A 144,179-nucleotide genomic window follows, 5' to 3' on the forward strand; every position below is an offset into this window, starting at 1 on the left:
GGGTGCACACCCGTGTTCAACGCGTTGCACACGGGTATCACACGCGTGGCGGACGGGCTCTACACGAGTGACCAACGGGGTGCACACGGTTTGCGTAACGCGTTGCCCATGCGTGTAAGGTACGGCAAGGGTTTCAATGTGAAAGCCGACATGAACTGCCGCAGCAAAGATGTGGTATATGTTATGACATGTTCGGGATGCGGCGAAAACTACATCGGTGAAACCGGCCTGGAATTAAAAGATAGAGTCACTGTACACAAACAGCAGATAAGAAACCCTGATGTTCGATGCTTAGGTGTCAGCAAACACATTGATGATTGCAGAAACGGGAAATTTACTATTTTTCCGTTTTATAAATTTGTGTACAAGTAACAAGCAGCTGAGACTGGAAAAAGGACAAATGTTTATCCAATTGATGAAACCCAAATTGAACTCTAGAGTGTTATTAGATTTGTCATTTCAATCGTAAATGTTGCACTGTTACTTTACAAATACTGTATATTTAATTCAAATGTCACCCTACATTTGTAAAATTACTTGTTGTCGTCGCTGGAGTGTGTAAATACATTATGACGTCACAGTTGTAATTTATGACGTCATTGTCAGTTGCACTGAAGAGCTGTCATGAGGCAGCGAAAGCACTATGTCTGAAACTGATATAAAGAATATGATGGACTAACGTGGACTTTATTATTTTATTACATATTACATGTACACCGAGTGAACATTTACCTAATTCTTGTATATATATATATATATATATTCTTGTGGTTTAAATCATTTTCATAACCGAAATACTGACATCTAATATTACGAGTAAAAAAATATCAGTAACATTTCAATATGTCTAGAATTAATTTTGTGTTCCAAAGAGCATCTATTTAAACATCTTCATTTTCCCCTGTTTCCCCTTTTCCAATACGTACAACTCAACATTGGGTGACTCAGAAACACTGCATCTTGGACATACAGAACAATTATATAACAATACATGGCAATAATCTCTCTTCTCCAACATATACAAAGAAAAACAATTTAGTACGTAAACATCATTTTTACAAAGTTGTTTTGCTGTGTATATCTCATCAATACAAAGCATTTACAAGCGTGTATAGCTGGACTTTTTGTACAGTGAAGAAACGAGCATCAGCTGCAAGGTGATGATGAAAAGACATGCAACAAAGTAAAAAGTAAACGAGATATAAGATAAGTACATATCTACATACCTGTCCATACAGCCTTAAATCCCTTCATGACAGTCCAACTATCCGTAGTAAACACAACACGGTAGTAGACGGCTGACTGGACAGTGTAGCCCCCTCTATTTCCACTTAGATGGACAAGGAGGTTGTTGGAGGCGTCATACACCTGCAGTTTATAAATGAAGGGGTGAGTCCCATTTTGCCGACACCCCAATATGCCATACTTACATTACATATGACTGACTGATTTTAACTTCAATGTTTTAAAAACTAAGATTGAGTTCCAGTGACAATTGACACTCGAAACTGAACACCTATATATTTAATGTAGTTTAGCTAACTAAACAGAGCATATCCGATTGTAATACATAGGTGATAACTCGATTGTTTATGTCGTCAGCTGGCTATCTGTCAAGATGTCAATGAAGCGGTTCTCTAACCATATGGATGAAGCAATACTCGAAAAAACGGGCGAAAATTATTCCAGTAAAGGTGGAAAAAAGCGCACAATGCATCTTCCAAATTCTACGTGACAATCTCAAGCAAACGGGACAGAACAAAATATTTGAGGACTCTGGTACTTTGCATTTAGCTCAAGTTCTTGGTATCTTTTAAATGGACCTCCGTGTGGTGTGCTTAACACCACTATCAACACACGAGCTGTGAAATCGACAAGGTCACTGACCACTACTGGTACAATTATACTTCCATGCTCTATTCCTTCTTGGTTCTGATTGACTTATAGAAACAGCGCACGCTATCTTGTATACGTCTTAACAAAATAACAACTATACATACCTTGACAACATCGTATCCTGACTGCGTAATGAACTCTTCAAACACGAGCGTGATCAATGTTTCTCCGGAGTCAATGATGTAGGTACAGAACAGGTTATAGTTGTAATTGCCAGGATAGTTAGGTGAGGAGATAGAGCCAGACGAGCCAGTGTAGCGCCCTCCACATCCTGAAGTAGATACAATAAGACTTGTGTGTATGGTTTTGTTTGTTTCTTGTTTAACGCGGCACTAAGCAATATTCCAGCTATATGTCGGCGGTCTGTTAATAAACGAGTCTGAACCAGACAATCCAGTGATTAATATCATGAACATCAACCAAGTCAGCGAGCCTGACCACCTGATCCCGTTAGTCGCCTTTTACGACAAGCATAGTCACCTTTTACGGCAAGCATGGGTTGCTGAAGACCTATTCTTCCCCGGAATCTTCACGGTTCTCTTGTGTGTATGTCTTGTTAGCAAAGTATTGCCTTAGGTCAAGAAATTACAGAAATCCAAGAAACTGAAATCCAAGAAAATGACAGTTGTTTGTGAATAAGGGAAAGGTTAAAAAGTTAATCCAAAAGGTAACAACATCACTTTAAAATGTGGAAAGATATCTTTCTCTGCTAATCAATGCATAACTAAAGTTTAAGCTTAATGTAAATGTTGAAAGGTAATGTAACTTTTGCTGAAAGGATTTGTCCTTATATCACCAAAGAAAAAAAGTTTACTGATACTATCTCCTCTGTAACTAAAGTAAACATATACTGTAAACAGGGAATTTCTTGCGACCGTTTTATTATTGCGAGTTTTTCGAACGAGACTCAATCGCAAAAATTAAAAACGCAAAAATAAGTATAAATAATACATACATATTTTATTCATTGCAACACGTCATCAAATGTTGAAATCATCAACCAGAACCACAAGTTACTCAGTAAGTTAAGACAGACAGACAGAATTTTATTCAGTAAAGAAGGCCACATAACCCATAGTTACAATATATTTTGGATGCGCTCTATTAGCAAATAAACCTCAATATAAATATAGAAACAGTTAGCATACTGACAGTGGTGGGATTATATAAAATGTTATGTAAATCTGACAAACTAAGATTTTCCAGACGCTTCATGTTAGTTGTTTTCTTTTCTTAGTACAGTGAACCCTGAAACATTTCAAATAGTGATAACTATAAAAATACTAGACATCCCCTCTGATACTAAAAATGATATATAGAAATCTGGAGAAATAATATAAAATCTCACTTTGATCTGATGTACACAACATATTTATAGTAACAAATGATTTATTCTTTTTTCTCAACTCCTATAGAAAAACTTTACGGCTATCTTCATACCTAGGACATTGAAATATAATATGATTTTCATTCTCAAGAACATTACAAAAAAAAACAAATTGCTTCTTTATCCTCTTTAACACATTTACCTTTTCTAACATTCTGGATTCCAAATGAATTAAAACCACTTCTGAATTTTAACAACGCTCTTCTAAATTTAGTTACATTTATACAAACCACATATTTTTCACATTCTAACAAAGATTTAAATGAGGAATAAAAAACAAGCACTTTCTTTTGTTCCACATCTGAATGCCAATCCTGTGTTGCACAATCCAACACTCTTTGCTTAAATATGTTTAGAAATAACTGCTCATCTCCCCCAAAAAAGTATGTCTGTCATATCTAAAATCTGTCAATTTACTCGACGGAAATTAAACAACAATTTATCAGTTACTTCACCAATTAAGGAACTCTGAACAGTCAATAAGATGTATGTTGTTAGCAGTGACCAGGAATAACCTTTTGCAATAATTACACAGTTATAAAAATGGAAGAACAGGTGACCTATGGCACTAGGTGTAGTTTCGCAGAGTTGCATCCCTTAGTGCAAGGATCTGCTTATTTCGATTCAATATGAACCTCGATAAGCACCATACTGGTATTTGTGATGTTAAACAAAGTAACAAAGGTACCGTTTATGACCTGGTTAACTTTTGACACTAAATGCTGATTCTGATTCTAAATTGTTGCACACTTACGCCAAATCACATCTGGATATAACCAGGGAATTTAATATCAGCATTACAGCTTAGTTTCTAGAATGCCTAGTAATGTACCTCTCAAAATTTGTGAAGGTACAGTAAACTACGGTTAAAACGAACACGCTTATAACGAACTGACGGATATAACGAACTTACTTTTTTGTCCCGACTATTTGCTGTAGTTATGCTGTATATATGCATATAACGAACCACGGCTACAACGAACACAAATTAGTGGTCCCTTCGAGTTCGTTATAACCGTAGTTTACTGTAGATACTACTACAATCTACTAACGAGAGGGAATTGTATGTAACACACTGGGTTGACATCACCATAACGGAAACATTTACGTTTTCATTTCCTAAATTGAAATTCAGGTTTCTTTAATTTAAATAGTCATCATAAAAATCAATTATACAGGTTCCTAAATCATCTTCACCACCAAATATGTACAAAATATAAGAAAAACATTGAAAATGGTCACTGAGACCTTGAAAATATATATCAATAATATATTGATAGTGTGGTCTGTAGACTAAATGAGGTCCAGGTCGCCACTTTAATTCTTGGACCTTTTTAAAACATTTGAATACAAGAGTGCTTTGAGAGCACAACATCCCCCGCATGAATTTTTAAAACGAGTTTATATTTTCTTTGTATTTTATGAAATAACAACAGTAGATGGCACTGCATTTGAAACAAATTGTGCAGAACATTTTGTTGGGAGTAATCCAGTCTGAATGCCATAAGGATGTAGCTCACCCACAAAAGCCTTAGACAAGTAAACTAACTATATTTAGATATTGTGACATTTTCACAAGAGAGACTAAATGGCATTGTTTTATAATGGTTGTTACCTGAGACAAAGTTGTACCTATATCAGTTGACAAAAATGAGGATCATAAACCAGGGTAGTAACTCTGTTAAAATATATCAAATTTATAACGATTGCGATATATGTATCAATAACACATGTTCTGTGTAGAGCGGCATGTGTTTTTCAGGACATTCCCTGAAACACGTAGGAGTTTACATCACAAAAACAGTACCCTCTCTCACAGTTGTGCAAATTGAGCTTCATAAAACCAAGGGCAGTAACTGTCTCAACATGAAAACAAATGAAACGTGACTGTGATATGGATATATTAACCATGTGCACATTTTAACTGTAGGAGGAGTTGATTTCACAAGCTTAGTACCCTCTCTCACAATTAGGCAAATGAAGCTCCGTAAAACAGGGGCAGTAAGTCTGTCACAAATTGTCGAAATGAAACCGGACTGCAATATGCGTATCATCAACATGTCGACATCTTGTGTGTAGAGTGTCAGGGATATACACTAAAAGCTGGAGGAGGAGTTGTTTTCACAAGCTTAGTACCTCTCTCACAATTAAGCAAATGAAGCTCCGTTAAACAGGGGCAGTAACTCTGTCAAAATTTGTCGAAATGAAACGGGGCTGTGATATGCGTATCATCAACATGTCGACATCTTGTGTGTAGAGTTTCAGGGATATTCTCTGGAAACCGTAGGAGGAGGTTATTTCACAAGCTTAGTACCCTCTGTGGGACGGACAGACGGACGGACAGACAGACAGACGGACTGCGCCACGACATAATGCCCCTTCGGCCATTCTGGCCCGGCGGGGGATAAAAATCCATGCAGTGCATTGACTCAACTGCTAAAATGTTTCTTTGAGACATGTGTCCTAAACAGAAACGGACATTTCAGATGAGTGTTGAAACATTTATTGCAATTGTAAAAACATGAATAACGGATGTCTTAAAATGTAATAACCTGTAACAGCATTGACGGACATCAGAATAAGAACAACTTCTGGTATACCAAATGATGTAGTCCTGATGAGGTTTAGATTTTCTACCACCATTAACAAATTTAAAAGATTAAATGTTTTGAATAATTTTTATAACATACTTTGAGCAATAGTCAAAACATTACTTTGCAGGTTGTGTAAAGTTGGATGTGTCCTGCCTTGGCCCATCCATTTGGCAAAACATCTTTGTTCAATCAGCCGTGAAGGCAGCCACCCATTTACATATATGTTTTTAGAACAAAGTAAAACCGTGAGCAATGTCAAAAGCATAGCGTCAACCAATTAATCCATGAGTGGGTCACTTATTGTGATCTTCTGACACCGGCAGCAGTGACAAAAATACGGACATAGAAATGTTTTGCTATATGTTCTGAATGAAAACAACATGTTACTGAAGGAAATATTACTTAACAAAAAGGAAAGTATTTTGATGTCCATACATTTTGTCAGATACACTTCCAAAACCTTACACACATTGTAGGCATGGACTCAGTGACAAAGTATATATTTTGCTTGACCTTTAAATCGTCACGTGCCATGGAGCCTTTTTCTACCTTATTTCTAAAGATCAAAAGAGTTTAACGTAGCCAGCCATGGACTATTTAGACCAATGAAATTTATGCCCAGTTAAAACTTAGCATGGAGCAGATTCCAGAAAATTAACAGACTTACGTGAAATTTTGTGGCTTATAATTTAAAAAATGTTTAAGCATTCTGTTTGTTTCTTGATACCTTAAGTTAGTACAAAAGAATTCCTTCGTCTGTTGAATACTAGTAGACCCATGAAGATTCCGGGGTAGAATAGGTCTTTAGCAACCAATACTTGCCGTAAAACTATGCTTGTTGTAAAAGGCGACTAACGGGATCGGGTGGTCAGGCTCGCTGACTTGGTTGATAGATGTCATCGATCCCAGTTGCGTGGATCGATGCGCATGATGTCAATCACTAGATTGTCTGGTCCAGACTCCTTTTTTTTACAGACCAACGTCATATAGCTGGAATATTGCTGAGGGCGGCGTTAAACAAAAAAAAAAAAAACAAGAATACTAGTATATTTTCAGATTGTAGACAATTACTTAATGTACCTGGAATAACACACTATTCTTTTATGTGAGTGGTGTAGAGGAGAGAGTAAGTGTTTAATTATTGTCACCGTTACTTATTTGTGGATACGGGGCCATCTTGCATTGCTTTGGAACCTTTTATGAAGGAGATGGGGTAACTTGCCAAAAAAGGTGGATTCCACAGGTCCATACACCTTCTTGACCAACTTGACTGATCCATGGAAAATATTTCAGATATTTTGAGAATTCATCGGTGAACTACTGATGGTCGTTGACAATTTGAATCCAGTGATTATGCTGTGAAATAACAGCTACTAAAATATTGGAACCTATTGGGAGATAATAAAGTGACAGGTTGATCTTATTAACATTTTAAACATCATTACACCTTAACTATATTGTCAAACTATCAAAGGTATTTGCTTTGGCAAATTCGGCATACAGAAAAGAGCGAATTGGATGGTAGTGACACATTTGGGGTCATCAGCTTCAGATGACATGTGTCACTGCTCTTGCTATTAACAATTTCTTGGATTCAGATTCGTTTTGTTTTAGGCTAAGATGATAAAGGTTTTATTATTTTGACATGTATCCCTTTTGGTGTAATCATGAATTGTGAAAATATGAACATGTGTGTTAGTGCTCATATGCCGACTGTCACTTGTACATAGCATGTGTTTTTTCAGGCCCTGTGACAATCAACATGAATATGTTCATTGCTCACAACATTTGTACAATCACACAATTCATTTCAGGGATAGCCATACTTAATGCCAAATAGACAATAATAATAGTTCTGAGTTTGTTTTTTTAGGTAGCAAATATTTGACTATTTCCTTTTTGCTGAACTTTTCCAACACATGGTCTACATGGTCTACTCCTAGATGCTCTCTAGCTGCTACCAGGACACTGGAAGCAGGATCCACTAAACATCCTCAGCCTATTGACAACATATCCTCGATGTAAGGGACCATACCGGACAGGGTAGACCACCAGTTAGTTAATGATTTGCAACAAAAACCTGATTAGACCAATTCATCTCCAAAACCGGTTTCAACCTGACTTGAAGATAGCTCGGACATTTCCATAGCCTTCGCTCTTGGTCCAGTGTTGAAGTAATTTATTACAGCATGTCAGTTTTAAGTGGGAGGGGGCGGTGGGGTAGCTCGCTGGCGTTCGCTGGTCACGCTGAAGACCTGGGTTCGATTCCCCACATGGGTAAAATATTTGAAGCCCATTGCTGGTGTCCCCCGACGTGATATTGCTGGTATATTGCTAAAAACAGCGTAAAACCATACTCACTTGCCCACTCACTAGATGTGGGAGGAAAGCTCGAAAGGATGTAGCTCTTAGATGTTTATCAAATAGATAAAACAAAACACCAGAATCGCCATGATGCTGACAAACTAAGAAACACAATCACCTCCATCTTCCCGAGGAAAGTGCCACCAGCGGCGATTACAAGTTATGTCCCTTCTGTCTCCATCCTAATGACAATGAGATTCTACCTCATATGACTTGCACTTGCTTAAACAAATTGTCGGTGCAAAGTCAAGACGATCTGATAGATGATCATATTGTTGTAATAGGCGACAAAATAGGGTTGCATAGTCAGACTAAATGACGGGGGTACTGTATATCACCGTACCCGGACAAAATGAGATGTTGCTTCAGGTATATCGATAATCTGATATCGTTCAATATAAATCAAACAGCCAATTCCCTTCTACTGATTTACCAACCTGAACAATAATAAAGGAGACCAGTGAGACCGCCTCATCTGTTTCAGATTTACATCAATGCATGAAGATTCAGAGTAAGAAAACACACTCCACAAGACTGTATGACAACAGGGATGACTTTTACTTTCCATTCATGTCGAGCAATATTCCAGCAGCTCTGGTGTTTACATTTCGCAACTTTTGAGATACAATCAAGCATGCTTTTTCTACCAAGATTTTAAAGAGCATCATACGACTCTAGCTCAGAATGTGTTTCATCAAGTTTACCACAATATTCGAGGCCTCAGTCAAGCTTATAAAAAGCTTTATGGTAGACATGTGGAAGGACATTTCCAAATTTGACGTATCAGTGACAAAAACGATGTCCGATGCAATTCCCAATTTTGACTTGTACCATATGTTCCCATTTTTTTCAGGTGAACAGTTAACTTGCCACTGGTGCCACTGGTGGGGCAGGATACGACCACCTTTTCGCGAACATCTGTACAATCGACTCTCCTTTATGCAGAGATTTCTATTAGATATGGAAAGGGATTTGTCACTTTATAATTATCATAATATCAACAAATTCCATTTCCTTGCCCAAATTTCTGATCGATTAGCATGTTTCAAAAGAAACCGTGTCACATAAACAAGAATAGATACATCTGATCAAAAGCTATATCCAACCCAATTGCATTCAGAGATCGATATCATATAGTATATACACAAAGAAATATGATATGAGTGAGTTTGTATTTCAGTCATAGTATTTGGTGAAGCCAATGAAATTAGGTGTGATGCTGACAAACTGGGATTCGAACCCACAATCACAGGTTTCTCGCACAGCGAATTTCATCACCTTAGATGACAGGCACATTGAATTTTATTTTGCAATAGTCTACAATGAAGATTTTCTGCAGAGTTTCCACCAGCCTAATAGTTACAGTGGTCGTCCACAAGGAATATGTCACTAGTCCTTTCTGAATTCTTCTAGTCTCATAACAAGGGACTTGTGTTGTTAATTTTGAACCCTGCAACATGATCCTGATGTTATCATAACACTATATATCATAATTCTGTAGTTCGAGTTGGGCTATTGGACTTGCACTTACAGGAGCTGGCTCAGTGAGAGATTCCTTTAATGAAAAAAAACAAAATATATGTTCCATTTTCAGGCCCTCCTGTCTATTGGAATAAAAAGTGTTGAATGAGTCTTAAATGAAGGCATACTGGTAGCATAGCTTCCGTTTTGGAACCGAATGCATTCGTTAGTGGGAAAACTTGTTCCAATGCAGTGGAATAAGTTTGGCTGTATCCGTCAAAAGCTGATATAAGTTAATTGACCACGCCTTTCTGGAAAAACAGCATGCGAGAAATGGCGGTGATAAACAAATAAGCGACAAGCGAAGTTCTTTTGGTTTTGTCTGACTCGAAGTCTTGACAAAAAAAACATAAAGTCTATGGTATTGAGCAACTAGAATTCATATGCATCATAATTTGTTGTCTAAATTGGGATGCGTGATTTCTGGTATCAGTTATCACAAATAAACGGGCAGTAGTTAAAAGTATGGTCCCCAAACACACTGAAGATGTCTGACATCTCGCCCAATCGCCCATCTAATCCCAGCAATCTTGGTAACTGAGTGGTAGCCAAAACACGCACATCAGGATCTGGTAATGATATATGATATATGTTTAAAATAAAGATAAGATTAAGGCCTTATATAATAGTAATGTACAGCTTTGTCAGATGTAAAGCATAGCAGGATTTAGTAATATAAACAGTTAGGCTGTTTTTCGGTATGATGGGCCTGCTAAATCAAGGAAAACTGAAACCTAGCTTCAACATTCATATATTTTGATGTTAACATGTTTTATAACGCTTGTACAAGAAACATATTCTCCAGCAAAAGTAATTAATCATTAAGAAACCGGACAGACACTTCTGGCGTTCAATCCGTAATCTGTAGTTTGTTCAAAGGAACAGGACGTCGATCTTTCTGAAGCATTGTTTTCACACAACAGCCTATAATCGCTAAGCTTACTCAGCTCAACTCGCATTATTTAAAAATAATTCTGCGAGAGAAGATTTAGCTCTTAGAAGATTTTGCGAGAGTAGGGTTCTTTCCCGGGAATACCTCTGCCTTCAAACGACCGAAGCATTTATTTTGTAATCTAGGCTTACATACATTTACACACACGCACGCACACACATAACTTACATACATACATGCAGCCATACGTACCATGCATACACACAGCTATGTAATTATACGTACATACTGAATAGGAAGCGTGTTTTGTCTAATCACTGACCCATCAAGAGTGTCACTCGGCATGTATCAAATTTTTATAACCGATGAGATTGTGATAACTGTCACACCTGACTTATTTGTTCAACTCATGAACATCTTAACTTTTTCAGAGATTTCGCCGTCACGCGGTCATCGTTGTTAGTTACAGGATGTAACGTGCCGGATACTTTATCTGACCACTCATTACTTACCTGGAACGTGACCGTACCTACCTCTGTGTCTGCAGATGTACACGTATGCTTCGCGCAGCAGCAAACTCCGTCCATGTCTCACAAACGATACGACGCTGGTAAGATAACCAACTCGTTTTTATCCCAAGACGATATCATTGGTAAAGTAACAGCCGTTGTTCATAAAATTGAGAGAGATTTGACTGTTTCAAATAACGTTGACGCTGCGTATGACGAGTTTGTTAGTTTTATGCATGAGTTAGATAGTTTGTGTTTAACACGACAGTCAGTAAGGAGAAACCCGAATGCTAAATCTACATACAAAACATACTTGTGTGATGAGCTTCAGAAGAAAAGGCACTATCTGTGCACGACAGAGCGTATTTGGCTGCGGGATCAGTCCACGGTTAACGGTAGGAAACTAAAAGAGATTTACGTGATGAAACGGAAATTCTTTGATAGGCTTTTGAGAAAATTTAAACGCATCTACCAACTTCGTGAACGGCAGCAGCTGCTCGATAGATTTAAAGGCGAGGGTTCTCGATCATTTTGGAAGGCTATAGGTAAGATAGGCATTAGTAACGATAGGCATTCCAGCGTCCCCTGGGAGTGTTAAAAGAAGACAAGTTGTGTGTACAGACAAAAATGTTGTTCTTGACAAATGGCAACCCGATTACAGTTCTCTTTTTGTAGAGGAGGACTTGCCACAATTTGACCAGGCCCACTTTGAAAATGTCATCGACGATGTAAACAACCGTTACGCGAGAGACAATCCTGTGTATGACACTACTGACCTAGATTCACCGATAACACGTCAAGAGATTGAAGCAAGTGGCAAGTCGATCGGTACCGACTCAATACCCGCTGAATCTCTTAAGAATAAAAACTGTATGGACATTCTTTTAAAATTGATTTCTTATTGTTTTAATAACAACGTTTGTCCAACTACTTGGCGATCAAGCGTTATAAATCCGATTAAGAAACCAAATATGGATCACCGTGACCCACTTGGATATAGGGGAATCTCATTGCTATCTGTACCGTGTAAGATATACGCAGATATTCTGAACTGTCGACTTAGTCATTGGTGAGACGAAAGTGTGTATTAGCTGATGAGCAAAACGGTTTTCGTACAAAACGCCGAACTCAGGAGCACATATTTAGTCTTTACTCGATAATCAATAACAGGAAGCTTTCCAAACAATCGACGTATGTGTGTTTCATTGACATGAAAAAGGCATTTGGCAAAGTCAATCGGGGCTGTCTCTGGTATAAACTTATATAACTGTGGATCCAGGGAAAGTTCGTTGAGGCAGTCCAGGCAATGTATGATGGGACTTGGTCACATGTTCGTATCAATGGCTACCTAACGGACCCATTTCCTGTTTCGGCTGGCATGAGACAGGGCTGTGGTTTATCACCGACACTTTTTTCCGTTTATATCAATGACTTTGCGAGCGAAATCAATAGTCTAAATGCAGGTATTATATTGATGGGCAGATGTTGAGTTTGCTCCTCTATGCGGACGACATTGCACATATTGCCCCTGATACTAACGCCCTATAACGTATGTTAGCCTGTGTGACAAACTGGTGCTCAAGGTGGCGACTACTCGTTAATACGAAAATAACTAAAATTGTCCATTACCGTCCAGTATCAGTCTTTGGATCAGATTTCGCCTTCGCCATTAATGGTTACGTTATGGACTATTGTAATACTTACAAGTATCATGGGATATGGCTGCATTAAAATCTCGATCTTAACTTCACAGCGAGAGAAATAGCCAAGTCTGCCAAGTCTGCTAATAGAGCGCACAGTATTTTAGTCTGCAAATTTTACTCCGCTGATGGAATGGCATAGACGTTTTTAACACCCTTTACAACAACTTAGTTCAACCAATCCTCACTTACGGTGAAGCAATATGGGGAAGTAGTGAGTTTTCTTGTGTTAATGCAGTGCAAGAAAGAGTTTGTCGTTTCTTTCTCGCCGTTGGTGGGAAAACGCCAAATCCAGCCGTCCGGGGTGAAATGGGTTTGACTTCACCATCCACCAAACATAAAATCGAAACTGTAAGGTTTTGCTGTAAGCTTCAATCTATAAGTGACAACAGATTAGTTTCCGCCATTCGCAGATGGTCACGTAACTTCCGCAAATCTTTAAGTAACAGAATTATCGGTATGCTCACAGGATTTCATTTTCATTTTACCGATGTAAATAATATTAGTGATTTTGAATTTTTGTGTGTAAAAGATTGGCTCATTGCCTTAGATCATCGTGACTGGTTAGCTGGATTGTGGGACGATAGAAATAACATAAACGGCAACAAACTGAGGACATACCGCCTATTCAAACACATACTCAGCGCGGAAACATACATTACTAAAGTTTTGAATAGATCAAAGTGTTCTGTCTTAAGTAAATTACGATGTGGAAACTTAACTTTAGAAGTAGAGACCTGATGGTACTCGAGTCCCGTTATGCCCCTTGCGAACCGTATTTGCAAATTATGTAACAATCGTGCAGTCCAGGATGAGGTTCACTTTGTCACAGATTGACCCTTCCACTCGGATTTGCCGCATAATCATTTTAACAAAATATATACAACTGACCCCACGTTTCCGGGAAAATCTTCATTACAAAAGGTTATCCACCTGCTGAATTATGAATATAACATCACATCCCTAGCTGCCATGGTGTCGAAAATGTTTGACCGACGAAGGTCAACACTTGCTTATATATAATTATGTACATTACTAACTTATTTATTAACAATTTCAAACCCTTTCAGCATACATGATAGATAATTGTCATTATTACCTTTATATATTTTAAACCAATATCAAAAAAAAAATTAACATACATTTATTGAATTGTAGTGTCTCATAGGCCAAATCTGGCAAGACACATTTATATGTGTGTGACACTTTAATAAAATATCTTCTTCTTCTTCTTCTTCTTATTTGTCTGAGTGACACGTCTGAAAACGAAGTATACCCAGATCGTCTGATTTCCTAAACCAATTCATACCCAAATTGTCTAGTTACTGGTCAGCCCAGATTGCCTAATCTGTGTGATCACTAGTCCAAGCACTCTCCCGGAGTAGGCCAACGTTGAGCAACGGGAAAGTCAAAGATGATTAAGCCTAAAACCAACACTGCTTTTAAGTGGGAATATTAGTGTTGTATAGCTTACACATGAGTAAAGAATCTTAAACCACTGAGATAAAGAGATCAGTAAATTTTGCCTTTCTCAAATGAAGAGAAGGATATACACAGATATAAAAGGAAAATGTCTTGCCTGTTGTCCATAATCAAAATGTCAAATGTTCTAGTGGCAGTTTCCTTTCTACCTCATCCTCGGGGAGGCAGATATGCTCATCATCATGGAGGTTACAAGTTTAGAGTGAACAGAAAGAAAAATGATGCAGTCTACTGGATGTGTACTGAGGCTACTTGCAAGGGAAACATTATGACTGTTGTGGACAGACTAGTAAAGATCGGCCCAGACCACAATCACCAATCAGCTCCTTATCTCGATCATGTTGATGCCTTTAGAAGTAAGCTTTTTGATCGTGCCAGAACTGAGACTACGCCTATCCTACGTATTTATGCTGATGAACTGGTCAAACTCAGACGACACACTGATGAAGTTCCTGGGGAATATCTCTGCCATTTTCCTACTTCTGACAGCATGAGGTCACCTATGTACAGAGAAAGACAGAAGAACATACCCAGACTTCCAAAAACCAGAACAAGAAGGCTGAACAAGAACTGACGCAGGAGAACAGTTTCTGATTGCTGACCAAAGAGAACAGTCTGTGACTGAGGTGAAGTTGGCACAACAAAATGGACATCAGCGTGAGCAAAGAAGGAAAAGAAAGTACATCGCCATTAACCGACGGTGAAGAAGGGCTAAAGACAATCGTGGACTATGTTGACCTGGTTGCTCACAATCTTGGTGAATTGAACTAACTGGTGTGCATCTGGAAATCACATTAATAAATCGGGGACACTGAGGGACACATAGTTGTTGATAGAAGCTACTTGTTATAATATGTTGTTGATTAAAATATGCATGATTATCTCTGGCTGTCTTGTCATCCCTTCATTCAGTTTAGTGGACTATTCCAACTACCCACACTACCAAATTATAAAACTCATCTAGGCATGGCATACCCACATCACCAACTTGTATTTTGTACAGTTTCTTCTGTGGGAGAATGTTTTGAGGCCCAAATCAGCAATCAGTCCCCAAAGGTATTAGTGGGAGGCAAGTATGTAGGCAAACTATGGTGAGAAAGTAATAAAAGATGACATACAGATGATTGTTCAAAGGGAGGTGGGTGGGTAAACAAATAATTCATGCGTAGGAACTTTCAATAGGGCGAATAAAAGACGTGCTTCCCGAAATGCATTGTTAGTCAATTACCCGAAGCACTGTGGTTATTATGTTCGATAGATTAATTGTTAGTTGATAAAGCATAATGTTAATTATTTCCTACGACATATATATATATATATATACAGTATATACTACTGTTACACAGATGCACAATATATATAGAATAGGCCATATTAATTGCCGTGCTGGACACGTGTAATGAATATATACACAGAGTGGAGACCTGTGTAAACGCTAAGAAGAAAACTAGCATGGTACACGGAAGTCGTTGTGGATTGAAGAGTTACGGATGTTAAGAACGGAGATAGCCTATACGAGCCGGTCAGCGATGTCGTTATTACATAAACTCGTAATAAAATTACGTACATTTGATATCAATAATTCATTTATGGATACCAGAGAATGAATTTATATCACAAATTTGATTTGATTTTATCATGAAATGTTTATTAATATAGCATATCGGTTTTCAGATATCAAAAACTGAATTTATCATTAAAAAATGTACTGTATGATCTAAAAAATCGAATGTCGTATTGTATCTCTAGCCTTCGTCTCAGTAAACTTTATGCCCATTTTTTAAAGATTCGTGAAGATAGGTACCGTATCGTAACATTTACATATACAGTCATATTCAGATGATCTCTGTACATATAAGTAAGGGCAAGCTTCTTCCCTTTGTTTAATCAGTTTTCCTCCTGGCTATGAATGTTGAACACAGGCTTTAGGGTTACATATGTATCTTGTTATCATTATATTTTAATGCGATTTGAATATTATTATTTACTATCCTACTTACTTCATGTCTTAAATGAGACTTTATGTTTTAATGAGACATGTCACCACAAATTACAATTATTGCTTGTAAGCTAAACACAATTGACAAATACTCCTAAAGATATGACAAGTAAACCATTACTGTACGTTGAAAGAGTTTATATTGTAAATGCCAAAATGATGCATCTAGGATCACGAAGAAGATATTTTGACAGCAGCACTGGGAATTTATTTAACAAGCCCGTAAAAAAGCAATGTTTACCTCTCCTGGCGGCCATTATGCAAAGGTCATCTTACACACAACCCCGCACTCACGTCTACAGGTCTCTCTTCCTGTGGTACAGTAATTAGTAGAACCCTCTCCACAAAGTGTATCCTACATTATATAACCTACACTCACTACTTAAATGCTGCCCTTTCCCAGCGTCACGGCTATGGAGCTGAGACAAAGAGACCCAACCATCATAAAGTAATTAGGGTCCAATAAAACAATGCTCCGCCAAACCTCATAAACATGATCACTGAAAGTCTTATCACCTTGTTACCACCTCCAAGTTCAGCTTAACATGGGTCCTTCTTTGGTCAAATGTTTGTTCCCCCTGTAATGAATGTGTCACGCGTTGCTCACGAGTGACGAACGGGGTGCACACCCGTGTTCAATGCGTTGCACAAGGGGATCACACGGGTGGCGTACAGGTTCCACGCGAGTGACCAACGGGGTGCACACGGGGTGCGTAACGCGTTGCCAATGCCAAGGGGAATGAACTTCTAGGCAGCAGTGTAAGTAAACACGCTCTCCTCATTCTGATCCATTGACTGCTTCATCATTCTCTTTCTAGGAGCTAATAGGCTAGTGTAACTGTGATGCGTGGGCGGATGGGCGGGCACAGATCGTGTGAGATAGAATAAGTATTATAAATATACAACTTATCGAAAAATTTACAACTTATCCTAGCTCGCTCTTTGCATTTATCCCAGGGTTCGACGGTGGGTCACAGATTACCCAAGTCTGTATTCGTTTGTACCTGTAAATGTACACGAGGAAGCTGGTGCTGACATGCTTCAACCCTGGGACTGTCACACATCCACGTCTGGAGAATTACTCATGTTTTCTATGGCTGAATCACTGCTATAGATGGAACTTGAAAACCCCTTTACGCTACTAGGAAACACCGATACGTCTTCGGGTGTAACATATGCTTGTATATTTTCGCATAGTACATTGTACTGTGACGACCACATGGTTTTGAATAAGGCAAGCTTTTCGACCACGACTTTTACCAAATTCAGAAGGGGTCTCCAGTCAAATAGTTCTACAAAAAAACTTGTCCGTACCCAGGCATTATTTCTTTGGCATCCCATTTTACGCTTTGTGGAAGTCATCGATTCTACTGCAGGGTTGAATTATACATATAGATGAGGAAACGATCGACAATATCCATAAGAGGATATTCAAAGTATTACTGCTTCGTATGCTCAAGGCAGCGGCGGGCTGATAATAGAAATGGGACACGGTGAAAACGGTCGCCTGTAGCACAACAGATGGATCATTTCAGGGTTAAAGCAGTTTCTTTAATAATTATAAAGCACTTATATTTGCTGGTCCTTCAAATCATTTACCGGGGACATGGCAGAGACTGTGAGACCTCAACGTTTGTGTTCAATCTAATAACTATTTACTTGTGTTATGAACCTATATGTTTCCATAAACGTGCAAATAAATCCTCGCCTCGTCATCTGCTACCCCAAGAGAATTTTATATTAAATGCGATAATAAAGAGTATTCACACAGGGCTATTGTACCTTTCCCTCATATTATCCACTAAACATACATACACTTGGAAGGGTGATATATTTATAAAATCCTTTCCATTTTGAACGAGGAAAACAAAGATTAAATCTATGACTATTGTCATAATAGTAATTTGTTACATCATACCTGATTTTGGTGTAAAATACTTTTGGCAATACGAAATCTGCTATTGAAACTTCGTACAATGACGGACCGGCCCCATGGTCTAGTGGAAAGAGTGTCTGCCAGGATACCCGTATTTGTGAATGTCTCCCACATCAGACAACAGCTATTATACTGTCTAAAATACTGTTATTCCCACTTTCCAGTTTTGTATTCTGATTAACCAAACACATTGTTTGGTATGTGTATTCTGTGTGCAATTCCTTTTTTGACTTGCACCCTATCTTCCCATGTTTTTCAGGTGAACAATTGACCTTTCTTTTCATTTGTTTGTGATGGGTGCCATATGTTTATGATATGATCGGCATCGTACAGTGGACAATGCTATAAGCTGATATTACTAATGGCCATGGACATGATTTGATCACTTTTAGTAACACACACTCATGTGTAACTCACCACTCATGTTGTACCACAGAAAAAAAAACATTTATTCTAATAAATTACCGATATTGCACATTACCTTGTAACCTATTCTCTGGTACATCAAATATAACATAAATACTGATATAGATTATGCTTCATAAATGAAACACCCCTTTCTAATTGTCGTAACCATATAACCTATATGCGTAAAGCTCTCTCTATGACATCTTGAGTTGTTCTTACCTTTTTCATTTTGAAATTAAAACAGTTCACAACTTCAGATTAGGTTATGGAACATAATAAAACGAATATTTATTACGCTGATGGCAGAGTTCACAACCAACACCAATTACATCATACCATATTTAATGTATTTTATGCCTTAGTGTATAGTATGTTAGATAAACTAAAATTATTGAAATGCTGTCACTTCAGGTACCACACCATGTGACAATACTGTGTCTGCATACCTAGAAAAGTACCTTTCTTTGTAAGGAATCGTATTGGTGGCCACGCATATTCCTCAAATTGGGTTCCACTTTTTACCTTCACTTTGTTTTTTTTCTTTGTGGAGACTTTAGCGCATGGGTGACCAATAGTAACAACTCGTCTGAACCGGGTCAACTCGAGGACAGAAGAATAAATGTTTATTGAGAAGGACCAAGGTATTTTAAGGAACTGACCGCTTCAATGTTCTTGTCGGTGCAAGTGCATCTCCAAAACTGTGGGCAAATTGACCTGTTTCTAAAAAAGATAATTAGTCTTACCTAAATGTTATTTTCATGTCCCTCGTTACACTTGTGAAATCTCTGAAGAAAGTCTATGTTTTTCGTTTTGGGGTTCAAAATAAAGTAATACAAAGTTTCATTACGTTTGAAATATCCATGACATAACCAACATTCAATCCCCGTTAATGTCCCAGTGAAGCAAATAGATCGGGGTAGTTGTGAAGTCACTGTAGATACTTTTTAATGTTGTTTTGTGAGTATTTCAGCAATATCAAAAATAAATAAATCAAAATTGAGATAATCACCTAAAAGTGATTTTTAAAAACATTTTCTGGCACAGGTCGTGAATGTATGCGATAGAGACTAATACTCACGGAATAATAATATTCCACAACATGCAGCTGGGTTTCAGTAAGTTCAGGCCATAGTGTTTATTTGTACAATGATTGCACAACTATTAAATTCATCTCTTTGAGGAACATTCTAGCAAATGGAAAACAAATGTCACATAATGAACATATTTTCTTGTCAACGTTTTTTAAGAGCTAAGAGATATTGCATTTGACCGGTGTCCTACTTTTCGGAAACATGCAGTGTGTACGGGCAGTGGTAATACCATCAGTAACATGACAGTCTAGTGTTGGCAATGTTTGGGTGAAGAATGCAAAATATTAAATTCAATGATCACACAGACATGCACTGGCAACATTCAAATATGAAACGCCTTTACCTGTAGACACTTGCATTTATGACAATACACGTTTACATCTCTAACTGAAACAATAAACATGTGCTTCTGAGTTATATGTGATGGTAAATTCCATATTTTACATCACTGCCTTTTCATGCAATTAATAGAAATATGTTCTAATGAGATTTTATGTTTTTTCTTCATCACAAATAGAGGTTTGATGTTCAAAACTTAAAATTAGTAGACCAGTTATGAAGAACAGGTGATGTATATCCTTCCAATCCAGAAGAATGTTTGTTTTGTGTACAGATGCAGCCAGGTACTTGTACAAAGAACAAACAATGACGTTTTTATTAAAGCATAAAACGTCAAAGCCAGGGAATATAACAAGTCTCGATTCTCCAACGAAACATATTTCATTGAGCGCAAAATGCAACATAGTGGTGAAAATAATATGAGTGGAACACGGAAAATGAGTGAAGACACCAAGTGTTCGCGGAAAGGGTAAGCATACCCTACCCTACCGGTAGCACGCACCACTCACACAACTTGCATAAAAATGTATGTGTGTGTTGCCTGACGCCGCACATCCGTACTAATGCCACCCGGCGGCGACATGTAAACAAATCAGACAATCAAGTGATGGACAAATTGAAGAAAGAAACATATGACTGGTGCCTAGCTTGTGTTGTAAGTTTGATTATTGCGTTAGACAAGTATCTCTGATCATATTAGTATTTTTAATCATCATTGCATAGTGTCCTTTGCTAGGTATCAACCAAGGAAATTGTCTTAATTGATAACAACTAGTCAGATAACAGTTTGAGTGAGTCAGTCAGTGTATTTAAGGCTGCCTTTATCAATATTCAAGCAATCTTGAGGTGGGGAAACCAGAAAATGGGCTTCATACATTGTACCCACGTGGGGAATTCAACCCGGTTTTTGGCGTGGCGATTGATCGCTTTAACCAAAAGGGTATTGCCCTGACACCGATTTGAAAACTAAACAAGGGCAACACACAAAAGAATACAACCAACATAAACCTGCAGTGCACACTATATATATAATCATGTTTTCAGGGAAAACTGTTTGAGGGAATGTGATTGAAAGAACGTATCAGTTTATGGATTCCAAATACATATCATCACATTCTAACAAATAGCATTGTACAATCAGTTGAATCATATACTTACGTATGACATGAAGCACCTGTCCACAGTCAGACATCTGATCCCCTCTAGATCCTGGTGAACCCCTGTAACATCTGTAGACACCATGGTCAGAATTCCACACAACATCATACAGCAGGAAACTGAACACACCAGATCCTGACGAATCAATGTTCCCAGTAAACTCTGCTCTTGTCCTGTACGTGCTAGTGATGTCCACCTTGTTGTAGTTGGTCACATAGAACAGAGTAATGTCTGATGAATAACGTCTCACTGTAAACTCTCTGACAGCAGGCTGGGGTAGTCTCCAGGACAAGGTTGCATTACTTCCTTGACGGGCATATACCACTGCAGCAGCTGAAACACAACACACCGTCTGTACTGTTGGAAAGTGGTTAATCAACCAACTGACCATCAAAATTAATCGGTTCGTCTCAATTTGCTGTTTTTCAATGTAACTTTCAGTGATACCAGATCAAAACTATAGAAAACAAAAACCCAAATACTTACTTCAGCCCAATATTTTAAACATAGACACTTTCTCACAAACAAGTTGTTTTGTTTGATGATGTCAAATTGCATTCGATTTCTTGGTCGTTTTGGACCTTATATCAATCTTAGATTATTTCATCTCATCAGAACATCCTAGTCATCTGAGTGTGCACACAACATGTTTTCGGTAGAATAATACCAAATATTTTCAAATAGTTAAAATTAATAGTTATTTTATTATGTAATAACTGGAGATGAATTATGTTCATGCTTATTTCTATATATTCACGTTATTTTCTAAACACATCTTATCCTGTTCAGTTTCTTGTTTCTTTCTGTGACCATATCTATCTTCCCGTGAATGTTTAGAATGGACCTCGACTTTTAACTCCTCTCTTTTCTCAGAAATCCCAAAGCGTCCTTGCGTTAAATTAGGCAGATTATGGGGCCATTGAAGCTTAACTGATTTTCATTCCCCATTAGAGAAGAACAACGGGACAGGCAATATTTCTTATGATCATGTGAAAGTGGATTTCTTATGATCATATGAAAGTGGAGAGAGATAAATGTGCAAAATGTATTGACATTACACAATGTCATAGAGTGAGTGAGTTAAAGCTTTACGTCACATCGGCAATATTTCAGCCATATCGTGACGAGAACATTTATAATACGGACATTAAAATATAAAACCTGTCATCGACGGACAGTAAAACAACTAGCATATCACAGTTTATAAGTAAAACTAGTATACAACAATCAAATGAATAACCTATTATTCAACAATAATTTAAAAAACGGGCTAGAGATCGCCAGCAACCAAAGTTAGGCCACCTTACTGGGGCCCGTGGGGACTTACAATACTTCTGCTACCTGCACGGCTCCCCAGCAGGGTTTACACCATCCCTTCAGCTGCTGGCGATGGTATGCAATTAAGCCATAATTAAAACAAAACAAATATACTACGTTTAAAAACAGTGGTATGAATAAACGTACTTTCAGGATGTGGTCTTACATATCCTCTCAGGGGGAAAATAATTTTACACTACTTCAACCCCCTTTGAGGATACAGTCATTAACCATCTAAGTTACTCATTAAAGACTACCAATATTATAAAAATCAACTATCTACACAATCAAAATTTATCAATAAGTTCTATTTCTTTTAAAAATCTAACAATTAAATGACAACTGATACTATTAAAAAGATCCTTAAGAGATGATGATTTGAAATATTTATCCCTTGTGATGGCAAAATCAATACAGTCAAGCAGGACATGCTTGGCCGTGATTATCCCATCACAAGGAATACAAAATGGAGAATCCTCACCTTTCAGTATCTGTTCATGTGTATATCTGCAATGGCCAATACGACATCGTCGCATTATGACCTCTTCAAATCTGGACTGACAACCCAAGTAGGTGTAACCGAAGGTTGGCTTAATTTGATGTAATTTATTGATACCAACTTGGGTGTCCCACTTCTTTTGCATTAGATCTCTGATGTACGATCTAATCAAGGGTTTAATATCACTGTAGGGGATAAGAAGTGGTGTCACAGATTTGTTGAGTGCTGCTTTTGCAGCAGCAGCAGCAGACATTGTGTTACCAACGATTCCAACATGGCTGGGTAACAAACAGAAAGCGATGTCATATTGGCCAGTAGCTAGATCATTATATAATTCGACAATTTCGAGTAGAAGTGGATGTGTACTGGACATATTGTGAATAGCCTGAAGACTCGAAAGAGAGTCTGAAAATCTTATGAACTGCTTATGCTTAGATTGATTTTGAATGTATTTAAGAACCGTTAAGATGGCGTGTGATTCTGCCGTGAAAATGGAACTGTCATGTGGCAACCTGAACGATATTGTTCTGGATACAATGATAGTAGCGCTAGCAACTGTGTCACCATCATTAATAAGAATAAGAGAAGATTTCTTTTGGTAGAGGTCCCCATATAGGGGGTGAAAAACGCAATCATATGCAGGGTTTGACTGATTTGAAGATAATTTGGTTATATACTGTGAGGATAATTTTAGACGTCTGAGTTTTAGTGATGGTTCATCAGCCTCTACATATAAACTGTTAATGGGAGAAGTTCTGAAGGATCCAAGGCAGAGCCGTAGTTCTTGGAGGAGGGTCTTCTGGTCACCTCCCCACTTTGAATTGGAAACGACTTTTAACAAATCGAGTGCCTTCAGGCATATTGCTGTAAGGTATTTGATATGGGGTTTAAATGTCAAATGGCTATCGAAAATAAGTCCCAGGAATTTCGCTTCCTTTACAATTTTGATGTGTGCACTCCATGTACAGTACAGGGCCTTGATGTGGTTTATATTTGCGACAAAAAAAGTATACAATTTGTCTTGGCCATTTTCCAGTGACCATCTTTGAATTTTATTTAGACATAACTGCAATTGTCTTTCAATTGAATGCATATTTTTACCACTACAAGATATGTTAAAATCATCCACGAAAAGCGACCCATCTATGGAATCATTTAAGACCTTAGACAGGCTATTTATCTTAATACTAAATAGTGTAACAGACAAGATACTGCCTTGTGGGACACCCTGATCCTGATTATAATGATCAGACAGGGTTGAGCCCATGCAGACTTGCAATTCTCTGTCAGTTAAAAATTTGGGTATAAAGAGAGGCAAAGGGCCTCTCAATCCAAAATCGTGTAAGTCCTTTAAAATATCATGTTTCGAGATCGAAAAATATAGACACTGCATGTTGTTTGTTTAATATGGCATTTTTAACGTACTAAATGATCAATTGTACTTCTATTTTTACGGAAACCACATTGAATATTTGTAATTAGGTTATTGGTTTCTAAGTACCAAACAAGTTGATTATTGATCATGCGGTTTTGCAAACGCAGCTGGTCAATGAAATTGGACGATAATTTGAAGGATCAGTATGATCACGTCCTGGCTCAGATACTGGAACACTTATAGCATCTCGACATGAGGATGGAAATTCACCTGATGTCCTGATTTCATCAAAAATTAGTAGAAGGTTTTCTAAACATGAGTCTGGTAAATGTTTCAGGAGTTGATAATGTATATTATCAGCTCCTGTAGCAGTATCGTGTGATTGTCCAAGAGCAGTATGAAGCTCATGGATTGAAAATATTTCGTTATGATCTTCCCCATTATCTGATTTGAAATTTAATGATTTTCGTTTCTTGCAGTTTTTTTGTATTTTGGGAATTTAGGTTTATAGTTAGAGGAAGAAGAATGTTTTGCTTATGTGTCACCAAGTTTATTTGCAATTTCCGATTTATCAGTCAATAGTTCGTCTCCATTTTTAAGGTGATGTATGCTAGATTTAGAACATTTACCTTTAATTTTCTGGATCATGTTCCATACCTTAGACATGGGCGTATGAGAATTCATCTTGGAAACATAATTTTGCCAAGATTAAATGGCATAGAAGAAAGATAATGGTATACTGTTGGTTGACTAAATACACTTGGTTGTTTTCATTGAGATCAGAAATGTGACATGTATCATACTATCAAGGTGTTTGGGTCTTATTTACTTCTTATATCAAGGATTCCAAGGTTCGGGATCAAACGACTTTCAACGGGATTCACACATGAGACTGAAACTAGTTCCAATTTAGAGACATACAAAACAAATGAAAAACAATGCTTAACTGAAGAACTAGAGTAAAAACGAATGGACGTAGAACATCAAAGGATATTCAAAGCATGAACAGATCAAACAAATTATGACGAAAGAAAGGCATTAGAGCAAAGTAATACTTGTACTGAAATCAGGACAACCGCCATTTTCAAAAAGCTTATCGTTTGCTTGTAAACATGCAGTGTTTTCTATCAATACGTTAAGAAGTAAACATATCATAAATGTCTAAGTAGAAACAAATAATTTAGGTAATTAAACTTCAAATATCAGGTGCCAAGGGATCTCTACTAGTCATGAATTTTGCATAGTTGCCATGTGTCCATATAATCCAACCTTTTGGGTTCAATTATAAACGACAAAATAGTTACAACTTTAGAGACTAGCAGAGGCATGGAAGCACCTTAGTCGTATCCTTGATCCTTGTTGTGACAGACACCACGTGATAACTTACATCCAGTGACAAGGGGGAACCATCTAAATGTGGTAAATTGCATGGTTTATTACACTTTTATTTCACTCCCTTATAAAATATATGCAGATATATTAAATACTCGACTGTCTTGTTTGTTGGAGATAAATACTATCTTAGCTGATGAATAAAATGGTTTCCGTAAAGATATTGTACGGATCATCTTTATGTTTTATCTACTTTAATTAAAAATAGAATAGCTTAAAAACAATCGACTTTTGTTGGTTTTGTTTTAAAAAAGGGTGTTTAGTACCGTTACAAGAGATTATTTGAGGTTCAAGCTGCGTAAAGTGGGTGTAAAAGGTTAAATACTGGACGCCATGCAATCTCTTTATCGTGGTGTAAATTGTTTTGGCAAATTAAATGGATATTTCATGATATGGATGAATGTATTTATAATTTCAATTGTGGTATTCAAATAGATGATTTAATGTTATCTGTGTTGTTGTATGCTGCTGATGTCACGCTCATTGCTCCAGAAAAAGCGTCTCTACTATCTATGCTAAATGCCTCAAATGATTGGTGCAAAAGTTGGCATTTAACTGTAAATAGCAGCAAGATAAATATTGTAAACTTTCAATGTTCTTCTGTAACACGACCAGAGTTAAATTCAATTGTGGTCTCATTACAGAATGATGAACGTTATAGACATATTGGCTAATGGTTCAATTACTTCTTAGATATAGGAAAGACTGTTAGGAAACACCATAAATCTACTAGTCGCGCCTTATCACTGCTATTTAAGAAGTTTGATGTGGCAGGAGGTATGTCTAACCATGCATGTGTTAAGTTCTATAAGTTCTCTGGTTGAACCAGTCATGTTTTATGGATCATCAATGTGGAGTATAAACAAATGTATGTAAGTTAATATCACAAACAGAGCATGTCGTATATTTCCCGGGTGTACATAAAACCACTTTCAATCTTGATGTTAATGGTGATATTGGGCTTGCTTCACTTATTCATAAAGTACACACTAATGTTTTTAGACTTTTTATTAAGTTTGAACGACAGCCATGAGACAGAATTTGCTCTAAGGTTATTTATTGGTCTAAACATAACTGTAAATATTGGGCCAGGAGAGTAGACAAAAAAGCAGTCAGCTGCAATTTAAAAATATTTCATATTCAACATTTGCAAAATACAATAAAAATAGTTTTTATCAAACAACGCTTTCATGACGTTAATAACTGAAATAAATGATTTATGGGATTATCGCAGAAATGTAAATGGCAACAAATAAAGAACACTTAGATAATTTAAACCTATCTCTTAATGTCGTTGAACCTCATGTATTGAATATAAATTTAAGAGACCAGCACTGAGTTTTAGGAATGTTTAGATGTTGTTCCCTGCCTCTTGCCTACCAGCAGATAGGATTTGTACACATTGTTTTAACTCTTTTAGCATTTGCTCTGTTGAAGATAGACGCACTTTTTAATTGGTGGTCTTTTGTATTCTGATTTGAAAGAAGAATTATTCTTAAAGCAACTATTAGTATTCCACATTTTTAAAATCTTAACGAAAATGATCAGTTAATTAATTAATTGAAAAATATTTGTATTCAAGCATTTGTATCAAGAATTCTTCTAAATATGTATAAGCGAAAGCTTCTTTTATGTAACCACCTCTTTTTATATCTGTATTCTAATTTAGAACCTTTATTTATTTAATTTCATATATTTTAAATATGAATTGTGATTCAAATGTATATACTTAAATCTTATGGCACTCATGGAGTGCAGCCTCCACGTGGTGAGTGCTGGGCAGCGCTATTTGCTCTTACCCCGTGTGGACCCGGGATGGAATGTGTCCTCATCATCCCTTTGCTTGTCATATGAGGCGACACAATTGGGCAACCGATTTGCCGTGGGTTGAGCCCCTGTGTCGGTCGATGACGGGATTCTGGTGTCAAGAACAGGTGTTCCTTTGCCCAACACACCTTTGACCATCACTTCACCTGGACGGGTGGTAGGATGGGCCCGATCCTATCAATAGGCTGGTCATGCCAAGCTGTGCATGGTCAACTTTTATTTTAAATATATCTGTCCTCCTGTTCCACACAGATACTATGGAAACCTTCCAATTTTGTATAAATTAAAAACCTGCCTAGAGTCCGGTGCCAGAAGACGGTTGCTCATTTCCCAATCTGGCGATACTGACCTCCGGGTTCTAACTGTCTTCAGATAATTGCCAAGAGTTGAAGGGCGGAACCAGCCTAACTTTAATTCTGTTTGACACCCGTGCTACCCACACAGCTACCCGTGTCTGTATTGCTCGAGTAAAGCATGCCTGTAGCCCTGGTGTTTTGTTTACCAATGAATGCAAACAAGCAAGAAAGCGTAGGAAGAAAGCGGAAAAATATTTCCGTAAACATCCTACAGTACATAACTTGAATAATGTTAAAATTACTAGTACCAAGTCACGGCGTGCTTATAAACATAATAAGCGTCAATCGTGGAGGAATTGTGTCTCCAAAATTAATTCACGCACACTAATGTCCAAGGTGTGAAACATGGTTAAAAAAATAAAAAGGTAACGGTTCCAAATCGTCTGTACGCCATCTTAAAGACGGTGACAAACAAAAAATTGATAAATCTGCCATTGTAAATAAACTTGGTGAAACTCTTGCCTAAAATTCTTCATCATCAAAGTATGTTCCCTAGTTTCAGAGATATCAGAAACAACAGGAAAAGAAAACAGTTAAAAAAATTTGGAATAATGGTGAAGATTACATTGAAGTATTATCATTGCATGAGCTACATACCGCTCTTGAGCAAGCTCATGATATTGCTGCAGGGGATAATAATATTAATTATCAGTTACTCAAGCATTTGCCTGAATCATGTCTTGAGACGCTTTTAGAAATATTTCACCAAACATGGACATCAGGGAATTTTCCTCTTTCATGGCATACTGCCATTGTAGTCCCCATACCAAAACCTGGAAGGGATCATGCAGATCCCTCAAATTACCACCCTATATCATTAACCAGTTATGTTTGCAAAACCATGGAACGAATAGTAAATAATAGATTAGTATGGTATTTGGAAACCAACAATCTTGTTACTAATATTCAATGTGGTTTCCGGAAAAATAGAAGTACTATTGATCATTTAGTACGATTAGAATGCTTTGTTAAAAATGCTATTGTAGATAAACAACACATAGTGTCAATTGTCTTTGATCTTGAGAAAGCATAGGATACTGCCTGGAACATTGGCATTTTAAAGGATATACACGAATTGGGTTTGAGCGGTAGTTTACCTAATTTTATACCACCATTTTTAACACACAGACAATTTCAAGTCCGACTGGGTTCCATCCTGTGTGACTGTTATAATCAGGATCAGGTTATCCCTCAAGGCAGTATTTTGTCAATCACCTTGTTTAGTATTTATATAAATAGTCTGTCCAAGATTGTAAGTGATTCAGGGGATGGATCACTTTTCGTGGATGATTTTGATATTTTGGTAAAAATATGCATACAATAGAGAGGCAGTTACAAATCTGTCTCAACTTACAAAAACTAGATACTATCCATCACCAAGGCCTGAGGCTTTACCTTGGAGCCTTTCACACTTATCCTATTCAAAATATGTCTGTTTAAGCAGATGAGCCTTCTCTTAAACAACGCCGTCTGAAATTATCTTAACAATAAATTCACTAAATCACTAAAATCACTAAATTATATTCTAATCAGTCAAATCCAGCTTTCAATTGCGTTTTTAATCCTCTTTACGAAGATATTTACAATAAGAAAACATCTCTTGTTCCACCACATGGAATAAAAATAAATCTGTCGTTTCTTCTGCTAGGATTTACTTTCAGGATATAGCTCCAATACAACTGTTTTCATCGCCTCCTTGACAAATGGTAAGGCCAAATGTAGATCTCACTTTAACTAGACTTAAGAAATTGGATACAAATCCACAAATTTATAAACACGAATACAATCAATTACGAAACACTTATGACACTTATAAATCTATATTTACTGATGGATCTAAGGATGATGGCGCAGTTGCTAGTGCCATTGTCACTGGATCCAGAACAATATCATCACGACTACCAGATAATAGTTCAATATTCACAGCAGAAGCAAACGCAAATTTAACAGCACCAAACTATTTTAAGAAACAATCCAAACATAAACTATTCCTTATTTTTTCAGATTCACTTTCGTGCCTTCAGGCTATTACGAATATGTTCTGTAAACATCCATTTTAAATTAAAATTCTTGAGTTATTTAATGATCTTGCTACTGGCCAATATGACATCGCCTTTTGTTGGTTACCCTGCCATGCTGATATCATTGGTAACACAATGGAAGATGCTGCTGCAAAAGCAGCACTCAAGAAATCTGTGACACCGCTTCTGATCCCATACACTGACCATAAACCCGTGATCAGATCTTACATTCGTGATCTAATGCAAAAGAAGTGGGACATCCAAGTAGGTATAAATAAGTTACATGAAATTAAACCAATTATCGGATATACCTTCTTGTGCTGTCAGTCAAGTCATTATGCGACGATTGGCCACAGCAGATATACCCATGAATATCTATTGAAAGGTGAGGATCCTCCGTTTTGCATCCCTTGTGATAAAAGAATCCCGGTCAAGCATGTTCTGCTTAACTGTATTGATTTTTCCATCACAAGGGATAAATATTGTTGTGTAAAAACAGTCAAGGACCTTTTTAGTTATGTAAATTCTCATTTAATATTGTGTTTTTTAAAGAAAATAGAAATAATTCATAAATTTTGATGTACATAATGTGTTTTTTTATGTATTGGTAATGCTAATTTGTAACTTAGATTGTCAGTGGCTGTACCCTTGAGGGAGGGTGAAGTAGAGTAAAATTATTGTCCCCTAAGAGGGTATGTAAGTTCCATATCATTCCAGTATTTTTATGCATGCCGGGCTTTTAAATGTAGTATTTCATCACTTTAATCTTAGGCTTGACTAGTACACTGTCGCCAGTGACTGAAGGGATGATATAAACTAAATCCTGCCTGGGTCCATGCAGGAAGCAAAGGCATTGTAAGTCCCCATGGTCCCTAGTATAGTGATTTCCCTTTAGTTACTGCCCCGTGAAGATCTGGGGTAGAATAGATTTTCAGCAAACTTGCAGTTAAAGGCGACTCTGCTTGTCGTAAGAGGTGACTAACGGGATCGGGTAGTCAGGATCACTGACTTTGTTGAAGCATGTCATTGATCCTAATTGTGTGGATCGATGCTCATGATATTAATCATTGGATTGTCTGTTCAAGACTCGATTATTTACAGATCGCCGTCATATAGCTGGAATATTGCTGAGTGCGGCGTAAATCAAACAACCAACCAACCCTTAAGTTACTGACGATCTCCAGCCCATTTTTATATTGTGTTGTTCATTCTTTCTGCTTTTAAAATGTTCCTCAACCAGTTTTAGATCTACTCTGTGATATTCTAGTTATTGTACTGTTTTCGATGACAGGTTTTTATAAAGTCTACATATGTGTGTTATTAATGTAGAACTTCTTCTCACGATATGGCTGAAATATTGCCGATGTGACGTTAAATATTAACTCACTCACTCACTTAAATAACATAGCCTTGTAAAAATATATACAATGCTTTTACCATGTCTCATCAGCCTTAAAGCTGATTGTTATGTTTATTTCACTGGTATTGATTTGTATTTTATACCCTTTTCAACACTATCAACATTTACTAAATTACCATTTGTACACTGTACTTTCCTTCATATGAGTGGGATTAAGGATTGAACTATACTCCTCTTTCTTTCAACAACGGAATTGCTGCAAAGGCCATTTTTATCAGAAATTAACTTCATTATAACCTGTGAATAAAGGAAGTGTAAAACATGCTTTTTTTCAATTGCGTTAATTGTTCACTTTTCGGTAGTTTCATTTATTTTGTTGGGAGACTGTTCTTTGTTTAAAATATTCGCCAATCTGTGCATAAAATGATATAGCATAGACCGCACTTTCTTCATTCCTCGTTCTCGGCAAGGTTGTTGATCAGTTGACTGATAACATTCACAGGCTCAAGCATGATGAACAGCTACCTTTACCATCTATGAAACCGAAGTTACATAGGACGCGCGGAGCTTATAAAAATTGGTTTGTCGCCAGAATCAGACACATCATCCCTCCTTTACAACCATCCTATGAAGGAGTTGCGCTGAAAAAACCCATGACTATGGAAGAGAAACAGTGTATGACCCAGACAGACTCTTATGTCCAATCAGAGATCTCAAGTTCCATCATTTGGCTATAGACCCATATAGACGCCATCGGAGGTGACTTTTCCTATCCTGTAAGACTCAAACAAGAATATCACCAAGGCTACTTTAGCACGATAGATGAAAGCACAAAGTTGCACAAAGTTATACACAGGCTCAGAATTCCACTCTACGTTTCGGATCCTGCTCAGCTCACGACATCTGAGCCACAGCCACGCTTCATGGACATCAGTCTCAGTAAAACAAGTAGTTTCTCGCTGTCAGTGGGCCTCACAAACACCCCACCAGCTTTTACTTACGTGACGTGCAACCGAACTCAGAGGACATATATTGCCTTGGTCCAGTGATCATGGCACAAACTATCATCCGCCAATAATTTCACCCGTTCTATCGGAAGGGGGGAGGGGGAGGGGAAGGAGGGGGGTAGGATCCGACACCAGCAGTATCAGAGGGTAAGTACACTCTTGATTATTTTGCTTATTGGTTGTAGGATGGATTTGAAGCAACTTAAATGTCAACTATCACCTTTTACCGGAAATGGCATCATTACCGGAAGTGATAGGGCACCCGAAAGTGATTTCGTCTGCACCGGAAATAGCCGGACAAAGTCCTTCTAACCAGGAAATGACATATTTTGGGTAGACCTAGAGAGACGTCATTACCAAATGGGGAAATGACATACCGGAAGTGACGTCATAACCGGAAAAGACGTAATCGCCGATAATAAAAGTCACTAATCCAGGTTTCTTATGATCAAGATCAGCAAATATAACAGTCAGTCTAAATATATTTGACTGAATCTTGACACAGTTTTCTGATTTTCAAGTCCTCAAGGGGAATTTCAGATGAAATTATCTCAAGTTGCATTAGAATCAGTACATAATGGTTTGCAGAAGAGGATAGCTGTCAATTACACAGGGAGTTACTAGAGGCAGATCCCACCGGGGTCCCTCTGGTATATTCTGGCAGATATGTATATAGGTAGAAGTTTCATAAGAATTATCGAACAATAGTTTATAATTGTTAATAATTCTAAGAATACTACCTCTATTACATACGAATTACTCCCTCACATCACCCCAATTCATCTACCTCTAGTAGTAGATGATGGAAAAAAGTGATGTTGCCGCAATTGTGACGTCATGGCTTATGTAGTTACGAGACTAATTGGCAACGTATTGTGTGATTGATAGTAAAGAGGACGTCTGTTGAAAATCTTAAATCTTTATCTGTCTGATTGAAGCCAAAATACAGGAATTATGTGATAGCAGACAAATACAACTCTAGACTAAATGAATTTTTGAAAAGTGTATAATGGAACATTTTAGAACTATTTGCTAAAGACCAATGCCAGCCCTGTTCGTAAGCAAATTTTACATTCGGAAAAAAATGATTGGGGGCAAATAACATATTGGTTCTCCCATATATATCCAAATCCAAGGCTGCATAAAAGAGTTTTGACTTTTGTAGCCCAATTAGTTTTACCATGTGTGGCTAGCTGAAATAACATATCATAACTTTTCTTAGGATATCGTGAATTTGGTAGGGACATAAGTTTACACCAATATTTTATACAGCGTTTATACGCAGAAATAAACAGTAGGTAAGCATCTATATCTTATGCGGCCTGACACGGGTAACCTTAAACTGCAGTAGATCTTTAACATGCTCTCTTTTTTTGCCTATGACCAAATGTACATAGATGAGCTTCACCAAAGTTTAGGAACTCGGACCAGGAAAGAAGTGGAATTATTCTGTTCATTCTGTCTGGTACCTCCTTTTAGAACATGCTTATGTAAGACTGGGCTGGTCATTATGAAATGTGAAGAAATGTATAACCCTGCTTTATGAGAACAAGTTACCTCGAATAACATAACTAATTTATTCTTGAAAAAATCTTCATTTCCTGACAGCCAGCGAGGAGAGCACTTTGTATTTACATGGCACCAGGTAATCCTATCCACGTATTTATGGGAGATTAATAGAGGATTTACGTAAATAGTAAAATAGGTCTTTGCTGGGTTTGCTTGGGTTTCCGGTACCTTCATTCCCCTATTATTTATCCCATTTTGTATTCATAGACCATTGCACAAATGTGTAAGTGCTTCATTGGTTTAACAAGTTAATAACTAGGGGGGCGGTCGGGGAGCCTAGTGGTTAAAGCGTTTCGCTCGTCACGCCAAAATCCCAGGTTCGATTCCTGACAAGGGTACAATTTCTGGTGTCCCCCGCCATGATATTGCTGGAATATTGTTAAAAGCAGCGTAAAACCATGCTAATTCACTAAGAACTACGATAACAACTGTCAAAACAATGTTGCCTTTAATAAATGGAGATATATGTGATCATAGTAACAGTAAATCAAAACAATTTGGGTTGTTAGTACCTTAATTCCCTCGTTGTGTGTCCCTGTTTGTCTTGCTATAACATGCCACTAATGAGCGCTTTATTGATCTAGTGGTTAGGATAACAATTCTTTATCATGTAATTTGTGGATTTCTCGGCAGGATAAAGCCAAAGGATAAAAAGGATATTCGTTTGGGTCATATGCGGATATAGATGCAAATATCAAAGGTCAAGTTGGGACTCATTTCACTGTTTATAAAGAAACATGGCGTCGCCCTTGTCATTCGGCGATCGAGTCACAATTAACCGACGGGAATCCAAAGACACATAACTGTATATAACTGTGAAGTTACTGCGTCATTTTACAAGTTTAGGCAACTTTGGAGATATAAATTGCGAAACAATATTGCCAGGGCAATAACTAAGCAGGATCACTTTCCATATCTTGGCTTGGGACCTTTTCCACAAATTATAACAGCTGGATTTGGCCAAAATATGTTCAATCTCGGAGAAATACGGCAATGGGATTTTGATTAATATATATCTCACATAACTTTTGTTCATGGCATGGAAAAACTTGATGTGTAAAAAGGAATTAGACGCTTTTCCACAGGACATACAATTACTGATTTTACCATGTAAACTTGAAAAGATAAATAATGGGATAGTGTATCTTAATTGGACAGGACACGCATCTATTTGGCCTCATTTTTACGTAATCAAAGATCCAAAAGTATATTTCAAAACAAACAAAAATATTTTCAATTCTTGACATGTATTTGTTCGATGTTGTCTGATTATTTCTATTCATCTCGACTCAGAGTTATACAATAAAAGATCCAAAGAAAGCTGCTTTGGTATAGAATTATCAGGTTCGACCAACGGGAAACATGGCATGGTTTATATTTTTCGTACTTTTTACAATACAATTCCTCGAGAAATAAAGAAAACCCTTTAATATCATGTTATCACAATATTTCTAAAAGGGTGATCCGATTTATGAAATAATATAAAACGAGAGGAATAAATCGTAAATCATTTGTGACTAACGTGCCCTTGGCGAATCACCATTCTGTCTGTCAAACGACATAAAAAACATTCCAAGACCAAGACAATTCTTCTAAAAATGTGTGCATATATATTTAACAAAAAATGTTATCCATTTTGTTGAAGTAATATATTCAGTTTTAGTTTAAAAATAAAATAAAATGGCTATTCACTAACCTGTTCATATGAAATTACAATATTGTCTTTTGCATACCAAATAAAGACGTATATGTTGCATTTACATTTACATTTCATCTTCAAAGGAAAGAAATATCATATACGACACATTAAATTTGTCAATTTCTTATGTAAACAATATTCAAACTTCATTGATAACTATCCATAATGAAATTAATTGTGTGAAAAAATATGTAAAAGATACGCGAAATCTACATCACAATTGAACACTGATTGTCATTCACCGACCTTCACCTCAAATAATATACCAAATATGTACAACAATGTCGACGTATGACATCACTACCATTCACCGACTTTTACAACAAGGCATGTTCACGGACATAAGTACGGGGGATTTTACAAGGTTTTTCAATGATTCAGGGATACGAAATATATGAATCTGACATGTAAGTAATCAGAAAAAATTCTGTGTCCTGTTATTTGTTTTGAATTTTGTCATTGTAACCAAGAGAAATAGTCCGAAATTCGAATAAATCCCGTTGTCGTTGTGCGTGATTTTGCGCCAGGAACGACAGAAACTTTGACACATTCTGTTGAATTTACCAAATCTTTGCAATGTATCTAATTTTAATTCCCTTATTCTGGCAACGATTCCCTTCCTACGCTGAATGTTTGTAAACTTTCTGCATAGCTACGCAAACAATCCGCTGAGCAACTGCAGAGTGTCTGCGAAACTGATTGGACCCTTACATGTAAATCTGATATGGTGTCTGTTTTTTCAATGACCTGTGAAGATCCCGGGTAGAAGAGGTCTTCGGCAACCCATGCTGGCTGTAAAAAGCGACTATCATTGTCGTAAGAGGCGACTAACAGGATCGGGTAATCAGGCTCGCAGACTTGGTTGATGCATGTCATCGTATCACAATTGAGTGGATTGATGCTCATGATGTCAATCACTGCATTGTCTTGTCCAGACACGATTATTTACAGACCGCCGTCATATAGCTGGAATATTGTTGAGGGTGGCTTTACACAACAAACCAAACCAAAACAAAAAGTGTTTTTCACTATTCATTTTCAGCATTCGAAGCCTCAGTAAAGCATTCAAAAAGTTTCATGATAGACATGTGGAGAACATTTCCAAATTTGACGTATCAATGACAAAAATGATGTCAGATGCAATTCCCTATCTTGACTTGTAGCATATGTTCCCATGTTTCTTTAGGTGAACAATTTACTTGCCGGTGGGGCAGGATACGCTCACCTTTTCGTGACTACCTGGTGTCATTAGTATTTGATAGTGATTCATAAACACATGCTCATGATATAGTCGGAATCGAACAATCGACTCCGCTTTATGCAGAGTTTTCTATTGGATATCGAAAGGGATTTGTCACTTTATATACACTTTATATATATCTAGGGCCAACATTTGATTCAAACTTCAGCTTAGAAAACCATTAACACCTAAACCAGTTTCATTCTAAAAGGCTTGTAAGTAAATACGAATGTCATGATTAATTTGTTTGAATCATAGCGTTTATTTTTCTCCCAAACTTACTTCTGCTAGTCCTGTATCTCTTACATATGAAATGATAAATAAGGCAATTCAAATGAGCCAGGTAAATCGGCCGTGACTGTGAATCTTCGTAGACCTATTTCAAGAGCTATTCAACTTAAATAATGAAGGTGTGTGGGGGGAGCAGTCGTCTAAGGTGCCGCGATTCGCTGTGCAGAGTTGCGTCCCTTGGGCACGCCAGAAATCTATGATTGTGGGTTCGAATCCCGGTTCTCCCCGATTATGTTTCTAGGTTTGTCAGCACCATACCCCTGCTCGTGAGGTTCCACCGAAGTGGTAAACGTCTGAGACCTGCATCACTTCGGGCTTTCCTCCCACATTAAGCTGACACGCCGTGATATAACTGGAATACTGTTAAAAGCGGCGTTAAACACAACTCACTCACTAACTCACTCAGTAAATATGGAATGTTTACTGCTGGCTCTTCCTGTACTCGGTAATGCCAGATAATGACTAGATAAGACATGCGAGCTATGCCAGAGTTGCATGTACGATGGTAATATGTATCAGCTGCTCCTGCTACGTGTATGTTGTTATACTGTGGTGTCAGCCTTTCTAGGTATCAAATTTGCGTGGGACAGGGATTTTAGATTAGGTTAGACAGGATTCTGGATTAGACAGAAATTCGATTCTAACAAAGAGCTATATGCCTTTGTATTTCGCTTCAAATGTCGGTTCCAGATAGTAGATGTGATGTGTGTACATGCACTGGTGAGTTAAAATTTAGTACTAATGCAACGTTAAATTTAAACTCACAATGTTAGGGCAATCCATTTCACTATTCCTTTTCTTTGTACGATATCACCATTTCCCATGATTTGTGATGTATTGCCATATTTCACAATGGTTAGGAATTGCAATGGCCTAGTCCCAATCACAGCCCTTTTTCTTTTTGCACATCAACAGCTATCCAAGTGAAAGCAGAATTTCGTCAGTACTACAAGTTATTTTCTTAGCATTGAATGTGCAATGTTATACCTAGCCATAAAAATCCAGTATATGTCTTTGCGAAATTAAGCTGTAGTTTTTTCACTGACACATGCACGATTCTTTGGATACAAGATCATAGCAAGTAATGATTCAGATATATCTTTGAACTATCTTGTAAAGGAAACTAGATATCAACCAATCAGACTTCACAGAAATAATTGTCAATAAAAGCAACAAAGCCTTTTCCAAATTTACCAAAATAATCCCTGCAAAAAGCAGTGTCTATTATTGAATTTTGACCATATCCTGAACATAGGGATGATACCAGGTGTTTGCGATAAAGTGAGACCACCGGTGGCACATGTCACAACTTACATGCAATGTATGCAAGTCAAATGTTCACCTGAAAAAAAATGGAACATATGGAACAAGTCAAAGTAGTGAACTGTATGTGTAAACACTAATGAATGTAATTTTAAATGAAAATGATAAACAACAGGATTAACTTGTATAATTCAGAACGGATTTGTTGATATGCTATTCAGGAAAAAGTGTTTTCATAGAACAGGTGAGCATGTTCGGGTTGTGGGTTGGGGATGGGAGGTTGTGGGGTTGTTATCAAAGTCATCAACTCTATTCAATCAGAATAACTATTGTAGTTATCACACAAGTGTTACCATTGTCAATAATTCACAGAATACCTCTGTCAATGCCATAAACCCTGAATTTCTGCAGTCATTGCATAATAAAATCTTTACATTTTCAACACACGTTCTCTTCAGCTATCTAATGCACGCATCTCCCTTCAACTTTTTATCATAAGAATTATAAACTGTTGCTAAACTGATGAAGCACTCATTAGTGTCATGTTATAGCAACACACAAGTGAGTGTAAAGGATAATGGAACTAAGGCAACTGGACCCTTATTAGAAATAATTATTATGATAAAACGTATTCCTATTTATATAAGGCAACAGTTGTTTGGCAGTTGTTTTCTTAGTTATCAACTTACTATACCAATGAAGTTCTCACACATTAATGTTGTTATTAGAGTAGAGGCCAACCCTTATAAAGAGGCTTATTTAAGGAGTAACCCCTCCCCACAGTAGAACAAAGCACAATCACATTTTTCTTCACAGGATGTCATTTATGCATAAGAAAACGATGGTTGTGGTGATTTCTTTTGGTGGCAGACATGTTTTTGGTGGTAAAATACATATTTTGAGTGTCAAATTAAGTAAATCAAATAAATGACACATGGTATAAGTGACTTTCTATTATGGAGAATCATGTTTGTAATAACAAATATAATCATAATAGTGCACTCCTTGGGTATTGAGAGAAATAGTGTATTCATTAATATTCATATTATGAGGTTTAGATACCTTTTAGTAGTCTTTGAATGGCATTAAGAAGTGGTAAACATAAAGAAGAGAATTTATGGATGTCAACATCTTTATAATGAGGATCATTTCGGAGTATATATACTTACTCCTTCATTAGGTGAAATATTGTTATGAAGCAGAGAACATATTTGTGTACCTGTAAGAACAACACAAGTAATAAGATGACAAAGGTGACAGTAGGACTTTATCACTGATTGGAAATAGGCTATGGACAATGGGGAAACTGGATACAGGGGGGTAATTACTGATAATTAATAGCAATAGAAATGGTAATGAACAGATTAAAGCCAGCTGGATAATTAGCAATAAATAAAAGCAATAAGTCCTAGGCACTGAATAGATAGGTTCGCTCGTCACGGTTCATGGCTGACTGTGTCTCCTGATGTAGTTTCTTCTTGTAGTTTTCTTTGTCGCCAGTTGTTGGTAGACAGGACTTTGGTTGCTTGCAACAGGATGTTATGATCTTGCTTCTTGATGTGTTCAGAAATAGCGGATTTCTGGTCTTGTCTGTTGACAGAGGTCTTATGTTCTTTTTGATTCTGGTGTTGAGGGATCTGAGGGTTTCTCAAATACATTGTATTGGTGGCCACAGTTGCAGGGGATCTGGTATATGCATCCTCTGGTGTTGGGACTCGGAGACCGTTAACTGTTCCATTTGTCCATTGCTAATCAGAGCCAATTAACTGTTGGCTTCCCTTGTGACGTTTCCACCTTTGTTATCTTATTACTTTATTGCTCTATGAGTAAGCAAATACTCTGAAACGTTGAGATCCTCATATAAAAAAAGTTGACATTCATAAATTCTCTCTGAACACAACAGATGATACATAATGAGCGTATGAAGCTACAGGCAATTATGAACTTCCTTAAAGCATTTTGAAGGGGTTTCTTAGTGCCCTGTTAATACAAAGTGTCCTCCTCAATGGCTGTAAGAATGTTTCTTATTCAAGAAAAAATCACAACGGCCACAGAAACACACCAAGACATTTCATGTCACCACTTTCTACAAGGCAGTGTGTTTTCGTAGCTTTCCGCAATGGGAGCAATGCCAAATATACATTTGTCTGAGAGGTACACAAGGTACGTCATCTAGACTACCAGTTGTCGGACTTCTATTTCGTGTGGAAGCCTCGGTGGTTGAGTGGGTTAGATTGCTAATTATGTGCTAGCGATTAGGTGCCTCACTCTGAGTGTGTGGGTTTAAATCCCGACTCAACACAAAATGTACTGACATTTGCTACTTTACTAAGAAAGGGCAATCCTAAATATCATTTGTTATAGAATCAAAGAGAATTGAGAAAGCAGGGTCACATATGTCCTCACACTTCAGCAGTCCGGGTTGAAATGAGAATGTACCAAAAAGAGTCACCAGATAAGTATTCAACTTTTTCTGTAGCTTGATTCCATAAACTCATCTCTTGGTCATAGACAAAAAAAGCGAACATGCTGAAGATGCAACGTCAGGTTACCAATGTCAGGTTGCATGAGCTGCAGACGTTTTGGAAGAACACAATGTACACAACCATGACCACGACAAACAAATATTAAATGCACGATATCATGGAAAGGATTAAAAGGAAGAACAAAGTAAACAAAATATCAGAGAAGTACACATCTACATACCTGTCCACACAGCCTTAAATCCCTTCCTGACAGACCAATTCCAACGACTTGTAGTAAACACAACCCGGTAGTAGACAGCTGACTGGACAATGTAGCCCCGTCGGTCTCCACTAAGAAGGACAAGGAGGTTGTTGGAGGCGTCATAAACCTGCAGTTTACAAAAGGTGGATTGAGTCCTATTTTTGACTACATTCCAATTTGTCTGAAAACTAACTGTTGGCTAATTCGGATTGAAAAACACTCCCAACAGATTCTTACATGTGTAGATACCATAGTGATCAAAGTAAAAATAATATATGGCTAAAATATTAACATATTATGATTTTAGCAATACATACTAAAACCTATAATTATTGGGAACATGTCAATTACTCTACATTCAGTAACAGTTATTGTTCAATGTACCAAAACATTGAACACACTCATAATGATTAAAGGAAAAATACAAAGTTTACCAAACCACAAAGTTCCAGGCAACACATCTTGAAAAATGTTTACATAAGCAATGGGCGACCTTTTCCAATTTATGGTCCCTTCACTAAACCCGACACTGCATTGACCCAGCCCGTCCAACCTTAAGCTGACAGCACATATCGCATTTAGCATACTTGTAAGGGATATGTTTTTCTGTAACACTTATAGATGACTAACCAGTGCAGCCTTCACCTTTATTGGTAACGTTCATTTCGCAGTATACTCTTTCGCCCCTAAACAATGCTAATCAGTTGTCATATCCTGAAATATGTTCTGTGCTCCCGTGATACTTCACGGATAACCAGGTTTGCTTACGCAGAACAGTAAACTATTCTAGGTCGTTTTGTCCTTAAATGTCACACGCTTTTAAACATGATACATAGTTTAACTGTGTATGTGACCATGGTTACGTCGTATTATCGCTGATAAGGATACATGCATGCATTCAGTGCAGTGGTAACAGGCGGTGGTACGCAAACTTTGAAGCTCTTACATGTATGCTCTATGTAAAGTCGGTCAGATAATTGTGAATTGTGACAGCAACACAAGTATTTAGTAGGAATATAACTGAGGAATTGAGAAAATAATGCTCAAAAAATTGTGAATTCACAGGTACTAACAAATTATGTCATAAACAAATATCCAAAATAACAGAGATGGAAATAACTGAAATCATGTTTCTATTTGAATATTGTCCGGTCGATCGGTCGCTGTTTGTTGCCATAATGCTATTTCTAATGTGTAATCATAAGCCCTTCAAATTTCTGCCTATTTTCTGTCTGTAAAAGTATTTTCTGAAAGAATCATTGACCTGATATCTTAATTGCACGCTTCGTTCCATATTGGTTCTTATTGCTTTTCAAATAACATACATGTTTACATACCTTGACAACATCATACTCATCCTTCGTAATGAAATCTTCAAACACGAGAGTGACCAATGTCTCTCCTGCATCAATGATGTAGGTACAGTACAGGTTGTTCCCGTAATTGCCAGGATAGTTTGGTGAGGTGAAAGAACCAGAGGAGCCTGTGTAGCGCTCACCGCATCCTGAAGTAGAAACAATAAGGCTTGTCTGTATGTGGTTGTTCCTAATGTTTGTTCTTATCAAGAAATTCGAAAAATCAAAGAAATCCAAAACTGTTGAATAGGTGAAAACGGTCGCCCAAAACGTAACAAAATCTCTTTAGATGTAGAAAGATATATTTTTCTCTGCCAATTATAGCATATCAAGAATAAGTTATTCAAAGTTTATAGGCTGTATATTTAGAGTTTAGGCTTAATGTTGATGTTGAAAGATATAAAACATATCCCCATGCAGAAAGGTTTTGTCATTATCTCACCAAAGAAAATAACTTTACTTAGGATGACTTACATGCCCTACATATGTGTGACAGATACACTGCTTCCAGAAATTCCAACTTCCACGCATATCTTAAAGCAAATCTGTGAGATGCTTTAATTGTATTATCACCTGTGAAAACACTGATATATTACAATAAACTTTTCTGTAGTTTTGCAACAGTTTGTCTGTCTGTACATGTATATCTGTGACCACAAACCTATGCTGATGTTGCACCTGCGCGGTTGAAGTATTAGAGGACTATGGCTTCTGATATGAAACAAAACGTATGTCTGTCATGTTTAAGATCTGACAATTCACATGAAAAATAAACAGTGAATGATAACACTGGCCCAAATCAACAACTCTGAACATTAGGCTACATGCACGCCGCAGTGACCAGGAATAACTTTCTGTAACTACTGGTATTACCCTGTTACCCTGTTGGCAACAGGTGACGAAGGGGACAGAAGGCTGAGCGTGATACCTGTAGACGTTGTGCAGAGTTGCTTCTCTCAGTTGTGCAAGGATATACTAATCATGAATTTGAATCAAATATTTGAACATAACATAACCCTTCAGGTGATCAGCACCAGTTTGAAAAAGGAAGTACGACGTCTATGACCTGTTTCACTTTTGAAACGCCCTGGTGAAACTAAATACTGCTCTAACCAGCGTAAGCACCACCTGACACACTCACCATGTTAATGAAAACGTCCAAAATGTAACGATTTGGACATCAGACGCTTTTTCATCATTCTCAATTGTTTCACAATTTCACAAAATGACATCTAGATATAACCTGATAATTTAGTATTAGCAAGACCGTTTAGTTTCAAGAATGCTTCCTGAACTAATGTGAAACCAAGTCACATGACGCAAACAATGAAGAATACTTTATGAGGGTGGAATATATTTACCTTCTTGTTTCTATATATAATTCAGGCTTCTTTATGAATTAAATAGTCATCATAATAAACTGATAGGATTAACACAAGTCAAAATGCTAAATAATAAAGAGCAGTCCACAAAATGAGTTAAAGGTCGCAACATAATTTTGGACTTTCCAAAGAAACATTTCAAGAAAAATCAATAAAGTCCATACATTGCAGTGCTTTGCTTCTTTATGGACATTTGGGACCTAGATTTTAAAAGATTAAATGTTATGAATACTTTCCATAACAGCCTTCAAGCATTCATCAACCCACTGTTTTGCTGGTAATATCATACCAAATGAGGTTTATGTAGTCGAACAGCATTAACGAAATTAATAGATGAATTGTTATGAATACTTAATAGATTTCGACCAGTAGCCAAGGGTTTGGGTTTGAAAAATTAATAAAAAAATGGAAAATTAATAAACACATGTTTTTCTTTTGACTGCACCCCTCTATATGACACAGATTATATGCACTAAGTTTGAGATGAATACCCTGAATAGTTCAAGAAAAATCGTGCGGACAAAGTTTTCGGACAGACGGAAGGAACCTTGGTAGAACTATATATAAGGTACATTAAGTATAATGTCCAGTTATGGGTTTAAACAGTTCAACACCATTAGATAACCTAACCATTTCAAGTAAGACTTGCCTTTAATTAACCAATTAGTCTCGCACCAGTCATTCAGAAAAATATAAAAATGAGAACTTATAGAAGTAATGCGTCCGGATCGGCCAGCGGTGTGAACAATACAGAAGTCTTTTGCTACATCTTTACAAAGAAAGAGTTTTTTCAAAAAAAAAGATACATGTTGCCAAATTACTTGGCGCAACATACTCTGAAGTCTATACATTTTGTAAGACGTGATTTTCAAAAACGTATTCACATTGTAGGCTAGAACCACTGTGTGAGCCGTTTTCACATTCTTCCTAAAGTTCGAAAGAATGTGTTGTATCCAACAATGGATAATTCAATAAACCCACTCGAAAAACGGATCAGATAGGTTGGGATGAGATTCGACAGGTTCTGGTTTATCATCGACTAACTAGACCGATCCTTCGAAAATATTTTGGACATTCTGAAAATTAATCAGCAAACTGCTGAATCTTAATGGTTTTGCTGGGACAAATGTCATAAGAAGATGTTCATGATTCGACCTTTCTTTGATGGAACATTCTTAAACATCACTAACCAGTTTTAATACTCTATAGGCCATTTTGGAAGGCAATCAGTCAGTGTTCTACAAAATGAACAGATCTGTTACCCCGGAATCATTGCAGTGTTTATCGAGATATCAGTAACAGTAATGAGGTAAAGATTGCTACTTTCAACTGGGGACCTATCATGTGATGTCCTGTGGCACGATATTTCAAACAAAGTCAATGCCAATGTTCTGGAGATATCTAGCAGACATCAGACATTGGCTTGATACACTGGGCGTATGTTGGGAACCGATCCCTGACCTTCGGCGCGACGGGCGAACAAAATAACCATTAGGCTAGCCCACCATCACACTTCCAATTTGACGTTCTGGAGAATGACTGCTCAAAAACAACAAATTGGTCATTTGCTTGATGCATGTCATCGATCCCAATTGCGTGGATCGATGCTCATGATATCAATCACTGGATTGTCTGGTCAAGACTCGACTATTTACAGACCGCCGTCATATAGCAGTAATATTGCGGCCTGCGGCGTTAAACAATTCAAACCAAACCAATTTCTGTTAATTAGGAACTTTCTTTGTAACTAATTACAGATTTTTTTAAAATCAAACTTCGTACTACACCGCTAGTGTTCACTAAACGTGTTCACTAAGTTTGAAAAGAATGCAGTAGTTTTCAAGTTATGGGTTGCACTAAAATGTCCTTGGCAGGATGGACGGCCGGCCGGAATTCCTTGATATCATTATATATTACGCCCTTTTAGGTCGGTGTAACCAAATCTGGATTGTTACATTATTGATAGGATGGAACAGAAATACGCATCATGATTCTCTAATACTCTAACTCTCCTTTTGTAAGATCTAACTTAGTTTATCAAAATATCATATTTAATTCAACTCATGCTTATTCCTTGGATAAATTGTACATGGAACTTAATTACATCCAAAATGAAATTCAGATCATCAAAGATAATTACAATATTGCTAGTTTATCCATCATTGCTGAAACCAAAAGCACACATATCTTTCCCTTGCCAAATTTAAAACATATATGACATGTAACGCTCACCTGGATATTTACACAATGATGACAAAATATACATTTGCATTGTACATGTATATAATGCTGCAAAGATTTCGTATTTGTGACTCTGTCAGCATTTAAAAGGGGTGGATGGCAAATCTGACAGCATGACCGTGTACATCTCTAGATACAAAAGTAGCATCAAGCTCTTAACTGTTGTCATGTTATGATCCAGGCAAATAGGTCTTTAAAGGCAATAGCGCCAAATTACCACTATTTCGCCCCGCCCCTCAGCCCCTTGGTTGTGTCAGCCCCACCATTTCTACAATTTTGAATCCTCACCACCGGAGAAGGCTTTCAACCAAATACGGTTTATATCTATCTCTTAGTTCCAGAGTAGAAGTCGCTTAAAGCAATATAGCCAAATTACCTCTATTTGGCCCTGCCCCTCAGCCCCTTGGGGGGTCAGCCCCTCTATTTGAACAATTTTGAATCCCCACTACCTACGCCTTCTTCCAGTCTAATTAGTGGTTCAGAAGAAGAAGTCGTTTGAAACAAAATGTTGACGTACGGACGAGGGACGACGGACAGAGGACGGACGGACAATGGGCAGAGGATGGACGACGGACGCCACGGTATGAAGGACCAAGGTGAGCTTATAAATGACATAATTAACTATTTGGTCATCTTCACTTGATAACTGTTTGTTGACCTGGGTAGATATCACAGTTGTCTTCATTTATTTGTTTTCACTGTAACGGTATGGGTAATCATGTTTACAGGGACATTTTTGTTCACGCCACCCAGAATACTGATACAGCCAGTTTCTCCGGTCCTGGTTGTCTAACAAGCTGCTGTACAAGCATGACTGGTCTTCCGATCTCCCGGTTGACTTGTTCTGGATTTCTCGGTGAAACTTTGATTTGCTTGTTCTTGTTCATAATCCAGACTTTCTAGGCATCAGACAGTTTGTTTCTTTACTTCGACTCATTATTAGATCTTTTCAGAGATTGATGACTTCTTCTTGGTTATGTGTTGCTCTTCGGCGGATGGTTCTTTCCCGAGAGTTAGGGAGAAGCCTTCAGGCCAGTGGCCTCACACAGGCACTCAACGCTAGGTTATCACTTCAGGATCTTCACTTTCTCTAAAAAAACATCTGTCTCTACCACATGAAGTTTAACTTGACAATGCTAATATCAGCGGGGTTGACATGGCTCATTATCGCAAATGAATGGCTTCAGGCATTCGTTTGGTGATATGTCAACACAGGATTTGGTCGGTTTTTGAAGCCATTATGCTTTAGCTTGTCATGCATTGTTTGACTTTGTGGCCAAGTGTTTGAAGGATATAGTCCAAGAGATGGGAGCGATTTATTTCACCAAGAGGTCCTCACAAATAAATGCAAGTTTGAAGACAAAAAAGGCTCAATTTTACAAAAAAAAGTTTGTCTTAAAACAAATCTGATGATCCATTTTCACACTAGGTGGAGCTGAAGTCATGACTCCGCACTTTTTTTGCATGAAACAACTTCCAAGTAAATGTATATTTTCAACAAAAATAATATATTTTCTTTTAATATTTGGTTTCAAAATAGATAGATTTCAACAACATAACCAGTCTTACACAAAACGTGGGCTCTCTGATATATTTCTGGTGCAATAATACTTGTGTTGCCACAACAAATTGCAAACATAATCAATGCTGACACTTTTCGTTCATTTCCCTTCCCTCATTTGGAAAAGAAAGATTGCATAAATTCTATTTACTCTTACAGACATGTGTCAGAAATTAAGATAATATATTGTAACCATTCCATTAAAAGGTTATTGCAAAATAAGTGACAATGGTCATATTATAAATGCTGACAGGGGGGGTAACTCTTTGGAATGGTATTCATAAAAGTTGTCATTTGGATACATTTTAAGAAATATGAAAGCACTTCGTATAAAGAAAAGCACAAAACATTTCTCTCTAATGATGTATTTTACAGCAGCTTCAATTTACAATACTTATCCTTTAGCGCACCGTATAGCAGTTGCAATTGGCATGTCTGCATAAGGTCTTATTTGGCCTACAGAAAACGTATTTAGTGTACGTGTAACTATGATCATTAATTTCATATTCATCATATTATAGTATACACAATCTGTGTAATGTTTGTGAAAATCTTGATTCTCCAAACATATCTGTTAGGGCATCAGATACAGATGTACTTGTTTTGCTGCTTCATCAATTACAACGCTTGGAAGGGGGACCTGTCTGGATTGATACAGGGAACAACTGCAATAACACAAGACGCTATATCGACATCAATCCAGTTGCTTCTGTAATTGGCAAGGATATGTGTCAAATACTTTCACACGGTGCGACCACACAGCTACATTCATTAGAAAGAGAAAGTGTTGACCCTTGTAAATGGTCCAGTCAGCAGATCCTTCAAGTCAACATTTAAATGTGTGGGCTTGTCACAGACACGACCAGAAAACGTTGTTTCTGGAATTGAAAATCTTGTCTGCACCTTATGTTCCAGACCGGAGATGTCCGACATAAATGACATTTGATTAGTATTTTCAAACAGAAGTATGCTCAAATTCTACTCCACTTGACAGGATTCGAGGGTATGACCCACTTGTGTTTCCGCTATCCAAGAGATCATTAGTTGAGAATATCAAACGAACTAACTTTGTATCAAGTGTTTGGGGAAATGTTCACACACCAACTCATGTTGAATATGCTCTAGAAGGACATGGCTGGAAGGTAGAAGATGTAACCTACCAAATTGTTTGGTCTGATGGTGACCAAATGCCAAGCTGCATCACTAAGGAACTGACGACCATACCTGATGATTTAAATGAAGACCAGGCTGATGCAAGTATGAGTCACAGTTCAGACAGTGAAAGTGACACAGACACAGATGAAGAAGATTAATGTTTATCATGTCTTGAAGATGTGAGTTTGGTATACATGTCAATTAGCTTCCAGAGAACAAAAGTAAATATCTTAAATAACAATTTGTGTCATACTAGCATGACTCTTAGAGCAGGCAATAATCAAATTGGTCAGTAACTGTTTGATTTATGGCTTTTAGATAGCCACAATTTGAACAGTTGAAATTCGTCTTAAATGCGAACATGTGGTCATTTCGATTCTCAAGAAGAATCTCAAGATATTATGAATATGAAATTAATTATCATAGTTACATATATACTAAATAAGACATGAAACGTCTTATGCAATAAGGGAAGCTAAAAGAATATATATTGTAAATTGAAGCTGCTGTAAAATACCTCTTTGGATTGAAATTAATTGAGAACTGTGTTTGTGCTCTTCTTTATATTTTCTATCAGAGCTTGTTTCTGATAATCCATTAACTAAAGATTCTTATTTTAGGTGCTTTCATTTTTCTTAAAATGTATCCAAATGACAACATTTATGAATACCAAATCAAATCCCTTGTGTCAGCATTTATAATATGACCATGGTCACTCATTTCGCAATAACCTTTTAATTACTTTAAATAGAATGGTTAAAACTTATTTTAATTTCTAACACATTTTTGTTACAGAAAATATAATTCATGCATTTTTTTAATGCCAAGGAATGGAAATGAACGAAAAGTGTCAACATTGATTATGTTTGCAATTTGTTGTGCCAACATAAGTATTATTGCACCAGAAATATATCAGAACGCTTAAGTTTTGTGTAGGTTTTTATATTCTATTTATTTTGACACCAAATATTAAAATTTTCTTTTTTAGTTTTGATGAAAACATCCATTTACTTTGAAGTAGCCTAATGCAAAAAAGTGCTAAGTCATGACTTCAGCGCCCCCTAGTGTGAAAATTGACCGTCAGATTTTTGTAAGAAAATCATTTTACGAAAATTCAGCCTTTTTCGTCTTCGAAACATGCATTTACTTGTTTGAATCTCTTGGGTGAAATAAATCGCTCCCATCTCTTGGACAAATATTCATTAGATTCATATTTAGCAACGGTATTCGAAGTTAGAAATTTTTGAACATGCTAAAAAATTTCCGCTGTTGCGCTGCCAGAGCGAGCAACGGGACTACAATGGCAGTACTCCGGTATGGCTTAGTTAATGTCGGTAGAGCACCGGTAGCGCCCAGTAATGGATCGGCGGCTCTCTGGTGGCCTCAATTTGTACCGTATCGATGTGATACCGGTAGGGCATCAGCTGCGCAACGGTATCACTCTGCTATAGCTCCGGTCAACAGTGGAACATCGAAAAATGGTATTCGGTAGCACATCGGCTCTTACATCGGTAGGACAACGATAAGACAACAGTATCACAACGGGAACGCCGGTACTACTTCGGTATTGCTACGGTCAATTTTGATTTTGTAAGTGCTTTCTCGCCGGAGCTCCGCCAATTTTCTCACCGTTGTTAATTTTTTGCTCTGGTTTAGTCCTGGTGATGTACATCGGTAGTGTGTGACAGGCCCTTTACACAGCAAGCTTAAAAGCCCTAATGGCAATATACATGAACCAAAAGAGAGTAATATTATTTGTAATATTATTTTCAGTCCAAATGCGTTCATGTCTTAGAGATACTGGATCATGTTATGTGATATGCTCACACACTAATACTTTTAGACTAGCATCTCCAAGAGCAACAACGCTGATGTCCTTGGCATTCTTCCGCCAACCATGTCGGGCATCTGACATAATGTTAATACCATCTAAATGTTCATATCCAGCTACTTCTTCCAATAACGCTGTGTCTCAGGAATCTCAGATTGAACATTGTTCTTGTAAGAATTCAGTTGATCCTTCCTATATCTTTGTGAGAGACTTCCAATACCAGCAGCTGAATAAAATCCTTTATACTGGACAGGTATGAAACCACTGCTGTAAAATGCATGCCCAAGCTTCTCATTAACTAGGAATTTGTTGTTGGGAAGATAAGGTGATGATGCTAAACGGTACTGGTGTGACGTAGAACACCGTTCATCGTTAAAGCATTTCCTTTGTAGTTGGTCTGCTTCAGAGACAGTTGAACAGTTGACACTTGAACATTTCCGCCCATGCTGATCTGCTACATCTAGGCACATTTTCATGGATGATTTGGATATGACGAAAAACCTGTCATCAGTGTCCCCAGGCCCTGCTCTGAGGTGTGTCACGGTTGGATCTTCTGGGACAGTCAGGCAATGGTTTTGGAGGTAGTACGTCAAGACACGATCGAGTACGGCAGCATTATTGGCAGCTGCAGGCATATTAGTTTCTGCCTGAAAATGTATCTTCACCTGAAGAATGCCTCTCTTCACATCATCATTACCAGGTACTTCAATAGTGATCGCCCACTTTGATCCGCCATAGTAGAAGATCACTTTTATCGGTTAGATAATTCAGAAACAAGAGATTTGTTGTAGTCAGTAGTCAATTGAAAAAAAAATGATAATGAAGTCAGTCACTAAGACAAGTGCTTGCCAGAGCCCACTTTTTTAGAGGTAGGGATGAGATACATGGCAAAACAACCATGGTACAGAAAATGGTAATTAGAGTGTGTCTAGAATGATCAGTGGTTGAACGTTGGGGTTTAAGGAAATATTTACATTAAATTTACTGAAAGATGACCCAATAACAAATATACCTTGCACAAATGTCTCCACCCCCACTGATATAGAATGAAGGGTCCCCCAAAGTGTGCCATGCTATCATCCCAGAGCAGGAGGCCAGTGCAGGGGGGGGGGGGGGGGGGGGGGGGGGTCAGTTTCACTCCCAGCTGATTGGAGAATGTAATTTGAAACCATGAATGATATTCTCTGTCCATCCAGACAAGTTGCTATGAATACTCACCGCACTCTGGCTGTCTGACTGACAAGAGGGAAATTAAAATTTGAATCACAAAGATTATATTTCTTTTCTAAATGGAGACTTATTTGACTATCTGTACCGATGTTTTTCACAGCAAATATTCCTATCAATCTTTTGCATGGTCCTAACAATTATCATCTTGAAATACCAGATAGTATTAAAAATATTTCATAAAATGTATTTGAATGTTGCTCTGTTCTCAGCATTAAGACAGCTGGTGCTATACTGGGAGAACACACCACCTGCCTCTTTTATACCCGCATGCCGGCCTTTAAACCATCAACCATCATGTCTAAAATAATACATTTACCATTATCGTTGAAACAAGTCTTGTGTGTTTTATATTCTTCATATTATAAAACTACCAAGAACCTTTTCGTTTTATATAAGATCTGTGTTATCTTTGGAAATATGGACATCCTGCAAACAAACGATAGAGAATTTATTTTTTCTATATAAATTCATGGCTTCATTTCGTTTCGTCTTTTCATTATCAACGTTATCATGGTATTAATTATACCATGTTTATCTTGAAATAACGAAGTGTAATGTACACACTGGAATGATTTTTAGTTTTGTATAATGATAGAAGAGGATAGAAAGAAATATACTTGCCACAAGCTCTGGCTTTTCTGGATGAAGGCAACGAGCTTCCCGTGGATAAGCAGTATAGTCACAATAAACACGTTTACCCATATACACACCTACATGCACATACACATACACACACCTATGCATATACCCATACGTGTACAGATATATACATATACATACGTGCACACGGATGCCAGAACATATTGACGTGTGCATGTACATATAACAGTTTTCAATATGTATTCCAAATTAAACCAAATAAGGTGTAAATCAATCAGTCTACAGATCATTTTTTTCACAATTTAACTTACATATTGTGCCGGTGAATAAGCAGTCCATAATGTAATTACGGATATACACTGATAAATATCAGTCGCTATGAAAATATGTCTTGTCTGTGTCACATAACTGTGATAGTCCCTCACGGCAAAAAGTGTTTGCACTCGGTGACACAATCAACGCGAAATTGTGAATGTTATACATCAGTGTCAATCCTTTCAAACCTTTCAAGAAGCCTTCACAATCAGCAATCGCACCAAACTTTGGTTTTTGTTTGGATTAGAAGGGTTTGAACTTAACACTAGCCCGCTAGTACAGGGCTAGTACAAATCCCGGTAGGCTGGTACATATTTCCAAATTTCCCCATTGTTGTTTACATTAAAAGGGCACCTCATCTTTACTCAGTCTAGTAAAGCTTTAGAGTTTACTCCTAACCTTTCCCTGGAAAATGTTGGCACAATCAGCATTACCACTCTCATCGTGTTTGCTGTCAGTGTATTTGGAGCCACCTATTCTCAAAGTACTGATTGAAATAATCAGCTGGAGGAAATCAACTAGCCCCAGATGTTAATATTTTTCAGTTTAACAATATAATTTTCCCGAAACCTGAGCCACACACCCATCAAAGGAGATCAGCTGTTAGAATACCTGGATTCCTATCTATTGTTAACTAAAGCCAGTATTTTTGGTTGTGGTTTCACAGAAGGATTCACTTACATAACACGGGTCCCAAAGAGGCAAGTTTAGTTTGTTTGCTAGAATCAGCGCAATATGGAACAAACTGTATTTGAGAAAATGTGAATGAAGTAAGTTTAGACAGAATGGCCGATCCATATCATAACACACTTTTAATTTTTTCTGGTTATTCATGGTAAATCCTCGTGATATTCACTTGCCTGGAATCAAGTTCTTGCACACATATTATATAAGCAAAGCATTACAATTCGCATGTGGTATAAGTCGCTCAATATTTGGAAAACAAAATCCACCTTCGTCAAGTGGATAGTGCAAAGAACGGTACATTCCCAAGGGGAGTTAATGCATTACTCCGACGACTTTCTATGCTGAGGATCTTGAATGGATAATTCTGAATGGCAATAAGTCCTGTCTTTATTATTAGCAACTTGTGACGAATTACTAATGCCAATAGCCAGCCACAAAATAGTAACACCAACCCCATTAATAAATTCCCTTGGAATTCAGCTTGACACAGTCAGAATCGAGTAAACCATAGCAGCAATCGAAAGTCTTCTTGGTTCTCTAAATTACATAGGTAGGGCCATAACCATAGGCACAGCCTTACTTCGGAGATCCACTGATTCGATTTTGTGATATTAAGAGTGAGTTTTAGTGAGTTGGGTTCAACGCCACTTTTAACAGTATTCCCGTTATATCACGGCTTGTCAGCTTAAGGAAAGCCCGAAATGATGCAGGTCTCAGACGTTTTCCACTTCGGTGAAACCCACGAGCACGGGTATGGTGCTGACAAACCTAGAAACATAATTGGGGTGAATCAGGATTCGAACCCACAATCATAGATTTCTGGCGTGCCGAAGGGACGCATCTCTACACGGTGAATCGCGGCGCCTTAGACGACTGGGCCAACCGTGCCCCCGTGATATCAAGAAGCTTCATCATTTCATCATAAGGTTAGGGTTACAATAAATATGAAGGATGTCTTTCTGATTTGGCTTCCATTCCTAGACAACCTCATTGGAATGTCATTATTCCTTGATCAATGCTGGATTACAAACGAAGCATGACAGCTCTAAACAGACATACATAAGGAGACATCACATGGGTTCGGAACATACTTTCCAGGGCGCTGGACTAATGGTTCATGGGCGGAGCATTGGAAGAATATAGGACTAACATGGAACCATCCTACTTCAGTCTAAGTTCAGTCTAACATTTGGGCTGATGAGCTCAGGAGCCAAAAAATGATAATAAACAGTGATAACCAGGCAGTTGTTTCCATACTGAACAAGCAGTGAACTACATGCGAGAAGACTATGCAGTTTGTTGGGCAGTCTGTCCTTCATTGTCTCAACATTAATTTATTAGTCAAAGGTTAGTATAAATACTATTTTTAAAAAACAACAAATATGTTCCTTATCTGATGTTTCGCCAGCTGAAATCAGAAGCAAAAACCAAACAAACACCAGTTCCCAGGAATCTGTGGCTTATCTAAAATATGAGGCCATTGGGGCAAACAAAACAACAGTGACGAGCAATACTCAACATACCTACGCAGCTGCATTAAGGTTATTTGACAAGTTGTGTCACCAACATGAAATATCTCTGATTTGGACTGCACACGTAGATGATATTTCATGTTTCATAGCCAGTATGTCAAGGACGATTATCTCCAGTGTGGAACCGCTACGCTCTGGCTACTGTCCTTCAGAAAACCTTTTATTTTGCAAATGCATGCAGGGATACAGAAATACAGCAGCTCTGGTGACGACACCCGACGTTAGACACCCAATTATAACTGACATGTTAAAGAGCCTACCTACTGCCCCACAGTCGGTTTGTACATCATGTTATCAAGCTTCTCTACTCCCAATTTGCCAAGTCACGTCACTAACCACACATTTGTCTCTACGCTCCAACAAGGCCAGTTCTTCATCCATATGAGTGGTAAACCTGTCATCAAATATCAGTTCCTACAACACACACTAATTTAGGATAGGAGCCGCAGGGAACACAGGTAACAAAGGGAATACCACATAACATACTTTGCACATGGGATAGCTGGAAATCTCTGTATATGCTGTGTACATTCGCAGAAAAATGTTCTAACAGCTCATTTCTGATAGAAATATGGTTAGTCATGGGGCTCACCGGAGAACCGTTTTAAGGCCAGAGGGATTGGACCTGAATCTTCAGAAGTATTGACTCAACTTAAAACGGTACGAAATAAGACAATTGAAGTTGAGCTCATTGCTGCCATTCCTACACCAAAAATTAAGATGCAGTCCTTTACCAGCTTAATTTGGGAGGTAATGGTCTCATGGATGTGCTACGAATGGTGAGTTGGGATCTTACAAAATTTCACACGATGCCCTACATGCACTTAATATGGTTAGATAGTCTGCAGAGAGTCACATAGCGGGGCATACCAGACGGAAGAGTGATAGCATGCAAAGGAAGGGATTTAACCGATTCGGAAGAAAGGTGCCCTAGACCTTGAAAGGCGTGTTCACGGGAACAATTAAATTAACATAGCCCACAGGTTTCTTCAGACAGGTTTGCACCCACCTGTCAGACATTGGCAATGACAAATTTGTTTACTCATTTGAAGAGGTTCTGAGGTGGTTGCTGGTTTGTCCGCTCATTTCCAATCTTGTTTCATTTGTATTTCTGGTCTCATGCTTAATCCACAGGGGCAAGAGCTTGCCATAAGGTCGTGGCAGGAGTAACACGTTTCTCATAAACTGTAAGTAAGTTGAACCTCAACGTACATGTTGCACCTCATGAAGTGTACCACAATCACAGAGGACGGCAGTGTATCTAATGGCACAGGATTGACTGGAGCTCACGCCTCAGGTTGTGTTTAGTCACGGAGGATGAACTGTACTGTGTATATTCCAGCCCATTTGGTCATAATGTGTTCATTCCAGGCCATTTGGTCACAACGTCTATTGTTCCAGCCCATTTGGTCATGATGTGTATATTTCCATCCGACCTGGTAATGGTTTTGTAGTTACTCCTTTGAGTAATCTGTGTAGTGTGTATTACTGCTTGTCATGACGTCCGCCTGTATTTGGGGCAGTCGGATAGCCGAGTGGTTAAAGCGTTCGGTCGTCACGCCGAAGACCCGGGTTCGATTCCCGCCATGGGTACAATGTGTGAAGCCCATTTCTGGTGTCCCCTGCTGTGATATTGCTCGAATATTGCTAAAAGCTCCGCCTGTATTGTTATGTAATAAAGCTGCGCCAGTATTTTGCCACTTAGTATGCTTCTTGTTATCTTTTGAATTAATTCATTCACAATTCGACTTCATCGAGGCACTGCACTGAATTGTCATCAGGCTGTAACTTAACGATGGCTTTCAGGGAGGATAATGTAAAGGTTGTAAATATGACTTTAATCTTTGATGTGTGGGTACACTCCTTCCACACCCGCCCCCACCCCTCAACGTGTGCATGGGTCTTATGTGTTGATCCTCTTTACATAATCTAATAACTATTTAGTTTGTTATGAACTATTATGTTTCTGTTTTAAGGAAATGATTCATATTAGAATGTTTCCATAAACATACAAATAAATCCTAGCCCCGACATCTGCCACCCCAAGAGAATTTTATATAGAATGCAATTATAGACAGTATCGATACAGGGATATTGTACCTTTCCCCCATATTATCAACTTAACATACATACACTTGGAAGGGTGATATATATTATTAAAGCAGTTCAATTTTGAAAGAGGAAAATAAAGATCAAATCTATGACTATTGTCATGATAATAATTTATTACATCATACCTGATTTTGGTGTAAAATACTACCTTTGGCAATACGAAATCTGCTCTTAAAACTTCGTACAATGACGGACAGGCACCGTGGTGTAGTGGAAAGAGGGTCTGCCTGGATACCCGTACTTGTGAATGTCTCCCACATTTGACAACAGCTGTAAACGCTGTTAGTCCCACTTTCAAATTTTATATTCTGTATAACCAAACACATTGTTTGGTATTTGTATGTGAGTGTGCAATTCCCTTTCTGACTTGCACCATATGTTCCCGTGTTTTGCAGGTGAACAATTGACCTTCCTTTTCATGTGTTTGTGACGGGTGCCACATGTTTATGATATGATCGGCATCGTACAGTGGACAGTGCTATTAGCTGATATTACTTATGACCATAAACATGATTTGATCGCTTTTACCAACACACACTCATATGTAACTCACATGTTGTACCACAGAAAAAAATAATAATCCTGATAAATTCCAGATATTGCACATTACCTTGCAACCTATTACATGGTACATCTAATAAAACATAAATACTGACTGAGATCATGCTTCATAAATCAAACACCCCTTTCTATTTGCTGTAACCATATAATCTATGCGTGTAAAGCTCTCTCTATGACGATCTTGAGTTTTTCTTACCTATTTTATTTTGAAATTAAAATAGTTCACAACTTCAGATTAGGTTATGGAACATATAAAACAAATTTATAACGCTGATGGCAGAGTTCACAACGAACACCAATTACATCATACCATATTAAATGTCTTTTATTCGTTTGTGTATAGAATGTTAGATAAACTGCAAAAAGCGCTTATTCAAATGCTGTCACTTCAGTTACCATACCATGTGACCATACTGTGTCTACTCCATTGGGTTCCACTTTTTACTTTCATGAAAATACCGATTGTCACTTTGTTTGTTTTTTCTTTGTGGAGAATTTAACGCATGAGTGACCAACAGTACAAACTCGTCTAATCCGGCTCAACTCGAGGACAGAAGAATAAATGTTTATTGAGAAGGACCAAGGCATTTATAGTAAATGACCATTTCAATGTTCTTGTCGGTGCAATTGCATCTCAAAAACTGTTAACACTTGACTTGTTTCGAAATGAGATAATTAGTCTTACCCATATTTATTTTCATGTCCCTCGTTACACTTGTAAAATCTCTGAAGAAAGTCTATTCTTTTCGTTATGGGGTCCAATAGAAAGTAAAACAAAGTTTCACCACGTTTTAAATACCAATGATATGGCCGACATTCAATCCCTGTTAATGTCCCAGTGAAGTAAACACCCAAATATAGCCTCAATCTACATTTGCTGTAGATATAGATCACAATAAATCTATCTAACAGTAAAAAGACATTTTCTGGCACATGTCATGAATGTATGCGATAAAGACTAATACTCACGTAGTAATGATATTCTACAACATACAGCTGATACTGTTGCGTTTCAATAAGTTCAGGCCATAATGTTTATTTAGACAATGATTCCTCAATTATTATATTGATCTCTTTGAGAAACATTCCAGCAAATGGAAAACAAATGTCACATAATGAACATATTTTCTTGTCAACGTTTTTGAAGAGCTAAGAGATCTTGCATTTAACAGGTATAATAGTAATGGTTATATTTATTTAAACATGCAGTGTGTTTGGGCAGTGTTAGCTTTGTTTTGGTGAAGAATGCAATATATTAAATTCCAAGATAATACAGACATGCACTGGCCAAATTCAAATATGAAACACCTTTCCCAGTAGACACTTGCATTTATGACAATACACTTTTACATCTCTTACTGAAACAATAGACTCGTGCTTCTGAATTATATGTGATGGTGAATTCTATATTATACAGCACTGCCTTTTCATGCAATTAATAGAAATATATTCTGATCATGATTTTATGTTTTTCTTCATCACAAATAGAGGTTTGATTTTCAAAACTTAAAATTAGTAACCCAGTTATGAAGAACAGAACAGAAGACTTTGTTTTGCGCACATATGAAGCCAGGTACTAATACTAAGAACAAACAATGACGTTTGTGGTAAAGCATAAAACGTCAACGCCAGAGAATAGCAAGTCTCGATTATCCACCAAAACATATTTCACTGGGCGCAAAATGCAACACAGTGGTGAAAATAATATGAGTGGAACACGGAAAATCAGTGAAGACACCAAGTGTTCGCGAAAATGGTAAGCACACCCTACCCTACCTGTAGCATGCGCCACTCACACAATTGCATAAAAAGTATGTGTGTGTTGCCTGACACGGCACATCGGTACTATGCCACCCGGCGGCGACATGTAAACAAACCAGACAATCAAGTGATGGACTAATAGAAGAAAGAAACATATGCCTGGTGCCCAGGCTGTTTTCTAATTTTGATTATTGCGTTGGACAGTTATCTCTGATCATATTGATATTTAAATCATCATTGCATAGTGTCCCTTGGGACAAGGGCAATACACAAAAGAATACCATCAACATAGAACCTCCCCCCCACCCACCCACCCACACACACACTATATATATATATATATATATATATATATATATATATATGTGTGTGTGTGTGTGTGTGTGTGTGTGTGTGTGTGTGTGTGTGTGTGTGAATTTGGAGATGGACAAGATTCAGGAAACAATGGCAAATATTCGGACGTCACTTACGAAATGTCACACTTGCATCCCAAGTACCAAGTTGTCCTTCTACGCATCGTTCTCGGTACCTCAGGTTTGGTACCTACTATAATTGTCTAACAGAATTTGGAAATATTGATGAAGCACAAGTATTTTGAACTGTTAAATCAGGTACAGTACTGCCAGTTGAGAGAATCGGACACACACACACACACACACACACACACACACACTATATATATATATATATATATATATATATATATATATATATATATATATATATATATATATATAGTGTGCTTCATCAATATCTCCAAATTTTGTTAGACAGTTATAAGCACAGAGTAAATCCTGTTTTGTGTGTGAAATGAAAACTGTTTAAGGGGATATGATTGAAAGAACGTATCAGTTTATGGATTCCAAATACATATCATCACATTATAACAAATAGCATTGTACAATCAGTGTGGCCATATACTCACGTATGACATCAAGAACCTGTCCACAGTCAGACATCAGATCCCCTCTAGAGCCTGGTGAACCCCTGTAACAACTGTAGACACCATGGTCAGAATTCCACACAACATCATACAGCAGGAAACTGAACACACCAGATCCTGACGAATCAATGTTCCCAGTAAACTCTGCTCTTGTCCTGTACGTGCCAGTGATGTCCACCTTGTTGTAGTTGGTCACATGGAACAGAGTAATGTCTGATGAATAACGTCTCACTGTAAACTCCCTGACAGCAGGCTGGGGTAGTCTCCAGGACAAGGTTGCATTACGTCCTTGACGGGCATATACCACTGCACCAGCTGAAACACAACACATCGCCTGTACTGTTGGGAAGTGGTTAATCAACCAACTGAACATCAAAATTACTCGGTTTGTCTCATTTTGCTGTTCTGCAATGTAACTTTAAGTGATACAAGATCACACATATCCAAACAACAAACACAAGTACTTACTTCAGCAATATTTTCAAGATAGACACTTTCTCACAATTTCCGTCAAGTTGTTGAGAGAGATGGGAACTTGTTAGGTTTGATGACTGCAAATTGTATTCGATTTCCTAATGTTCTCAAATAGGTCAAACTAATACTCATTTTATTATGTAAAAACTGGAGATAGAATATGTTCATGCTTATTTGCGTATATTCACCTTATATTCAAAACACAAAATATCCTGTTCAGTTTCTTGTTTCTTTCTATGACCATATCTATCCCGCCTTAAATGTTTAGAATGACACACAACTCTTAACTCCTCTCTTTTCTTAGAAATCACAAAGGCTTATTATGGGACCATTGAGACTTAATTCATTTTCATTCCCCATTAGAGATGAACAGCAGGACAGGCAATATTTATTGATATTTTATTTAATATAACTAGGATTATATTTCATATGATCATATGAAAGTTTGTTTTGTTGTCTAATGCAACACTCAGCAATATTCCAGCTATATGACGGCGGTCTGTAAATAATCGAGTCTGAACCAGACAATCCAGTGATTGATAACATGAGCATGGGTTGCTGAAGGCCTATTCTGCCACGGATCTTCACGGGTTTCATATGAAAGAGGAGAGTGATAAATGTGCAAAATGTGCTCACTATTCAATACAAAGTAGCATAGAAGTAAAGATAATGCTATAATGTTCGTTGGCTAAATACACTGGGTTTTTTTCATCGAGATTAGAATTGATTTTTTCACAAGTAACATCTACCAAACTATTCAAGGTGTTTTGGTGTTTGGTTTTATGCCAAGGACTTCAACATGAGCCCGTTCGGAATCAAACCACTTTCAACAGGATTCACATATGAGATCTTAGAAACTTACAAAACAAATGAAAAAAAAGCTTGATAGAGAAACTAGACTAAAAACGGACTGACGTAGGACATCAAAGGGTATTCAAAACATAAACAATTATAACAAATGATGACGTACGAACAGCGTTAGAGAATAGTAATACTTCTACTGAAATCAGAACAACCGCCATGTTAAAAAAACTTATTTGTGCTTGTAAACATGCATTGTTTTCTATCAATACGTAAAGAAGTAAGCACATCATACATGTCTAAGAAGAAACAAATAATTAAGGTAATTAAACTTCTATTATCAGGTACCAAGGGGTCTCTTCTAGTCATGATGTAGCAGTAATGCTTTAGTGATCCTGGTGACCTTGAAGTACTACCAGTAGCCTTAAATTTTGCATAGTGGCAATATGTTCATACAATCACCAACGACAAAATAGTAACATCTTTAGACACAAGCAGAAGCATCGAAGCACCTCTTTAGTCGTATCCTTGATCCTTGTGTGGCGACAGCAACGAGGGGGGATCATCTAAATCGACCGGTTTTACTTGATATTAGCAGCCGTATTAAGGAACGCAAGTTGTCTTGCCTTAATGTTCAGTATTATAAGATATTGTTTCAATAACGGCGATGTACCTAGTTCATGGGATGAGAATGTATTTAACCTGATACAAAAAGCTGGTATTAAAGGTTTATGTTACCTGCTAGAATATAGAGGTATTACAGTTAATTCAATCGCTTCATTACATGCAGATATATTAAATACCTGACTGTCTGGTTGGTTGGAGAGCAATACTATCTAAGCTGATGAACAAATGGTTTTCGATAAGAGAGAGATTAAGCGGATAATCGATATGCTTTATCTACTTTAATTCAAAATAGAATAACCTGTAAACAATCAACTTTTTTAGATTTGATTATTTAAAAAGGGTGTTTGAAACTGTTACAAGAGATAATTTGCACTTCAAGCTGCGAAGAGCCGGTGTTAAAGGCAAAATACTGGATGTCATACAATCTAAATATCATGATGTAAATTGTTTTGTAGAACTGAATGGATATTTCACTGAACGTTTCCCTGCTTATCGAGGAGTAAAACACGGCTGTAAATTCTTCCCTACTTCATGTTCAGTGTACATTAATGATTTGGTTGAATGTATTAATAATCTCAATTGTGGTATTCAAATAAACGATGTAATATTATCTTTGTTGTTGTGTGATGCTGATGTCGCACTCATTGCTAACTCACTCTGTGTCGAGTCTAGCCTGTCTTGTTTGAGGGATGGACTGAACGTTATCAAACATATGTGAGAATAACCCATGTGTTGTGTTGATAAATGTGAGTAAGGGCCGATAGACACATTCTAATATTGTACATATTGCTGCAATGAAATTGCCTCACAATGCTTTGCAGACCATTGTGACGTCATTGGTTACCATGATGTCACAATCAAATGACATCACTAATGGCTCTGCTACCGAAGCTGTTAGTTGTACTTTTTACACTTAAGACACTGCTAATTACTGTCTACAAACGGAAAAAGTTGGAAGAATGATGTTTGATGATAAGTAAAATCTCACCATTGTGTCTTTTGATATGAAATAAATCAACACCCGTTGATAAAAGTGGAAAAAACTCCCCTTTTATCAACTCGTGTTGATGTATATGATATCAAAAGACACGAAGGTGATATTCTCTATACATGATACAGAATCGAAGTCGTTAAAGAAAAAGAGTAAGCATTAGAAATCTGAATACATTCTCATATATTTCAAATTTGGTTTCACATTAATTGTTATATTTCATTTCCTTTTCAGTTATGACACTTCAGATGTCGCGTTGGAGAGGCACATTCTAATAATGAGTCACTGGATTGTCTGGTCAAGACTCGTTTATTTAGAAACTGCCGTCATACAGCTGGAATATTGCTGAGTGATCTACAAACACACACTCTAGGCCACAATGGTACTTCACCAAACCGAAAAGATTTATTCTGATATAAAAGATACCGCCTGCCAGAGTAACTGTAAACAGTTTTGGAAATCATTAAAACACCTTCTCTATAGTGATAAATCATATATTACCCAAGAAGTGTGGTATTCCTGTTTTAAGAAATTGTCAAACCCGGATCAATGAACTGATCATTTGCTGTTTGATCAATCAAAATTTGTACATACAGGTTATGGAGTATGCAGAATTCGATTTTAAAACCTATTATTTGCCACCAAGATCATGTTTCTATGTCAAATAGATCCAAAGTTACGGCCATATATCGAAATTTGTAATACGGATGGTGGCCATCTTGGATTTCTCAATTTTGAGTGGGAACCATTGGTTTGCCAGCGAAGATCCCATTAAAATCGGGTTCTGCATACTCTAAAACCCCTGTGTACAAATTTTCACGCTTTCTTCCGGAAGTGAACATCTTGGCCTTATATTGTTACATATCTGCCGAGTTAAAGTTCTTGATAGAGGAATGTTTTCTGACGTATTGAATCTAGGGATGATAATAACATTATACAAAAGTGGAGTTAAAACGGATCCTAACGACTACAGGGGCATTTCATTTTTGAACATTTTAGGGAAGGTTTTTATGTCTATTCGAGAAAAACGCCTTAGAATCTGAATAGAGGTAAATAAGCTTATTTTAAAATCCCAAGCAGGTTTCCATTCTCAATATCCTACCACTGATCATATCTTTACGCAGCATGCATTATGTTCAAAATATATCTCTGTAAGCCAAAAGGCAGATTTTATTGTGCAGTCATTGATTTTAGAAAGGTGTTTGATTATGTTGACAGGGGGAAAATGTTATATTTACTCCTACAAAAAAGATTCCATGGTAAAATGTACAATTTGCTTAAAAGTATGTATGTATCTGTAAAAACAGGTGTAAAGATTGGTTGCTTTAAAACTTCTTTTTTTAACACCTCTAGTGGGGAAAGATGAGGCTGCGTTTTGAGCCCTGTCTTATTTATATTCTTTATGAATGAGCTTGTGTTGGAAATATATTGCGATCATGGTATATTTGTTACCCAAAATATTCAAGATCTGATGTTACTCTTATTTGCTAATAACATTGTACTTTTACATTGCAGATTTTACATATTGTTTGAAATGGGGATTGTGTGTAAATCTTGGTAAATAAAATGTTATTGTATTTTAGAAATGGAGGGATAATAACCAAGTATGAAGCATGGACACTGGATAATGTGTAGATAAAGACGGTAACGTACTATATATATCTTGGAATAATCTTCTCCTCACGGTTAATATGGTCTAAAGCATGTGAAACCCTTGCCTTGCAAGCACGGAAGAATGAGAATGGAAAAGTCAGTTGGGCATCGTATGTGAGGTAATGTGATTTAGTAGCGGTTTTGCGTATGTGTGGTTATTCCAAGATGTTGGTGCATTTAGAAGACATTTAAGAGATATTTATTTCCAATCATGGTACCACAGTTTAGAGTCGTCTATTTTTTTAGTGCATTATGCTGATATAAAATCTCTTCTGCAACCCCAATTATATACTCCTCACAAAAAGTTAAGCAACAAGTATTATTTTCCGTGCAACATTCTCATCAGTGTTGAATGCCATCCAATAAGAACAAATTCAGGCAGGAGAATTACCTACGAATACTCCACTTAAAGCCTTTTCCATGTAGATTTTCCTGATAACACTGATAACATCGCCTGAACACAACCACCCTCAAAACACACATGCAAAATGCACGACATGCACGTTTTACACACTTCACCCATGCACCCTGACTGCTTAAAAACTGCCAGCAAGGGCAGTTTGTCGCCATTAACACTTTAGACATGGCTAGGCGTCACTTAACGCCAACTGAGGTTGTTCAGATTATTGGAATGGTACAGGGGGTCTCACCCAAACTGCTGTTGCCAATCATTTTAATGTTCCCCGCAGTGTCATCTCAAGAGCGATAACTTGATACCATCAAACTGGCTGATGACAGAGAGACCACGCACAGGTCGTCCAAGCGTGACAACTCCTCGTGAGGACCGGTATTTAGCCACCCTAGCCCGGAGAAACAGGTTTACTACGGCCAGATCTCTCCAGAATGACCTCCAGAGAGTTGCAGGAAACAGAGTCTCAACACAGACAGTAAGAAACAGACTTCACGCTCAGGATCTGAGGTCCAGACGACCAGTACGACGTATCCCACTGCCTGCACACCATCGACAACAGAGACTTGCATGGGCCAATCAACGCCGTAACTGGAGGGTCAATCGCTGGCGTAACGTTCTCATCACAAACGAGTCAAGATTCTGCCTTGACTTCAACGATGGTAGGGCACGTGTGTGGAGAAACCGTGATGAACGATACGCCAACTGTACAATTGCTGAACACGACCAGTATAGGCTGGCATCAGGGTTGGACACAGAACTGATCTTGTGGTCATCAGACGTGGTACCATGACTGGTGTACGGTACAGGAACGAGATTGTCACACCTGTGATCATTCCCCTGGCACAACAAGCAGGTCCTAACTTCATCTTTATGGATGATAATGCTCGTCCACATCGAGCAAGAGTTGTCACTGATCTTCTTCAGACCAACATCACGCATATGGACTGGCCTGCAAGGTCTCCGGATCTTAATCCTATTGAACATGCATGGGACATTCTTGGAAGGCGTGTTTATGGTCTTCATGTTCGTCCTCAGAATCTGGATCAACTAGAACAGGCCTTAAAGAGAGAATGGCAGAACATATCCACAACAGACACTTGATAGGCTTATCTGGTCAATGCCAAGACGTGTAGAAGCTTGCATTCAAGCCAATGGTGGACATACACGTTACTGAACATTGGATCATTGTTTCAAAATGACTTAAACTCAAATTCAAAGATTTTCCTCTTTCAGTGCAGCACATTTTGCACGACTGTTTTCATGATACTGTTTTTGATCATTTGTAAACCTAATAGGCATAAACGCTTATCAGTCCCTTTGAGGTCAATGTGTGTTTGTGCTCTTTCTTTGTATTGCTTAGTCAGTTTTTAGGTATTGGAATATATGAACATGGACTGACACATCATAGATTTGTTGCTTAACGTTTTGTGAGGAGTATACATAACAGTACTCAGAGACAAACGATTAGTTAAAGCAATGTGTAAATTTCGAATATCTCTTCACAACGTTCAACATTTTTCGTAAAAGATCATTGTTAAATATACCTCATACAGAATCTATTTGTAAAGAATGTGACTTTCATTTAGTAGAGGATGAAAACCATGTCTATTTTGTATGTAAGAAATATATTCACTTGAGAAATACTTTTTTTTACCTCATTACAAAATATTATAAAGCTAATGTCATGTTTACTAATTTATTTAAATCAAGTAATATTAATGAACTATGCTTAATAGCTTTATATTTATGTAAATTATTTAAAATGAGATCGACAGAGATGTAACACTCTGGACATGTGACCTAAAATGTTATTTATCTTACAACTGTACTATGGGCCATGTGGCCTGAAATACGAAATAAACTTGATTGATTGCATAGAAGTATTTCGTTTATTCTTCCGCCTTAACAGTATGGAAATTACAAGATTGCCCGGTGTCATTCATGATTGGTCAAGTAGAAGAGGGCGCTCATGGGAAAAGGAGGTTTACAAGCTACCTAGAAACTTAAACGTCGTCGACTTGATAAATGTCCATTCTATGAGACGTGGTCAGTTCACTCTCATTAAGCAAAAATTATTTAAAGTGAATGAAACTCCTTGGTTTTCAGAGCTGTGGAATGATGCTATTAACCCTAATGGTAATAAGCTGAGGACCTATCGATTGCTTATACAGGATTTAGCGCCTGAGCCCTATGTCTTATCAAATTATATCCATAGAAACACCAGAAAATATTTGGCACTTTTACGCAGTGGCAGCCTCCCCATTCACATTGAAAAAATTAGGTACAGTCGTCCCTCTGTCCCTCTTCAGGATAGAACTTTTTGTTTTAACTCAGTAGAGACTGATGTCCACTTTTTAATTGATTGTAACATATATGATGATTTACGTTATGATGTAATGAACGATATGCGTGAAAGTATGCCAGAATTCTTAAACTTAACTTCAACGGAGAGATTTATTACATTAATCCGATGTGAACACGGGTGTTATACTCTTTATAAGTAAATTGATTGAATTCTCCAAAGGCCCATGACACCCATTTAATTCTGTGTGCGCTTTTCTACATGTATGTTATTGTGCTTGCGAGGAGTAGTATTTCTGCTTGTGATCAATATTTTAGTTGTAATGTTTATGTTGTGTGTCGTTGAGGATAAATGCACCACTGTGTTGGGTGTGTGTGTGTGTGTGTGTCGGGGGGGGGGGGGGGGGGGGGGGGTATAAGGTACCTAGTATGGCGTGTGTGCGTGCGCGTGTTTGTGTGTGTCTACGTGTTTCTGTATGATTGCGTGCGTGACTGTATAAGTACTTTGGCGTGAGTTGTGTGCGTGCGTGCGTGCGTGCGTGCGTCATAACCCAATCTTAACTTTAAACATTATGTAAGTATATGTCTTGATTTACCTTATCATGACGTCATGCACATGCTCTCTCTCTCTCTCTCTCTCTCTCTCTCTCTCTCTCTCTCTCTCTCTCTCTCTCAATGTTTACACAAGTCAGATTTATTTATCCTACAGCAGGATTTGAAGTGATTTCTCTTTTGCAGTAGATGTTTCTATTAGAGTTATTATTTTTTTCTCGTATATGGTCATTGGACGGAAAAACGAAGTTATTTGGACGTTTTCAAGCAATCGTTTTTCCGTCCAAATAACGTCGTTATTTGACATCGGAATTTACTGGGAGAGGAAGATATCATCAAGCTCCTCCCTTTCTTGATTGACATTGTAAATCAAGCAACAGCGTCTGCCGGTATTTCTACTTCTCAGATTTCATTGGTCAGTTCTCGCGCGTTAGAATACAGGCTCGAGTTTGACACGGCACACGAAGCGCTTAGCGGAAGTACTGAAATCAATCGTTCTGCGCATGCGGATTGCTTAATGCCTTGTCGAAATTTTCCGTTCTGTGCATGCGTGATTTCGCGAATGGTTTCCTAGGTTCACCACTATTTGACAATGATTCATAAACACAGTCTCGTAATAAATTCGGAATCGTATAGTGTCGCTTAAATTTATGGCACGTACTTGATCGGCACGCGTTTCCAATAAACAATGATAACGGTAATAATTGTAGTCAAAATACGAGTATTTAGCAATGCACAAGGCTCAGTAGTTTGTCTTTCAGACCCTGATACAAATATATATCAAATACAGCCCATACAAGTCTATAGTGTTTGGCAAGTCTAGATTACTGCTGTATCAGAAAATGAAAAGAGTCACTGGGCTCCCTTTTATTATTTTTTTTATTAAGATAACTGAACAATTGATTGTTCTGTACCATGTTCATTTCAGAGACTAGATGTTAGTCGAACGGCTCAGGAACGTCTGAGTACAGGAAAAGGATTACTTTCGCAATTCAAATATGCAAACGAACATCAACCGGCTTTTAAAACTTATTTTTGTAGAAGGTGATCTTGGTGTTTATTGCCAGATATTATATGCATATACATTTTTCAGATATTACTTTTTTAAATGTTTATTAATAGTTTTGAGGCTAATTGATGGGATTCCACTTTCTCATTTGAACATGACACTTAAGCAATATCCTGTTAATGTACACAGATTAGTTTCAAATTCCAAACTGGTGATGTCTATTCAGACTTATGCTTAGTCTCTAAATCTGTATAGTGTTGAAAGAAACAAGTAACTCCATTTAAATTGAAGAGGAGCCCCAGTGATATAGGAGATTCCGAGATGAACCTATTCTGTGGCTATCTGGGCAATATATGATTGTATTCCGGTCGATTGTGTTCTTGCATTTACTTTTAAGTCAGAAAAAAAAACTTAAAAGGGGAGTTGTGGAGTTTAATTATTAAATGTTGCCTATACGCTAATCTGGACGTGCTACTCATTGGTCTATTTATGTCATCATATACACATTAACGCATGTTACCGTTCTAAAGTCTCATATAACCTTATATTGTTCAAAGTATCAAAGTTTAATCAACAAAATCAAGGTCAAGAGCAGCAATTTAAACAACTGAAACACCTAAACACTAGGCTGTTATCAAGCGCTAGTGCAGACGTGATGCATCGTAAAAACTGTATCGAGATGTCTTCAGAAATGCAATTTCTTTCAATATTTATACTATAGTAAGGATAACGATTACTCGCCGATGGAGCGTAGACAATATCGCTAATACAGATATCACGTATTTGAATGTAAATACTTAAGACAAACACTCATTATTTTTGCAGTGACGATACAACACTTATACACGTTTATTGGTAACTTTCATCAGTTTTGCTCTTCATTTTAATAACTTTGTTTTCACATATACATGTAGCAATACCTGACTAGCCTGTCATACATAATTATGGGGCAGTTTACAATCTTGACTTACACTGGTGTTCCTGAGTGAAGCTTATTGGCTTGTGTGTAATATCCCGTTTTTCTGGTAATCCTATTATTACTGTGTTTTTATCTAATGACATCCTGTTCTCTGGATCACGGCTCTGTGACTATCCGTAACAATTAAGATGAACATTCAGTTCAAGTAAATGAATGAGTTTGTTTTGACGCCACAGTCAGTCGAAGACCAATGCTGTGAGGTTTGATTCCACACTTCTACCAGGTCGAACATCGTGGATCCTCATTTTCTGCCTAAAGAGAATCATAATTCAAATGCTAATCCACCTGCGAATACCGTCACGCTCACGATGACCTTACTTGTTGTTAAGTCCATCTCCCCCACACACACAAACACGCAAACGCAATATACCCCGAAACGTTGTGTTCCTAATAATAAAGACGTTGACATCATAATGTTTTTCCTTATGAGTATCCCTTCTTAATGCCCTTCAAAGACTCAGTCTAGCTTTGTTTTTAAATGTGGTGATATTTGAATAGAATATATAATATGGTCATGCCTATATACATTTGGGTATTTGTCTACATGAGCATTTAGACATAAATTTTATAGCTAAGGAAATTGCTAAATCTGCAGGAATGCAGTACACATTATAGCAAGCTGGGATCTTTATTTACACTTTAGATATTCATAATGGAGATCTGTAACTGAAGCTTACAGTTATTTTCACCTCCTGACCAGTTGAACTTCTTAGTGCATTCTGATGCAATTGTAAAATTCCAGGCTGCCCTTCTTTCTGCGAGATTTGGACGGATGAAATCTATTGCGTTATAATCATCTCTGTTTGCTCATATTCAATATGTACATATTGTAAAATATTTACGATATTTTAAATGTGTAATTCGATGCATGCAATGCAATGTGAACATGAATGCGGATGCACGAAGGCGGTTATAGTTATAGTTATAGTGCGATGGATGTAGTAGGGAGTATGTATGTAAGCACGAATACCGATCAAGAAGGCGGATATAGTTATAGTTCGATGGATGTTAGGGAATGGTGGGAGGATGGATTATGTATGAAAGCATGCGCATGGATCCATGATGGCTGACGTAGACATTATGAGATGGTTGTAGGGATATGGTGGGGAAAGATGAATGCGATGTGTGTGTGTGTGTGTGTGTGTGCGCGCGCGTGCATGCGTTGTGATGCGTTGGCGAACATGTAGTGAGATGATTGTGTAAGTAAGTTAAGTGGTTGAGGATGTGGCAGGTTTGAGAACTTGGGGGACTTGGTGTGCCTGTACTGTCTTTTGTTTCACTCACTTATAGTACACACACACACATACCTAAATAACCTGGACAGGAAATACTGCTGGAAGCCTCTGGTCAACCCGCTACCGCAGAATGTTTGTCCAACTATGCGGGGGGCATTCTCAGTAGCTTCAAACGTACTGAAATGTTTTCGCCTTGCATCCAAGATGGTGGACAAGTGAAATCGTATGATATTTGGCTATTTTAGGTCGCTATCTCTTTTTTGATTACCCAATAAAGTCAATTAATAGTAACACGGTTGTGAAGAAGCTTACAACTTTATATCACTCATTTATTTAATTCCAATAGAGGTACTCTGCTCACATAAAGTTTTAGTTATTATGTCACTGTTTTATTTCTTTAAAAATATATTACGTGTTCATCAATAACAATTAAGATGAACATTCAATTTCCGATACAAGTTAATGCATAAGTGTGTTTTACATCAGTCAAAGACCAACGTTGTCCGGTTTGATGACACACAATCTACCAGGTAGCCCTTTGTATTCACCCGATCCACATTTAAGTCTCCACTGTGGATATTCACACTAATTGTTTTATTAAATGTATCCCCGATACTCAGTGAGAAACTTGAAGTAACTGCCTTTGTTCTGTGAATCTCACCAAGTTTCAGCTTTCGCCTCTTCCTTTGTGGAATGAGGTTTCACAGTTGTAAAATGATCTCTCTTATCTGTCTGTACCATGAACTTACTGCCCTCACCCCCTGCAGTTTTCCCGTCCCATATTGCCAAGCAGGCGACCCACAAGGAGGAATACCAACCTCCCTCAGTCCAGTTATACTGTGCCTAGCACAATATGGTGTGAATACGTAGCCTTGTTGCGGCAAAACATTTTGTAACAATTTGGCAAACTTTCATATGTAAACAGCAAATATAATTCAGTTATATTTCATCTTAATATATCAGTTGAATCCCACTTGACCTATAAGACCGGGTAAGAATAGACCTTCAGCAACCCATGCTTGCCGTTAGAGGCGTCTATGCTTGTCGTAAGAGGCGACTAAAGGGATTGGGTGGTCAGGCTCGCCGACTGATGAATATCATTGTATCTCAATTGCGTGAATCGATGCTCGGGATATCAATCACTGGATTGTCTGGTCCAGACTCGACTATTTACAGACAATCGTCATATATCTGGAATATTGCTGAGTGCAGCGTTAAACAAAGAATAACAAAAACGGAAAAAAACGGATCATACGTATTTTGTGGATACCATAACAATAAATCAAGCCATTAGATCGTTTGAGCTGGCATGAATATAAAAAAAACAAATAGCAAGTCGACAGTCATTATTCTCTCTGTTGGTCCCACGTGACAACTTCTTCATGAATACTGTAAATCATGAAATGAACGCAATAATAAGTCTGCACATTGATGCGAGTATAGAACCCTGGCCTAAAATGCGTCATGACATTTATGAGAGTAGCCTTGCAAAAATCACTGTAGACTCACAATTCAAAAATGTAGTAATGGCTGATAGACGTTCGACCGAATAATATCATTTGCTAACGTCAACTGTTCATCTAATTTCCATTAATGTATGTTACATTAGTTAATATTTTCATGGGCTTATCTTTATACTTAAAAGCATCAGGTTTGTCTGTCATACAGACTCCGAAACATATATGTCCAATACAGCCAAATATTTGGCAAAATGAAGAAAGTCTCTTGGCACCTTATTATCATATTTTATAAACTATTGTTTAACAGCTGTTCTTTTTCTGTAAAATATGTTCACTTCAGAGATTAGATGTTATTCTTGCATCAGGTTCACTACATCAGCGTTGACATTAATACGATATTTACATATATAAATACATACAGAGGAAATGCTTAGCATTTATCTTTTAAGGAAGAGTGTAGGACTTGCTAAATGCATATATATGTGGACATATATGCATGGACATTTGGATGAATATAGATATACCTCCTTATAGATAGTGATCGTGGATGATTGTAGAATGTGCATGAAGAAAATGGAATAATTATGTGAGTAATCGGGTTAATACCACGTTTAGCAATATTCAATCATAATGCGATATTGGTTTCCAACATACAAGACGGACCATGAAATTATGACTTGAATTTGGACCTGTCTTTCTGGTGTGAAACACCCCATAATTTCTTGTAGAAAAGAGCTAAAAGCACGAATAAAGATCACGAGATGAAACTGATGTATACATCCGGACATATATTTGCGTAGTATTACTACGTTAATTCATCTGTATATCTGTATTTCGCTAAAAAGGATATTGTAGGATCGACGCTGACATGCGCATATAACCTATTCACCGGCGCTGTAATATTTAATTAATTTGTCTTTTGACACATATCGATAGGAACATGGAGGGTCTCTCTGAAGATGTATAGACATGCATGAAATCTTTTGGATAGTTGTACCTCTCGGTTAGACTAACGCTTACTCTCTGGAAATATATAATTGTGATTAAAACGAGAAACTATATTTAAATTAATAAGGAGCCCTAGTGGGATGGAAATTTCAGCCTGAACCTGTTGAACATCTAGGCTTGTTTCATTTGGGGCTATATCATTGCAGTAAGGCCTGGGCGGAAGTGAAAATAGTACGGTTCAGGGACTGTGAGACAAACTACTTCACGGTCTGTATCGCCACGGTGATCTCCAGATCTACGAAATTTGAGCCATCTGAGACAGCGACTCCCTATTTGTACCCATCAGATACAAGTCACTACTTCTCTCTCCAAACGAAAATAAATACGAAAAATGTCGGAACCTTCTAATTTTCTACTTTGATACATGTTTTAACTTTAAAGTAATTATGTATATCATGTTCAAAAATGTATTATTGGTATCTGTGATGCTGGTACCGTTTTGTCGCCATTGTGTAGCTTTTGTGGAGATGTTATGAATATCAAATACATGTCTTGAAATATCGACTTTTAAAAAAGCTCATCATTGAACCATATGCAGTCTAACCTATTTAATTTACGTGTGTGGACATATTATCCATCTACTTATACACACTTACTATGGACATATACAGAATTTCATTTTACCTTATTATTAAAAACAAATTACCCGTGAAAACCGGGTTAGAATAGGCCTTCAACAACCCATGTTTATCGGGTGATCAGGCTCGCTGACTTGGTTCATGCATGTCATCGTATCCCAATTGCGTAGATCGGTGCTCTTGATGATAATAACTGGACTGTCTATCCCAGACTGGATTATTTACAAACCACCGTCATATAGCTGGTATATTGCTGAGTGCGGCGTTTAGTAACAAACAATCAAACAAAAACTATTATTAAACACCTTCCAACAATGAGAAATTAAACTTTTATTTTCTATATATTTTGTTATATTTATAACATAATTTGATTCACAATTCAATCATTGCGTTGCTTTCTTGTCTGTCATTCAATGCACATGTTCAAACCCCTAAACTTTGAATATTTGATATTTCACAAATGGTTACGCTAGTGAGTTGCCTAGATCTCTCGTTACCTACTCACACGAACAGATTAAAATATTTTTTTTGTACTATCATATTTCAGCTTATTTAATTCATAATACAAAATTAATAATTCATTCATCACAGTATAGATCATAGAGTATTTATATCTCTATCTGATGTTAAAGCTTTATTGCAGAAGTTATAATGAATTCAAAATGCAGAAAGATACACAATTTGCCATTATTTGACTTTTAAACTATACAAAGTATAATATAATGATTAGAATGCCTGTAACGGACAGTGTTTAAGAAAGAAATATTACTCGATTAGTCCTATTTTTCAGATATGCCCTTCAGTGTTGTATTATTGTTTATCCCCAGATAGATGTTTACATTGTAGTTGTCATTATTTGTGGATAATTAAAAAAGAATGATATATTCTACCATGACGGAAGAATACAGAGCATACAAAAACTCGCAATTGTTCAAAAGGGATTTCAAATCACAATGACATATCTGATATAAACAGAGGTGGTAATGCCGAAACTCCACAACATATCCGATTACACTACCCCAGATATTAATATTCCATCAATTTATTTCCTGGTTGGTCTATCCATGTCTACAAAATAAAAATAATAAAATTAAAAAGGAGCACACAACAATTCTTAATTTCAGGCTAGAGCTATGGAAATCTAGACTTTCCCAATCATTGTAGACTTGAGTTGGTCTCATTTTTTACATTATTCTCTTGGGTCTATGTCACAGCTCACACCACACAATAACAACACCAGTTTGTCCGGTTATGGGCAGGGAAGGCGAAATCAATCCCTCAGAGTTAGAAATTACGTTCGCCTTCCAGGTCATCACAAACATTCTTATTATGGCAGATGATCGCCTTCCCGGTACCAGTTAATTACAAAGAAAACACCAATGAAATGAGGACACTATTTAATCTGGGCAACAAAGTCAATATATGACAAGTATAGTATAACATATCATATATCATGCATTTATTTGAAGATGTATATAGACATACATTTTATCATTTATGTAATAATTCAGTTCATTCCCAGTGCAGTAGATCTGCCATATCGTCAGTGTAGTCCATTGTTGTCGTCAATTGGTTCAACAGATCTTCTTTCAAGGCACGGAGTCTAGAGTCAATCACTCGGTATTTTCTCTTCCGAGCAGGTGCTCTTGTGTGAGCGCCTAGCTGCTCAACTCTCACTTCTGTTAGAGATTGTTCACGTTTCAGAAGATTCACTACCTCGAAGATGTTAGGGTGAGTCTTCTGGGCGCTCTTGTTCAGGTGATGATGCCATCCTTCAAGGTTGTTGTTTGTTCTGCGTCCCTGGTTTCCGAAGTGATTCCACAGGTCCTTGCTCCAAGATCCTTCTATCCATGTAGTGGCAACATAGTCCATGAATCACATTCTCTGAGTTCAATTTTTTTTTATCTCTTTCTTCACTTTTCCATCTCACAGCACCCCAGTGTCCTCAATGTATAAGTGTCCGTTGTATACATAACGAGGGTACACATCACTCATCTTTTCATTCGCCTTCCCGGTCCCCAGTCCCTTACCCCTCCATTCGCCTTTCCGGTACTACTGGTAAATAGATTTTCGACTTCCCGGCCCGTATCCCCGCCGGAGCTCCTGGATTTTGGTTATATCATCTAACATGGACACCTCTGCTCTTAGGTAAACAAGAAGCTAATCAGTGAGGGGTCCTTTATCATCCCTATTTGACTGCTTATAAAAATCTGATATCTCTCCTACACAGCTGGTTAATAATAAATTGTCTACTGATGAATATTCAAAACAGAGTAAGTGAGTGGGTACTACATATGTATTCGTTTCTAATTTAATAACTGCATAATGAATACAACATGCAGTATACAGTGTGTCGCGAGCTCTGGGCTGGGCTGGAGCCCACATTTCCTACCCCTTTCCCTTCGGCAAACCTCATGGGGTGTAACGAGGTCACAGGTCAGGCGCGCACTCGTCAGTTGTCTGATACGGTCAAGAGTAAGATCTTCCGGAAGAACACTGCACTAGAGGTATGTGGATTGTTGATGAGGTACTAAGTGCTTGGAACTGGGAGTTGAACACTAAGCACTTATGGAGAAGAGCTCACAGTAAAACGTTATGGAATCGCGGAGGGACTTGTGTTTTCATTTCAAGACATACATGTATCAGGTTGAACTTCTACGACAGATATAACGTGGTTACCGCTTCCTAACTGTAACATTAACTGAACTTTACGCCTTTTATACACAATTGTGATGGGGCGACAATGCGACAACGAGACATATTTTGACCTTGGAAATGTCGCGTTACGGCATCGTCGCCCTTTTGTAAAATAAAGAAAAAAAGTAAAGGTTATTCAAAGAGCAAGAATGCGACAAATGGCCAAAATGTCGCGTTGTCGAATTGTCGCGCTTTGGTCAATTTTGACACGTTTTGCTTGATTTTGTAAGGGCGTCAATGCGACAATACCACAACGCGACAATGTCCCTTCCAAGTGATCCGTGCAACTAAAACTGAGTTATGAAATAGAAGTCTAACATGCCAATGAAAAGATAAAGTGTAAAAATGCGCTATTGCAGCTTCTGATTTCAGAGATCTTCAAGAAGGATTATCAATATTGGGATGGGTGATGAGTTCAACTGCATGCCGAGTCTATACGCTGTGATTAACACTAATGCTCTGAGTCAATACATTTTGTCAAATGTATGACATGTATAGCCAGTAGGAACATATTGTTTATACTCGTCCATGTTTTTGACGGACAATATAATGTACATGCTCGGTAATAGTGATGACGGGCATAATTGTGTGTTTCCGTGCTTTGTTCAGATGAACAACTGACTTGTCCTTGCATGTGTTTGTGACGGGTGCCACTTGTGTGGCATGATGCGCTCACCTTTTCGCGAACACCCGTTGGATAGCCTGAACCACTTCGGATTTTTATCGCACATCAGTCTGATACACCGTGCTATAACTGATATACTGTTCAAAGTGGTGTTTAATGTGATCACCGTTGTGTGTTACTGCAACTGTCTCAATTTTGTGTAGTGATGTTATGAAATATGCGAAAGAAAGCATATTCAATTATCCAGTTGATTTGATTAGAATATACTTGCGTCAGTGTACTTTATTAACGCCCCAAACCGTAATGTTAAAACATATAATAACAGATCATATACATGCATGGTGCCTTGACTTACCACTAGCTAAACAGTTCATCTGTTTTAGTTTGTTTACAAGAAATGTATTTCAAACAATATCCTCATGAGATGAGAAGGTCTGTTAAAGAATTACCTCTGTAAGTTAATCACAATGACAGAGCGTTGTAATACATTTACATCAAGTACAAGACGTCAAAATGGCCGACACGACAAACGTGACGGGAGATATTTCCGAAGTTGTTAATTAACCTGTGGCTATTTCAAGCCTTTGTCATCACTGATCAATTGGCCGATCATTGAAAGGTGATTGTAAAGATGTGTCAAATAGATACTAAGGTAAATTCATAGATTGCTGTAGATTTTCACTACGATAGTTTGGATTTTTTTCCCGTTTTTTTTTCTGGGATGGGTTGTAGCGAGGGTATCCTTGAACTTGCATGCAACCAAAATCCCCGCCTTATCACAGAGTTAGCTAAGACGCTAAGTTCAAAATTAAAGGGTCTAAATGATGGGAAACAGCGCTTCTGTATGGATTCGTACCAGGGAATTCCCAGGGTTTTCCCCGGGAATGTGGAAGTAGTCAGTGTTTACGTCATTTCAAGAATACAGTCATGTGAAAAACCTCATGTGACCGACCTCTCGTCCGATGGAAAAGCCGTATATTGTGTAAACTTCACATTAAAAATGAGTTTTTGTTATAACCAAATGAAACACAACCCATTATCCAATAGGGGTAACCGTGCATAGCGGAGGGATATGTTATGGTAACATGGTTTGGTTTGACTTCTTGGCGCGTGTCTGAATTCCATAAACATGTGACATATCCTAAAACTGGCTTATCAGCAAATCTCGCTGCACTGCGCTCGACAGATACTAGAGCAAGGCATGCCAGTAATATGAAACCATCTGATTGGCCGTTAACAGTTGTACAAGGCGGAGCAAAAAGCATCGTTTTTCCGTCCATTTTACGTTTGAAAAACTCGACCCTTTTCCGGACACTTTCTAGACACTCACCAATTAATCAATTTTAATGAATTTTTAGTCGTTTTTCCGTCCAATGACCATATACGGAAAAAATGACGTTTTCGTGTCGGGTCGGTTAGCCTAGTGGTTAAAGTGTTCGATCGTCACGCCGAAGACCCGGGTTCGATTCCCGACGTGGGTACAATGTGTGAATCCAATTGCTGGTGTCCCCCGCCGTGATATTGCTGGAATATTGCTAAAAGCGGCATAAACCATACTCACTCACTCACTCCAATTGAGTGGATCGATGCTTATGATGTCAATCATGGGATTGTCGTGTCCTAAAGCAAAAGGCACTAATATAGAGTATTCCTGATGTGTAAACATAGATTCATTAGGACATGTTGATCGGTATGAGAGTTATGCTCCAGAAACAAAATCACATTTCCATATCCCCCGAAACAGTGAGGTTCACGCTGTAGGGTCATGTTTTGACCGGAGGACCCCATCGCGGCTCTCAGCTAGTAACGACGGCTGTTGCCCATGTAGTGCATAACGGCCAACACACTAATTCCTTCAACAAGCACTGAGAATCGGTAAAATAGAGGATAGGTAAGAAGCGTCCTCGGCTGCAGCTATTGAAACTGGCGGGTAATGCGGGTACAAAGGGGGAAAATAGAGTTACCACATTTAAAAATGCCAAACATTTAAAAATGCCCAAACAGTTAATGGCGGATTAGATGTTTCTGTAACAGGTCACTGTAAATTTGTGAGTACACATGAAAGTCACGTATCAAAACATCACTACTGAAACAGAAGTTGAGCAACACGTTGACGATCAAGCAACTCTTTTTTTCAAAGGCCGATCCTGTCAAACTTAGAGGTTGCCATGGAACTGGATATGTAAACGTTCGTGGAACATCAGACAATACCTAGTGCAAAAGCAGCAAATGACGGTGCTTATGCCCAGGATGGGAATGTGGGCAGTGACTGTGATGTAAGACAGATAAGGCAATCTGTGTTTATCAAGATGAATATTTGCCCTGGACATACCCAGCTAACACACGACGTTGCCACAACGTTGTGGAAAGGTTGTGGATTGGTGACGTTACATTGTAACGTTATTCCACAACGTAACAACAACATACAAGATGGCGCACGGTCACATACGCCCTGTTGTGAGCCGCGATACATTTTAGCCACAGCACCGTTCAAAAGAAGGTAACAACGACTATTTTGTCATCAACACCGTGTGAACATCTTCTGGCATCATGGGTGTGGATATTTCGACGTGGGACGTGGGACATGGGACATTTAAAGAGCCTGCTTCACTGAAAGGTATTGTTGTTGATGAATATGACCCCACGTCGCGCTGGTCATGGATGAATGACTTGATGTTTCGAATTTCGTGTATGGGAATTTACTGGCGATTTTTACAGCTGGCGTTTTGTGTGTACATGCAGTTGGTAATGAGATTGAACATGGCAATGCTACTTTATTTTGTGCCAAAAAACTCAACTTGTTCGTACTGTACACCCCTTTTGACAGTGTTGACATTTTCTGCCCCTTATACCGCCACTCATCGAGTACAATAAATGGTGATCTGTCACCTTCAGTCTGCCTGGCAATAAATACTGTCTTGAGAAGACTACTTCTCATTGCTGGTGATATTGAGAAGCAACCAGGCCCGACGGTGGAGGAACAAATAACGGGTTTGAAGGATGCACTGTTCAACAAAACAAAATGGAGGAAAACAAGAAATAAATATGTGCAATAGTGAGTGAAGTTCGTACACAGATGATAGCCATTGATGAGAAATACTATTCACTGGAGGTGATGTGTGAAGACATAAATAGCCAAGTGTCTGAATCCCTGAGATTTTTAACAGAAGTTCGTGAAGACAATAAGCAAATATATTCTGATTTGGAACCCCTTACAGCACGTTACAACGAGGTAGAAGACAGACTGCAAAGTACAAAAGAGGAGATTTCCGAAATGCACGTGATGGACGAGCGTCTCAACAGCGTCATGGAGGCCGTTTATAGGCTAGAGGCATATAGTAGGCGGGACAATGTCATCATATATGGCATGTCAGAGGTCACGGATGAAACAGCTGAAGATTGTAAACAAAGTGTATTGGAACTATTGGACTCTGTTAATAGGGATGAACCGATACTTGCAACTGATATTGTCCGATTACACCGTCTCGGGGTACGAGTAAGTGGTAAACCACGACCAGTAACTGTCCGATTTGTCAGTAATGATATTAAAATTAAAGTTCTAAAGATGCGAGGTGACTTAAAAACGTCTAATATCGGGCGTGCAAATGATCTGACAAGAAACCAACGTGACAAATGGAAACGTTTGCGAGAGGAAAACAAGCGCGGATACTATAATGGAGGTAGTTCCCAGTCCACACAACCGATTCCACCAACAAAACTCCAAATCAGACTAGGGGTAGAGGTTCAGGGCGCAGGGGCCCAGGATCCATAGGTAGAAGAATCAACACAGACACTAACCAGCGGTCCCTACGATCGAATTCTAAAGGAAGAACTGGGAAATAGCGGCGTGGCCAGGGCCCCGAGTGTAGTGATAGACAATACAAAATGTCATTCCTTTCATGGAATGTGGACGGACTTGAAAATAAAAAACGTGATGATGATTTTTTATCCTTTGTGACCAGTTTTGACATTATAGCTTTGTTTGAAACATGGACTACAGAATAAGACTTCAGTGCTATATTTTCTGATTTTCAGTTATATAGTGTGCCTGCAACCAGACTTTCTAAACATGGGCGTTTATCAGGTGGAATTATCGTTTTAGTAAGAAATTCTTTGACTGATTTTGTCATTAATATTGTTACTTTTGAGCATAGCATATGCATTGTTTTCTCAAAAGAAATGCTAAATTTGACTGATAATATCCTGTATGTCTTTTCATATGTACATCCTGAACGTTCCAGCTGGTATGAAAATAAGGAAAACAAGAATGGTATTGAATTACTTCAAAATGATATTTTTGAAACAGTTTCGGCAATATCCAAATATTCCTATTGTTTTGATTGGAGACCTTAATGCAAGAACAGGCGAAAAAGTAGATTATTCCTTGATAATAATGGGTGTTACTCAGATTATTTTCCCAGCTTCTGCCAACAAAGATATTCCTGCGATAAAGTAGTCAACAAGTATGGAATTAGTATTAGTATTAGACATTCACACAATGAATGGTAGACTAGGTGCGGATAACCAAATAGGAGAGTACACTTATGACAGCCCTAATGGTTGTAGTACCATAGATTATGTTGTATGCTCATCTAACTTCTTTTATCATATATGTAATTTTGAGGTTGTGCCTCGATGTGACTCACTACATCTACCTGTAACTATGACAACGCCTGTGGTAAAATGCTCCGCGGAAACGCAATCAACAGACCGTCGTGTTCGATACACCTCGGTGGATAACAAGCAGGAACAGTTCATACATCATATGGAATCGCCCGAAATTGCAACGAATCTGAAAAAAGCGAGCTTAGAAGCTGTTTCTGACATAGACAAGAGTGTATCAACGTTTACAGAGGGAATTCTTTCAGCAGTATTGTATGTTTAAAAAAACGTGGAATAATGATAGCAATCATCAACATATATGTAAAACAAGAAACCCGTGGCATAATGATGACTGTATGTTAATGAAACACGAACGCTGTCGTGCACTTAACAAATTTAGAAAAAATAAAGACAATGAACACTTGCTGAACTACCATCAAATTAGGAATGAATATATGACTATTTGTAGGAAAAAACAAGGGGATTACATGACCAGTAAACGTACCACACTGGAGCAAACTACTGATTCAAAGTCATTCTGGAAGAACATCAAGGACTTGCAGAATACAAAAAGTAACTATAATCCCATAGATTCAAAAGAATGGATGGAATACTTTGAACATTAATTTAATCAATCTACCATTGAAGAAGATAGTGATTTCTTAAACAACGATGCTGAACCACTAGTAATAGAAAGCGAGGAAATCTCCCACGACATCCTGGATGGACCAAACACAAAAGATGAAATTATTGACAGTATTAATTCTTTCAAAAACTCTAAATCACCTGGTATGGACAATATTCTCCCAGAATACCTGAAGTTTGCACTAGCTAACATTGTCCCTCATGTTGAGATAATTTTCAAATGTATCTTTGATCATGGTGTTTTTCCCAAAGATTGGGATACAGGTGTTATTATCCCATTACATAAAAAAGGCTCAAGATTAATCTGAGATAACTATAGAGCTATTAGTTTATTGAGTATTTTGTCTAAAGTGTTCACAAGTATATTAAATAATAGATTATCTTTTTGGGCAGATATGTATGACAAAATATCAGAATGTCAATCTGGCTTTAGACGAGGACACTCGCGATCGACAATTGACAATCTATTTATTTTAAATGCTATTATTCAAACATATTTAGGTATGTCTGGTCGTAAGTTATATGTAGCCTTTATAAGACTTCTCAAAGGCGTTTGACTCTGTTCGTGGTTCTTATTTGTGGAAAGTATTTGGAAAGCACGGTGTCAGTACGAAGATGTCCAAAATGTTAAAGTCAATTTATGGCAATGCCAAGGCATGTGTCAGAAGTAACAACCTGTTGTCAAACCAATTTCAATGTAATTTAGTTGAAAGACAAGGTTGCGTTTTAAGCCCCTTCTTATTTTAACAGCAGGCTTTCATGGACACACGCTTTAAGCAACATAGCAGTTCAAGCTAAAATGGTACTAATCAACTTATTAAAAAACATTAATTGTTTACAACCTTATTCTCCTAAATTTCTTTTCAGATTGTTTGACTCCAAGATATCACCTATGCTACTGTATGGGTCAGAAATACGGGCATTCTATAAAATGGAAGAAGTTGAGATTTATATGCGTGTTAATGGTTATTGAATGTTAAACAATGTACATCAAGTAGCGCCATGTTGGGTAAATGTGGCAGATTCCCTTTACATATCAATGCAATGATGAGAGCTTTTAAATACTGGCAACGTTTAATGTGTATGCCGGGTACCCATTCTTTTATGTACAAACAACACAAAGCTGATTATTAATATCGCTAAATATCTGTATCACAGTAAAGGAGAGAGAACACGTATTTTGTCATTGTGACTGTTGCCATAAATATGCCACACATTTTGTGTGTGGCCTGTACTGTACTGAATAAAGATCTGAACAACGTTGCAAATAAACGTTGTGCTTTGGACATTACAACACTTTTTTGCAAATGATGTTTAGGCAACCACTTGTAGATCTACCATATCTTAGTGTTATTTTTTTTAAACATATATATCTATTAACGAAGTTATCTGTCTACTAAATGTTGTCACAAGCAATATTACAGTTAAAAACAATTGGCTCGCATTTTTTAAGGAGTGAGAGCGACTGCTGAAAAGTTTAGCCTGTTGCCTCGTGAAGTGACGTGGTATGACGTCACATTGTCGCGGAAGATTTGTTGTCACCAGCCATCTTAGTTCAAGCTCACTCTGGACATGTTACAACCAAGTGATTGTGCAGCAACTGGAACTGGACAGATGATCTGTGAATTCGGAGGAGGTAAGTTAATTTTTAAAAAGCAGTCTCCGCTTGTTGATATGTTGATGTACATGCAGATCGTCAAATGATTTAAATGTATCGTATTATTCAGAAGTGGCAGGGTTACTTTCACTGAGCGTCAGTGTTGATATTAATATTTGATACACAGAACATGATGTATATAGAGGTGAAGGAGGCCCAAGACATTCTCCCATATTATTTTATGGATACCAAAGGTAATTAACAAGGGCAAGCAGTAGACTATATGTTTGACACGAATTCAGTCTGGCGGCGTTTTGTGGTCGTCATATTATGTTCAGGTTTCGATCGTAAGCGTGTAGGTCTGTAAATAGGCCTAACGTATGCATCGCCTACTGACCACTGACAGTTATCGCCATTTCTTCCGTGTTATTTCTGAAATCATTACTATTCAAAGTTTACATGTACTAATCTTCTGACTTTGATTTTTGTGAAACAATGTCGCTCATTCAGGCCATGGGAAAGGTTGAGTAGATTTCTCTTATACAGCGAAGAGGGAATCAAACCAATGGAAGTATTTTCAGATCGACTCTCTGTAGGCTGCTAGTCTAATGCGCCTAATGATTTTATGAAAAATTGAATTTCGGGAAGAGACAGAAACAAACATTGTTTCCGAAAAGGCCTAATTAGCACAGACTGAAGTTGCCTAAATGTGGATCATCTGGTTGTTGGTGCTGTCTACAAAGTTTATTTTTGCAAAGGCGCTTATCATGTGTATTTTTATTATTTCCAAAAAAAGAATCAACTAATCATTTTCCGATAACTAGATCTATGTCCGACTCCCTTCTAATGAAAACGAGAAAAAGTAAAACGAGTCTCTCGTCGCGCGCCATAACGGGGTGTTTGCGGTATTGTCCTTGCTGGTGTTGATAAGCTAGTCGATAGTCAAAAGTTAAATATCACCATATATTGTCAGTGAGTTGGTCATCGTTTGTTGATTATTAAGGTGAGATAGGTGTAACCAATGTGCACCAATGAGAAATACATTTGATAGCAACCATATTCGTTCGGTTTTCGATCTCCATATGTTGCCACGTAGGCTACCATACTACAGAATTATATTTAACGATATTGAACTGTATCATGTTTATAAACGTAGTAACAAATAAATTTCCATAAATATTTACAGAGCTGTTTCAACTTCGTCTGGTATTGTATAAGCTATTGCATTTTGTTAATTTTCCCATGTTTCTATCTTTGTAAATGTTAGAACATATATAAATATCCTGGCATATTAATATGGAAAATATTAAGGTTAGTATTAAAAAAATAATCACAATTTTAATTAGGATAAATAATTAACACTTATATCACTTATTGGTGGGTCAATTCATAATTCATTTTCAAATATGGGAACTATTTATTTTATTTGGCAATATATATTTTTCATTTATGTATATATTTGTTCAAATAAGGTTTTAGAAACTTGACCAACATATTCACTTGAATCACTAGTTTGTGATGTACAACAGAAAGGTATAGTTGAATAACTACAGTTGATCTATAAATAAAACTATTTGCCAACATTAACACCACTTACATCAAACTGTTAGTAAATGGGATTTATCTATACAGTACTGGTTTATTTAAGAATGTGATACTTTGTGGTTTCTGTTTTTCTTTCAGGTGGAGAAAACAGTATTGTGGAAGCATATTTGTTTAAAGTACATCACTGACAGAAAGGTATGTATGATGCACTAATATACACAAACATCTTCAAGAATTAAAATTTAGATGATGCTTATTTAATTATATCTACCCACAATCTAAAAGGGCGGGGGTATAAAGTTACACCAATGATATCCGTCCGTCCTTCCGTTCTTCTGAGGACGTTTTTTGTGTGAGTGCAGTTCAAAGTTTGATTTCCATCTGTGTATTTTCTGAAAAAAATATTCTTTACATGTTTTTAACTTCAAATGTTCTTTTTTATCTCAACATTTGTGCGACCTTTACCTTGGACAGTATTTCATAGATGTTTTTTTTTTCCAGTTGGAGACACAGTTTCGATACCCATAGGAGAGGGGCATTGCAAAGTTTGATTTCGATTAGTGTATTTTCTGAGAAACTATAGCTTTTTTTCATGTTTTGAACTTAGAATATTGCTTTAATTCAACATTTGTGCGACCTATAACTTGAGACTACTGCATGGATTCTTTCAAATTTAAAGAACCCTTTTTATGCTAATAGAAGAGGTACAGTGCAAAGTTGGATTTTTATAAGTGGATTTTCTGAGAAAATATTGCCTTTTTTTATGTTTTGAACTTACAAATATGATGGAGTCGAGGTTGGGGTATTAATGAGCTGTGCTCACCTTTTGCCTTGCTCAATTCAGAGCTTAAAGCTTTTCTGCCTAGGTATGATCCAAGAGCATCATGGTATTACTGTCAGCGCCTTCTTCGCACTTTCAGGAGTTTTTAACAGTTTAAAGACTAACATCAGACATCAAAATATTATTTAGGGGAATGCAACTATTACTTTGTTGTCTTGCCATTTTATAACATTTGTGTCATTTTTAATTCAGTTACCAAGGAACTATGGAAACAGTTGAAGATCATGTCTGTAACCTTTCATTTGAGGACTGAAAAGGCACCTCAGCCACTCAACCCAAGTTCTGACTTGTCATTTAACAAATAAATAAAGGTCACCTCAACCAGAATTCTATTGTCATTTCGTTGCTGGGAAATGGATCTTAGGACATCAGATGCATAGAATATTATGTTTGTCACAGCGTTGCTCTCAATGCTGAATGTATTGGGTACGGCCAAGAAAATGTAAATGTTTCAATTTGTGCAGGGCTTATTGTTTAATGGTTTTTAATTTGCAAATTCTTCGGAAAATCAAATATCTTTTAATTGTGTTGATACATTTGTGAACAATTTGCCCATAGCCTTGAAAATTGTTTTGGAAAATAATATTATATAACCAAATTGTACATGTAATTTAAAATATTTAGATTTTTATCTTGGCCGTATTTCGAACTCTGCCAAAAGGCAGTGGATTTCATTGACTTGCTGTTTCATGGATAGGGTTAAAGTGAATTCAGTTTGCAGAATGTATTGCTAGGTACCTGATGTCTTAACTAGATTGGTACAAACTTTTCAGGCTGCCTGGGAGGTATTTAGGAATAAAACAGGCGTTAATCTACATGGACATTGCAACAACGTGCTGCAATGGCTGTAGTGTCGCCATATGTATGCGATACCTACGTTGTCGCGACGTTTTGGTTAAACGTTGTAGCAACGCAAAAAATGGACGTTGTGACAACGTCTTGATTTGGTTGTATTTTGGTTTACGAACAACGTTGTAGCAACCAATCTGGGAGTCTACAGATATACTTTGTGACAACATAACATCACACCATTTTAACAACGAAAAGTCAACGTTGTGCTGGGCTCGAACTTTGCTATGGAGATTACATATGTTTAGAGTCACAGCTACAAAAGCACATATATGATTTTATTTAACTCTATGAGCCTGAAGATAAGGACCTTGCAACTAGATCTATGTTATTTTTTTATGGCAGGCATGTTTTTTTCACCAGTCTGAACCGTAATTATTTTTGTCAAGAATTTTCGGTGACAATATATTTTTTCGATAAAATTCCAGAACCCGACCCTCCCCAGAAAATATAATATGGTCAACCCCTTACAATGTCTGCCATTCTTATTGTGTTTCCTGCAGTACTTGCCTAAAGGGTATTGGTGTCTGACTTTGTTATTGTCATACAAATGTATGTATCTAGTTAACAGCTCAGTGGTGTTTATACATATTGAACATTGTCAGCAAAACACGACCTAACTGTTAACTGGGGTATTCGACGCCCTGGTTTTAAAACATTGGTAAAAGGTATCTCGAATCATACACATTCACGTGACTAAAGCATATTCTAAAACATTTCTGGAACATGTTTTTGGGATGTCTTTACATTTTAATTGGGAATGGTCACGACGTATTTCATCCTTGTAACACAAAGTTAGTTCACGTCGTTATGACAACGTCCATGATAGTACACAGAATAACGATGTAGGGACGCGTTATTATAACATTGCCACAACGTAAATTACAACATTACCACAACGTCAAATACTACGTTCCCTCAACGTAAAAATACAACGTTCCCACAACGTAAAAAACAACGTCATCACAACGTTGTGACGACGTGAATATGACGTAACACAACGTTAGGCCATGACGTTGTGACAACATAAATGGGACTCCACAGAATAACGTTGTATGGACGTAACATCCCCATCGTTACCACAACGTTAACACAACGTTATCACGACGTTGTCACAACGTGACATTGTTAGCTGGGTATACAATATTATTACTGGTGTACTTATGTAATCTTAAAAAAAATATTAACAAAAACGTAACTGTATATTTTCAATAATTAAACAGTTTGTTGTACCACATATTTCTCTACAATAACACATGATTGGGGTTATCATGGAATAAAAAAAAAAAGATAAACATATATGGATAGGGGATAAAGACAAACTGCTTCTGATAATAATCAAGGACAAAAATGCTTTCCTGGCTTGTGGTGCTAAACAAACCTGTCCTTTAGACAATGACAGCTTTGGTGAGAAGATTATTCCAAGATATCTGTACATATTCACCACCTAAATCTGATGTCCATTAAAGAGTAACTTTTCAAACTGGCAAATCGGGCCACCCTTCCGAAAGTCAATTATTTTAGCCTTATTGATGGTAACTTTCAGTCCAGGTTTATCACTGAACTGTTCAAGAATAGTTATTTTCTTTTTGTATTGTAGTGTCAGATGCAGCAGATAAGCCATCTTTAAATAGCAGTGCAAACACACCTGGAGTATCAGTGGATATAGATATGCACCTCCCACTATCGGATTCCATCGTTGATGCTGGTTGATTAATAAATAAGATGATGATTTGTGGACTCGGGATACACCCCTGACGAGTACCCAGTGTACACTTAAAATATTCTGACCGGCCACTCTAAGTCCTTACACAATCACATATCTTAGGGAACATGTGATTATATGAGTAATAAGCCTAAACAATTACCCTTGATTCCAAATTGTAACACATTTTGAAACAAAACCTCATGTTTTATATGGGGCGGTGGGGTGATCTAGTGTCTGAAGCGTTCTCTCCTCACGTCAAAGAAGCGAGTTCGATTTCCCTCATGGTAACATGCATGAAGCCCATTTCTGCAGTCCCCCGCCGTGATATTTCTAGAATATTGCTCAAAGTGGCGTAAGGCCTCACTCACTCACTCAGACTTGCTGACTTGGTGAAAACATCCCCTTAGGCTAGATTGATACTGGATTTTCTGGTCCAGACTCGACTATTTTCAGACCCCCATCATATAGCTGGAATAATGCTGAGTGCGGCGTAAAAGAACAAGCAAACAAAAACATGGTCAGAAGCTTTAGTAGAAAACAATACACAAACACTAGAATCAACCATTCTTTCTCAGCAAATCTGTCATACTTAATCCGTGATCTGTTGTTGAATAACTACGTCTAAAACCTGGCTGTGTTTCAACAATAGCATTGGTTGTGTCAATATAATGTTGTAGTCTTTGATTTACTGTTTTACTGATATGACCTTTATATGAAGTTATAATGTTAAATGCCAGAAATGAAGGCTACCACTTAGTTATGAGTGCTTCATTTAAGTTCTCTACTTTCTTTGGTTTGTCCTGTTAATTCATCCGGGTTAGTCAGTACAAGGCCAAGCAAATGGATGTAAACAGAAGATGAAAAGAACATGTGTTGTGTGTAAAGGGGCCCATATAATGTCTTGTAACTGTCAACAATAAGCCTTACCATTAAAGGGTCAGTAAAAGATTTGGAAGAAAATACATAATATCGGTCAAAAAGTATGTAATCAAGAATGTATGAATCAATCTGTGCTGAAGTTTAAAATATACCATTTAAGACAGTGTACATAAATGTGTGTCAATGGCCAAAGTGTATCACCTACAACTGATATCAAAGCCAGATATATACCTATGTTGTTGTCTTGGTTCTTGGTGCTAATAGACTTTTCCCATGCGTATCAGGAAATATTCCTCAATCAAGAACTTTGTAAGTCTGTGGTGATGTGTAATGCTTCGTTGTTTTAAAGAAGTAATTTGCAAGGCCATCAGGTCGAGGTGACTTACCAAGTTTAAGATAGTTCAGCCTTGAGTAAATTTCATCACCTGCATATGGTTTGTTTAGTTTTGATTATTCACCATTTCCCTGTAGATCTGTTTCGTCCTAGAGGAAATAATTATGGTCAGCTATTATGCAACTGTTAAGTGAAATTACTGAAATTCTTTAACAATAACATTACTGATTTTGAGAGGCCGTGTTATTCAACTAACATAAGTTAAACGTTTGGACAAAAGTACACTTGGATCATTACTTGACATACTCAGGCTCTTTTCCAAATATAGGCACCTCGTTTTGTTGAAAGCTTGATTAAGGGGCTTTTTCACTTGTAATGTAAATATCAGTATCTTGACTGTGAGCTCTAGCAGATCAGAGGGCAGCAATCTTAGCTTGTTTTAAATGTTCGAAATCATTATCCCACCACGGAGGCTGGATCGGAACAGGGTGTGACTACTTTGTGTTGTACATTCTCTTGAACTGATCCACCACAGTAGTATGAAATAAATCAACTAAAGCTGCTGAACCTTACTCCGCATCTATTTCAATTATCTACCTTGGACATGTTCCTGACAATTTATCAGAAATGATTGTTTTATGTCTACACACCAAGTGTACTTGACCCAATGACAACTGAAATGATGAATAACATCCTTCACATCATCACATGCTATGTTTATGTTGTTTCTAAATTATGTTTCATTGTTGACAGTCTATGGCGCAACAGAGCAGAAAATGATTAGATTCGTTCCTCTCGTGAACATCAAACGAGGTGAAAAGTGGGAAGAGGTCAGAGGAAGCAAGAATATAGTCTTCCACACTGGCACCTTTATGTGTACCACTAGTTATAATACCAGTTTTGTCGTCAAAAAGTCTACCAATCACATCATGGATGTCATATGTTGAACAAAGTTCTGCACATTTAACTCCAAAAATATTATGCCTCACATTATTTTGTCCTTTGAAGTAAATAGTTACACATCGGGTTACATGTTTCCTCACACTTCAGAGTGACTGACACCAGTCTGGTCGAAATAATCACGTTCTAAAAGGAGGCATCAGAGACAATGCTTTTTTATGTGCACAGTGAACGGATGCCACCTTTTCCCTGGTCCCTGGTGTGAATTCATAAATTTAAGATCATCTCTAGACATATGTTCATAGACAATTCAGTGAGCAGGCTGTCGATCCACTGCAATCTAAAGTTACCAAAGTCAAGATGTAGACGTACAGCATGTTTTCACAGGCAATGTATATAGCAACGACAACAACATGCCTGTCGTCAACAGGAATGTTATGATGAAAGAAGTGAAATGAGACAAATTTCAATGTAAACAAAATTTCAAAGGAGTGCACCTCTGCATCCGTAGTAAACAGAACATGGTAGTAAATAATTACACACAGGGTCACATGTTTCCATTCACTTCAGAGTGACTGACACCAGTCATGTCTGAAATAAGCACATTCTAAAAGGAAGCATCAGATACAGAGCTTTTTCATGGGAACACTGAACGGATGCCACCTTTTCCCTAAACTTTGTTTGAAATCATGAAGTTAAGAACTTTTCTAGACATGTGTTCATAGGCAATTCAGTGAGCAGGCTGACAATCCACTGCAATCTATAGTTACCCAAGTCAAGATGTAGATGTAAAGCAATGAACAGCATGTTTTCACAGGCAATGCATATTGCAACGACATGAACAAGAATGTTGTCAACAGGAAGGTTAATGATGAAAATAAGTGAAAGGAAGCAACTTACAAAGTAAACAAAATATCATGGCGCACACATCGACATACCTGTCCATACAGCCTTAAATCCCTTCCGGACATAATATCTACTTGTAGTAAACACAACACGGTAGTAGGCAGCTGACTGGACAATGTAGCCCCGTCTGTCTCCACTTAGATGGACAAGGAGGTTGTTGGAGGCATCATAAACCTACAGTTTACAAAACGAGGGTTGAGTCCTATTTGGCCTAGATATGAATTATATATTAACATAGTATCATTTTTGCAACTTCTCAAAAAAGAGTATAGGCAACATGTCAAATAGATATAATTGAGGTTATTGTTTTAAATCACAATACATTGGATACACACAGATGGATTAAAAGACAAACACATAATGTACTCATCCTTACAACGCAGGAAACACATCTTCAATCACAATATTTGAACACTTATGTTTACACAAGCAACTGTTTGTTTGTTTATTTGTTGTTTAACCCCACACTCAATTTATTTAATCAGTACGTTTATACCTAAGGCCTTTGTGTACAAACATGATCGTACAGGTTTAATTACAGTTATACATAAATTTCGTTTCTTATGTGCTTAGGACAAATATTTTGCGTCATTAGTAATAACGATTGAGTTTGGCTATGACATCAAAATGTTAAATTTAAATGTTACATTTTGTTACAATACATCTGAAATAACCATAGATGCCCAAACCTAATCTAGACAATTTCTTAACTTTGTAACCAGTTTAACCCGACCTTGGTCGTCATGAAGCCACATCATGTCATAACATTTTTGTATAAACGACACTAGGGAATTTTTGAATTTTTTAACCAATACTTCACACATTTCCTATGGCATATACATAAATTGATTATCTCCACACTCACCTAACACCAGTAAATCATATTGTTGCAACATAAACCAACATAAGTGAAACAAGGACAAACTTTTCTGTTTAAAACCATTTCCCAAAACGACACAAACCACCATCATTTGTTTAAGCTACAATTTTAGTTTTTGACATATTGAATGACATTTTCCAAGTTTCACACACATTCTGAAGAATGTTTAACAGTATCACAAAACAGTATCAAATCATCAGCATATACCAGAAGAAGAAGAATGTGAATTACATCTGTATGTAATAACACATCAACTGGACACTCTTTTTCCATCTCAAGAACTAATGAGTTTATAAAAAACACTGAAATATAAATGGAATCGTCACACAGCCCTGTCTAACATCAGTTTAAAAAAACCAAATGCATTAGACATATAACTGTTAGACTGGACACCAGATTGTTCATCTCTATAAAACGACTGTAACATTTTGCCCCTCTTTGAACTAATTTCCGGTTTGTAAAACAAGTTCCATAAAATAGGACGCTTTATAGACTTGAAAGCCTTAGAAAAATGAATGAAAGCAACGTAACACTTATCTGCTTTGTATGAGAGAAAACGTTGGACATTTTAATTTAAAGCAAGGCAATTGTCTAATGTTGAATACCAGTATCCTTTCTGGAAACCTGACTGACACTCAGATCCTTAAGTAACAGCCTCTAACATAAGATGGAGGTAATCACCTTGCTTAGAACACTGGAATGACTAATGTTTCTGCAATTGTCTGGGTTAGATGAGTCACCTTTCTTATGTCATGGTATGATAATCCCCAATGGCACTTTTTTCATGCATACAAATACGGCTACATAGTGTTATGAGTATGTTTTATTTATTCACCTAAAGTATGATGTACTCCAGCTGATCTGTTGTCTTTAAGAGCATGAAACTGTGTTTTATCTTATCTCTGGTTATTGGATAGTCTTAAATGCCAACAGAAAAAAGGGATCAGTCACTGGTATATGGTCAAGGTTGTATAAACTCTTCAAAAGAGTCATCAGCTGAATATGGAGACACAAAGTATTAAGGTGCGTCTTCTCGATTGTCTTGTCTGTACCGGCATAGGGCCCGGTGATGGTTGCACAAATAAACGTGATTATTTTTGACTGCGTAATTAAAAGCCTTTCAAAATACTTTGTGGTGATCACAGACTAGGCTCATTCGTGTCAGTATTACTCTTTCTTTTCTGTCTGGAAAAGTATTTTCTAAAACAATCATTAATCTTGTACATTTAATTGCATGCTTCATTCCATATGGGTTCTACCTGCCTTATAAATAATGAACACAATTCCTTGTTTACATACCCTGACAACATCAGACCGATCCTCCGTACTGAAATCTTCAAATACGAGAGAGATCAAAGTATCTCCTGCATCAATTGTGTAGACACAGTTCAGGTTGTTGCCATAATTGCCAGGGTAGTTTGGTGAGGAGATTAAGCCTGACGAACCTGTGTAGTCTCCACCACATCCTGAAATAGATACAAAAAGAAAACAGCGTTATCACTGTCCCGAACATGAGCGAATGAGTGAATTGGGTTTATCACTACATTGAACAATATTCCAGTTATATATCACAGTGTGCCGGCCTGATGTGGGAGGAAAGCTCAAAGTCATAGACGTCTTACCCCTTTGGTGAAACCCACCAGCACGAGTATGGTTCTAACAAATCTACAAACATGATCAGGGCGAACCGGGATTGAATCTACAATCTGTCATGCTCAGGGGACGCAACTCAGGGGACACCTTAGACGACTTGGCTACCCGTGCCCACTGCCCCTATTAGAATTGTGTTTGTTCAGATAGTAGTAAATAATATGGAAGTTAATGTCGTATAAAGCCTTAAGAAGAGATAGAGACTAGGCTTTATGTCATCTGATTACATTTGAAATTAATATATACAAATGGCCCTTTTTCTGGAATTTAGAGCACCAACTTTCGAACTCAATCTTGACAAGTTTCTCTCAGATAAGCTTGCAAACTTTCATTCATGTAACTTCAGTAGTTTCTGAGAAAGCATATCCCTATTTCAGGCAGTATTCACTATGTTGAAGAGCATAATAGAGAAAGGGCCATAAACAATAACTTAAGGCACCAATTTTCGAACTAATCTGAATATCGCAATCAGAGCCGAAATTTCATATCTCTAACCTAAGTAGGTTTTGAGAAAATTTGTCGTCGTTGAGAAGCCATTCCTACATTCCCTACGTTTCTACGTTCACTGCCCCACTTCGTGGATAATGAGACTTGTGTGCATGGGTTGTTTAAAATGTATTTCTTAATCAGGAAATAACAGAAATCCACGAAATGGAAAACATGGGAATGTAGTGTGTGAATGTGTAAAATGTACATGTGTATGCGTAAAAGATGGTTGCTGCATTGCCTCGGCGTACAGTTTTGCTCGATCGATGATCTAACTTGAAAGTATTGGTTAGTAGCTATTAAGTAACTGAGGATGTACTACATGTCCTTCTTATGTAATAGAGATAAACTGTTCTCCGAAAATCTAATTCTGTAAAATGCTTAAGTAATCTCTGCACTTGTATACAGGAGACATATTTCAAAATTAACATAACATTTTTAGTTTCAACAAAATCAGTAAATGGCTCATTTCTGATAGAAATATGGTTACACAGCTCCAGTCTGATCTACGGGGCTCACCAGAGAACCGTTTCAAGGCCAGAGGGATTGGACCTGAATCTTCAGAAGTATTGACTCAACTTAAAATGGTATGAAATAAGACAATTGAAGTTGAGCTCATTAATGCCATCCCTACACCTACAAATTAAGACACAGTCCTCTACCAGCTTGGTCCCTCCTTCATTTGGGAGGTAATGGTCTCATGGATGAGCTACGAATGGTGAGTTGGGATCTTACAAAATTTCACATGATGCCCTACATGCACATCATATTATAAGATATTCTGCAGAGAGTCACATGGTGGGGTATACCAGACGGCAGAGTGAAAAAGTGCAAAGGAAGAGATTTAACCGATTCGGAAGAAAGGTGCCCTAGACCTTGAAAGGCGTGTTCAAGGGAACAATGAAAGTAACATTGCCCACAGGTTTCTTCAGACAGGTTGGCACCCACCTGTCAGACATTGGCAATGACATATTTGTTTACTCCTTTGAAGAGGTTCTTGAGGTATTTTCTGGTTTGTCCGCTCATTTCCAATCTTGTTTCATTTGTATTTCTGGTCTTAATTCAATGCGGAAAGAGCTTGCCATAAAGCAAGCTCAGTCGCGGTGGTCATGGCAGGCATAACACGTTTCTCACAAACTGTAAGTAAGTTGAACCTCAACGTACATGCTGCACCTCATGAAGTGTACCACAATCACAGAGGATGGCAGTGTATCCAATGACACAGGATTGACTGGAGCTTACGCCTCTGGTTGTGTTTAGTTACGGAGGATGAACTGTACTGTGTATATTCCAGGCCATTTGGTCATGATGTGTATTGTTCCAGCCCATTTGGTCATGATGTGTATATTTCCGACCGATCTGGTAATGATTTTGTAGTTACTCCTTTGCGTAATCTGTGAACTGTGTACTCACTCACTCACTCCGCCTGTATTGTTATGTAATAAAGCTGCGCCTGTATTTTGCCACTTAGTATGCTTCATGTTATCTTTTGAATTAATTCATTCACAATTAAACTAAACATGTGCAAAATAATTTAGTCAACATGCATGTATAGTACACATTCTACTTTTTATATATGCCATGAAAAAAATAACATGACGTTTTAGTTTATTTACTGCCTGCGGGATAGCATTATCGGTAGTTAGTTACATGTAAACAGAGAGTCATACTGTGTTCACGTCCTATTAATGTAGCACTGTCTACTGGTAAACCTTGCGCCAGGAGGACCCTGGTTCCTTGGTATCTTTGGTGTCCAGGATTTCTTCGGCTGAAACCACTTTTATCCTTGTCCTAGACCTTGTTATCAGCGTCACGAACTGATGCAGCTTCCCTACTCAGACTCTTCTGTCTCTTCTTTAGCATGGCTGGCAGATCAGTTTCTCTTAGTAGTGTCCTGGCTCCAAGGACACCTTCCCGATCGGGCATATAGATGAACATATTTATGGGGTTATGGCGGGTGCTGTTGTTTTTTTCTGATACTCCGATACGGGGAGACGATGTATCACCTGAAAGTATATTTTAGTTAATTGATCAGGAATGCCCGAACCACCAGTATTGTATTTTCTTCTGGGCATCTTAGAATAGAATAGATCAACAAGTTTGGCTTCTTGTCATGGTAACTGAATATGATGGCTTCTTTTAGCTGATAGCCTTTCACGTAGTTTCCTGATTATGCTATCGTGATTTGCAACGTCTTGTTTAATTTCCCTCACATTTTCTTTCAAGACAGAAACGTCCCGTTTTAAAGAGTTATTTGAATCGCAAACTTCATCTAGTGTACTTGAAGCATTAACAATCTCCAAATGCTGTCCATATTACTGTCAGGTAATATTCACAGACATATCAAAAGTCACAAGATTTGGCAAGTTCACAGAAATATATACAAAAGTAAAAATAGTTTCCCCACGTCCTTTGTTTTCTGATGTGTGTAGGTAGTATTCAATTTGTTCAGATTATCCATGGGTCCTCTGTGAGTCAGCAAACACGAGTTAGCAGCCAATCATGTGCAGCCAGAAGTCACCCACTGAACGTTTGATTTGTTGTGCCATTGAGGACACCGGAGACCTGATTATACATGGATAGTGCGCCTGAGGCAGATCCAATCCTGCATGTGTTAATTCGCCTGCAGAATTGTCGCCCAAAACCAAAACGCCATCGCCTTCTTTGTGACCTCAGCTATACTTAGCTGCCTGGAGGATAAAACCTCTTCCTCTACCTCCTGGAAGTTCTTGTCACTTTCAAGTACTGTCTTAGAGCACGCAATGGAGTCAAAAACTTAAGGTATCATGAACATGCGATCGTCACATAGTTGTTTATTTTTGGCCACACAATCCCATAAGAGACCCATGTAAATCTCAGCATCTGGGTTACGTCCAAAGCAAGTATTTCTTCAATACCAGCTGCAGTAGCCAAGCGAATTGTCTTTAAAGTCAGTGGCACGCTGACAATCAACTTGAAGATCTAAAACGTTCTGTCCAACGGACAACTGGAGTGTGTTGATCTCATCTTGTTTATGTAATGAGCCACTGAAATTTGGCTGTGGGGATCAGGGTTTCTTGTCTAACAATATCACAGCCAAGAATATGTGGCTGCTGATGTTCAAATCTTGCCTTAGAGTCTGCCCACACACCAGGACGTCCATGTCAGCTCCCCAACCTCTATGGCTGAAATATTGCCAATGTGACTTAAAATTTTAACTCACTCACTCAGTGATGCATCAACAAACAGGAGGTTTGCAAGTCTTACAAAGAGAAATGGCTGGTATTCAGAATGAATAGGGACGTGCCGGTATGCATCCTGTGCCATGAAATCCACCGGATGGATGGTTTGTGAGAGATGACATCCTGAAGTATGTCAGAACAGCTGGCTAAAAATCTATAACTTGTAATCCATTCACATCCTGTTGAAATTCTTGGAAACAAGCAATACCGTAAAGAAATAGCCTGGCGTAAGCTGGCAAAGAGGATTTTCTTACGCCACTTACTTTCCGAGAATAATGGAGACGTTGGTGGCCAACGGGATGGCAGGATCCTTGAAGTAGCGGCAGACACGGACATTGCCATGGTCAAAGGTCATGTTCAAAATATTAGACATGCTCACCACATATGCAGCTACCTGAAAGGATGCTGATAACAAGTCTAAAGCGATGGCCATAAGTGCCTTGTCATTCAACTTGGTGTGTCCATTCTCCAAAATAGACCTCGCAGGGGAACTCAGATTCACATCAGGTTCTGGGAGAGAAGGTGCGGCCGGTGTAGATGATGTCATTGGCATAGAAGTCTCAGTCGGCAGGAAAGCCTAAGCCACCAAAGGAAGCATTCTTTCAGATGTTGGAAGGACTCAATGAAGCTGACTGTAAAACCAAAGGTAGCACTGAACCTGGAAAAGGGGTGGCTGATTATGCCACAACTCAAAAGCTATAAAAATAGCATGTAGTTGATTTTGATTAACAACGCCAGCGGTATGACAAAAAGACTGATCCTATGTTTCATATTTCAATGGTCAGGTAACATAACTGCATTATATTGCCAGCATTGGCTTGGTAGAGTGCAGCAACCACGTTAACCAGTTAATATGATCCACTTTACCACAGACCATTGAAGTTTCCTGTGTACGCTCAGTGTATGTTAACCCAGACTTCATCGAGGCACTGCATTGAATTGTCATCAGGTTGCAACTTAACAATGGCTTACAGGGACGATAATGTAAAGGTTGTAAATATGACTTTAAACTTTAATGTGTGGGTACACTCCCTCCACATCTGCACCCGCCCCCGCCCCCACCCCTCAACGTTTGTGTGCATGCGTCTTATGTCTTGATCCTTTTAACATAATCTAATAACTATTTAGTTGTATTATTGACTAATATTTGTATGTTTTAAGGACATGATTCACATTAGTATGTTTCCATAAATGTACAAACAAATCCTAGCCCCGCCATCTGCCACCCCACAAGAATGTTATACAGAATGCAATTATAGAGAGTATCGATACAGGGATATTGTAACTTTGCCTCATATTATCAACTAAACATACATAAACTGGGAAGGGTGATATATATTATTAAACCATTTCCATTTGGAACGAGGGAAAAAAAGATCCAATCTATGACTATTGTCATAATTATAATTTATCATTGTGGTGTAAAATACTACCTTTGGCAATACGAAATCTGCTCTTAGAAACTTCGTACAGTGACGGACAGGCACCGTGGTGTAGTGGAAAGAGTGTCTGCCTTGATACCCGTACTTGTTAATGTCTCCCACATTTGACAACAGCTGTAAAAACTGTTGGTCCCACTTTCAAATTTTATATTCTGTATAACCAAACACATTGTTTGGTATCTGTATGTGAGTGTCCAATTCCCTTTTTGACTTGCACCATATGTTCCCGTGTTTTTCAGGTGAACAATTGACCTTCCTTTTCATGTGTTTGTGAAGGGTGCCACATGTTTATGATATGATCGGCATCGTACAGTGGACAGTGTTATTAGCTGTTATTACTTATGACCATGAACATGATTTGATCGCTTTTATTAACACACACTGATGTGTAACTCACATGTTGTACCCCAGAAAAAAAATAATTATCCTGATAAATTCCAGATATTGCAGATTTCATTGCAACCTATTACCTGGTACATCTAATAAAACATAAATACTGACAGATCGGGCTTCACAACGAACACCAATTACATCATACCATATTAAATGTCTTTTATTCCTTTGTGTATAGTATGTTAGATAAACTGCAAAAAGCGCTTATGAAATGCAGTCACTTCAGTTACCACACCATGTGACAATACTGTGTCTACATACTGAGAAAAGTACCTCTCTTTGTAACGAATCGTATTGATGGCTACGCATATTCCTCCATTGGGTTCCACTTTTTACTTTCATGAAAATAATGATTGTCACTTTGTTTTTTTTCTTTGTGGAGACTTTAACGCATGAGTGACCAACAGTAACAGCACGTCTGATCCGGCTCAACTCGAGGACAGAAGAATAAATGTTTATTGAGAAGGACCCAGGTATTTATAGGAACTGACCACTTCAATGTTCTTGTCGGTGCAAGTGCATCTGAAAAACTTTTAACACTTGAACTATTTCTAATTAAGATAATTAGTCTTACCCATATTTCTTTTCATGTCCCTCGTTACACTTGTAAAATCTCTGAAGAAAGTCTATTTTTTTTCGTTATGGGATCCAAAAGAAAGTAATACAAAGTTTCATTACGTTTGAAATACCCATGATATGGCCGATATTCAATCCCCGTTTATGTCCCAGTGAAGCAAATAGAGCGGGGTAGTTGTGAAGTCACATCATCCAAATATAGCCTCAGTCTACGTTTGCTGTAGATGTAGATCACAATAAATCTATCAAAATTGAGAAAAACACCTAACAGTAAAAATACATTTTCTGGCAAACGTCATGAATGTATGCCATAAAGACTAATACTCACGGAGTAATAATATTCCACAACATACAGTTGATACTGTTGCGTTTCAGTAAGTTCAGGCCAAAATGCTTATTAAGACAATGATTCCACAACTATTATATTAATCTCGTTGAGAAACATTCCAGCAAATGGAAAGCAATTGTCACATAATGAACATATTTTCTTATCAACGTTTTTGAAGAGCTAAGAGATCTTGCATTTAACAGGTATCCTAGTTATGGTTATAGTTATGGAAACATGCTGTGTGTTCGGGCAGTGGTAATTCCATCAAGGCAGTGTTAGCTTTGTTTTTGTGATGAATGCAATATATTAAACTCCAAGATCATACAGACATGCACTGGCCAAATTCAAATAGGAAACACCTTTACCAGGAGACACTTGCATTTGTGACAATACACTTTTACATCTCTTACTAAAACAATAGACTTGTGCTTCTGAATTATATGTGATGGTGAATTCCATATTTTACATCACTGCCGTTTCATGCAATTAATATAAATTTGTTCTGATCATGATTTCATGTTTTTCTTCATCACAAATAGAGGTTTGATGTTCAAAACTTAAAATTAGTAAACCAGTTATGAAGAACAGGTGATGTATATCCTTCTGCACAGATGAAGCCAGATACTTAAACAAAGTATTAACAATGACATTTGTGGTAAAGCATAAAACATCAACGCCAGAGAATAAAAAGTCTCGATTATCCTCCAAAACATATTTCATTCGGTGCAAAATGCAACATAGTGATGAAAATAGTATGAGTGGAACACGGAAAATCAGTGAAGATACCAAGTATTCGCGAAAAGGTAAGCATACCCTACCCTACCGGTAGCAAGCGCCCCTCACACAATTTGCATAAGAAAGTATGAGTGTTTTGCCTGACACGACACATCCGTACTATGCCACCCGGCGGCGGCATGTAAACAAAGCAGACAATCAAGTGATGGACAAATAGAAGAAAGAAACATATGCCTGGTGCGCAGGTTGTTTTTTAATTTTGATTATTGTGTTAGACAGTTACCTCTGATCATATTGATATTTAAAGCATTATTGCATAGTGTCCTTTGCTCGGTATCAACCGAGGACATTATCTTAATTGATAACATCTTGTCACATAACAGTTTGTGTGAGTGAGAGAGTGAGTATATTTTAGGCTGCTTTTAGCAATATTCAAGCAATAATGAGGCGGGGGACACCAGAAAATGGGCTTTATACATTGTACCCACATGGGGAATCATACCCGGGTTTTCGGCGTGGCGAGTGAATGCTTTAACCATACGTAAGGTCTGATACCAATTTGATATCTAAATAAGGGCAATACACAAGAATACCAACAACATTAACCTGCTATATATACATCAGATTCTCTCAACTGGCAGTACTGTACCTGATTTAACTGTTCAAAATATTTGTGCTTCATCAATATTTCCAAATTCTGTTAGACACTTATATGAACAGAGTAAATCCTGTTTTGTGTGTGAAATGAAAACTGTTTGAGGGAATATGATTGAAAGAACGTATCAGTTTATGGAATCGAAATACATTTAATCACATTATAACAAATAGCATTGTACAATCAGTTGAGACATATACTTACGTATGACATCAAGCACCTGTCCACAGTCAGACATGTGATCCCCTCTAGAGCCTGGTGAACCCCTGTAACATCTGTAGACACCACGGTCAGAATTCCACATAACATCATACAGCAGGAAACTGAACACACCAGATCCTGACGAGTCAATGTTTCCAGTAAACTCTGCTCTTGCCCTGTACGTGCTAGTGATGTCCACCTTGTTGTAGTTGGTCACATGGAACAGAGTATCTGATGAATAACGTCTCACTGTAAACTCCCTGACAGCAGGCTGGGGTAGTCTCCAGGACAAGGTTGCATTACTTCCTTGACGGGCATATACCACTGCACCAGCTGAAACACAACACATCCCCTGTACTGCTGGGAAGTGGTTAATCAACCAACTGAACATCAAAATTAATCGGTTTGTCTCATTTTGCTGTTCTGCAATGTAACTTTAAGTGATACTAGATCACACATATCCAAACAACAAACACAAGTACTTACTTCAGCAATATTTTCAAGATAGACACTTTCTCACAATATCCGTCAAGTTGTTGAGAGAGATGGGAACTTTTTGGTTTGATGACTGCAAATTGTATTCGATTTCCTGATGTTCTCAAATAGGTCAAACTAATACTCATTTTATTATGTAATAACTGGAGATAGAATATGTTCATGCTTATTTGCGTATATTCACCTTATATTCAAAACACAAAATATCCTGTTCAGTTTCTTGTTTCTTTCTATGACCATATCTATCCCGCCTTAAATATTTAGAATGACACACAACTCTTAACTCCTCTCTTTTCTTAGAAATCACAAAGGCTTATTATGGGACCATTGAGGCTTAATTCATTTTCATTCCCCATTAGAGATAAACAGCAGGACAGGCAATATTTATTGATATTCTATTTAATATAACTAGGATTATATTTCATATGATCATATGAAAGTTTGTTTTGTTGTTTAATGGAACACTCAGCAATATTCCAGCTATATGACGGCGGTCTGTAAATAATCGAGTCTGAACCAGACAATCCAGTGATTGATAACATGAGCATCGATCCACGCAAATGGGATACGAGGACACGCATCAACCAAGTCAGCGAGTCTGGCCACCCGATCCCTCTTACGACAAGCATAGTAACCCTTAACGGAAAGCATGGGTTGCTGAAGGCCTATTCTGCCACGGATCTTCATGGGTTTCATATGAAAGAGGAGAGTGATAAATGTGCAAAATGTGCTCAATATTCAATACAAAGTAGCACAGAAGAAAGATAATGCTATAATGTTCGTTGGCTAAATACACTGGGGTTTTTTCATCGAGATTAGAATTGATTTTTTCACAAGTAACATCTACCAAACTATTCAAGGTGTTTTGGTGTTTGGTTTTATGCCAAGGACTTCAACATGAGCCCGTTCGGAATCAAACCACTTTCACAGGTTTCACATATGATATCTTAGAAACTTACAAAACAAATGAAAAAACAGCTTGATAGAGAAACTAGACTAAAAACGGACTGACGTAGGACATCAAAGGATATTCAAAACATAAACAATTCTAACAAATGATGACCTACGAACGGCGTTAGAGAATAGTAATACTTCTACGGAAATCAGAACAACCGCCATGTTCAAAAACCTTATTTGTGCTTGTAAACATGCATTGTTTTCTATCAATACGTAAAGAAGTAAGCACATCATACATGTCTAAGAAGAAACAAATAATTAAGGTAATTAAACTTCTATTATCAGGTACCAAGGGGTCTCTTTTAGTCATGATGTAGCAGTACTGCTTTAGTGATCCTGGTGACCTTGAAGTACTACCAGTAGCCTTAAATTTTGCATAATGGCAATATGTTCATACAATCACCAACGACAAAATAGTAACATCTTTAGACACAAGCAGAAGCATCGAAGCACCTCTTTAGTCGTATCCTTGATCCTTGTGTGGCGACAGCAACGAGGGGGGATCATCTAAATCGACCGGTTTTACTTGATATTAGCAGCCGTATTAAGGAACGCAAGTTGTCTTGCCTTAATGTTCAGTATTATAAGATATTGTTTCAATAACGGCGATGTACCTAGATCATGGGATGAGAATGTATTTAACCTGATACAAAAAGCTGGTATTAAAGGTTCATGTTACCTGCTAGAATATAGAGGTATTACAGTTAATTCAATCGCTTCATTACATGCAGATATATTAAATACTTGACTGTCTGGTTGGTTGGAGAGCAATACTATCTAAGCTGATGAACAAAATGGTTTTCGATAAGAGAGAAATTAAACGGATAATCGATATGCTTTATCTACTTTAATTCAAAATAGAATAACCTGTAAACAATCAACTTTTTTAGATTTGATTATTTAAAAAGGGTGTTTGATACTGTTACAAGAGATAATTTGCACTTCAAGCTGCGAAGAGCCGGTGTTAAAGGCAAAATACTGGACGCCATACACTCTAAATATCGTGATGTTAATTGTTTCGTAAAATTGAATGGATATTTCACTGAACGTTTCCCTGCTTATCGAGGAGTAAAACACGGCTGTAAATTCTTCCCTACTTCATGTTCAGTGTACATTAATCATTTGGTTGAATGTATTAATAATCGTAATTGTGGTATTCAAATAAACGATGTAATATTATCTTTGTTGTTGTGTGATGCTGATGTCGCACTCATTGCTCCAGATGAAGCGTCTCTACAATCTATGCCTAATGTCTTAATGATTTGTGCAAACGTTGGCAATTAACTATAAATGGTAGCAAGATAAAAAGTGTACACTTAAGATGCCTTCTGTGACATGACCAGAATTCAATTCAATTGTGGTGATGTCACATTACAGAATGTTGAATGTTACAGACATCTTGGCTAATGGTTCAATTACTTTTTAGATATAGGAAGAACTGTTAGGAAACACTATAACTCTGCCAGTCGCGTCGCGCCTTTTCATTGCTATTTGAGAAGTTTGATGTGGCAGAAAGTATGTCTAATAATGTGTTAAGTTCTATGAATCTCTGGTTGAACCAGTCATGTTTTATGGATCAGCAATATGGGGTATAAACAAATGTATGCAAGTTATTATCACAGAAAACAGAGCATGTCGTATTTTTTGTCCGGGTGTACGTAAAACCACCTTCAATCTTGATATTAATGGTGATATGGGGCCTGCCCCACCTATTCATATAGTACAAACTAATGTTTTTAGACATTTTAATAAGTTAAACAACAGTAATGTGACAGAATTTGCTCTGAGTTTTTTATTGGTCTAAAATAACTGTAAATATTTGGCCAGTAGAGTAGACAAAAAGCAATCAGCTGCAATTTAAAAAATATTTTATATTACAACATTTGCTAAAAAGATTATTGTTAAACCATGCTTTCACGGTGTTAATAACTAGAATAAATCATTGATGGGATTATCACAGGTCAGTAAATTGCAACAAATTAAGAACATTTAGACATGATCCAAGCCCCTAAAATTGAAAAACAAATCTTACAAAGTTCAAATTATATAACTGACGTTAAATCAAGGTAACTCGTCCCCAATAGCCATACTCTTGACCCATATGGAACCCACACCGGTACTATATATATACAACATAGGTCTCCTCCAACAAATTAAATGATCCAGATATATTATGTACCAATGCCCAACCAGCTTACAGGCCTAGCCGGCTGTGCTAATTAAGCCATGCCTCCTCGTTAGCGCTTTTAAATTAATTTTGGTTGTTACAAATACAAACATCAGAATACGTATTTTTAATCAAGCGCAAAAGCGCTAAGTCTATGACGATTTTTCACGATACCAGCACTTTCATACTGTTTAAAGACATAACCAGTTACACCTTCTTAAACGTGAGAAACACATGAACAGATTTTCAACATGTTTAATAAATCTCCATGTTAGACTGCAAATATATCTGTAACTTTGTATCTGATATGGGTGGAAGCAACACACGATAGTATATCTGCAGTTTGGTATCACAATATCACTATCGTTCCACTTTTGCGCCAGTAACGCGATACTTCGCGCCATTTACGTGCCACTTTCGCAGCATTTTCTAGAAACTTTCGCGGTATCATCCCGCAACTTTCTAGCTAGTGTCGAGATACATTCACAGCACCTTTGCCAACTTATCGCCAAACTGTTTTCATTACACAGCATGATTCTATTTGTCAACGGACGATCTGCGCTACTTTCGGAAGACAATAAGGATCTGATCCTTCTAAAGATGAAGGAGTTTTTTCCCACAAGGAGTGAGAATACTTGGAGACTACAACCTGTGCTACAATCAATAAATGCCTCAAGAATAAATTACATGTTTTCAATGTTTTATATGGGGATGCTATATGTTAGTCATGGAAAGATGGGTTGGCCTACAACTTGTCTCGGGATTATATTACCGGATGTCCTGACAAATATTATTTAGCTACCAAGTTAATGGGCCCTTTTTAAAGCCTACACTGAAATTGAATGAACCCTTATCTTTCGAACATATACAGAAAGAAATGACTTCTGGAACCAATTAGGACCCAATTGTACCAACTGAGTTACCTATCCCAGCCCTACTTGGTACTAAATAAGGTAACAATCTCACCAACAAGTTTCACGCCTCTTGTTGATGTTTTTGTTCGTTTGTTGTTTAACGCCGCACTCAACAATATTCCAGCTATATGACGGCGGTCTGTAAATAATCGAGTCTGGACCACACAATCCAGTGATTGACATCATGAGCAATCCACGCAATTGAGATCAATGACATGCATCAACCAAGTCAGCGAGCCTGACCACCTTATCCCGTTAGTCGCCTCTTATGACAAGCTTAGTCGCCCTTTGCGGCAAGCATGGGTTGTTGAAGACCTATTCTACCACGGATCTTCACGGGCCTCAATCAATTTCAGAGATGTTAGAAATGAAAAACGTTTTTGGACGACGGCGACGACGGACGACATAATTATAACTATGTACTTTAACGAACTGTGAACCTTTATAGAGTGAGGGCCAAACATTGTTACATGTATGATGGTTGTCAGGCTCGCTGACTTGGTTGAGTCATGTCATCGTATCCCAATTGCGTGGATCAATGCTCATGATGTCAATCACTGGATAGTTTGGTCCACACTCGATTTACGTCATACAGCTTGATTATTGCTGGGTGCGGTGTTAAAAAAACAAATATAAACAATATCCGACATTCATAAAGTTTGGTAACTCAAACACTAAACAAAGTTTGCAAAGGATCACCACTTTAAAAGGTAATACGTACAATTGTATATATGTCATGAGAAAGTTCGTTTTCCACCCGTGAAGATCCGGGTTAGAATAGGTCTTCAGACACCTATGTTTACCGTAAAAGGTGACTATGCTTGTCGTAAGAGGTGACTAACGGGATCGGGTGGACAGGCTCGCTGAGTTGGTTGACGCATGTCATCGATCCTAATTGCGTGGGTCGATGCTCATGTTGTCATTCACTAGATTGTCTGGTCCAGACTCGATTATTTAAGACCGCCGTCATATAGCTGGCATAACGCTGAGTGCGGCGTCAAACAACAAACCAACCTAAACTCTTACCCCCAAGTTTTCCGTAGATGTTGTCAATGAGAAAGTCAAGCATCTCACATATATGGTTTTCTCAGTAAACTTCAGATAGCAACTGCTTTCATTTTTCAGGAATTGTCCTGAACCTGTGAATACATATATACTCTTAAAAAAGGAAACACAAAACTGATATGTTTGGCCAGAAAAGCAAAATAAGCGGACCAAGAGGTGCAAAATGAAGACGTTTAATGCGTTATTGTGTCAGACACAAATTTCCCGGATCTTTATGATCTTAAAGTCGTGAAACACGTCGATTCGGAAAAACGCACACAGTTCATTAACAAAAGGGCAATGGAACTGCACGTATTTCACGTGCAGCAGCACTATGAACAGTATTAAAGTGCAGGGTTTTTGATTGCCTTGCATCTGCGTCAATCGAACAGTAACAGTTCAACAACATATCACGATTAATAGAAGTGCAAAGCAATAACGTCATAGGCCGCTTGCAGGCAGGGGAATCCCGATTAGCTGCTGCAGCCAGGGTTTTTAATGTAGCGCCGAGCACCATCACAAGGCTATGGGATCGGTTTCCACAGCACAGATCAACATGTGATCGGCCAAGGTCAGGACCACCATGAGTAACCACCCCCGCCCAAGATTGCTACATCCGACTGCGCCATCTTACGTGAAAGGATGACCACAGCCACCTCAACCGTATCCCAAATACCCGGACTGCGCAGAATCTTCGACCAGACCCGATGCGTGGGTTCCCATTTCCCAGGATGTGATTCGCATACTCGTCTCTTCCATGGGCAGGATGACGGGCCGCTATCGATTCTAACGGGGACATACGCGTTTTTGATGATAGCTCACCTTCACCTTGGACTTTTCCTATGAACCGATAACTGAGATGACTACAATCACCAAGTATTCTCTCCACAACATTTTGGCTCAATTCTTTGTATGGTTCCTCGAATAAATATATTTTCCGACCTCACACGATTTTTTTGGGAAAAGTATATACGAGTATGTAACTGTATGTGTTGTCACAACGGTTTGTAACAAAAGCCCCATGGATCGAGGAATGAATTTTTTTTAAGTTTGTCATGTAGAATAGTGGTGTACAAAGTTGAAAAATATTTTGACAGAATGGAACTTTCTTTTCTGAGATTGCAAAGGTCAGGCAAATTCGATGAGTTTTTGGAGAATGGTATTAATTCGACTTGTCTCAAATACTTTCTGTGATTATATTAAGGATTATTTTTAATCTTTAAAACTGGGATTTTGTGGTACATTTGCTGGTCCAAGCAGTATATCTCTCTTTGTACGTATTTTTACGGAATTTTGGAATCACGTACAAAAGAGGGATGGACATGTCTTCAGATTTTAGAGTCAAGTCAAAAGTTGATAGTACTTTTTTATGGTTTGGGCAGATTTCCTCAGTTGACTTACTGGCCTAATATGTGGTATTATTTGAGATGTTATTTGTACCTTTGATCAAACAATAAATGGGGTGATGCTTCCATATAATGGTAATGTTATCTGTGGCCTTGTCATTGGGCACAACTACAAAGTTGTCATGTAAGGCGGCCTGACTTTAAATGACAGCTTGGTGGGACCGAAAGGGCTAATTCCAATTCCGTTTCCTCTTTTTAAGTTTGTGCATTCTGCAAATGACAATATCCCGCACTGACTTAACCCACTCTGAAAGACAGTCGATAGGTTCCTCTTCTCTTTTAGCAGTTCACACAGAAACAGTTTTAGTTTGAATTTCCTTCCACTTACATGTCAGTGCTCAAGGAACTTCTGTGTAAGCTTCTGGTTACTACGGACGGTGATAGTGTGTTATGAAACATGTAGCAGTTGCCAGTAGCTTTTTAGGCTGTATATATAGTGGGACAAGAGCATTTTTAGGGTTCTCTCACCAAAACCTCTCATTTCTCCTGCCAAAACCCCTCCCGGAAGCTTGACCACTGTCTTAACAACGTGAATATACTATTACTGAATATACTATCAATGAATTTGGCTACACTACTGTATTTTAGTATTTGATACAGACCACAGTCGTCTTATTTTAAACTGTCACTCCTGACTATTACATAAGGTTTCTATCTCACTCACGAAGTTCCAGGCCTCCGCCTTTTTATCTTTTTTAAAATAGTTTAAAATTCTAAATGTTTTTAATCAATAATACACCTTACGGCCTATTGGAATTCCATGCGTCCACTGTATGAAAGTCATAGTACACACACACACACACACTCACACACACATAAAAGGGTGGAATTCAATGGAATGACACATAGTTTCATTGGCTGAAAGGTAGACTTAATTGTACACTTTATTATCCTGTAATGCTCAGCAGCTTTTTGGATAAGTCAGCAAGCGGTCAATCTAAAGGTGTTACTATTTTTGTTTATCCTAAACACAAAAGAACAAACATTGCATACATTACTGAATCGACTTTTCTTCTTGGCAATGTCTGTAATAAGTTGTTTTTTTTCCCTCCGGCATATAATGCGGGGGAATATAGCGATCAGCCAGTCTGTCTGTCCGTCCGTCCGTCCGTCCGTCCGTCCGTAATCATTTCCTTTTCCGGGGCAGAATTCGAAAAAAATTCAGTGTATTTGATCGAAACTTAGCATATATATCAGTCACATACTGAAGTTGTGCCTTTTGCTATTTAGGAATTTTAGATTTTTTTTATTTTTTACGTTTACATGGCACCAATTAGACTTAGGTTTTAAAACCTAAGGGTGACGTTCGTTTCCGTAGCGTCAATCAAAAACCGTTAAATACTTCCTTACAAAACTTTGCATGTCTATCACACTCATGCTGAACTGGTGCCTTTTGCTATTTAGGAATTTTATATTTTTTTATTTTTTACGTTTGCCTGGCAACAAGTTGGAGTTAGGTCCTTTTAGGGTGGTGTTCGTTTCCGGAGCGTAACTCAGAAACTGTTAAATACTGTCTTACAAAACTTTCCATGTCGACCAAGCACATACAGAACTGGTGCCTTTTGCTATTTAGGAATATTATATTTTTTTTTTTTTATGTTTCCAAGGTAACAAGTCGGACTTTAGGTTCTATACGGGTGGTGTTCGTTTCCGGAGCGTAACTCAAAAACTGTTAAATGCTTTCTTACAAAACTTTGCATGTCTACCAGGCACATACTGAACTGGTGCCTTTGGCTATTTAGGAATTTTTTTATATTTTTTTTTACGTTTCCATTGCAACAAGTTGGATTTAAGTTTTCATATAGGGTGGGTTCACTTATGGAGTATAACAAATAAACTGTTAAATATTTCCTTGCCAAACATTTTATGTCCATATATAAAGTACATGCTGAACAGGTGCAATTTGATATTAAGGAGTTTTAAAAATGTTTATTTTAGAATTTCCATTGCAGCTATTTTGACATGGGCTAAGAGATATAGGGGGATATAGATGAATTCGCTGACTATACGCTTGTTTCTTGTAATTTTTCATTTGTTTGCCTAAAATAAACACAGAAACACACGTTTTTTCTTCCCATTTCATATGGATGCGACCATGGTGGATCTTTTGTGGGTAAACAATGTATGCTTCTTAAAGAACATTCAACTTTTGACTCATTACATACAGAATTGCACATTTACTTGTGGTTACTTTACAGACAGCTGCCGGGGGGATATGTCATCTTTCTGATGACTCTTGTTTTATGAGTAACAATCTTTCCGGGTACCATAAACGGTGACTTCCTACTGGCTGGCAAAGGCATAATCCCCACATTGTTTGTTTAACTGTAGGCGATTTGGATGGCTATGACCTAGTCTCTTCAGGTTTGAAAAGCACACCTCGAGATGATTTGTTTGCTCGTGAATAGACACATTGAGTCTAGCAAAACTACTACGCCAATTGGGGACACGGGTGTCCCAGTCGTCTAAGGCGCCGCGATTCCATGTGCATAGTTGCGTCCCTTGGGCATGCCAGAGACCTATGATTGTGGGTTCGAATCCTGGTTCACCCTGATTATGTTTCTAGGTTTGTCAGCACCATACCCGTGGTGGTTGATTTCCCCGAAGTGGTAAACGTCTGAGACCTGCATCACTCCAGGCTTTCCACCAAAATAAAGCTGACACGTCGTGATATAACTGGAATACTGTTAAAAGCGGCGTTAAACCCAACTCACTCACTCACACACTTCTACGCAAATTCGATCCGACTATTGACCACGTGTCTTGGTTATTGAAGCTATAGGCAAAGAACCAAAAAAGAGGTTCAGAGGTTCAGGACAATTCCTGAAACATGAAAGCAGTTGCTTTCTGAAGTTAACTGAGAAAGCAATATGTGAGATGCTGGACTTTCTCATTGACAACATCTACGTAAAACGTAGGGGTAAGAGTTTAGGTTGGTTGGTTAGTTTGTTGTTTAACGCCGCACTCAGCAATGTTCCAGCTATATGACGGCGGTCTGTAAGTAATCGAGTCTGGACCAGATGATCCAGTGAATGACAACATGAGCATTGATCCACGCAATTGGGATCGATGACATGAATCAACCAAGTCAGTGAGCCTAAACAGCCGATCCCGTTAGTCGCCTCTTACGACAATCATAGTCGCCTCTTACGGCAAGCATGGGTTGCTGAAGACCTATTCTAACCCGGATCTTTACGGGTTGAGCAGTAAAGTGGAAAACCTGGCGTTTGGTGTCTGGCAGTTAAACTTGCACAAGTCTCTAAGGCAATAATTATTAGTATATATCATAATTTCTAGATTATAAACATAACTTGTCCCCAATAGAGACTGGTATCCTTACCTATCCCGCTTGCCTTCTATAATAAGGATAGAATAGAAAGATAAGGCTAGCAGTTTAAGTAAGATCAGTACAAATAAGGCAGACACCTACTCTTTCAGATTTCATCTAATCACTTGATTCATGACCTCATGTGTATTCTGCCTTTTTTTAATCAATCAGGTGTGTAAATACATTAAGCAGCACATATTCTTTGTTTTGTATATTTTTAAAGCAAGACCTTGTCTCGACATGTCATACCGTAATAAACAGGGAAACTATAGTAACTAGTAACTAGTCTTTAACATTGTCCGGTTCTGCTGAATGTCTTTTCTTTATTTTACCTCACTTAGTTCGACACATTCACAGAATCGGCAATAAAACAGAAATCCCATGTGCAAGCCTCCAAATTCGTTTCCTGGGTAACAGGTGATATGATTGGCATTCACCATGTCTCAAAAGTGTTTTTGTTTATCATCACGATCCTGATTAATGATGATTCCTTGAAACATAATTCAGGAATACAGACCATTGTCATGTGTCGATTCCCAAACTGAAACAATATGTTACCCTAGAAATATCTATGTAGTGGGGGCTAGTGAATTATCACACGGACTAGTAAGTGATCACTAGTCATGGTCACTTGTTTAATATATGTCCCTGTCATTGGATCCAGAAGAAGTCTCCTCAAGAATCCCAGATAATAGTTCTATTTTTACTGCTGAGGCCAAAGCTATCAGTCTTAAAACTTCATGATCTTTTCACATTCCCTTTCTTGCCTTCGAATCACCCTATAATTCTAGACATTTTAAAAGTATATAATGATCTTTCTACTAGGAAGAGTTAGCTCCCTTGGTCAGTAGAGGTGTTCACTCATCAATAAAAAAAACCAATATTTACATATTGAAGTAACCAGAGGTGCAAGGTCAGATGGGGGTATCAACTGAAGATTGGAGGGCGAGAATAGGGTGTTTTGTGCACCCCCAAAGGCGTGAGATGAATAGATAAGATTCAATCCTACAGCCCAACGAGTGAGTGGACGCTGGTTATGGCGACAGAATACAGGCTACGTCCGTGCAGTGTTGTGCTTATGTGTGTACATGTAATGATTACAGGATAAAGTACAACAACATGGATCCAAGATCTACGTCAATCATTAATTCCGCCACCAACGCTGTTTTCCATCAGGTGAGTTATATTGATGTTAATGTCACCCCAGGCCCACAGTCACTCCACTGGCACCCAGTCATCAAAACAAATATATTCCCAAGCAAGCATGCTTATCAATTGTGAGACAGGCTTCAAAACACATTTATTCAAATAAACATTCCTAAGTAGTGATCCAGGAACACTATCAGTTGTCCTCGGGCCTGTATGAAATGGGCTGTCAAAGATGTCCTCAATCATGATACAGGTGGAATACTCTAGTTAATATTTCATGTATACGGACCAGTATTTATCATGAATACATCAATACATTTTATTCATATACCTATTCACACGAAACTCCATAAAAATTGCAGAAAATATGAGGACTCCCCAACACTGTAGCCTTCTGCATTACCCAGGATTTGAGAAGGCCAGTGTTCCTGGCAGCAAACCCAGGTACTTTACCAATATCAGTCAACAGATTGGTAGGTACCAAACCTTAGGTACCGAGAACAATGCGTAGTAGGACAATTTGGTACTTGGGATGCAAGTGTATCATTTCGTAAGTGGCGTCCGCATATTTGCCATTGTTTCCTGAATCTTGTCAATCTCAATGGTGTCAGTTGGACAGAGAACTCATTGATACTAATTATTATCATTGGGTTTATCAAACAAGTCAAGGTCTGGTCTTTTGGCCTGGGTACGTCTGATGTTGTATATGGACCTATTCCAAAGAATTTTATAATTATCATTTTCCGTGACGCCCTCTATATATTATTCTGGGTCGAACCTTGGATGGACCTCTGGGTCAAAACCACAAGCTTGGCAAAGACGGTAATGAAATGATCGAGCCACACAATCTTGACGGTTAAGATACTGTGTCTGTGCTAAAGCTGGGCATCCACTGACAACATGTTTGGCAGTTTCATTTCATATTTACATTTTGATGCACAATCGCACATTGACGGTTTTGAGTGGGAAGTAGCAAACAGACAGCATTCAGTTTCACTGTTCATACCAGTTGACTTCAGCCAATGGAAGGACTCTGCAGGGTTGCTGATCATTTCAGCACACTGCACTTAAACTCCATGCGGTGGTTGCTCAGAAAGCCTTCCTTTGAAATCAAGCACTTCGCTAGGTTGACACACAATTCTGTACTGTTCAAAAGTAAAGAACAACTGAACATAATCAACACTGACACTGAGATAATGACCTGCAACCATAGCTACTTTACGAAAAACTTGGAATATCATATTTTTCATCATGAGTCTAGACATGCTTCACAAGAGGATCATTAGATAAATATATGTCTGCAAAAGTGCACAATGAAATTCTCACCATTAATCAAACCCTCCCATTGCAATTGTAAATATATATGTTTGAGATGAGGGAGGGTGGTGGGCCTTATTGTTTCTTCCAATCAACAAAATCAAAACTAATAACTTCTCGAACAATTAAATTGACTGATCCCTTTTCTACTTTGCTACGTTCCAGGTGAAGAATGTGGCGTTTCTTGAGCCCAAGAGACATGCCGATATCATCAGAAAAATATGTTTTGAGTGTGGATTCTACTTTGGCATGAAGTTCATCCATGTGAAGGAGTGAGCAAGAAATGTTAGGGTCTGTGCCGACTAAGGATTATAACCTTCCTCTTTCTTAAGTAAACACCTGTGAGGATTTAGTGACAAACAGAAAAGCAAAGGGTTAAAGGAATCGCCCTGCAATATTCCTCTTCTCATAGAAATGGGCTCCGAAGTCACCACATTTCCCTGCAAGTACATCTCATGTTCACTTGACCAGTAAGTCATGAAATACTTGAGTGAAACAAGTCGTCGCTCATTGAAGTCAATGCCCGTCAGTCACCTCCAAATCCATTCGTGAGGTTCAGAATCATGAGCTTTTCTGTGGTCTATCCACCATATTGAAAGGGTTACAGTGATATGTTTTTGCCTCTTCAAGGATATTTTTTATCCTTGCAACCACAACATCCCTTTCAGCATCGGCAAGACACCCTGTAAATACCTTTACTGTATATTGAGGCATGTGATAAATTGGAAGTTTCAGTATCAGCCAAATCATATTTCTTTCGGATAAGTATTGTTCGAATTTGGATCACCAATCCGCTGCATCCCAAAGGGAATTTAAACAGTTAAGTAATGGCGTTTTATCACAAGAGAACTGTTTCCTATACAGGTGTCAAATATAATAAGTCCCTGGCGCTGTATTGTATTTGGACTTTTGGATTACATGTTCAAGGTATAATGAAACTCAACAGTCGTGACCTTGTCATGTACTATCATTGTATTATCGTTGTAATCTTCTACCCATTGTTCTTCGAGGTTGCACTTGCTAGACCCCACCTCTTTCCTAAGCCTTTCACTGGAATCCATGATGGTACTTTATCATCAATGCCATTAGTAGTATAGGTAAGGGGGGTTCTGCCGCAACTCCACTGGAGCCGGATTCATATACCTATACTGCTACTACAGGGGGATTTTTTTATGCCAGAATGATTATGCGATTCAACGATAGTCATGAGTTGTATTAAACAAAACATCAATATTAATTAATAATGAATAAAATTTACTATAGCCCACGAGGATATTGGAAAGGTGTAGGAACAATAAAAAAATTAGCCACTGCGGCTAAGGTATCTAAAGATGTGGCCAAGGATTAGTTAAAGAAACAAGTGATGTGGCAAATATATTTACCGGCACCGAGTTATATACCGAGGAAGAAATTTGATATTTTTACAACGAATGAAGTTCATCAGGCTGACCTCTTGTTTCTTCCCCACGATAAGGTAAAACGCAAAATGTATAAATACGCTTTAACAGTAGTGGATGTGGCTAGTCGATACAAAGAGGCTGAGCCATTAACCTCAAAAGATTCAACAGAATAACTAATGCACTGAGTTGCATATATAAACGCGGACCACTAAAATGGCCTAAGCTATTTCAAGTAGATCCCGGTCGCGAGTTGATGGGATTGGTAACTAAACTGTTAACAAAGCACGATGTTGAAATCGTCCGTGGTGAAAGAGAGGCCCACCGCAGTGAAGCTATTGTTGAAAGATTTAACAGGACATTAGCGGAACGTTTGTTTGGCTAGCAGCATGGGATTGAAATGAAATCCGAGCGATTGAGATCAACCGAATTGGTGACACGATTATCAGCTGTTGTATCAGCGCTGAATAATGAAGTGACGGGATTAATACAGAAGAAACCATCCGATGCGATTAATCCAAATGGCAAAAGGATTTAGTTTAAGTGGACTGCCATCGACAGATGCGTTGACAATAAATCTTGGCCAAGAATCTGCAATCTCATGTGATACTTCTTCATCAGACGAATAAGAATCGTCATGACGACGTTTGTTTGTTTTGATAGAACCAGACGAATTGGGATGAGCCATGGTAGAAGTATATTTTTCAGCACCTCTGCTCCCCACCCACCATCGAGTGTCAACAAGAACGGTGCACAGTGGAAGCCATCCTGCAACACCATGCAGGGCTACAGAGGTGTGATACTCAAGCAATATCAACGCAGGTAGCTGTTTCTGTCAAACAGATATACAGTCAGGCTGATTCGGCCCTTAACTACAAACTGAAGACAAACAGAACCAGGAGGTTAATAAAGCCAGATTGGCCCATGAGCCACCGCCTTCTGGCATAGGAATCTAGGCAACAATTGATGATATAACTAGTTGTATCAATGATCAGTACGAGAACACTTTTGGTGAGACATATATTAGTAAGTATGCGTGCTTTCCATGCTCAGGGCATGGCGTGACCAGCTGATTGATAGAATCGGGCCCATTCTACCACCCGTCTAGGTGAAGTTAGGATCAAAGTGGTGTGTTGGGCAAAAGGAACACTGGTTCCTGGCTCCAGTGCCCTCAACCACCAGACTCCCTTCCTCCACCGACACAGGGGCGCAACCCACGGCAAACAGGTTGCCAAATTCGGTCGCCTTTTACGACCAGCAATGTAGTGCTGTGGACAAATTCTACTCCGAGTCCACACGGGAGAAGAGCTATTAGCGCTACCCAGCACGCACCACAAGGAGGTTGCTCTTCACGGGTGCCGTTTACTCACAGAGCATTGATGAACATCTGGAGCACTTGAGACAAGGTTTTGAGAGCTTACGAAGTAGCGGATTAAAACTAAACCTCAAAAAGTGTTTTTTGCAAGAAATGAAGTAACATATCTGGGTCACGTTATTAGCACCAGGGGAGTTAATCCGGATCCAGGCAAACTTAGTGCATTCAATAACTTTCCAAGATCACTGAATGCAGGAGATGTCAGAAGATTTGTTGGAATGGCATCTTACTATCGCAGGTTTATTGACAAGTTTGCTGACATTGTAAAACCTCTGACAGATCTCACACAAAAGAATGTTGTGTTCACACGGACAGGACGCTGTCAGATGTCATTTGATTGCTAGAAAGAGAAATGTCGTCGGCTCCAGTATTAGTATATCCCGATTTCACAAAATAATTTGTTGTTGAGACTGATGCATGTAATATGGGACCAGGTGCAATGCTTTCTTGGGATAAACATGTTGTTGAGTATGCAGCAAGGGCTTTCCCTTGACCAGAAAGAAATTACTCTGCTACTGAGAAGGAATGTTTTGCTATTGTCTGGGCACTGGAAAAGTTTGCCATGTATCTAGAAGGGAAACAATTCACTGTAATTACAGATCATAAACCGCTAACTTACCTGCTAAATTTGAAAAACCAAGCGGGTACCTTGCATGATGGAGAGTATCATTAGAGAATTTTGAGTTTACCATACATCATTGGCCAGGAAAGGACAGTGAAGTACCAGAGCTCCACAGGTAGATGCAGTGATGGTCCCAGAACTTTTTTCACTCGCACGACACCTTATATTCCACATTGTAAAGGTCAGGTGGAGAGAATGAATCGGACACCAGCATAAAGACTTGCTGTTCTCATTGAAGCAAAGGACCAGAAAGATTCGGATCTGAAACTTCCAGCTGCATTGAGGGTCATTAGAACAACTCCAAATAAAGTGACGGATGAAACACCATTTAAAGTGGTGTTCGGCCGTATTGTTCGGAACAAGATGCATTTGGATGCTGGTTCCAGTGAAACATTGGATCCTTCATCTACACTTTCTAAGATGTTGGAAATACAGGAACAAGTTAGGAAGAAAAAAGTGGATGAGCAGGACAAACGGAGTCAGACCTGTGGTGACACTGCAAAATTTGTTCTTATAAAAAGGGGGAGAAGGTCGGGTTATTCCATCCTGAAAATAATCCAGGAACCACCAAAAGGTTTAATGCAAAGAGATGGGAAGGACCTTTTGTTGTCGAGGAGCAGACCAGCCTGGCAACATACAGGATTCGGCCGTGTGCTGCACATGGTCGACCAAGGGTAATCAATCATCGACGTCTGAAGAGACATCATGATTGTCCAAGACATCTAGAGACCCAAATTGACACTGCGGTGGATGAAACAGCTGACCCAGTAGAGGTTGACACTGCAGCTAGTAGTTTTTATTCCACTGATTCTAACCCTGTTTCAGACAGTAGGGTTGTGTTTGATTTGGATGACAATATCCTCTCATGTGCTAATATCCTCGACTTGACATCGATCATGCCAATGTTGCTACTAGGGAGCAGAGACAGTCAAGAAGAGCTCCTAAGTGGCAAAGTGACTATCTGGTTTATGGACAGATTGATATTCTGTGAGAAAGGCACATGTCCTATTCTGCATGTATATGTTTTAGGTCAATATCCTGTAGATTTTGTAAATATAATTTAAATATGTATAAGTAAATTGATACAGATTGTATCTGCTAATGGAATTTAAAGAAATACTATTGGATGTATACAATATCTTATTTAATAGTCGCCAACAATTTATTCCAACATATTTTCATAAATATCCTGCAGAGGATAAGTAAAACATTATTAATGGCAATTAGTGATGTATATGTACAAAAAGAATTGCTCTGTTCCTTAAGAAAAAAAATAATTTCTTTATAGTTTGAAACTGAACAAACAAATCATTGTATGACATTTCGTTCCACGCATGCATGCATGTTGTAATGGATGAAATTTCTCATTTGTTCTTTAAAATATAAATGGATCTTTTGTACTGTAGGCCATGAGGCCCATTATACAGAAATAAACGAACACGAATTATCTTATTTAACATGTACTTATGTGGGAAATGAATGATTGTCTTGTATCATAGGGTCGGTTCTGAGAGGGGGGAATGATGTAATGGAGATAACTCTCATTCCGGAAGTTCTGGTGTTGTTATGATAGCGCGTGAATTGCATCAGTAAAGTTGACAGTTGTAGGTATGGAATCTTACCTTGATTGCGTTGTGTGTTGTCATGGTGTTTTAGAATGATTGTGTGTGTGTAGAGATGATCGTTTTTCAGTGATATAATGAAATTCTAACAAATAACAACGTTTGACCTGAAGCAGCGAGTTCTGTTGTCTATCAGAATGGCCTGTTTCTGAAGAACAAACACAGGTATGAAGGTAAATTTTCTACCCAATCTCATTAAAATCAAATCTTAGTGGACATCCCATAACAGGTGACGTCAGAATGACCTTTCGCCAACTTTGATCGACCAATATAATGACTAACTTTAATTAGGCATCAATAAATCAGAAAAAAGCTTTCTCGTGCTTTACGATTCCAGTTGGAACTCTTGTGTTTGACAATTACATTCAACGATGTTATTTGTTACAATAAATATATGTATGCATCAGTATACATGCACAACGGTTTGGTATGTATAATCACATTCATATACAAATGCCACCGGGTCCAAAACCCGGGTCATTACGGACCTATGATCTTAGCGCCTCGCTACTCATCTCTGTCCGGCAGTCGGCTGCTTGGTTTCAGATCTTTGACTTTTTTGTTAAGCTGGTGCTGGATGACTTGTTGTCTGTAAATTTCATTCTCTAGTATTTTAATCTTATGCTTTCAATTGTGTAGTTATTAATGAAAGAGACTGACATATGTGATATAATATTATATTCAGTCAGACGTGGTGAAGGATTATTTATGAGGTTGAGGTTGCCATTAGAGCACAAAGAAATATACTCTACAAAAAAAAATGTAACGCAATTAGGACATTTTTGGACATAAAAGCAAAATAAGTGGACCAAGAGGTGCAAAATGATGAGGTTTAATGTGTTATAGTGTCAGTCACAAACTTCCCGGATCAAAATGATCACAACAAGGACATGCAAACCATAAGTCGGGAAACACGTACGATTCGGAAAAACACGCACCGAGTGCAATAACAAAGAACAATTGAGCTGCACCGGTATTAAAGTGCAGGGTTTTTGATTGCCTGGCATCTGCGTCATTAGAACAGTGACAGTTCAACAACATGCCAAGTTTAACATAAGTGACAAAGAAAGAACATCATAGGCTGCTTGCTGGCAGGGGAATCCGGATCCGCTGTAGCAAGGGTTTTCAATGTAGCGCCCAGCACCATCACAAGGCTATGGGATCGGTTTCAACAGCAGTGGTCAACACGTGATCGGCCAAGGTCCGGATGACCAAGGGTTACCATCCCGCCCAAGATCGCTACATTCGACGGCGCCACCTACCTGAAAGGACGACCACAGCAACTTCAACCGCATCCTAAATACCTGGACTGCGCAGAATCTCAGACAAGACCGTACAAAACCGTTTAAGAGCAGCCGGTCTACGAGCAAGACACATCATATTGAGTTGACAACATCTTCAACACCAACTGCATTGGTGTCGTCAGCACAGAGTATGGCCTCAACTGCGATGGAGAGATGTCTGGTTCAGTGACGAATCAAGATTTCTCCTCCGTCGAGGGGATTGAAGAGCACGGGTCTAAGCTGGAAACTGTGTACAGGAAGTGGAAAGGTTTGGTGGGGTAGCGTTATGATCTCGGCGGCTATCTCTCATCATGGAAGGACAGGTTTGGTCCATATCCAGGACAATCTTACGGCTCAACGATACATGAACGGAATTCTCCTACCACACGTCCTCCCAATTGCAGCCAACGGCAACGGTGTATTCAAGCAGGACAACGCTCGACAGCAAACACGGATCACAAGAGACTGTCTACACAGCAACGTTGATGTTCTCTCCTGGCCCTCCAGATTCCGGGATTTCAACCCGATAGAGTACCTGTGGGATGAATTAGATAGACGGCTATGCTGTCGTCAACCACAACCCAAGACATTGAAGCAGGTGGCTTTGGCGTTGCAGGCAGAGTGGACTACCATTCCCGAGGATTTGATTTGATCTTCCATGGCCAGGAGATGTCATGCCACTATCGATTCCAGTGGGGGACATACGCGTTATTGATGGAGCTTACCTTCACCTTAGACTGTTTCTATGTACTGATAACTGAGATGACTACATTCATCAAGTGTTCTCTCCACTGCATTATGGCTCAATACTTGTACAGTTCCTGTATAAATGTATTTTCCTACCTCGCACAAATGTGGCTTTGCGGTTCTTTTTTTTTAAAGAGTTTATAATGGTGGTTTAATAAAAATGCAGGCCTAAATATTTTCAGGAACGTTGTAGCACAAGCAAAAGTTCACAAATGTTACCGTGGGGTATATTGTAGATTTTTCATAAAATAATTCACTTAAAAAAATAGTGTTTACTCGCATTTAACGCACACCATTTCTGTCAAAATATTTCATTGTTAAATGGTCCACTGTAATACACTTACAGACAAGCGTAGGCGTTATATTCCCATGGCCACTTGCCATTAAATATCCCACACTAATGTATCGAGATTCCCTTATTCAATCAAATGAGCTTTGACTTTCAATATAGAAGCTGCACCGATACCGAGTGCCTGAGGAAATTAAACAAGTTATATTTCCTTATATTGCTATAACATGCCACTAATGAGTGCTTTATCGATTTAGTAGTTAGGATAACTATTCTTTATCATATAATGGGTCGGTTTCTCGGCAGAATAAAGCCAACGGATAAAAACGATATCCGTTTCGGTCATATGCAGAAATAGATGCACATATCAAAGGTCAAGTAGGGACTCATTTCACTGTTTATAAACAAACATGGTGTCACCCTTGTCATTCCGCGATCGAGTCAGAATTAACCGACGGGAATCCGGAGAAACTACTGGAATAATTGCATTCATTATCAAAGAGAATACACTAAAATATGTGTCTAACTGTTACGTAGCTGCATCATTTTACAAGTTTTTGCAAGTTTGGAGATTGGGAAACAATATTGCGAGGGCGCTAGCCAAGCGGGATCACTTTCCATATCTGTGCTTGTAGACCTCTGCGGCTTGGAACTTTTTCCACAAATTAAAACAGATGGATTGGGCAAAAGAAATTCGAATAGTTACCTTGTTTCGTTTTGTCGCTGTGAGTACATCTGACTGCACTTCATAACGTTATGACAGGTCTGGCCGTGACGTTTTATGGACTAGGGTTAGAGTAGCTTTCCCTTGATAAAGGGCAGTTAATCTATCGGTCAAACCGATGGATTGCCGCGAAAAGCAATTAAAAACGTTTTTGTGTAGGCAATTGTTGTTTTCCATATATGTAGTTACCCAACTGTATAAGAAACAGGTTTCTGTTGGATCTATATTGGCTACTGTCACTGTCCGACTGACACACCACTTACCCTCTGATGTAATATATATGAATGCTCACATTCCAGGAAAACTTACAATGTTCAGGTAATGTTTGTGAGAAATGGGATTTTCGAGCACAAAATTGCTCGCGAAATACAATGTTTATTCCAAATACAGGATATTTACCATCCCCAAGCACACTCGCATGGTAACCTCTTTAATCTAACACTGTTTGATAGACTTGGACAATAGCACCCTGCTTCCATGATAACTCTTTTGCACAAGCATACATCACATTCTTCAATCTTTCATTCAATCATTTTCATAAAACTTATGCTTAACATCGATTATAATACAAATGTAATCCTGGATTGATGAGCTGATGGCCAATAACATAAACTTACGAAATGAACAGATTAAATATAAACGAATCTATTTTGTGTGTGGCTGCCATCACATTCCAACAACTCTGTTGTGGATAAGTGGTTTGTAGCAGAACGGTCTGAATGCTTCTTGAAGGTTGTACCTGTTTCGTGGCTTGTTTCTGAAGAACAAACACAGGTTTGTAAGTACATTTCCCAAAAAATATCATTAAAATCAAACCTAAGTGCTCGGTTCCGCTACCAAAAGATCTGAAGATATCCCATTACAGGTAAAGTCAGAATGACCTTTCGTGAAATTTGACCAATAAATGAGATAATTTACAGGAAGTCGACATGAACAAATGAGAAATCAGTTTTCTCGGCTTAACCATTGCAGTTTCAAACTGGCGACTTTTATTCCGGACTACGTTTTTAAAAATATATTGAAAAAAATTTAAATCCATATTTGAAAACTGATCAATAGAAAATGGCCAAATTTGTATGACATTATTTCCCACAGGCTATGGAAAGCAGTAGATAAACAATGAAGCAAGAGATAAATGATGTCTCGCATTCGGAATCAGTCGTCCAGTCCATAACTGTCGTTCGAAATACCCGTGGTTTATCTTTTTGAGGTTGCGTAATTAGAAAACACATTCCGACTGTCAGTGTCCCAATCTGGTAGGCAACACCCTGATTGATCGGATGAAAGGTCCTTCTGACGTGTCATCTTATGGTATGTCTTCAGAACTGTGTTCAGCGGTAGCGAGAGCAAAAATCTGATTTTGATGAGATTGATTTTCCACCTCGTCGATATACGAAAATGCCCATTTTAAAACCAACTTAAGCCTGTGTGCTTAACAGTAAAGCCAAACAGAGTTGAATGGGAACTTTTTTAAAGATATTCCCTTCAAAACCGACCAGCTTAGTTGACCAGTCACTTGAAAGATGTTCGGTCAGCATTGTTGCTGTTTTATGACGCTGTCAGTTGCGCCACATCACTGATCAGTGAAAAGAATATATGCTGCACTAGTTTCTGTTTCAAACCAGTCTGTTTGTGTAGCAGCAATATGAGACAAACATTCACACCATTCACATCATGCATGGTCCAGGGAAAATCATTAATGCAAACAGCAACTATAAGCGTGGTAAAATTTCCAAAATACATTCATTGTTGGTTATCACCTTATCGTCTATGTTCATTAACGAATTTATGTTTGCATATCATGTAGTAGTACCATATCCAAATAGTAATACACTTTAATCAGAGAAGCATTTAGAGTAAAGGCTTCCGTCTGGAATATCTACATATCAATGAGTATAAGCCATTTTTGCCAAATTTTGTTTTGTCAAATGAGAAATAGATGTATCAATAAAAAGTACACTCTTGATCATGTTGCTTGAATTGACTTTCAATCATAAGTCCCACTTCCCGTATGTGACAAAAGTCATAAGATGTTTGTCAAAACGAGAAATTTACAGTTACATTGATTTGTAGATACATTGATGATTAACAAAAATCAACTGATAATTGACTGGTGAGTGAGTGAGAAAGAGAGTTGGCTTTAACGCCACTTTGAACAGAGTTCCATATATATCATGGCATGTCAACTTAGGTGGGAGGAAGGCCCGAAGTGATGCGTGTTTAAGATGTTTACCACTTTGGTGAAACCAACGATGCATCTTCCAAAGCAAGGTAGTTAACTGACTATGAAAGTCCAGTTTCCACACTTGAAGGACTAGGCTGGAATTATGGAGTTATATTTTGTTCATGCCTTGTCCAATCAAAATCGCGTTACGAAATCGACACCGGGTTCGTAAAACCCTGCACAGATTTCAGTTGATTGTAGGATTTGCAAAGCATGTGTACTGCCAAATGGCATCAACAGATATTGTCCAAAGTTGTCATGTTTTTAATCAAGATGCTCACGTGAGTTGATGCACTTCACGAAGTAAGACCTGTTATGCAATATAGGTTTTGATTATGGACAAGATTGTCTTGACTGGGCACCACCATATTGTTTGAAGCAAGTGCAAGTGATATGAGTTGTAGATTCTGATGGGTAAATAGGAGGGTCATAGAAGGGACATGACTCGTAATCGCCACTGGTGGCACTACTAACGAGCCCAGAAATTCTGGTCTATTTCGGCAAGGTGGGAAACTGAAATTTTAAAGTCAGTTGATTACCATGCCTCGGGGAAATGAGGAATGGTGTTGAAAAACCCAGAAACGTAATCGGAACGAACTGTGGATCGTGCCTGAGGGACGCAACTCGACCTTCCTCAACCCGCTGGATGCCATATTATTTTTCTGACGCAAATTTTAATATGATCTGAAAAGTGAAAGTTGTGCGACAATTGCGTTTGCGTGGCACTCGATCTGATCTACCTGACTCCGACTATAAAATTACGCTGAGATGTAGAATATTAAATTTCCTATCTCATGGTGTAAATTTCACAGCAAATATTAATCTGGTTTGAAAAAAAAGACTCTGCTAAGTGTTGTCCGAGATATTGTTCTGCATTGAAAAACAGCACATTTCTCAGCTGATAAAAGTACTGTGTAACGATTGGTTCTATTTAGCAGCTTAATGGAAACTGTGAGTGAACAAAATACTGCCTTATATCTGATCGACATAAAAAAACATATCAAATGGATTTGTATGCTTATGTATAGCGTTATACATTCAATACAAAAAATATATTGCCGTTAATGATGAAAACTGATTTTCCTCCATGACGTCGAAAGGCGACAGAGAGGTTGCACACGCACAAACAAGGGGGCTCAACTCCGGCATGCTATGCACACCACTTGTTCATTGTAACTCATGTCACTTAGTGAGAATATGATGTGGATAAGGGTAAAATACTTTCGTGATGTTTTGTTTACAAGGAACCAAACTCAAATATCGATATTGAAACTTTTCACACGTTAGGTATAAAACATAACATAAGAAATGAAGAAATTGTACTTCATAAAAAAGGAAACTACTGAAAAATGGCATAATTTCGTTTGATGCCAAGGCTGGTTTTATGTCTTTCACGACATCAGAGAAAAACGACATTGGTATTTGATTAATATATACTCTTCAAAAAAAGAAGCGCACACCTGTCAATGCATCTGCCACATGCACGAGAGCCGTCCGACCACCGTGATGAATTCCGGCCCATACCATGACACTCCCGCCGCCAAATGGGACAACCTGCTGCACACAGTTGGGGGCGTAAAGTTCACCCCGACGTCTGTAGACACGTGCGCGCCCATCAGCACGTGTGAGTAGGAAACGGGACTCGTCAGTAAACAGTACATTTCTACACCTTGCACGTGCCCATCTAACCCTCTGTTGGCACCAAAGCAGACGGTCCGCCAGATGACGTGGGGTCAATACATGACGTCGAACAGATCTTCATGCAAAAAATCCAGCCTCCCTCATTCTAATGCGTACCGTTTGATCTGATCTTCTGCGTACGCCAGGGATCTGTGTGGTTGTAGGCGTGGCTGTGGTAGTGCGGTCTCAGAGATGTCGCAGCCAGATGTATCGATCTTGTGCTTGGGTTGTCACCCTTGGTCTTCCTGACCTTGGTCTGTCGTCAACTCTGTTGGTGTTGTTGTATCGGGTCCACAGTGCGGAGATTGTCTGTTTGGATACGCCAAAGTACCTGGCCACTTCTTGTTGAGTTGGCATTTTTCCGTTGAGCTGCATTCAATCTTGGCATTCTGTCACCGCCTCTACTGCCGTTATAAGGACTGTATGAACAGCCGTTGATGTGTTTGTTATACCCATTCAGCAGGGGGGCCTGCATGCCTAAATGCAGGATCCTGTGCTGCACGTTTTTTACAGGCGGTTGCGTTTGAATGAAGCTGTAAAATTGATTCCAAAACGCTACGTTTATGTGCTTTGCATGTGTTTTCGCGAATTATAGACACAACATCTTTCTGTTTGACTTATTTGGTTCTCATTTAATGTAATTATTTTAGATATTTGGCAAAAAGTGGTTTTACATCTATGTCAAGTTTCCTCTTTTGAAGAGTATATATCTCACATAATTTTCGTTCATGGTATAAAAAAGCTTGATGTGTAAAATTGAATTAGACGCTTTTTCGACAGAACAAAAATATTACTCATATTACCATGTAAATAATGACTTAAATAGATAAATGAGATAGTGTTTCTTAATTGGACAAGACTGGCACCTGTTCGGCATTAATTTCACGTTATCAAATATCCAAAAATATATTTCAAAAGAAACAAAAATGTTTTCATATTGCACATGTATTTGTTCATTATTATCTGATTGTTTCTATTCATCTCGACTCAGAGTTATACAATAAAAAATACAAAGAACGCTCCTTGGGTATAGAATTATCAGGATAATTGTATTAGGTTCGATGAATGGTAACATGGCACAGTTTATATTTTTCATACTTCAAATTTTGGGAAAAATAAAGTAACATAAGTGGTTTGTAGCAGAACGGTCTGAATGCTTCTTGAAGGTTGTACCTGTTTCGTTGCTTGTTTCTGAAGAACAAACACAGGTTTGAAAGTACATTTCCCAAAAAATCTCATTAAAATCAAACCTAAGTGCTCGGTTCCGCTACCCAAAGATCTGAAGATATCCCATTACAGTTAAAGTCAGAATGACCTTTCGTGAAATTTGACCAATAAATGAGATAATTTACAGGAAGTCGACATGAACAAATGAGAAATCAGTTTTCTCGAGCTTAACCATTCCAGTTTCAAACTGGCGACTTTTATTCCGGACTACGTTTTTAAAAATATATTGAAAAAAACTTAAATCCATATTTGAAAACTGATCAATAGAAAATGGCCAAATTTGTATGACATTATTTCCCACAGGCTATGGAAAGCAGTAGATAAACAATGAAGCAAGAGATAAATGATGTCTCGCATTCGGAATCAGTCGTCCAGTCCATAACTGTCGTTCGAAATACCCGTGGTTTATCTTTTTGAGGTTGCATAATTAGAAAACACATTCCGACTGTCAGTGTCCCAATCTGGTAGGCAACACCCTGATTGATCGGATGAAAGGTCCTTCTGACGTGTCATCTTATGGTATGTCTTCAGAACTGTGTTCAGCGGTAGCGAGAGCAAAAATCTGATTTTGATGAGATTGATTTTCCACCTCGTCGATATACGAAAATGCCCATTTTAAAACCAACTTAAGCCTGTGTGCTTAACAGTAAAGCCAAACAGAGTTGAATGGGAACTTTTTTAAAGATATTCCCTTCAAAACCGACCAGCTTAGTTGACCAGTCACTTGAAAGATGTTCGGTCAGCATTGTTGCTGTTTTATGACGCTGTCAGTTGCGCCACATCACTGATCAGTGAAAAGAATATATGCTGCACTAGTTTCTGTTTCAAACCAGTCTGTTTGTGTAGCAGCAATATGAGACAAACATTCACACCATTCACATCATGCATGGTCCAGGGAAAATCAGTAATGCAAACAGCAATTATAAGCGTGGTAAAATTTCCAAAATACATTCATTGTTGGTTATCACCTTATCGTCTATGTTCATTAACGAATTTATGTTTGCATAACATGTAGTAGTACTATATCCAAATAGTAATACACTTTAATCAGAGAAGCATTTAGAGTAAAGGCTTCCGTCTGGAATATCTACATATCAATGAGTATAAGCCATTTTTGCCAAATTTTGTTTTGTCAAATGAGAAATAGATGTATCAATAAAAAGTACACTCTTGATCATGTTGCTTGAATTGACTTTCAATCATAAGTCCCACTTCCCGTATGTGACAAAAGTCATAAGATGTTTGTCAAAACGAGAAATTTACAGTTACATTGATTTGTAGATACATTGATGATTAACAAAAATCAACTGATAATTGACTGGTGAGTGAGTGAGAAAGAGAGTTGGCTTTAACGCCACGTTGAACAGAGTTCCATATATATCATGGCATGTCAACTTAGGTGGGAGGAAGGCCCGAAGTGATGCATGTTTAAGATGTTTACCACTTTGGTGAAACCAACGATGCATCTTCCAAAGCAAGGTAGTTAACTGACTATGAAAGTCCAGTTTCCACACTTGAAGGACTAGGCTGGAATTATGGAGTTATATTTTGTTCATGCCTTGTCCAATCAAAATCGCGTTACGAAATCGACACCGGGTTCGTAAAACCCTGCACAGATTTCAGTTGATTGTAGGATTTGCAAAGCATGTGTACTGCCAAATGGCATCAACAGATATTGTCCAAAGTTGTCACGTTTTTAATCAAGATGCTCACGTGAGTTGATGCACTTCACGAAGTAAGACCTGTTATGCAATATAGGTTTTGATTATCGACAAGATTGTCTTGACTGGGCACCACCATATTGTTTGAAGCAAGTGCAAGTGATATGAGTTGTAGATTCTGATGGGTAAATAGGAGGGTCATAGAAGGGACATGACTCGTAATCGCCACTGGTGGCACTACTAACGAGCCCAGAAATTCTGGTCTATTTCGGCAAGGTGGGAAACTGAAATTTTAAAGTCAGTTGATTACCATGCCTCGGGGAAATGAGGAATGGTGTTGAAAAACCCAGAAACGTAATCGGAACGAACTGTGGATCGTGCCTGAGGGACGCAACTCGACCTTCCTCAACCCGCTGGATGCCATATTATTTTTCTGACGCAAATTTTAATATGATCTGAAAAGTGAAAGTTGTGCGACAATTGCGTTTGCGTGGCACTCGATCTGATCTACCTGACTCCGACTATAAAATTACGCAGAGATGTAGAATATTAAATTTCCTATCTCATGGTGTAAATTTCACAGCAAATATTAATCTGGTTTGAAAAAAAAGACTCTGCTAAGTGTTGTCCGAGATATTGTTCTGCATTGAAAAACAGCACATTTCTCAGCTGATAAAAGTACTGTGTAACGATTGGTTCTATTTAGCAGCTTAATGGAAACTGTGAGTGAACAAAATACTGCCTTATATCTGATCGACATAAAAAAACATATCAAATGGATTTGTATGCTTATGTATAGCGTTATACATTCAATACAAAAAATATATTGCCGTTAATGATGAAAACTGATTTTCCTCCATGACGTCAAAAGGCGACAGAGAGGTTGCACACGCACAAACAAGGGGGCTCAACTCCGGCATGCTATGCACACCACTTGTTCATTGTAACTCATGTCACTTAGTGAGAATATGATGTGGATAAGGGTAAAATAATTTCGTGATGTTTTGTTTACAAGGAACCAAACTCAAATATCGATATTGAAACTTTTCATACGTTAGGTATAAAACATAACATAAGAAATGAAGAAATTGTACTTCATAAAAAAGGAAACTACTGAAAAATGGCATAATTTCGTTTGATGCCAAGGCTGGTTTTATGTCTTTCACGACATCAGAGAAAAACGACATTGTGATTAATATATACTCTTCAAAAAAAGAAGCGCACACCTGTCAATGCATCTGCCACATGCACGAGAGCCGTCCGACCACCGTGATGAATTCCGGCCCATACCATGACACTCCCGCCGCCAAATGGGACAACCTGCTGCACACAGTTGGGGGCGTAACGTTCACCCCGACGTCTGTAGACACGTGCGCGCCCATCAGCACGTGTGAGTAGGAAACGGGACTCGTCAGTAAACAGTACATTTCTACACCTTGCACGTGCCCATCTAACCCTCTGTTGGCACCAAAGCAGACGGTCCGCCAGATGACGTGGGGTCAATACATGACGTCGAACAGATCTTCATGCAAAAAATCCAGCCTCCCTCAGTCTGTTGCGTACCGTTTGATCTGATCTTCTGCGTACGCCAGGGATCTGTGTGGTTGTAGACGTGGCTGTGGTAGTGCGGTCTCAGAGATGTCGCAGCCAGATGTATCGATCTTGTGCTTGGGTTGTCACCCTTGGTCTTCCTGACCTTGGTCTGTCGTCAACTCTGTTGGTGTTGTTGTATCGGGTCCACAGTGCGGAGATTGTCTGTTTGGATACGCCAAAGTACCTGGCCACTTCTTGTTGAGTTGGCATTGTTCCGTTGAGCTGCATTCAGTCTTGGCATTCTGTCACCGCCTCTACTGCCGTTATAAGGACTGTATGAACAGCCGTTGATGTGTTTGTTATACCCATTCAGCAGGGGGGCCTGCATGCCTAAATGCAGGATCCTGTGCTGCACGTTTTTTACAGGCGGTTGCGTTTGGATGAAGCTGTAAAATTGATTCCAAAACGCTACGTTTATGTGCTTTGCATGTGTTTTCGCGAATTATAGACACAACATCTTTCTGTTTGACTTATTTGGTTCTCATTTAATGTAATTATTTTAGATATTTGGCAAAAAGTGGTTTTACATCTATGTCAAGTTTCCTCTTTTGAAGAGTATATATCTCACATAATTTTCGTTCATGGTATAAAAAAGCTTGATGTGTAAAATTGAATTAGACGCTTTTTCGACAGAACAAAAATATTACTCATATTACCATGTAAATAATGACTTAAATAGATAAATGAGATAGTGTTTCTTAATTGGACAAGACTGGCACCTGTTCGGCATTAATTTCACGTTATCAAATATCCAAAAATATATTTCAAAAGAAACAAAAATGTTTTCATATTGCACATGTATTTGTTCATTATTATCTGATTGTTTCTATTCATCTCGACTCAGAGTTATACAATAAAAAATACAAAGAACGCTCCTTGGGTATAGAATTATCAGGATAATTGTATTAGGTTCGATGAATGGTAACATGGCACAGTTTATATTTTTCATACTTCAAATTTTGGGAAAAATAAAGTAACATAAGTGGTTTGTAGCAGAACGGTCTGAATGCTTCTTGAAGGTTGTACCTGTTTCGTGGCTTGTTTCTGAAGAACAAACACAGGTTTGAAAGTACATTTCCCAAAAAATCTCATTAAAATCAAACCTAAGTGCTCGGTTCCGCTACCCAAAGATCTGAAGATATCCCATTACAGTTAAAGTCAGAATGACCTTTCGTGAAATTTGACCAATAAATGAGATAATTTACAGGAAGTCGACATGAACAAATGAGAAATCAGTTTTCTCGAGCTTAACCATTCCAGTTTCAAACTGGCGACTTTTATTCCGGACTACGTTTTTAAAAATATATTGAAAAAAACTTAAATCCATATTTGAAAACTGATCAATAGAAAATGGCCAAATTTGTATGACATTATTTCCCACAGGCTATGGAAAGCAGTAGATAAACAATGAAGCAAGAGATAAATGATGTCTCGCATTCGGAATCAGTCGTCCAGTCCATAACTGTCGTTCGAAATACCCGTGGTTTATCTTTTTGAGGTTGCATAATTAGAAAACACATTCCGACTGTCAGTGTCCCAATCTGGTAGGCAACACCCTGATTGATCGGATGAAAGGTCCTTCTGACGTGTCATCTTATGGTATGTCTTCAGAACTGTGTTCAGCGGTAGCGAGAGCAAAAATCTGATTTTGATGAGATTGATTTTCCACCTCGTCGATATACGAAAATGCCCATTTTAAAACCAACTTAAGCCTGTGTGCTTAACAGTAAAGCCAAACAGAGTTGAATGGGAACTTTTTTAAAGATATTCCCTTCAAAACCGACCAGCTTAGTTGACCAGTCACTTGAAAGATGTTCGGTCAGCATTGTTGCTGTTTTATGACGCTGTCAGTTGCGCCACATCACTGATCAGTGAAAAGAATATATGCTGCACTAGTTTCTGTTTCAAACCAGTCTGTTTGTGTAGCAGCAATATGAGACAAACATTCACACCATTCACATCATGCATGGTCCAGGGAAAATCAGTAATGCAAACAGCAATTATAAGCGTGGTAAAATTTCCAAAATACATTCATTGTTGGTTATCACCTTATCGTCTATGTTCATTAACGAATTTATGTTTGCATAACATGTAGTAGTACTATATCCAAATAGTAATACACTTTAATCAGAGAAGCATTTAGAGTAAAGGCTTCCGTCTGGAATATCTACATATCAATGAGTATAAGCCATTTTTGCCAAATTTTGTTTTGTCAAATGAGAAATAGATGTATCAATAAAAAGTACACTCTTGATCATGTTGCTTGAATTGACTTTCAATCATAAGTCCCACTTCCCGTATGTGACAAAAGTCATAAGATGTTTGTCAAAACGAGAAATTTACAGTTACATTGATTTGTAGATACATTGATGATTAACAAAAATCAACTGATAATTGACTGGTGAGTGAGTGAGAAAGAGAGTTGGCTTTAACGCCACGTTGAACAGAGTTCCATATATATCATGGCATGTCAACTTAGGTGGGAGGAAGGCCCGAAGTGATGCATGTTTAAGATGTTTACCACTTTGGTGAAACCAACGATGCATCTTCCAAAGCAAGGTAGTTAACTGACTATGAAAGTCCAGTTTCCACACTTGAAGGACTAGGCTGGAATTATGGAGTTATATTTTGTTCATGCCTTGTCCAATCAAAATCGCGTTACGAAATCGACACCGGGTTCGTAAAACCCTGCACAGATTTCAGTTGATTGTAGGATTTGCAAAGCATGTGTACTGCCAAATGGCATCAACAGATATTGTCCAAAGTTGTCACGTTTTTAATCAAGATGCTCACGTGAGTTGATGCACTTCACGAAGTAAGACCTGTTATGCAATATAGGTTTTGATTATCGACAAGATTGTCTTGACTGGGCACCACCATATTGTTTGAAGCAAGTGCAAGTGATATGAGTTGTAGATTCTGATGGGTAAATAGGAGGGTCATAGAAGGGACATGACTCGTAATCGCCACTGGTGGCACTACTAACGAGCCCAGAAATTCTGGTCTATTTCGGCAAGGTGGGAAACTGAAATTTTAAAGTCAGTTGATTACCATGCCTCGGGGAAATGAGGAATGGTGTTGAAAAACCCAGAAACGTAATCGGAACGAACTGTGGATCGTGCCTGAGGGACGCAACTCGACCTTCCTCAACCCGCTGGATGCCATATTATTTTTCTGACGCAAATTTTAATATGATCTGAAAAGTGAAAGTTGTGCGACAATTGCGTTTGCGTGGCACTCGATCTGATCTACCTGACTCCGACTATAAAATTACGCAGAGATGTAGAATATTAAATTTCCTATCTCATGGTGTAAATTTCACAGCAAATATTAATCTGGTTTGAAAAAAAAGACTCTGCTAAGTGTTGTCCGAGATATTGTTCTGCATTGAAAAACAGCACATTTCTCAGCTGATAAAAGTACTGTGTAACGATTGGTTCTATTTAGCAGCTTAATGGAAACTGTGAGTGAACAAAATACTGCCTTATATCTGATCGACATAAAAAAACATATCAAATGGATTTGTATGCTTATGTATAGCGTTATACATTCAATACAAAAAATATATTGCCGTTAATGATGAAAACTGATTTTCCTCCATGACGTCAAAAGGCGACAGAGAGGTTGCACACGCACAAACAAGGGGGCTCAACTCCGGCATGCTATGCACACCACTTGTTCATTGTAACTCATGTCACTTAGTGAGAATATGATGTGGATAAGGGTAAAATAATTTCGTGATGTTTTGTTTACAAGGAACCAAACTCAAATATCGATATTGAAACTTTTCATACGTTAGGTATAAAACATAACATAAGAAATGAAGAAATTGTACTTCATAAAAAAGGAAACTACTGAAAAATGGCATAATTTCGTTTGATGCCAAGGCTGGTTTTATGTCTCTCACGACATCAGAGAAAAACGACATTGTGATTAATATATACTCTTCAAAAAAAGAAGCGCACACCTGTCAATGCATCTGCCACATGCACGAGAGCCGTCCGACCACCGTGATGAATTCCGGCCCATACCATGACACTCCCGCCGCCAAATGGGACAACCTGCTGCACACAGTTGGGGGCGTAACGTTCACCCCGACGTCTGTAGACACGTGCGCGCCCATCAGCACGTGTGAGTAGGAAACGGGACTCGTCAGTAAACAGTACATTTCTACACCTTGCACGTGCCCATCTAACCCTCTGTTGGCACCAAAGCAGACGGTCCGCCAGATGACGTGGGGTCAATACATGACGTCGAACAGATCTTCATGCAAAAAATCCAGCCTCCCTCAGTCTGTTGCGTACCGTTTGATCTGATCTTCTGCGTACGCCAGGGATCTGTGTGGTTGTAGACGTGGCTGTGGTAGTGCGGTCTCAGAGATGTCGCAGCCAGATGTATCGATCTTGTGCTTGGGTTGTCACCCTTGGTCTTCCTGACCTTGGTCTGTCGTCAACTCTGTTGGTGTTGTTGTATCGGGTCCACAGTGCGGAGATTGTCTGTTTGGATACGCCAAAGTACCTGGCCACTTCTTGTTGAGTTGGCATTGTTCCGTTGAGCTGCATTCAGTCTTGGCATTCTGTCACCGCCTCTACTGCCGTTATAAGGACTGTATGAACAGCCGTTGATGTGTTTGTTATACCCATTCAGCAGGGGGGCCTGCATGCCTAAATGCAGGATCCTGTGCTGCACGTTTTTTACAGGCGGTTGCGTTTGGATGAAGCTGTAAAATTGATTCCAAAACGCTACGTTTATGTGCTTTGCATGTGTTTTCGCGAATTATAGACACAACATCTTTCTGTTTGACTTATTTGGTTCTCATTTAATGTAATTATTTTAGATATTTGGCAAAAAGTGGTTTTACATCTATGTCAAGTTTCCTCTTTTGAAGAGTATATATCTCACATAATTTTCGTTCATGGTATAAAAAAGCTTGATGTGTAAAATTGAATTAGACGCTTTTTCGACAGAACAAAAATATTACTCATATTACCATGTAAATAATGACTTAAATAGATAAATGAGATAGTGTTTCTTAATTGGACAAGACTGGCACCTGTTCGGCATTAATTTCACGTTATCAAATATCCAAAAATATATTTCAAAAGAAACAAAAATGTTTTCATATTGCACATGTATTTGTTCATTATTATCTGATTGTTTCTATTCATCTCGACTCAGAGTTATACAATAAAAAATACAAAGAACGCTCCTTGGGTATAGAATTATCAGGATAATTGTATTAGGTTCGATGAATGGTAACATGGCACAGTTTATATTTTTCATACTTCAAATTTTGGGAAAAATAAAGTAACATAAGTGGTTTGTAGCAGAACGGTCTGAATGCTTCTTGAAGGTTGTACCTGTTTCGTTGCTTGTTTCTGAAGAACAAACACAGGTTTGAAAGTACATTTCCCAAAAAATCTCATTAAAATCAAACCTAAGTGCTCGGTTCCGCTACCCAAAGATCTGAAGATATCCCATTACAGTTAAAGTCAGAATGACCTTTCGTGAAATTTGACCAATAAATGAGATAATTTACAGGAAGTCGACATGAACAAATGAGAAATCAGTTTTCTCGAGCTTAACCATTCCAGTTTCAAACTGGCGACTTTTATTCCGGACTACGTTTTTAAAAATATATTGAAAAAAACTTAAATCCATATTTGAAAACTGATCAATAGAAAATGGCCAAATTTGTATGACATTATTTCCCACAGGCTATGGAAAGCAGTAGATAAACAATGAAGCAAGAGATAAATGATGTCTCGCATTCGGAATCAGTCGTCCAGTCCATAACTGTCGTTCGAAATACCCGTGGTTTATCTTTTTGAGGTTGCATAATTAGAAAACACATTCCGACTGTCAGTGTCCCAATCTGGTAGGCAACACCCTGATTGATCGGATGAAAGGTCCTTCTGACGTGTCATCTTATGGTATGTCTTCAGAACTGTGTTCAGCGGTAGCGAGAGCAAAAATCTGATTTTGATGAGATTGATTTTCCACCTCGTCGATATACGAAAATGCCCATTTTAAAACCAACTTAAGCCTGTGTGCTTAACAGTAAAGCCAAACAGAGTTGAATGGGAACTTTTTTAAAGATATTCCCTTCAAAACCGACCAGCTTAGTTGACCAGTCACTTGAAAGATGTTCGGTCAGCATTGTTGCTGTTTTATGACGCTGTCAGTTGCGCCACATCACTGATCAGTGAAAAGAATATATGCTGCACTAGTTTCTGTTTCAAACCAGTCTGTTTGTGTAGCAGCAATATGAGACAAACATTCACACCATTCACATCATGCATGGTCCAGGGAAAATCAGTAATGCAAACAGCAATTATAAGCGTGGTAAAATTTCCAAAATACATTCATTGTTGGTTATCACCTTATCGTCTATGTTCATTAACGAATTTATGTTTGCATAACATGTAGTAGTACTATATCCAAATAGTAATACACTTTAATCAGAGAAGCATTTAGAGTAAAGGCTTCCGTCTGGAATATCTACATATCAATGAGTATAAGCCATTTTTGCCAAATTTTGTTTTGTCAAATGAGAAATAGATGTATCAATAAAAAGTACACTCTTGATCATGTTGCTTGAATTGACTTTCAATCATAAGTCCCACTTCCCGTATGTGACAAAAGTCATAAGATGTTTGTCAAAACGAGAAATTTACAGTTACATTGATTTGTAGATACATTGATGATTAACAAAAATCAACTGATAATTGACTGGTGAGTGAGTGAGAAAGAGAGTTGGCTTTAACGCCACGTTGAACAGAGTTCCATATATATCATGGCATGTCAACTTAGGTGGGAGGAAGGCCCGAAGTGATGCATGTTTAAGATGTTTACCACTTTGGTGAAACCAACGATGCATCTTCCAAAGCAAGGTAGTTAACTGACTATGAAAGTCCAGTTTCCACACTTGAAGGACTAGGCTGGAATTATGGAGTTATATTTTGTTCATGCCTTGTCCAATCAAAATCGCGTTACGAAATCGACACCGGGTTCGTAAAACCCTGCACAGATTTCAGTTGATTGTAGGATTTGCAAAGCATGTGTACTGCCAAATGGCATCAACAGATATTGTCCAAAGTTGTCACGTTTTTAATCAAGATGCTCACGTGAGTTGATGCACTTCACGAAGTAAGACCTGTTATGCAATATAGGTTTTGATTATCGACAAGATTGTCTTGACTGGGCACCACCATATTGTTTGAAGCAAGTGCAAGTGATATGAGTTGTAGATTCTGATGGGTAAATAGGAGGGTCATAGAAGGGACATGACTCGTAATCGCCACTGGTGGCACTACTAACGAGCCCAGAAATTCTGGTCTATTTCGGCAAGGTGGGAAACTGAAATTTTAAAGTCAGTTGATTACCATGCCTCGGGGAAATGAGGAATGGTGTTGAAAAACCCAGAAACGTAATCGGAACGAACTGTGGATCGTGCCTGAGGGACGCAACTCGACCTTCCTCAACCCGCTGGATGCCATATTATTTTTCTGACGCAAATTTTAATATGATCTGAAAAGTGAAAGTTGTGCGACAATTGCGTTTGCGTGGCACTCGATCTGATCTACCTGACTCCGACTATAAAATTACGCAGAGATGTAGAATATTAAATTTCCTATCTCATGGTGTAAATTTCACAGCAAATATTAATCTGGTTTGAAAAAAAAGACTCTGCTAAGTGTTGTCCGAGATATTGTTCTGCATTGAAAAACAGCACATTTCTCAGCTGATAAAAGTACTGTGTAACGATTGGTTCTATTTAGCAGCTTAATGGAAACTGTGAGTGAACAAAATACTGCCTTATATCTGATCGACATAAAAAAACATATCAAATGGATTTGTATGCTTATGTATAGCGTTATACATTCAATACAAAAAATATATTGCCGTTAATGATGAAAACTGATTTTCCTCCATGACGTCAAAAGGCGACAGAGAGGTTGCACACGCACAAACAAGGGGGCTCAACTCCGGCATGCTATGCACACCACTTGTTCATTGTAACTCATGTCACTTAGTGAGAATATGATGTGGATAAGGGTAAAATAATTTCGTGATGTTTTGTTTACAAGGAACCAAACTCAAATATCGATATTGAAACTTTTCATACGTTAGGTATAAAACATAACATAAGAAATGAAGAAATTGTACTTCATAAAAAAGGAAACTACTGAAAAATGGCATAATTTCGTTTGATGCCAAGGCTGGTTTTATGTCTCTCACGACATCAGAGAAAAACGACATTGTGATTAATATATACTCTTCAAAAAAAGAAGCGCACACCTGTCAATGCATCTGCCACATGCACGAGAGCCGTCCGACCACCGTGATGAATTCCGGCCCATACCATGACACTCCCGCCGCCAAATGGGACAACCTGCTGCACACAGTTGGGGGCGTAACGTTCACCCCGACGTCTGTAGACACGTGCGCGCCCATCAGCACGTGTGAGTAGGAAACGGGACTCGTCAGTAAACAGTACATTTCTACACCTTGCACGTGCCCATCTAACCCTCTGTTGGCACCAAAGCAGACGGTCCGCCAGATGACGTGGGGTCAATACATGACGTCGAACAGATCTTCATGCAAAAAATCCAGCCTCCCTCAGTCTGTTGCGTACCGTTTGATCTGATCTTCTGCGTACGCCAGGGATCTGTGTGGTTGTAGACGTGGCTGTGGTAGTGCGGTCTCAGAGATGTCGCAGCCAGATGTATCGATCTTGTGCTTGGGTTGTCACCCTTGGTCTTCCTGACCTTGGTCTGTCGTCAACTCTGTTGGTGTTGTTGTATCGGGTCCACAGTGCGGAGATTGTCTGTTTGGATACGCCAAAGTACCTGGCCACTTCTTGTTGAGTTGGCATTGTTCCGTTGAGCTGCATTCAGTCTTGGCATTCTGTCACCGCCTCTACTGCCGTTATAAGGACTGTATGAACAGCCGTTGATGTGTTTGTTATACCCATTCAGCAGGGGGGCCTGCATGCCTAAATGCAGGATCCTGTGCTGCACGTTTTTTACAGGCGGTTGCGTTTGGATGAAGCTGTAAAATTGATTCCAAAACGCTACGTTTATGTGCTTTGCATGTGTTTTCGCGAATTATAGACACAACATCTTTCTGTTTGACTTATTTGGTTCTCATTTAATGTAATTATTTTAGATATTTGGCAAAAAGTGGTTTTACATCTATGTCAAGTTTCCTCTTTTGAAGAGTATATATCTCACATAATTTTCGTTCATGGTATAAAAAAGCTTGATGTGTAAAATTGAATTAGACGCTTTTTCGACAGAACAAAAATATTACTCATATTACCATGTAAATAATGACTTAAATAGATAAATGAGATAGTGTTTCTTAATTGGACAAGACTGGCACCTGTTCGGCATTAATTTCACGTTATCAAATATCCAAAAATATATTTCAAAAGAAACAAAAATGTTTTCATATTGCACATGTATTTGTTCATTATTATCTGATTGTTTCTATTCATCTCGACTCAGAGTTATACAATAAAAAATACAAAGAACGCTCCTTGGGTATAGAATTATCAGGATAATTGTATTAGGTTCGATGAATGGTAACATGGCACAGTTTATATTTTTCATACTTCAAATTTTGGGAAAGATAAAGTAACATAAGTGGTTTGTAGCAGAACGGTCTGAATGCTTCTTGAAGGTTGTACCTGTTTCGTGGCTTGTTTCTGAAGAACAAACACAGGTTTGAAAGTACATTTCCCAAAAAATCTCATTAAAATCAAACCTAAGTGCTCGGTTCTGCTACCCAAAGATCTGAAGATATCCCATTACAGGTAAAGTCAGAATGACCTTTCGTGAAATTTGACCAATAAATGAGATAATTTACAGGAAGTCGACATGAACAAATGGGAAATCAGTTTTCTCGAGCTTAACCATTCCAGTTTCAAACTGGCGACTTTTATTCCGGACTACGTTTTTAAAAATATATTGAAAAAAATTTAAATCCATATTTGAAAACTGATCAATAGAAAATGGCCAAATTTGTATGACATTTCTCTTGGGTCTTTGTCACAGCTCACACCACACAATAACAACACGAGTTTGTCCCCCGCCGGAGCTCCTGGATTTTGATTATATCATCTAACATGGCCACCTCTGCTCTTATGGAAACAAGAAGCTAATCAGTGAGGGGTCCTTTATCATCCCTATTTGACTGCTTATAAAAATCTGATATCTCTCCTACACAGCTGGTTAATAATAAATTTTCTACTGATAAATATTCGAAACAGAGTAAGTGTGTGGGTACTACATATGTATTCGGTTCTATTTTAATGACTGCATAATGAAAACAACATGCAGTATACAGTGTGTCGCGAGCTCTGGGCTGGGCTGGAGCCCACATTTCTTACACCTTTCCCTTCGGCAAACCTCATGGGGGAGGGGTAACGAGGTCACAGGTCAGGCGCGCACTCGTCAGTTGTCTGATACGGTCAAGAGTAAGATCTTCCGGAAGACCACGGCACTAGAGGTATGTGGATTGTTGATGAGGTACTACGTGTTTGGAACTGGGAGTTGAACACTAAGCACTTAAAGAGAAGAGCTCACAGTAAAACGTTATGGACTCGCGGAGGGACTTGTGTTTTCATTTCAAGACGTACATGTATCAGGTTGAACTTTTACGACAGATATAACTTGGTTACCGCTTCCTAACTGTAACATTAACTGAACTTTACGCCTTTTATACACATTTGTGATGGGGCGACAATGCGACAACGAGACATAATTTGACCTTGGAAATGTTGCGTTACGGCATCGTCGCCCTTTTGTAAAATAAAGAAAATAGTAAAGATTATTCAAAGAGCAACAATGCGACAAATGGCCAAAATGTCGCGTTGATGAATTGTCACGCTTTGGTTAATTTTGACACGTTTTGCTTGATTTTGTAAGGGCGTCAATGCGACAATACCACAACGCGACAATGTCCCTTCCATAGTGATCCGTGCAACTAAAACTGAGTTATGAAATAGAAGTCTAACATGCCAATTAAAAGATAAAGTGTAAAAATGGGCTATTGCAGCTTCTGATTTCAGAGATCTTCAAGAAGGATTATCAATAATGGGATGGGTGATGAGTTCAACTGCATGCCGAGTCTATACGCTGTGATTAACACTAATGCTCTGAGTCAGTACATTTTGTCAAATGTATGACATGTATAACCAGTAGGAACATATTGTTTATACTCGTCCATGTTTTTGACGGACAATATAATGTTCATGCTCGGTGATAGTGATGACGGGCATTATTGTGTGTTTCCGTGCTTTGTTCAGATGAACAATTGACTTGTCCTTGCATGTGTTTGTGACGGGTGCCACTTGTGTGGCATGATGCGCTCACCTTTTCGCGAACACCCGTTGGATAGCCTGAACCACTTCGGATTTTTATCGCACATCAGTCTGATACACCGTGATATAACTGAAATACTGTTCAAAGTGGTGTTTAATGCGATCACCGTAGTGTGTTACTGTTACTGTCTCAATTTTGTGTAGTGATGTTATGAAATATGCGAATGAAAGCATATTCAATTATCCAGTTGATTTGATTAGAATATACTTGCGTCAGTGTATTTTATTAACGCCCCAAACCGTAATGTAAAAACATATAATAACAGATCATATACATGCATGGTGCCTTGACTTACCACTAGCTTTAAT

At 38.1% G+C, this 144,179-nt stretch overlaps 1 protein-coding gene across 1 annotated transcript; it reads right to left on the reverse strand.

Moving 5' to 3' along the window:
• Nucleotides 1-1,218: 1,218 nt before the first annotated feature.
• LOC139457893 (scavenger receptor cysteine-rich domain-containing protein DMBT1-like) lies at nucleotides 1,219-60,858 on the reverse strand. The gene is made up of 6 exons (XM_071239239.1): nucleotides 60,468-60,858; nucleotides 42,557-42,723; nucleotides 41,199-41,346; nucleotides 21,277-21,609; nucleotides 2,001-2,167; nucleotides 1,219-1,368 (listed from the first exon to the last, which is right to left on the reverse strand). The coding sequence occupies exons 1-6, from the start codon at nucleotides 60,856-60,858 to the stop codon at nucleotides 1,219-1,221; spliced, it is 1,356 nt and encodes a 451-aa protein (XP_071095340.1).
• Nucleotides 60,859-144,179: the final 83,321 nt, after the last annotated feature.

The sequence above is a fragment of the Haliotis cracherodii genome, unplaced genomic scaffold (genome assembly GCF_022045235.1).
Source record: "Haliotis cracherodii isolate W230 unplaced genomic scaffold, xgHalCrac1.p SCAF_12, whole genome shotgun sequence".
In the NCBI taxonomy this organism is placed as follows: Eukaryota; Metazoa; Mollusca; class Gastropoda; order Lepetellida; family Haliotidae; genus Haliotis; species Haliotis cracherodii.

Bases quoted from the DNA above. Each gene is read 5' to 3' on its own strand.
- LOC139457893 (XM_071239239.1), bottom strand. From the start codon at position 60,858: ATGTTCAGTTGGTTGATTAACCACTTCCCAACAGTACAGGCGATGTGT. The intron at 41,347-42,556 runs GTATGTAAACAT...TGTAAACTGCAG, and splicing joins ATGAGTATGATGTTGTCAAG to GTTTATGACGCCTCCAACAA. The intron at 1,369-2,000 runs GTATGTATAGTT...TATAAACTGCAG, and splicing joins CAGGATACGATGTTGTCAAG to GTGTATGACGCCTCCAACAA.